General features: G+C 41.2%; 6 protein-coding genes and 1 pseudogene across 6 annotated transcripts in view; 2 read left to right on the forward strand and 5 right to left on the reverse strand.

Moving 5' to 3' along the window:
- Window positions 1-12,142: 12,142 nt before the first annotated feature.
- glis3 (GLIS family zinc finger 3) lies at window positions 12,143-26,120 on the forward strand. The gene is made up of 9 exons (XM_071522364.1): window positions 12,143-12,333; window positions 12,424-13,588; window positions 19,615-19,776; window positions 19,951-20,061; window positions 22,860-23,001; window positions 23,164-23,236; window positions 24,857-25,026; window positions 25,642-25,815; window positions 25,999-26,120. The coding sequence occupies exons 1-9, from the start codon at window positions 12,158-12,160 to the stop codon at window positions 26,118-26,120; spliced, it is 2,295 nt and encodes a 764-aa protein (XP_071378465.1). The 5' UTR covers window positions 12,143-12,157.
- Window positions 26,121-35,232: 9,112 nt separating this feature from the next.
- rfx3 (regulatory factor X, 3 (influences HLA class II expression)) lies at window positions 35,233-51,242 on the forward strand. The gene is made up of 17 exons (XM_071522359.1): window positions 35,233-35,349; window positions 35,573-35,661; window positions 37,642-37,650; window positions 38,013-38,265; window positions 41,184-41,258; window positions 41,554-41,735; window positions 43,084-43,203; window positions 43,290-43,414; window positions 46,366-46,481; window positions 46,840-46,955; window positions 47,140-47,294; window positions 47,408-47,505; window positions 47,699-47,848; window positions 48,053-48,261; window positions 48,364-48,517; window positions 49,009-49,051; window positions 50,962-51,242. Exons 1-17 carry the CDS (start codon window positions 35,233-35,235, stop codon window positions 51,240-51,242), a joined length of 2,292 nt encoding a protein of 763 aa, XP_071378460.1.
- Window positions 51,243-56,572: 5,330 nt separating this feature from the next.
- Window positions 56,573-65,468, reverse strand: smad4a (SMAD family member 4a). The gene is made up of 11 exons (XM_071522360.1): window positions 65,143-65,468; window positions 63,883-64,228; window positions 63,569-63,743; window positions 63,343-63,372; window positions 63,051-63,254; window positions 62,100-62,207; window positions 61,651-61,701; window positions 61,350-61,533; window positions 60,977-61,145; window positions 60,302-60,440; window positions 56,573-57,979 (listed from the first exon to the last, which is right to left on the reverse strand). The coding sequence occupies exons 2-11, from the start codon at window positions 64,120-64,122 to the stop codon at window positions 57,768-57,770; spliced, it is 1,512 nt and encodes a 503-aa protein (XP_071378461.1). The 5' UTR covers window positions 64,123-64,228; window positions 65,143-65,468; the 3' UTR covers window positions 56,573-57,767.
- Window positions 65,469-85,453: 19,985 nt separating this feature from the next.
- On the reverse strand, window positions 85,454-87,333 carry LOC139646347 (bone morphogenetic protein 10-like). Its single transcript, XM_071522361.1, has 2 exons — window positions 86,979-87,333; window positions 85,454-86,499 (listed from the first exon to the last, which is right to left on the reverse strand). Exons 1-2 carry the CDS (start codon window positions 87,331-87,333, stop codon window positions 85,454-85,456), a joined length of 1,401 nt encoding a protein of 466 aa, XP_071378462.1.
- A 7,507-nt stretch (window positions 87,334-94,840) lies between these two features.
- On the reverse strand, window positions 94,841-112,826 carry arvcfa (ARVCF delta catenin family member a). The gene is made up of 17 exons (XM_071522341.1): window positions 112,806-112,826; window positions 109,543-109,719; window positions 106,906-107,492; window positions 104,803-105,281; window positions 104,524-104,707; window positions 104,299-104,416; window positions 103,150-103,318; window positions 100,685-100,702; window positions 100,442-100,513; window positions 99,099-99,226; window positions 98,172-98,322; window positions 97,882-98,074; window positions 97,366-97,477; window positions 96,465-96,552; window positions 95,405-95,481; window positions 95,067-95,161; window positions 94,841-94,918 (listed from the first exon to the last, which is right to left on the reverse strand). Exons 1-16 carry the CDS (start codon window positions 112,824-112,826, stop codon window positions 95,069-95,071), a joined length of 2,667 nt encoding a protein of 888 aa, XP_071378442.1. The 3' UTR covers window positions 94,841-94,918; window positions 95,067-95,068.
- Window positions 112,827-131,678: 18,852 nt separating this feature from the next.
- On the reverse strand, window positions 131,679-132,726 carry LOC139646335 (E3 SUMO-protein ligase KIAA1586-like; annotated as a pseudogene).
- Window positions 132,727-134,771: 2,045 nt separating this feature from the next.
- zdhhc8a (zinc finger DHHC-type palmitoyltransferase 8a) overlaps window positions 134,772-144,179 on the reverse strand; it is an 11,647-nt gene continuing 2,239 nt past the window's right edge. Inside the window, exons 2-11 of the mRNA XM_071522353.1 lie at window positions 139,444-139,565; window positions 139,182-139,339; window positions 138,359-138,531; window positions 137,637-137,739; window positions 137,325-137,416; window positions 137,102-137,231; window positions 136,850-136,964; window positions 136,362-136,474; window positions 135,017-136,229; window positions 134,772-134,863 (exon numbers count right to left, since the gene is read on the reverse strand). Coding sequence (XP_071378454.1) covers window positions 134,772-134,863; window positions 135,017-136,229; window positions 136,362-136,474; window positions 136,850-136,964; window positions 137,102-137,231; window positions 137,325-137,416; window positions 137,637-137,739; window positions 138,359-138,531; window positions 139,182-139,339; window positions 139,444-139,565 — 2,311 coding nt within the window. The remainder of the gene's footprint in view (window positions 134,864-135,016; window positions 136,230-136,361; window positions 136,475-136,849; window positions 136,965-137,101; window positions 137,232-137,324; window positions 137,417-137,636; window positions 137,740-138,358; window positions 138,532-139,181; window positions 139,340-139,443; window positions 139,566-144,179) is intronic.

The following is a 144,179-nucleotide window of genomic DNA, read 5'->3' on the forward strand; positions in this document are numbered from 1 at the left end:
CAACGAAGTGTCAATGATTAATGATTCAAACTTGAGAATTATGCCTAAATCTTGCTTCTCCTCATTTTAGATCCTGGCAATAAAGTCCCTTCAAGTACCACCAACAGCTGGTTTACTTCAAGTATTTTTTTTCTTGAGTCATTTGCTAAAAAAGATCCTGGTGTGTATGCCTCCTTTCTTCAAGTGGATGGATTTCCTTATATTCCTTAAAGCTCTGGCATTGTTCCTGACTCATTCACCTGTCAAACCACTAAATAAGACCAATCTCAAATCTGAAATTACAGAGCAATATCCAATTTCCCATTACTCTCAAAAACACCAGAAAATGTCATAGACATTCAATGTACTCACTTTCTTAAATGATAAGCTTGGTGTTTTTTAATGCATTGCTTACCGTCAACAAATCCTATGGAAATAACAAAATCAGCAATGAATTTGTTTTGCTAACATGTCTCGTCCATTGTATTAAAAAAATATATTAAAAACACGTCAAAGAGCCATGCCGTTGCTCTGGGCAGCATATTTCATCATCGCGATGCACCGGCCGACTTTTTCCTCAAACAACTTAATAAGCCGACCTTAAACACATTTTCGATCTCAGAAAAGTAGTCCCCGGAGTAATGAAGGTTTGTTCCCATTTGAATATGATTTGGTAATAACTACAATAGCCTAACTTTTCGTGGTAACAGTTAGCGATTTAAACTTTGTGAGCTGTATTTAAAGGTTTTTAGCTTACAATTGGAGCCAGTGTCTCCCGGGTTGAAGGCTAAAAACAGGAACATGGGAAGTCGGAAAGTAATGGGAGTAGAGCAAACGCATTGTTGATTTTGTTATTTTCATAGGATTTGTTGACGATAAGAAATGTATTTAAAAACACCAGCCGTATCCTTTAATTCAAACAAAATATATATTGCATCCACTCTGGCTTCAGACTATAGCACAAAACTGAGTTCTAATCAAAGCAACAAATCCAAGACCAAGTTCGACCACTTCACTTTGCACCTCTGTGCTCTATCAAAAGTCACATCTGGGGTGCAACCACTCTGTACCACTTCTCATTCACCTTGATTTTGACTGTAGCATCTTCCTGGACCTTAGAAAATATAGTTGGCCTTCATGGCAATGCTAACTCAAACTTGACTAATAGATTCCAGTTTTCTACCTCTGGCTGTTCTAATGGCTTATTTTGGCATCCCCCAGGGTTTACTTCTAGTTACTCTATTATTGTTACTTTAAATGCTCACCCTCACTAACACAGTTAGCCAAAAATAATTTGTTACAAGTACTGGCATTATCTTTAATGCAGACCTAAGTCTCTCCTTTGACAATCACATGTCCAAAACAGCATATTTTCAACTATTTTCAGCTGACCTAGAAAAACTGGCCTATGGTTTTGCGTCTTCTCAGCGTCTTCTCAGCATATATTATTGCAATGCATTTCTTTCCAGCTGTTGCAACCACACAGTTATAAAATTCCAACTTAATCAAACCTCAATGGGCAGAATATTTATATGAACCAGAAAACATGATCACATTACTCCTCTCTTAGTCTCTTTTCATTGGCTCCCTGTAAACACACATTATAGTAACTTGCAAAGCATTAAATGGCCTTACCCCACAATATATCACTGATGTACTTTCTCCCATTAAACTCTTCAATTATAGCCTACTGATCACCAGTGGGAAGAGTATAAGGAGTCTGAAGAGGGAAAAACATCACATTTTAGACAAGTTAGCAAATAGCAAGGTAAAATACTATGTTATCAATGAATTTGGTTGTGGGACTTCCTTCATGACATGGTAGTGGGTAATATCCAGGTTCTTCATTCATTTCTAAATGCCTTGAAACAGGAATATGTTGCACAAAGCTTGTGTTTCTCATCACCTGGTTGCCAGGCCATGCTTCTCAACTTTTGATATTTAAAAGGTGAACAAAATCTACATTTTCCTTATAATTCCTCTCAGGGAATGGAGTATAGTGCAGACGTTTGGCACTGTTGCATGTACAGTTATATTTACTTACAGTATATTTTTCCTTATAGTTTAGGATTAATTTGCCTTTTCACTCTTCATAAGTATCTCACCTAGCCAGTGTTATCGCTTAATTTATTTCTCTTGCAGTGGGTAAAGTCACACACACACCCACACATTTCTATATCTGGATCTTCCTCTCCTCCTCTTCATGGAATTCAAACTTTGTATCACCAAGACAACTCCACTGCATAGTTCATGTACTCAGCAAAGTTTCTTTCACTTAGAGACTTTTACTTTTTTACTTTCAGTTTTACTGACATTCATATTTTAGGCAGAAAGGCCATGCACTATTCATGGCATGTACCCACAAGTGACTTAGATCAACCTTATCATTTCCACTCCAGCACATCTCCTAGAAAGTGGCAAATCTCATCATATTTACAAAGAGAATATCTTTGACTCACAGTGTTTTATGCCACAACATACAATATGTTTGCATCGGTGATACACGCTGTATTCTAAATAGACGAAAAATCAAGCCTTCATGCAGAGGAAAAGTAATGTCTATCAGCCCCTACATGGTAATAGAGAATTAGCATTGTGGAAGAGTTACATCGTTCTAATGGCAGAAAAACTTAATTAACTAGGTGAGCCTCAGGGGCTCTTACAAAATGCCTCCCCAAGCAACAGCAGAGAGCAAGAATGACCCCCAGCTACCACAGACCTGCTTACGGATACAGAAAATATGATTGCTTTTCATATTCCAGTGAATTTTCAACATTTCCCGTTTTACCCCAGGACACACAGTCGCCCAGAACGCATTAGAATAGGTGCATTGCAGGAAAAGGGGCAGTGCATGTGGGCGTTATTAGCTAAATGCATTTTAATAAATAACACTGAAACATAATGAAACATAAGACAATATGAAAGAAGAAATTAAATGCTTGTTGAAGTATGCAAGACAGATAATGGGATACAGTAGTGGAAACAGATGAGTTTAAAGAGGTGTGTTAATACTGCTTGTTCAATTTATATGTAAATCCAACCACCTAATGGAATGACCTCCGCCAGGTGCCAGAGGATAGGAAAACGATCCCACCCAAAAGCATTTTTGAATTTTGAAATCTCATGAGCTTTTATGGGAGCTGGGTGTCAGCTTGGTATTTCAGTAACCCATTAGAGAACAGGCTAATGAGGTGATCTATTTGTGTTTCTCTGTGTACAATCAGAGAGCACAGAGCAGCACCCAACAGTCTGTGGAACCACACACACACACACACACACACACACACACACACTACGCATTTTGTGCCTGTCTGCACAGGGTGCCCATGTGATATTACCTCCAGCAGAGAGCAAGCTGCCCTTTTCACCCATGTGTGTTTGAGTATAAGGTGGATGGATGGGTGAACAACATGCCACCACTATCTACTACTTTCCCATGTCACCTTTTTGTCCTGTCTGAGTCGGCTGCGGAGACACTATTTGTCTGTCAGACTGACTCTCCTTGTTAGAGAGACAGCAGAGGATAATCAGGAGAGAACAAATGATGTGCTGCGAGTCCCCCGGAGAACGACCTTTGACCGCGCACGTACTGTAGACACGGCAGCCTGTCTATCTGATTTCTGTGACATACAGTAACAACAGTGATTACATGTGATAACCAGATAGTGTGCATCAGAGAATCCACATTTTAACAAGATGCACAAGTTTTTTTTCTCTTTCCAGACCCCAGTATGGGGGCGTGTTCTGTAGGATGAAGGCGTCAGTCCCACCGTCAATCAGTCACTAATGGTGTGGAGCAGAGGGAGGCCAGGACACCTGCGTCTGCTGGCTGATAATGAATATGATGAAGATGGATAATACTTTCCCCTGTCTGAAACCCTGCTCTCAGCTAGGGAATGATTACTGCAGTAATTGGGATCCATGGTGGCTGCCGCTGGAGATACTGATGATGAGGCTGTCTTGGCTGAAATGTAGATAACATTGACATTACTCATCTCCCTACTGGACCCAAGAGCTAGAACTTCACAAATCACCACTGACAGCCTCATAATCAAATTTGTGACCTCCGTCTCTGGTTTACTGGAATCTTACTGTGTCTTTGTGTTGTTTAGTTATTTTTGATATCTTAACAGCAACAGTGTGTGTGAATTAGATAGCATCCTGATCTTATGAGTCCACAATGTGCATGTGACATAGAATAGACAAAGAAGTGAAAAGCTTTCAGACACTAGGTTAAGATATGGGTATATGGTTCAGTTTCACGATCCTTCACACCCAAGGGTCCTTCCCTCATGATGTGAGATCCTACCATAATCAGCACAGGGTGACCACAGTGCAACAGCAGCACCTAAGTGACTGTCAAATCCTGACTATCAACCCCAGGTAGCCCTAAAAATCTGACCATGTCCATTTATCCCTAGTCACACCTGTCTGAACAACTGTGCTATCTCAACCAATATTCCTGCGCCAGAGAGAAAGACCTACATGAAATAGAGGGAGAGGGGGAAACCACTAGGGATAGTGGAGGTGATATTAATCACATCTTGGAATCATTTGTATTGGTTGTGCCACTCTGACTATTACTAGCCACATGGAAACTGGGTCACAGTGTTTGATATCAGTCAAGTTTTGATTATTACCCTACATGGGCCATCTCCATACTTCATACCATTGTTTTGAAAGATTTTGAAAAGAGATTTATGGGGATCCCGGAGTGATCATTACCAGGTGGCCTCACATGTCGCTCTTCCTCCTCTTCAGTGAAGTGTGCTGGGACTCTGATGGGCCATTGGAGGGGCAATGGGTGTCCTCTAGGTAGTGTCCTAGTGCATAGAGGGTGCTGGGAATAGAGAGGGGGGTGCTGTCAATGACCATCTGCTCAGAGAGCAACCTTTTTAATGAAGACGGATGTTGTAAGGATCTGACCAGGAGGCTCCATGCAGGGGTCTAATGACACACCCTCCAATGTCTGGACCTCCTAGGTTGCCTCGCTGCTCTGATCACCCTTATCAGCCTCCTCCACCACACTGGCACCTATAAATTCGATAGACTCAAAGCCTGCCTGAAGCTACACCACTGCTATCAAAGCACACGCACCTACATGCATGAACCCTACCACTTAACTGTGATGACGATTATATAATTGTACAGCACATCCACCCTAAGCTTTTTAACTATGCAGGTCTAGCCAAACCCAGACCACATGCTGAGGCATGAAGCACAGTGCACTAAATGACAAATAGAATAAACTTGCTACTGCATTTTTCTCTGCTTCAAGCACAAATAACAGATGCAGTATATTTAAAACTTGAAATGCAAAATAGCTACACTATAGAAACCTAACCCCTCTAATTTCATGTATTGAGAAGATAGAGGGGGAAGTTTTGAAGCGGCCATGTGGATAGGTTTCAGGCCTTGTGCATAAAAGCTCTTCATAAACAGAAGCATTTTGTTTAGTTTTATATGGAGGGAAATAATAAAAACCTCTGCTTTGCAAGAACTATATAAAGAGGGGTCTTATAGATCCAGCAGGGTCATGACAGTTTACTAAAGCTAGGAACTGAGCAACACCTTGTGGCTGTTGAGTGATCCAGTGAGTGAATTGGATTTTAACTACTTAGATATAAATTTCTGTCTTTGTTTTTATATTTAGCGTTGGGAAGTGTGTCTGCTGATTGGCAGACGCAGAGTCAGACCTGTGACGGTGCTCCATCAGGCCTCATCATAGATGTGATTCCAGAGCTGCAGTGTTAATAATATCCAAAGAGGAGAGAGGGAGCTTACAGCACACATGCCCTTAGGCTTCACCCTGAATGTGTGCTCAAATTAAAAACAAGCCCATGGCCTAACGGCAGTTTTAAAACATAGGGGCTGTTGTGTCAGCAGTCTTTTATTAGAGTCATCCTGTTCAAAAAGACAGCAGGAGGGGGGGAAAGACGGAGCTCGGAGAAGACATGGGTGCCTCTGTTTCCTGCTGTCCTTTCATTTTCATCAGACATTACTTCTCCGCAAAGGTTATTAAAGAAATCAAATAAGATTGATGGATGGAAGTGAAAAACACTCAGAAGCCCATCTCTCTCCCACTCATCTTCATCTGGATGTTGGGACTGACATTAGAAGAGCAGAGGAATAGACGGATGGATGGATGGGTCTTTCCTCTCCACTGTACTTTGACATTCAGTCAGTGGATAGCACTGTAAAACAGAGAGCACACAGTATGTGGTCTTTTTAGTTTAAAATTCACATCACTTAGCGTTACTTCACCACCATTGACTATACTACAACATGATTGATTTCAGTGATGGTGGGAAACTTGGCAGCATCAAATGCAATCTCAGATATGGCATTGTTTTTGTCTATTAACATGCTAAGTGTGAGCATGTGTGGCGCCCAGTGGGAATAGGAGCCGTTATAATGAGGGATGATTCCAATAAATTGATACCTCCAAGTCACCACAGCCCGCTCTCTGGCTGCAGTAAAAGGATTGACTCAGCCTTCACTAACCTTGTGTTTGACTTGAACTGTCATTAGCAAATCAAAAGCAGATTAATTAATTGCAGGTCCGCAGGGGCGTGCATTACCTTAAGTGACTATTGTAATATAAGTTCGAGAGAAATTACCAATGATTTCTCATCTTGACACCAGAATGAATGCTCTGCTGCTTCCAGGAGTGCTGATGCTGTCATCAAGAATGGAAATGGATTCTTTAAGTGGTGGAGAGTCTGTTAGAGCATTAATTCTCTTTTCACAAATGGTTAGCGCTGCTGTATCATCTCTCCTTCTTCAACTCTCTCTTTCCCTTTACCCCCCTCCCTCTCTATTTTACTTTCAAATCCTTTCATCATAAAATACTACTGTGTAAAGTATACAGAGGAAGCTCTGCACAAATAAGGGGGGAAAAAAAATATCTTCAGGGGTAAAGTGACATGTTGTTTGAATTTGACCGAGAGGGTAATAAACTAAATGTTATCCAATACGAGCATAAACATGAAAGCTCTGCTCCTAGTGTCAGTGTTTGTCGTCGGGAGGAAGAGCAGCTCTGTCTGTGTTGTTGTTGTGCCTCCAGCTCAGGCGTTATTCCATCCTGTTACACTCTGACATTTGGAAACACACCGTGACTCACTTAGCCAAAGGAAGGAGAGGCCACATCACAGTGGGACCAGTGCATCACTGCTGGAAGCAAACAGACCCCGGCAAGTTTTACAGCATTTCCCATAATCATGTAAACAGCATTCAGTCTCACCTCCATAACCTTCACAAGCATCATACTTTGTCCTTCCTTAAATCTTTACCTGTTTTTTTTTCTGTATCTGAAGATTTGTAGATGCCATTAGCCAGATTGCAACCAACTCACTTGTGTACTAAGAGTAGCCCCTGCTGGCAAAAGAGGGAACTTTTCACACAAAAACATATGGGTAAAGAAAAAACCACTTCACTACATTCCTCTTTCTAAGAACACGGTAATGATGTGTATAATAATGTTTTAATAAAGGTCAATGAGGAATGTGAGATGGGAAAGTGCTATTGTGAAGAACTGAGAAATTGAAAAGAAAAATGTACTGAATGTATATAATAACTTGCTGCTGATGTATTTACTGGCCTAGTGGATCGTAACCACCATCTGTAACCACCAGAGGTCACCACTATATTCAAGACCATGATCTTTTGTATCTGAAATCTGTCTAAATGAGGCACAAGTGATGATTACAGAACAACGTAGGCCTACAACCCATTGCATTTCCTGTTCCAAAAGAACATTTTTAATTCAAAGGATAATCCAACGGGCATCTTTTACAAAGGAATGTGAAAGGAAGAATATCCTCATAGAATTCCACATTTTCCAAGTTTCAGAGTGAGAAGACAAACAACATGGGGAGCGAGCCAAAACAGAAGCTCCTGTGCCTTCCACTGCTACACTGCACCGTTTTGATCAATGCACATTCTCTCCCCAATGATTGTACCTGACTGTAGTCTGTGACCAGCCATTCATCATGCAAGACACAATATTTTGTATTGACTATTTCCACATGTATTATCATGTTGTGGTGGCTGTCAACTATAATCTCATCATTAGGCTACTATAGATCGTGGAGCAGAGCTCCTCCTCCTGCATGTTCCCAAGCACAGCTACCTTCCCTCCTCGTATAAACATGTTGGTTTCCATGCCAACCTGGAGCATGATCCACAGAGCAAACACTCCAGCAGCCAGGAGAAAAGTGCCGAACAATGCGGTCTGAACTGAGGTTGAGGGTTAGAGGAGAGGGGGGAAGACAGCAGGTAACAGATTTTAACATGCAACACAAAGTCACAAGCAGGATTCAAATTATGAATTTGTGGACGATGTCCAGTGGAATAAAGGGTGTTTGTAAATATCAGATCATTTTGTCATTTTAGGGGGTTTCCTTACAAATAATGAAAAAAAAAAAGAAATCAAAGAAACATAATTACACTAGGCTATGTCTTTCAAGCATCGTTAGTTTTGAATTAGCTTGTTATGAGTTGCATTAATTGTAGCCTATTACTTAAGTGTTTTGACAGAATTTTTTTTAATCTCCTTTTCAAAGCTGAAAAATTACATTTCTCTTGAAGATTCTTAAAATCTCAGTCTAACATGATACATTTTCTAGAATGCAGTCTATCAAGATATTAATCACAGAACAGTAAACATAATTCTCATGTTACTCTTAGCCATATGCCATTGTGAGGGTGACGCAGGTTCAGGTATTGTCTGGATCAGTACCAGAGCAGGTATTCAGACAGTGTGGATTGAGGATAGCTGAAATTCAATAATTATTATTATCACAAAGTTGCCGTCTCTAATTTTGCTATTACAGCAGATAGCCTGAAGCAGCCCTACCATCGATAGCCTTTTAAATTAATGAGTGGGTGAGAACCTTTCAGAAGTGTGTGTAATTAGGCTACTTTATCAAGTAATACATGCTTAGTTTCAGAATTATTTTTCTCCTGTAACGCTAACAACATAGAATTTTCAAGACTATTTAAAATGTATTTTATTTAAGAAAAATGTATAATTTTAACAACTGAGAAACTCGACCTACTCATATTCGCCATGTAGGTCATATCTAAAGGTAGGAGCACTAGGATAACAATTATTAAGATTAAAAAAAATCGTGCCTACAAACTTAACTACAAAAGGAAAAATGTGTCGCGCGCAACGACGCAAAAACAAACACAAACACACACAAGCATAAAAAAGGAAAATTGATAGAATGTTTGAGATTATTCACTGTTAACCTGCATGTTGCGCACATAGAGCTTATTCAAGGGCAAAAGGGTAATCGGGTGAAAGAAAAAAAAGTTCCTGGAAACGATGACCGGAGGAGTGAGGTGGGACGGCAGGGTGCAAACTGAGTGAGGATTCCTTACAGGCTTGACTTCCCTGCACAGTGCACTGCACCCATCACAAACTGAGAGAAAGACGAGAGTTACCCAGATCACATTCACAGCACGGGGAGCTGAAGGAGTCATTCATCCTGACATGTCACTTTGGGAAAAGTGCCTGCGACAAGAGCAATAGGTGAGTTAAAGCGCCATCAGCATTAGCAGGGCGCTGCGAAGACACATTTGTAGGCTACTGCTATAGCTGACCCGTTTTAAGGACAGTTTGGGTTAAAACATCCCAAGTAAAAAATACCAAGTTTTTTAAAACTAATACATATTGTCTTACATAAACAATAAGCTATAGTGAAAACCACAGTGTTTTATAAATGAATTTATTTTTATTTTATTTACAAGTAGGCTACCTATATATTTGCTCTTCTTTATGCTTTGTATGTGTATATTCTACTGAATATGGGGGTTGAAGATGCTGCAGATTTAGTAGAGCATTCCAAATAGAGAGGGCAAAGTTAATTTTACACTTGTCAGGGAGTCTACCATGGTGCCAATATGTTATTGAAATGTTTTTGTTTTGTTTTGTTTTTTGCTGTGTTTTTTGATAGTAGCCTAATCATGTTGGTCAATGTTTGAATTCTTTCAAAACTGAAATAACCTGTTTCAGGTACAATTTACACCATAAACAAAAATATGAGGGCACGATAATTTTGTTATTAGTCTCAGAGTGATTTTCTTTAAGTTTCATGAAAATAGAGTTATTGTGCAGAGTTGGTTTTATATTCATTTGTTGGGGTTTTTTTTAAGATCAAATAATTCCCAAATACTAAATCAGCCTTACCTTATTTGGGTTTTTTATATTTTGTGTTTTCATGTGTTTTATTCACTTCCTAGGTACGAGCAGTGGATTACCCGGTCCTGTGTAAAGTTAATTTTACTGACACACAATGCTGCTACAACTTGAAACTTCAAACATGGCTTTGGGGAAAATAAGCATTGCAGAGCAATGTGTTTTATCTTTATAAGCACAGTATTTCTGAGGACGCTGCTTCAGCCATGAATGGAAAGGGCTGTCAACTCCTGGTGTCTCCTTGCAGTGTGTCCCCGTCACTGAGCATGGTAACAGGGCACCAGTCTCCATCCATCAGGATACCCATGCGTACCAGTGTTTCTCCCCAACGGGCCAATATCAGTCCCTCCTCAGCTATGGACAAAGTGAAAGGAGGGGCAATCCACTCCTTAGCTTCTGGGAAACAGAGCGGGAACCCAGGTGTCCTTCCAGCCCTGTGCCTCCGCAGGCAGGTGTTGACCAATGGGAAACAGCTAAGCATGCCAAGTACCTCAACACGCCATCAAGTGCCTACTCATCATCATCTTCCACAAACCACAGTGACTGCTGCCATTCAGACAGGACTGTGCTCCTCTAACAGCAGCTTCAAAGGTAAAACATCAACCATTATAAAAAAAAATAAGGTAACAAGTGAAAGAGGATGATTCAAAATAGAGTGTGTCAGTCAAGTGCAGTTGTGGCCCTATATCTCCAGAACTGTATTTTATCACTTCAGTAATCTCTAGGGGATTCTTTAACCAGTTATTGAAACCTGTTGGATGTAATCCCCAGCTCCAAACAAACTCTCTCCACCTCTTAATGGAGACATCACAGTGTGCACACGTCCCATGATAGGCAGTCTGACAGAGTGATGTTGTGAACACAAGGCCTCCCCTCTTCACCAGAATTACGACTGATTTACATGCACATCTTCTTACTTCACTTGCTCTCAATGTGGTCTTCCCACCCCTACTGTCTTCTGTCTAGACCTCTTGTTCTCTTATTTATTGATAATTAACCAAGCATAAAGCTTGTCCCTAAATTTTCTACAGAGGAAAAGTGGGCAGAGGAGAAAAGCTCATTAGTGATTAACAGAGCAGAAAGTGTCTCTGGCCTGTTCAGGTTGGTTAGGGGAATTCCACAATCTATAGGCCTCAGCTGAACCAGACAAAATGTGTAGCATTTGAGTTTGATTTGCATTAGGGGGTGTCTTTGCCAGGTCTCTGTTGTGTAAACAAGATTATTATGTTAATATTGTGAACTGATCTCACAACAGCTAATTGCATTTGGATCCAAGTTAATCCCTGTTAGTTTTTAGAACTGTGTCAGCTTTGAAAGTGGTTGGTTATGCAGTAGTTTAGGCTCTGAAGAAAGAAGACAATTAGAGCTATCAATTAAACATGCAATGCTGTAATGCACTCAGGAAAGATTAATTTCATAATCTTTCGAATTATGAACGTGGCTTTGACAAATCTTCTATATTAATCAATTCAGATTGATTTGGCACCTGCAACCATACTCCAAATTATCAGTGTGGCTACATTTGAAAATCCTTCATGTTATATTGCTAATTTGTCATTAATCTGTACTCAGTTACAGCGCAATGTGCAGCACATTTTAATTTCCCACCAGTTTCTAACTAAGATCTAAACATATCACCAATTTCCACTCTCTCATTAAGCACACGTCAGAGTTAATTTAACTCAAAGTGTAAAATCAACACTATGCCAGTGTTTATATAAGTCCATACTCATCAGAGTTAACACTTTTAGAGCCATATCAGCTCCGTGAGTGAACAAACAAAACTCCAGTCAACACTTGTCAACTCAAAATAAGGTTCACTGAAAAATCAACACCTATTAACACTGGAAAATTTGCTGTGTATGTTACTTATACATTTTGGTTATAGTTAAAATAAGGTATTTTACAGATATTCGACAGTTTATTGACTTTAAGGCTTTGTGTCCAGCAGGTTGCTCTGTGTCTGGGCCTACTATGGAAGTATTTGGTCAGCCAGCTGGTGCCAACTTGAGGGTGACCAGCAGTCCCATGATTGTCCAGAGCCTGGGTCCAGTCGCTCTAGTGACAGGCCAAACATACACTTCAGGTCCTGCGGCACCACATCCCCCACCACATCCACAAAGCGTGCTGGTACCCTATACTGATGCCAGGTGGGTAATAGCTATGACAGTACATGATGATGAGCTCACTAAAACTTAAACGGCAGAGTTATTAAACTGGGCAACAACAATCTGTTTCAGATCCTTACTGTCCAGAGAATCCCTGGCATCTACGACCCTCAGTCTGTCTGAGACCCAGTCAATGTTGAGTGGCAGGCATGAGTGGCCCTATGGCTACCGTGTCCTTCCTCCACTGAGTCTACCTCAGTGCTCCACCCAGGCCAGTGAGGGCGGCGAGCAGCTCAGCCTTTCCCCAGGCACTGCCATGTCTGGCACCACCATATCAGGTGCCACCAGCAACTCTGCCTCCCTGCCCTCCTACCTCTTCGCGGGTGATGCCGGTAGCCCCAAGCAATCTACACGTTCTAAGAAGCGAGCTCTCTCCATGTCCCCTTTGTCAGATGTTATGGGTATTGATTTTAACTCCATCATACGCACCTCGCCTACCTCGCTGGTGGCTTATATCAATGGTTCCCGCAGCTCTCCAGCCTCCCACCCCACCCTCTCACCTGTCCAACCTGAGGTGTACGGTCACTTCCTGGGTGTGAGAGGCCGCTGTATCCCCCAGGCCAACCCCCTCAGCACACCAGGCTCTTCGCTGGCCCTGGCCCCACAGACGGAGCTCCAGGCTGGGACAGAAAGTGGCCGTATGCAGAGGCTTGAGGAGGGAGGAGCTCTGGAGAGCCAGATGGCTAACATGGTGGTGGAGCAGCAGTGCCTCCCAGAGGAAGGAGGGGCAATGGAGAAGACTTCAGATGTCAGGAATCAACCGCCCAACAACCTGCTGCCATCACGACCGTTAGAGCCAGAACTCTTGACTGTTGTCCAAGCAGCTACTCCTCCACAGGGCCCCCCACCGCCCTACCACTCCCACCAACACATCCACCTCGCCAGACCTCGTAGCCAGATGAAGGCCCCTTCTCAGGACCCTCTCTCACAGGCTCCCACTGCTCCTCCCAGGCATGGGGTCAGCTTCTTGCCCCAGGTCCCAATGCTGGAGGAAGAGGAAGGAGAGCTGGAAGACTATGGGGGCCACTGCTGTAGGTGGTTGGACTGCAGCGCTGTCTATGACCAAAAGGAGGAATTGGTAAGGCACATAGAAAAGCTACACGTGGACCAGCGCAAGGCTGAGGATTTCACATGCTACTGGGTGGGGTGTCCACGCAAGTTCAAGCCCTTCAATGCCCGATACAAGCTTCTTATCCACATGAGGGTCCATTCAGGAGAGAAACCCAACAAGTGCACGGTATACACCATTATGCCATTCCAGATCATAGTTGTGTCTCTTTTTCATGCAAGTGAAGCAGCGTAACTTCCACCCTCATAACATACTAGAAATCCCTACCTATGAAGAGTCTCTTTGTGTGACAAGGCTGAGAGATTGCCATCGAAGCAGAAACATGATGAGTGGCAGTGGTTCACTGAGTGCAATTCTCAGTGTTCTCAGTGTTCCCCTCAAAGCCATAGTGTCTTGTTGAGGGCTTTTAAGCCTCTAGCTACAGAAAAGAACAGACTTTATTAAGGTACACACTTCTGTAACTCTTAAATGCCTTCATGCGCTCTTTGTTTAAGGCCAAGGTTTAGTACAGAAATATGGCCTCTCTCTCCTCTTAACTCTAGCCATGGGGTAATTAGTGCAGCTCTGTGATAATTGACATGGGAGTTAACTCAATTATGTAGTTATTAAATCAGTACAAAGGCAGCCTAGCACTTTAGATCTGGCAGGGCACCAGTTGGTCTCCCATCTCCCTCACAGAGGGCTCTCTAGTCGCTACTGGGCCTGTCAGCAGGAGGGTGCCTGCCAGGCCATCGTCTGACAAACTTGGCCGTCATTCTGGGAAGGTGATGCCCCATCGCCTGGCTCTCCACAGGTCTGGTTCTGTGGCCAAAGAGTTGGGGGCTTCAATTAAATTCATCTAAAGCTGTTTATCCATGGGCCTGATTACTGATGGACTATTGGCTTTGTTTCTTTGGGACAGTTGATTCAGAGGTGTGTCAGTTCTCTCAGATATGCTACAATATGGTGAGGACTCTTGAATTTGGTTGTAATTTTTAAAGATAATTTGACTTTTTTTGATATGATATGACCTCATCCACAGACTGACTTGTCAGTCACATTGTAGTTAAAGGTTTGCTATTAAAATGCATTTGTGGTGTGCTCAAGTAAAAAAAAAAAAACTGAGATCACAGACTAGAATGTAGACAAATATTTGGCTAAATGGATAGTACACCGCTCTTTCCTTCTTCCTCCTCCTTCTTTTCCTCACTCCCACTGGGAAAATACTTGAGATTTAGATGAGTAATAGGCCAACCATTGGCCAACCATGTTTCATGTTGCTGCTTTCAACAAGTCAATTATTAACTGCATGCATACCTGCAGTCGACCTTTTGTACCAAAATACTTACTTATTAGTTGAAGCCAGCTCTGTTGCTATGGGGCTGCAATCGTTGGATGGGTCTGTGTACCATGTAATCAGGCAATAATAAGGAAAGTATTCAGGGTCACAACCTATTGCCAAAAACAGAATAGAAGCCAAGTTGCATTCATTTTTATAGGATTTTTGTGGTACAGACTAACTAATTCTGAGCCTGAAAGGTTCTGCCAAATTGAAAGAAATCTGCCAAGAATCACAGCCTGCTGATGAAAAACTACCTGAATCTTACAGAATAGACAGACATGCTAGCATTACTTAGATATTTAGAGAGAGCTAGCTTTGCTTAAAAGAGCCCACCTTATAAACCATATAATTGTCCAAGATGTAGGGTCCAACTTTTTGTAAGGAATGATTGGCAGGTAAGTGAACTGATGAATGGTAAATGAAGCGCGAGCCAGTAGCAGAACAATGAGGTAGCTCTTGTTACACAGCGAACACACCGGGCAGGCACAGACTTGTACCTGTCATTTCACAATCTGTTTAATGATGATCAAACAATTTCTTAACACATCCTTGACTCCTCAGTGTATTTGTGTCTGCCTTATACCTCTATGATTTAAACACATGAGGTTTGAAAAGCATCAATAGAACTAATCACCCAATCTACAGACTTATACAGTCATTTTGAGTCCACACATGACTTATGTTAGCAGTGATCTTGAACAAAAGACACATAAATGTTTTTCTGAGTTTTCCTCACTGAAGCTATTGAACATCTGAATTGTCTGAACACTCATCACATTAAGGCAGCTATTCCTGCACATATAAACATTGCTGTGTATACCTGTGTGTAACTTCTCCTGATTGTACTATTTTAGCAATTGTTTGGTTTGAGATCACAGTTATGGGGCTGAGCTATAGCATTGGTTGTCATGACAAACAAGACTGAATTTGTGTTTCTCCCTTGTTACTTGGTCCTGTAATATAAGTAAAGTAACTGTCTTGCGCAATTTCATTTCACAAGGTAATTTTTAGATTTGCTCCTCAGTTAGCCGGGAAATGGCTTATTGGCGTTGTTAGCAAGTCTATTGGAAACCAAATATTAGCAACTAAATTATGAGTTTTTCCCTTACTGCCGCCATGTGTTTTCCACTGTCAGGCCAAAACTGAAAATATCACAGTATCCCTTTAATCAGTTCAAGTTCAGCTAGGTAGATATCCAGTGAAGACACGTAGCTGGTGAGATGACTGAGGAAATTGTGTAGTGAAAATGTAACCCTAGTTCCATGCTAATCCACTTAATTTCCCTACATGACCAGCTTGAAATTCAAGCCTTGCTAATGCCACTGAATGCAGGCTTGAGATTTCAGGTTTGTCAACATTTTAAGCGCCATCCTTACAATTGTTTGGAGGGAACTAATTTGATTTTGGCACCAGAGACTGATGCTTCAGTGCTTGGAATATGTTTTCAAAACAGGACCGTTTATTATCCTGCATCAATAAACAAATTATTTGGGCCCCCATCTCTATTTTCAACTTGCAGGAAAAAAGCCAGGTTATACACACACACACACACATACACACACACACACACACACACACACACACACACACACACACACACACACACACACACACACATTAAATTATTTTTACTGATCCAGAACTCTAAACCACCTCCTTGGACTCACCAACAGTCACACTTCTTGTTTTCTGCTTTTAAAATATACTCAAATTTTAAATACAATAGGAGACAGGTTAAAAAAAAAAAGAAAATTAGTGTGTTGGTGGCTCAAAGTCATTGTCATCCTCAAATTAATCAGTCAAGGTCTTAATACCATTACTGACAGTGTGTTACAGCTATTTTTTACACGTCTCAAGCTGTATATTGTTGCTGTCATGTGAAAACCTTGTAACTCCAATCTTGATGATTTTCATCTTTTGACTTCAGTTGAAGGATTCAATGCTTGAGAAAATTCTACCACCTTCTGTCTGATAAAAAACCCTTTCAAACCCTTTCTTGGTTCCTGAAAAGTTGACATTGTGGAGATATGAGGGTTTTCACTGGACAGCGACAATATGTTTACATAATATTTTTATTATCTGTTAACATCAAAGCATATTTCCATGTGTTTTGAATCATGTTCTCATCAGCAAATCCTACCATTTAAGATGAAGTATGTTTAATGTACATGTCTACGGGGATAGGGACTTTAAAAGTAAAAAGCAGATATTAGGAAACAGGTGAAACTAAATGAGGAAAAAGAGCAAAGAGGGTAGAAATGTCACTGGTGAGACAGGGAGGAGTGGAGATGAGAGTGAATTGACCCCAGAGTAAGACTGGGCACTAGACTGACTCTGCTGGCAGAGATTGGAGCTGTCATTGTTCAAGCAGGGGATGGGCGCCTGCCAGGACCTGTCAGAAGCTGGCTGTAGCGCTGATCTACACTGAGGAGCCATGTTGCTTTCTTTTCAGCCCAAATGTCCCTCACGACAACTAAAAAGCCCTGCATGCTTTATGAGAGCTTCATGAGAGAGGGAGAGAGAGAGAAAGACAAAGAGAGAGAGCGAGAGAGAGAGAGAGCGAAACACACAGCCACCCCTGGCCACTACTGGGCTCCTGGCAGTGTGTTTTAGTCTTGCGCTGGTTCTCTCTTGTCTGTCTACTTTGGTTCTGAATGACTATTTATGCTTTCTCTGACTATCTGCGCTGTTTTTCTTGAGGTACCCAGTGTGAATGGTCTGTTGTTGATCCTTTTCTCTACGCTATGTTTAGGAGTGGTGTTGCTGGTACACCTTCCTATGAGAGTAAATAGAATGGCTGGATAGAGCGCTTGTGAAAGAATTACTCTCGGGTGTGAGGAGGGATTTTGAGAAGATAGTGCCTTTCTCACTGTATTGCTCCACTGTTTCATTCTAACTACTCTGGTCTCAAATTGTGTGCATTTTCCTTGTCAAAACCATTAAGAATTCCTTAATATTCCCAAGTTTCTGGTGAACATAGTTGATAGGTATGAATTTATAGAAATTCTGACTTTCATCCACCATCTCTGCAGCATTCAAAACATGGTTTTCATAACAGGGAACGATAATGATAGTTTGTGATGTTTGTGAGCTTTCAGAGACAGATTGGGCTTGTTAGACATTTTTTTTTAAATAGATGTTGACAGGAAATAGCACTGGCCTGATGAGAACAAACGGCAAATATTTCTCCTTGGAATGCAGAGGAATGCAGGTAGTGAAATATTAAAGGAGAAACTTCAGGTTTTGGTGTGGCTTTGCTTTGTATTGCTGGGGGAGAGGCATCAGTATGTGAGGAATCCAGTGCTGGAGGAAGAATAACAAAATGCGACATGGTCTATGTGTCTCCTCTATGAGGCTTAGTAAGGACATTCCAAACCCCCTGTGACCAGGAAGAGGGAGAGCAAAGTCCCGGTCTTGCAATGAGAAAGCACTGATGATTCACATAGTTTAGACATGAGGTCACTGTAGTGGTGTGATACTGCAAAAAGGAGACCTGTTTTGTTGACTTGGATTAGTATGATTTTTCCTAAAACCCCTGGAGTAAGGGTACTAATCATAATGGTGATATAGTGTAGTCATTTAGTCTGAGCTTTGCTGTGAATGCATTAAGAATGTATTGTAACAATAAAATTTTTGGTATTGATAGCTACCAACTGCTGTCAAGGTGATGCAAGATTTAAAAAAAAAAAAGTAATGTCTGTATAAATACTGACCCCTGCTGGTTACACTGATAACCATCAGGCACAAATGTATCAAAATGTATTACTTAAGACTTGACCGATTCTTCCAACAATTGAGCAACCAGTGATGTTATGGATGCATACAGCTAGCAAAAATTAATGGTACTATATCTGGAGAGTAGACATCTGTTTATCAGAGTGTGTTGTGCATATGAATATGCACTTGGTATACCCCGTCTCATTAATGCTGGTAATACAAACACAACCTTGATTACAGTAGCAACTTGTAACTGATTTTTTTATATTGGTCTTTGTCGATATTGTAGGGGGCAGAATGGAGATTCAGAACTGATAATCTTGTGCTGTGAGAAGATTACAGACTCATCTCATGCTCCACAGTCTAGCTGCCAACCCATTCGAGCCTTGATGAATATTTCAAACATCTTTGAGTTTTACAAATCTGGTTTGGCTCCTGCGAATCTTTCTAAAATACAAAGGCACTGTTGTCAGAATTACTTAAATACAACTTACAGTAGAATTTATTTTACATTTTCAAATTACAAATTACATAATACACAAAATAATGAAATACTACAATAAGAATGGGTGGGTGGTGAGAGCATTGTGGTTGTAAAATCATCAAAAGTGAAGACAAGAAATGTTCCCTACTGAAAAATAGCAAGGTGTTTTTATTTTAAAAAATATCAGAGAACAGAAACATTTTATGAAAGAACCAAAATGTATCTGTCTCCCTTTGGCACTTCTAAATTTCACTCCCTCTCTGGGCCAGGCAGCTGTACAGCCGCTTGTCTATCAAAACTAGCAGTTTGCAGTTGGGGCTAACTTGAGTGTCATTTCAGTCTAAAAGCATGTAATTTTAGCATTCAGGAGGTATTCCTCATTTCTTTTGCCACGGCCTCCCACACACTGAACGCAGCAGCTCTGTGTATCTGGTGAGCTCCAGCTAATCCTCATCCTGCTCCAGGTGTGTGTGTGCAGCTTCAGGTTGGAGGTGCTTGTAGTGCTGCTATATGGCACCGGATGGAGCCAACAGTCCAAAACAACAATGACCCCCAGCCCCTTATCATCTCTACTGTATTTGAAATGCATGTAGTAGAAATACTGCTCATCTGTGGCAATTGGATGACACTGGACTTAAACTACATTTACTGTGTGCTAATGTGCGGTTACAGTTTGAGGGCTGTAAGAAGGCTTTCTCTCGGCTAGAAAACCTGAAGATCCACCTGCGGAGCCATACAGGGGAGAAACCTTACCTATGTCAGCACCCTGGGTGCCACAAGGCCTTCAGCAACTCGAGTGACAGAGCTAAACACCAGCGCACACACCTGGACACAGTGAGTGGCAGGCATCTCACACACACACACACACACACACACACTCGTACACATACACACTCATGTGCATACACAAATTATATGGTACTTTAAAGCCTGTGTAAGTGTTTGTGTTTGTCCATGTGTGTGTGTGTGTGGACTGCTAAATGTTTTCATATGTCTGTGGTTGTGCAGAAGCCGTATGCATGCCAGGTCCCTGGCTGTGCAAAGCGCTACACTGATCCCAGCTCCTTGAGGAAACATGTGAAATCCCACTCTTCCAAAGAGCGACAGCTACGGAAGAAGGTAAGTATTACAGTACATGCCTTCACTCTAATCATAATTACCATATCCATTTATTACAACATTACATTATACTTATATATAATTCATGAGATGTGTATAACTATATAATGACTATAGAAATATACCTATACTATTATGATATATTGATCACTGTATGCTTGTATAAATTTTGCACTTGTTTTTGCTTGATTCATGCATGAGTCTAAAAAGCAATCTTTACACACGTTTCCCTTTGACAACATCTTTTACTTGAGAATGTTTCACTATAGTAACTCACTTTATAGTTAGCATACCACAGTGAATTTATAAACTGCCGGCTGAATTTGTTAACTCTGACATTAGCTGCCTACGGACTCTGGAATCATGACTAACGTTCTACCTCAACCAACTCTCATTAGTGATAATTGCAAATAGACAAAATCACCTCTTGAACATTACAACCACGGACAAAGAAAAAGTAATAGTAACACATTTCACATCTAGTATAGTTAGGAACCTAATTGCCTGATGTTATTGAGTTGTTTCTTGCTTTGATGTGTTCTGCATCCCACTCTGCTGAGCCCTGCGAGTCCTTAAGATGTGTAATGACGGTATGACTGTTCATGGACGTATTTGCAGGTGTGCATGCTAAAATTTGAAAATATGTGATATAAGTGACATATGAGTCAGTGGCGTACGGTAGTTACAACGGGCCCCAGTGCACACTAGTTATGAAGCACACACACACACACACCATTAGGCGTATATATATTTTACCAACAATGTGTTGGATTTTACAGTTGAATGAGTTACTTAAACCGTGCTTGACACCCGTATGACCGTACGCGCGAAAGGGTTATCTAATGCTAGGAATAGCCTACCTACTAGGCTATTAGCTAGCTTACCATAATAATTTATAGGCTGGCTATCCACCTGTTAGCAACCATAATTTGACCAACTTGTAGCCTAGTAAGCCTACCATAATGTATGTATAACTTGTCTTGAAAATTATATCTAACACAGTAGCCTAACGTTACGATTATTTAGGACTAATGTTATATCCAGCTTGTTATCCTAACGTTACCTGCTGCATGGTTGTTGACACCACTGAGGGCAGCGATGCTGATACCAGCCCAACTGCTGCTTTGCTGCTAGGAGGAGGCAGGGGGGTCGTCTGTGGGCTGGCCACTGTTTATAAAAAAGCCAAAGGAATCTAATCTCCTGTTCTTTTCTCTCTTGTCTTTTCTTACTGCCGCTTTTATGTTTGAAAGGCATGACTGCTCGCTCGGTTGCAGATGTGCTCAGCTTGTCAGTCTTGACGTTCAGATTTTGTGCCTAAACTAGCTATATCGAGACTATAATAGAGACTTGACATTGGACAACAACATACATATTACCCAGCAATCATCATTGCATATCTGTATATGACCAAAATACCAAAGAAAATAAGAAATTATTCATTTAATTGAATAGTTTTTTATACTTTATTTATAGTTTTTATAGTTTATGTAGAATAAGCATATAATTTTGTTATAGATTGCTACTGACTATTTTACCAAAAAAAAGAAAACCATGACGGAGATGGGTTTGCCTTTTCGAGGGCATATATAGCAAATGGCACCAATTTAGATTGAATGGGAGTTCTTCTTTGAACAGAGGTGTATTTCTCAGGCGGCAATCCAAATCACTTGTATGGGTCTATTCTCCCTCACTACATTGTTGGGCCCGTGGGGTAGGGGGGCCTCGCTCTCTCCATGGGCCCCAGTGCAACTGCACTGTCTATATTTACGCCACTGATATGAGTTCATACAACCACTTGCTGCCACTGACAGAGCTCAATCACACTAAAATACACACATATTGTTTATATCATAGGCTTGCACTGCTTGCACCCTCTGTATTTTCTACTTTGGGATACTATAATAGAGTTTTACATTATGGTAACACAATACTGCAGCACGGTAAAGTTCAGATTGTTGTGTGCGTGAGAACTATGGTCTTTAGCTTACTGTCTTAGTGAAGGTTATGTCACCATAGATACAGCCACAGAAGGTGGGTTGTTACTAAAAAAAAGTGACATTTTACAAAGTCTCCCACATGCACAGCTTCTTTCATTAACAAGTTAAATAACAAGTTTTCAAAGTCAGTAATCTTCCTGTGCATTTTGCTAATGCCTCTTGAGAGGGAATGCATATTATATTTGTTTCTTACAAAGATCACTGTAAAAACCTAGCTTATATACTTAACCTCCTAAACATCCTATAGCTGTTCCTACTATTCTTGTCTGCATATAGGCAGCAGCCAGGCTTTCAACTAGAACCACAAGAAGAGATCCTAAGATAATCATATAGGTCCCATTTTAGCTAACTTACATTGGCTTCCAGTTGAATTTAGAATTTATTTTATTGGTGTTATTGGTTAGTTTGAAAAACAATAAATGGCTTGGCTTCAGATAATATAAGAGACTTAATTACTCTCCATAGTCATAGATCTACTGATGAAGCTTTTTTAACCGTACAAACATCTAGATTAAAGACAAAACTACAAAGACAAAGCTAATTTGTTTTTGTGCTCATTAAACTCTAGTAATTTGTTGGTTAGGTTTAGGTGAGCTATGAGTGAATGGAGTCAGCAGTATAAGACTAAGTAGTATTATGATTAATATCACCACTAATACTACTAATACTACTACAATTAAAAGGAAAATCAGCCCAAAATCTACTTAACATATCTTTAATTATTTTGCTGTTGAATGTCTGTTTGTCTCATGCTGTTTGGCACTGATTATGATACATTTTCCATGTGTGTCATGTCTCTAGCTGAAATCCTCTGTTGATGTGACCCAGGAAGCACTGACAGACTGTTTAACCATCCACCCGCTGCAACCGAGCCTTTCTCCTCTGGCGAGGATTGACAACAGCTTGGATCCGTCCCCCAGCACCTCCCATGAGCCATACTCCGGTACATATGTTTTCACTCCGACACTTGCATTTGATATTAAAAAAAACTAGTTACACAACCAGTAACCCCCTGCAACCATGTGCACATAATATGTTTATCTGTTAGCTTTAGCCTGTGTTTTGTGCCCTGAAGTGTCGTCTGTTTATCATCCCTGCTCCTCAGCTGTTCCACAGGGGAAGGACTCCTCCAGCAGTCCTCACCTGGCTCTGCTGCGCTCCTTACAAGATAATTACAGGTACTCAGCACTTTGGCATTATTGTGTCAGGTGTGAGGTTTTCACATTTGAATTAATGAAAATTGATGAGTTATTTAATTGATAAAAAATGTATTATTCAAATGACTGTGGTATGAAAATTCCTATAAGCATCTGCCACAAAATAGATCATTCACAACTTTTCAAGCATGTGTTGCTGTTTTGCATTGGATGCTGCAGAGCCTAAATAATGTGGGGGAAAATTCTCATTGATTCTAAAAAAAATGTACACTAAAGCCTTATGTTGGGTAAATGTATATTTGAGTGCACATACCCAGTCATCAGCGGAAGAAACTCAAATCCTGTGGAATTTAAACATGTTCAGCGACACTTGTCTTCACAACAGCCAACTGTGGGAGCAGTTAGCTTTACTGGCCAAGCCAATTGGTATTTTCTTTTCATTTTGAATTCCCATTGGCACAGTGACTGCAGCCATGACTGATTTAAATGCTTCACGATCCCTTTTTCTCTCTTTTTACTGATCTGAAACAAATAACTACTTAAACATTGGTTGTCATGGCTTCATGGCTATAAGCTCATAATTAGAATAATCTGATTAAAATAAAGCACCATTTTCTCCCCCGGTGAAAGACTCTAAAGGGTTTTTTTGTGGGTGCTACACCTCCACTGTGAAGAAAGCGGCTGGGAAGAGATTTTACAGGTTGGGAATGGCCAGCAACACTGTTGCCTGGTCAGCCCACAGGAAAACATCCCTTCATCTATACACTTCAAAGCCTGTGATGAAGGATTTCTGCCGTTCTGAGCAGCCAGATGCTCATGGCTCCTCACTGGCTGTGATTGTTCCTGTAGCAGCGGTAGGCCAAAGCATTCACTGCAGGATTCTGGGTAGACAATTGGCCTGTGAAAGCAGGCCTTGCCTTGCCTCATTGGTCTCAAGGGCTAGTATTAATGGATGCTATAGCCACCAACAAGAGTGGCTAAGGAATTCAATAAGTGAATCATAAAATCTAAAAAATGCCATTTAAAGTCTGGCGGGAGATGAGAATTGCTGTAATTACTTTTCTAGATGTTAAATCGATTGTAAAATCCTTGTTGCCATTTTTTCTCTGCACCTTTATGTGATTCCTTTCTCTCCTTATTCAGTCTTTGCATATTGTCAGCAAACTTTGGCTCCTTTATCACTCACAGTATTGGCAAGCAGACATGCAAAAATGTTGGCAAACCCGTACAGCTACATAAAAGCTATATAATATCTTCTTCTCCTTTTTTGCCCTATCACATTTTTGTGCTTACTATGGCAAATACTGCATAGTGAACATCATCGTCTGCATCTTCAGCAGCCAAAATGAATGAAACATTACTTACTGAGGCATATTTTAGTATGGTTTTAGACGAATATATAATTCACCAAGGCGTATATTTCCCACACATTAAGAATTAACACCGTGCCTATTTTGCAGTCTACCTCTTTATATCGATTAAATACTGGTTCAGATTTTTGGTCAGTTCAGCTTATCCATGCTCCATAGGGTACAGATATAATCGTTTGTTGATAAATGAGGATGGTCGATACACTAATTAACTGTTTGGCTTTTCTTTATTCAACCAGCAGAGTATTTACTCCAGTCTGAAATATTTCAGGTTTGTTGATCCTTCCCCCCACCAGCTCATCCCTGGGGACCAGTGTGGGCCTCGCTCTTCCACCTACGTCCCCCAGCCTCCCTGTGGGGCATCTCTGCAGAACAACCAGGATCTGAGGCAGCCCAGTCAGCCTCCTGAACTACCAGATCATAACCCAGGTACTCAGAGGGGTTCGTTTTAACTGATGTTAAAACACAGAAATATTCACTTCATAGAGGTGAGTACAGTTACAGATACCAGCTTTGTGGCATCGTGGGGGGGGGAAGCCATGAGGTGAAAAACATAATTCCTACTGGAGGCTCCTCTGAAAGGGGTTGTAGTACAGGTTTCATATCTGACTAACCTATTAGTAAATGTGTGGGTGGTTTGACAATCTGTTTGGACAGATTTTCTCACATGCGCGTTGATCATGCAGTATATCTTTATGTTGTGTAGCAGGTGGCTAGTGTTTTTTTCTTGGTAGACAAAATCAGGCAGCTTCACTCTACGTAGCTTTAAATAGATATCACCCTTTTCCCCCCAGACTTGACAGCCGCAGTGATGTTGCCAAGGTGTTCACAAACACTCAATTCAGCTTTTACTGTTGAGATAAAGACATGGTTTGAAAGGACTCAAACACTCAATTTGTTTAATAAATTGTAGATCTTCTACATGAAAGCCTGGTATTGCAATGCACAATTCAGGGGGGGAAAAGCTATAAACCATATTTGAATTGTTCTTCACAGTGAGGAGGATAAAATAGATTTTTAAAATAGAAATTTTCTGTTTTCTCTCCTCATCTGTAGAGCTCTCGGTGCAGATGAAGATGCTATATTCTCTTCCATCATATAGTAGCGTCACAGCACAGTCCAGCTTATGTCACCTGATGCAAGTTCAAGCCTTTGGTGACAGCCTCACTCCAACAGTCAATAATTTCAATGGGATGCACTCCTCACAAAGACCTCTGTCTTGCATTACAGGTGATGAAAATATAAACAGAACTGTTTTTGGATCAGCACTTTATTGGCCTGGATTTCATACCAATCACTCTGTGTGTGTGTGTGTGTGTGTGTGTGTGTGTGTGTGTGTGTGTGTGCACGTGTGTAACTGTGTGTGTGTGTGTGTGTGTGTGTGTATGTGTGTGTGTGTGTGTGTGTGTGCAGAATTTGACGTCCACAGCCAACCACAGGATTTGGCTGCTGCTCGAGAACTGGAAGGGGAGGATTTCTTCAGTGTGGTGGACCACTGCACAAGCCACATCTCCTGCATCTATACAGAAGGGTGACATGATTCGATTGTGGAAGACCTGTGGGTCGCTTTGCCTTGCACTATTTTGTGTCCCCGATCGATTTAAGTCAAATGCTTATTAGGAGGGACACATAAATGCCTCTGCACGCAGGCTGCAGAGTGGTGCTGCGACATCAAGCTGAATATTTGATGATGAAGCAGGTTAAGATGCTCCTTCTTGTCTTAGAAATATTAGAAGAAGGCACTGACTTTCTTACATGCTTCATACAGTTTTTTTTGTTTGACTTAATCCATGTAAATGTACTATCTGACTCTACGCACTGGCTTTTCATGTCTCCATAATCAATGATATTAACCACAGAGCCTGCAGGATTTTAATGTTTACTTGGATTCTCAATTTTTTACTACAGTTGTATAGCATATAGTAGCCTACTTTATGTAGTTTCTTGTGACATTTTGCACAGTACTCTTACAATGCAATCAAAGAAAAGTACATAAAGGATCATTTATTATGCTTTTGTTAGAGCCATGTCATTGTAACTATAGTAACAAGAAAGCCTGCATGTCGCTGTAATATGCATAGAGATAACCACATTGTTACATGCATTAAATGTTGTGCTATCAGTGTTTTTGTGCCTAGGCTATGAGACAGATTTGTGTTAAGTTTTAAATATATTTGGGAGAAATCAAAACAAAGAAATAAATCTTTTGCACTCCTTTTGTCAAACCTTATTTGTTTTATTTGTAGTTTTTAGTTGAAGACATTCTGAACTCTGTCTTGTAGATCAGCTCGTGGTAGCATTTTTTACAAATATACTTCCACACATACCATATCTCTTCGTCATTTATATGGAGCAGATGCACAAAGGAAGCACAATGTGATGTGTAATGCACCTGAACACATGACACACAAGACACTCATTAACTTTCAACTTCAACTCATTTTTCTACAAACGCAACATGGCAGGTAGGAGGACAGGCAGGTTTTAAGGACAAAACAACATAACTTAGTGGAAAATATATGTGAATGCAGACTGTGGAGGAGGTGTAACGACTTGCCCAAAACCGTTGAAATTAACAGTGAAAAGATATTTGTGGCTGTTGAAAAGAGGAGTCATTTTATGAAATTGATTATTATTGTGCAGCTCATGAACCAGGCCATTGTTGGCAGAGATTCACTGATTTATTTGTGGCTCTCCAAAATAATTCAAAAAATAGTGCAAAATAGTCTCTATGTAGGGCAGTAGTTGATAAACATGTAGTCTTGTGCAGCATATCACATCTCTAATACATTTATAAGGTCTGTCTTGGTGCTAACACACATTAAACTTAAGTGATTAAGCTAGTCTCACTGAGTATTTAGGCTACCTCATAAAGCCAAAATAAGAAGAAAATTAAAAAGCACCATAGAGGGCCTACGCTGCACTAGCAATCTAAATAATTTTCAACACTGAAAATCTGAGGGAAAAATAACGTAAATGTAAATCGCAGAAGTTGTCAGCAATCACTGATGTGTAGCTGAACAGTATGAAACACTTTCTACATGTCCACCAAGTATGACTCTTCACAGTGCTAGATTTTCCTTATTTTAAACTGAAACGACAAACTGTTTTAGTTTAAAAAAAAAAATAATCTTTTAAGAAAAGAGGGTCATGCATCAGATAGGTTTTCAGTAGTTGCTTAGCAACACAACAGCTTCCCCAAAGCATCTGTTTAGCACTGCTAACCAAAAAAGTGGTGCCCAGTGGATACAGGTGGTTGGTTATGCTTTGTGTCCATTGGAAACCTCTTTACTTTTCTGGCTTTGTTTTATTATTTTCAATGAAAACGTTTGGGTTAGGCAAGTGCTATACGGTAAAATATTTCACCTTGTAAAGCCCCATGCTTTACATGGGTATTCAATCATTTCATAGTAGTAATAGTAGTAGTCATGACAGAGCTTTTCTACCTATATGCACCTCTTTGGCACTACTAAACAAAAATATAAAGGGTATAAAATACAATTTGAAAATAAATAAAGGGTATAAAATACAATTTGGTCGTATGATCATCATCTGAGATGGATCATCTGAAGTCTGTTCCAGCTTAAATCCTAAATCAGAAAGGCAGCCTAACATTGGAAACACACCTCTCTGGCAGGTCTACAGGTGCAGCTAACACGCTTGGAGGATAGAAAAGAAAGAAAACTGCTGAAGTCAACAAATAGCGACTTACTTAATCTTTTTTGACTCATCAATTTCAGTGAAATGACAAATAGTGTGCCAATAATTGAAGATTAAAAAAAATCCTAGGTAATTATTGGTCTTCCAGCAAAGCAAGGTGAGACTTAAATTAAACATTCTTGCTGAAACCGGGACTGAGACAGGTGTTAATAACACAATCAACTAACACACACCTGTAGTGTCAACATTTACATTCTTTAGGTAAAACGGCATATGCATTAGGAGGGGTTAAATAGCCAATAAGAAAGTACAAGGAAGGTGATAATCATAGTCCAAAAATACAGAGGAAGAAAAACTAAGAATGACATTCACCCCTGGCCTATCGCCAACTGGCATGGTGAATAAGACAGCCTGGGCCCTGTGCACACGCTGTATACTTTCTGACTGCAATGTGTGAGATGGTTACAAGGAGAATGATTCATGTAAACACCTAGTAACAGCTGTGATGTATAACAGGAAAGTGAAAAATGCTAATAACATTCTGTAATCAAAATATGGAAATGAGCTTTTGACAGGTGGCAATCATCCAATCAGCATGCATTTTAAGTGCTAGGTCCACGCTCACCATGCCAGCTTTGCCCCCTTTGTCTTCCAACCTTTCCATTTATTGCATCATTCAACATAATATGAACCTCCACACCAGCTCCCCTTTAAAACAGAAGGACCTTGAAAATACTGAGAATGAAAGAGAGAAAGTTAGTCAGAAAGTTAGTTAGTTAGAAAGTCTGGAGAACAGAACTGACCTTCTCTCTCAAACCTGAGAGGACAGAAATTAAATGCAATGAAATTTGTTTAGATCTTTGAAGACCAAATTACACTGAAATTCATATGATTTCTGGCTAGTGAGTGAAACCAGCTGGTCCGACCAAGAGCCAAAGCTGTTTCAGCCTGATTTTGTGAAATTCAAAAGCACCTGTGTTAAAACATCTCTCCAACAGGGAAAATGGCCATTGGTCATTAAGCTGGAGACAGAGAAAAAGAAAGGAAAACAAAAGAAAACACCCAGGAGTCATTTTGGATGGACAAAGACCAAAATGGGTTCACAAATGATACATAGAGCAAATAGAAACTGAAGTTGCCCTGTACGGCAGGCCTGTCCTGAGCCCCGCTGCAAAACTTCTGGTCTCCAAACAACAACAGACATATCTATGAACCATATCTAAACCTATCCCTCTCTCCAGCCATAAGACAAATATCTTCACAATCTTACAACAGAGTAGCATTAGGTCTACAGCAAATAATGAAATCAAATTCAAAAGAAAATGAAGCATCATCCATAACGCCAGGCTATACCAATAACTATATTGGTATAGCGCATCTTAGACAATAAATGTAAAATAAAATAAACATACACGGAGGACTTGCACTGTCTCCATTAAGGCCCTCTCAGCAGAAAGGAAACAGAACCAGAATAAACCTACAGCATCTTGAAAACAAATTGATACCTGCCCAAGTACCAAGCCTTAACACGACTGTAATGCAGACAGCTATTGTTTGTATTGCGTATGGAGGATGCGGGCGGTGTCTTTAAATCGTGAGGACCACAACTGAAACAAATCTCTGACTTTGTTGCGACATCCTGGAACATTTTATTTACGCCCGATGCGTTCAAAGTCGCCAAATAAATCAGATCGATTTTAATACATGGCTCGGATTTATTGGCCTCATGCATAACATAGAATTGAAAACAAAACATTACTGAGAACTACCTTTAGAAAGCACGCACTCAAATGTACATTTAGGTTTAATTTTATTTCCGTTACCCATCCCTAAGACTGTAATAAGGCTGCAACACTGTAAATGTGCTTTAATCTCCTCCCACCACCAGCAGCAGGCAGGTTAGGTTGCGCGCGCCCGGTGAGTTTTATAGCAACTGTTGCCCAGTGAGGCAGCGCCATAGTCACCGTAGTCCTGGCGACTGTAACCCACCAACAACAACCTCTCGTTCCATCATTACCACCTCCTCCACCATCCTCATCTTCATCAACCAGTCCTCAGCCCAGGTTTGAATAACTTCTTTATTATCAGTTAACATATTTTCAAGTCCCCGCTTGCTTTGAGGTTTTATTTCTTTATTAAGGTGATGTTAACGCGTAAGTTTTTTGTCTGCTGCTGAATCTAGGCTCGGTGAATAGCTGGTTAGTTTGCTAGCTAGGGTGTTTCTTTGTAACATGCTAGCTGGCTAGCTAACGTTGCCTAGATAACCACAGTTGTAAGAGGTCCTACACGCTAGCAATGTGTCCATTCACAACTCTTTATGGCAAAAAGTAAGCCGGAGATGGTTCGCTTGGCATAGAGAGGGTTTGCAATAGATTTGTTAAAACTTACTGATGCTGAATAGCACAGGTCTATGCTAGCCATTGATGCTAGCTGGTCAGCTGGAGAAGGAGCAGGTGTCTGTTGTTGCTAGGTTGCTAGCCAGCGTTGCCTTCTTACAATGCATGTTGGTGCCTCATTTTTAGCTAATGTTACGTTCATAATGTAAGTTTTGACTTCCAGGTGGTTCAGAACTTGTCGGTTATACGAACGTAATAACGTCGACCAGTAATAGAAAATGCTATTAGATAGCCTTCCCATACAGTAATTGCTATTGACAATAGCTAAGCCATTACTTTCCCTTTTGTCTTAGGGAGCAAGATAGCTTGCTAGCTATCCATCTACCCTCTTTGTGGCACCAGATAGCTATGATATGCTAACGTTTGCTAGCTTGCAGCTGGTCTGCATTGAAAAAACACATGCTTGGCTAAAATTAAAATGCTTATTATCCATTTTATCCTTTATTAATTCGTTATTCAATATTGTGGCGGCTATATTCTAAAACTGAGCTTGATAATGTCAGGCCATGTCCACCATAGCTGCAATACAGGTATAGGCCAGAATAAATGAATATCGTTAAATAAATTGATGTTAAATTTGTGTGTGTGTGTGTTTGTGTGTGTGCGCGTGCATGCGTGCGTGGATTTGCCAGTGTGCGCAAGACAGGGAGCGAGAGAAAGTGTGTATTCAAGCGAGCATGACACTAAGAGGGGCAACACAGACACACAAAACGTGATCTCCCGCAAATGACTTTTAATTTAAAACAAAGATCTAATTTGGCATCTGGCAGCACAGTACATTAGTAGGTTAATTGCTAAATTTTGTCCCAAAAATAATTTTAGCCTCACTTGAATTGGGGAAGGACATATACATATATACATACATTTCAGTCAAAGGTGCTGTATTCGTTTTCCTCATACTGGAATTAGGGAATTTAATCCCATCATTTCAGTACCTATGGATGGGTTGATTCTGCGCTTGTGGAGCTAAAGCTTAAAGCTTTCTTAATGTTGCATCACAATTATTCTCTGGTCCATTGGGTCTCCTGTGCAATTGCAGCCCCCGATTCCCTTTAGGGGGAGAGAACAGGTGTGTGTGTGTTGAGAGGTGGGAGGGGGGCAGGTGCACACTGAGCAGTGGTGGGACTCCTGACCAACTAGGCCTGCCTGTATGAGTCAACCAAGTACAACTATTCAACAGTAAATAAACCAAGAAGACTGACCACTGTCATTTCAGATATTTGTTTTTCTTACTAATTCCATCTCAGTTGTGAATTTTGGATCTTTAACTACTCCAATCGTAAGTCTATTGTATGAGAAAGGCTTGTCATTTTCCTGCAAGAGGAAGGCTGATAATGCTGGACATGCAGATCGTACAATTGACACATACACAGAGCCCAAAATAATATCTGAAATGTATTGTTCTATTAGCATTTTATTCAAAAATACATACCTAGTTATGTCATGCTTTTTAGTGTGCAAAAAGCATAGAAAAAGCACCCCCCCCCTTCTCCCCTCTCACACACACACACACATGCACACAAAACAGGATGTTGCTAGTTATCAGATCATGTTACCACTTACCTGTAGTCAGGTAGGGCAGAAATAGTACCATGCCACCTGCTGCCTGGATCCTGTTGCATTTCCAATCACTTAAAGAGGGGCTGATTAATTCAGTTATTCAGTCATCCATTTTCATGGCTTAGCAGAATACAACATGCTTGGTCTGTTATTTGCTTCAGCCTGCCAGCCATAATGTGTCTTGTTGATGAAACAGGAGACTTAAAGGTCCATGCTTGCTCAGTAAAGCCTTACTCCACATCTGGCTGGTTTAGGCTCAATAGGCTACATAATGGAGCTGCTGTTGTAGATCTGGTTTGTTGTGATGCTCCAGGAAACTGACACAGACCTATGTGGGCATAGGCTAACATCTAAGTAGCCTAAGTGATGGAAACTAGCTGTGCTATTCTTAATTTGTTTTATTAGCACAACTAATAGTATAGTGCTGATGTTTTGATGTAATAAGTCTTTGACATAAAACTCAACAGCAGCAGTCATATATATCAATAGTCACTCCCAATCTTTATCATAACCTGAAAACCCAGCTCTTCAAGAAATATTTCACATACCCCCCTCCTTCAAAGCCCCATCACCAGCCCTCTCTCCTATTTTCCTCCTCTACTAGCACCTGAGCATGTCTTGTGTGTGTGTGTGTGTGTGTGTGAGTGAGTGAGTGAGTGAGAGTGTGTACTTGTCAACCGTTTTCCCTGGCTGTTATTCCTTTACCTAGCACTTCATCTTCCACCTCCATCGTACATGATCATCCTAGGGACACTGAAATAATTGTTATATCTATTGTCTGGTAGTTGTGACTTTGAACCTTCTGCTCCTTACTATTTGTTGCTTGTAATGTTGGCAAGAGGGATTGAGGAGAGGAAATGCAGGGCAAAATGTTGCCCTCCTTGGTGGCTTTTGTTCCTCTGTGTCTTTGTAGGGCTTGCACTTGCTCAGTGGAGCACAGCGTTTAAGTGGGCCACAAGGGAGTGCCTGAATGGGGAGGCAGGAGGAGGTGTGTGTGTGGAGGGGGTTGGGGTGAGGCAGCAGGAGTGTGTTGTGATGCAGGGGCTCTTTTTTCACTCCTCGATTAGGTGGACTCAGTTGGGGCCATGCACTCCAGCTTTCAAACAGCACGGTGGAATAGAAGTCTCCACATTCTCCTTCTCTCCACAAGTCCTTTTTTTAACATTGGAAAATAGCAGGCTGAAGGCTACAGTTTGACACTGTATGGTACAACATTTTTATCAGTTAGGTTGCCTGCATCCCATGGCTTTTACACTTTTGTCAGGGCTATGGAATTTGCAGTGTAATGTAGTACATTGGTTTTGCATAAAAATGGTAACATAAGTCTAATTAGGCATACATTATCATCAAACTGAGTGCTCTATAAATGGTAAAAGAAACAAATCTTCATAGTGTGATACCAGCTTGCCATATTCTAGTGAAAAGATTGTCCTAATTTACTGTATCTTATGATCAAAAAAAGAAATATTTTAATTTTCTAGAAATTATTTGTCCACCATACACAGCCAGTGTGTTAGCAAAGCCTGCAGACAGTCTAGCACTGCCTGCTGACATGTCTGTCTGATACATACAGGTGTCTCTCTACTCAGGACAGTTGTGGTGGGGGCAGAACCCCTGTATGTAAAAAAATAAAAAAATAAATAAATGCAGATTTTCCTGCTGCCCTGCACTGCCTTACACTATTATATATCAGTGCACCTGGAATGATTAATACAGCTTTTTAGTCCAACTTTAAGGTTAGTTAGCCCAAGCCTGTATGAAGACAGAGCGCTTAGCCCAACAAAACACCTGTATGATATTGAAGATAAATGAGTGGGTCAGGCTGCCCCTGGAGAGATTCAGAGCTGTTAGGAGACCCAGCTTAATTAACCAAGAGAGGCTTGTTGATGGAAACTACGACAGGGAGGGGGTGGCCTTGCCTCGGCAGTAGCAAGGGTTGGCAGTAGCCATACTATCATTAGCTCACAACTTTAAGTTCACTGTTGATGTCCCCACTCATATCCTCATCTCAGTATAGCTCTGTGACCCAGGTTAGCAACTAGACACAGTCTTAAATCACTGATGCACAATTTAGCCTGACTTTGTGCCAACATATTTAACGAATAGTATGAGAAGTGAAGACACTTATAAATATGAAAACATGCCAGTTGGACTTAGTATTGATTCAGGAATGTCTATCTCAAATAATGTAAATGCTGTAAAAGTGGTGACTGGCAGAGCAAAGAGAAACGGCAGCTATTTGGGGTTTGTTAAATATTAACTTGTTTTATAGCTGTGAACATGGAGACAAGACCATGTGTCACTGATGCATGAGTCTCTCAGTACATTGAGTACCACAAAGCAGAAACAGGTGCTCGGGTAGCATTGCTCTATAGCCACTTTAGTAGCATTGATTTAGGCAAAACAGACAAGAGTCTGTGATGAAACCTCATGTCTTTTATTATGGCTAGATTAGTAGCTCATTGAGGCATATTTCCTGTCTTGGCCTAACCAAATCATGAGGCTAATTATTACATCTATTTTCCAGCATACAAAGATTTTGTCATGTAATCTAATAGATTTGTCTTTGTGGTATTGCATGTAATCTGTACTGGAAAACATGGTTAAGGAGAGGCTCACAACTTGAAAGTGTTGAGTTATTTAACATAGAGCTTAATGTCTCTGATTTTGGAATTATAGAACAGTACTTTGTCTACAGGTCATCTCTATTTGGTTGTTTACTTACTGGAAGTTATAAGCCTATCTTTATTATACTCAAAACTTTACAACTGCCAGAGAAATACAAAACCAAGTAGGCCTAGGTGAAAATGGTGTAATTAGTAAAGTGAGCTTATTAATATTTGCTGTCACTTGGGCCTTGGCTCAATGATGCATTTGCATGTTTTTGATCGAAGTGAGTTAAACATTTTTATCTCCACGAGTTGTTTAGTTGCTTTTCCTGTTAGACCAACAGGCTCACAGTTTTGTTCTTGGTGTTTATTGATTCAGGCCATCACCTAAGACTGTGTATTTTCTGTGTCATTCAGGTGCCATGCAGACCCCTGAGGCAGGCGCTGACTCCACCTCCACTGTCCCTCTCCAGACCACCGTGCCTGTCCAGCCTACTGGCTCCACCCAGCAGGTGCCTGTCCAGCAGCAGGTACCCACAGCCCCTTTGTGTGTGTGCGCATGTGCCCGCACAAGTGAGTGTGTGTGTGTGTGTGTGTGTGTGTGTGTGTGTGTGTGTGTGTGTGTGTGTGCATGTGCCCACACAAGTGTGTGTGTGTGTGCATGCACATACATGCATGTCTGTATTTTTGAGCACATTTATGTGTTTTTGCTGAATTAAGAGTGCAGTCTTTAGTTGTAACTGTTGCAATTTGTCTTACCAGGCCCAGACTGTTCAACAGGTTCAGCATGTTTACCCAGCACAGGTGCAGTATGTGGAGGAAAACAGTGGCGTCTACACCAATGGCAACATGTGAGTCAGTCTGTTCACCCAGCTCTACTCTCACACCACTCCACAAATGTTAGCGCTACATCTTTGCAGCCTGTCTTTTTTCTCTAAAGTCACTTCACACCGCTATTCATGTCACAAGCACATGATGTGGTGGGGTGGGTTGGGGAGTTTTTTTTTGGGGGGGGGGCTTAAATTTGTGTGTTTGATTGTGCTCAGTCACCTGAAGATGACCAGAAGTATCTGTTAAGTGCTGAAGCTGCGCCAGGCTCCCCTGGGCCTGAGGAATGGGATTACGTACACACTCCACTAACAAGCCCAAGCTGTGTTTGTCCTACTGTGATACACACACACACACACACACACACACTTTATGTGACCTCAGCTGCTGGTGGAGAGACTCATGGAGGGGTATTGCCAGACTTAATGCTTAGAGATGCACACAAATACAAAGACACACATACATCAAGCAGCTGAATACATGAGCTGAGAACCAGAGAGTCAAATAATAGTAATTTTTGTTAAAAACTACCTGCTTGGAATACCAGACGGGTAGGGTTTGCCACATGGAACAATACAATGAGAGAACCAAAGTTTATATAGTCACTAACTGAATGTCAGTTTAGTAGGACACACATTTGTGTGATTGACAAACAACCTGACACCATCTGAATTTTCCTGAAGTGGTCGCCCCACCCATCTTGTACCTTAAGCAGGCAATGCTACTTTACCCAGGTCTCCTGAGCACATACTGAATTTATTTGCTGTTTCTAATATTCAAGTAAAAGATGGAAATAATATAATGTATCAGTATATGCTGATTCTTCAGATAATTAACTGAAGTAGGCCCATTATAGAAGCGTTCTAAATACCACAGCAGCCGTGCCAGACGCCCTGCTGGAAGACCACTGACAAATTAGTGGAAGACCAGCACCTTGTTGTTAAAGAGGCCCACTGGAGAACTTACATGAACACATGAAAAACTGTTTACACTCTTTAAAATAAAGTATTATCTGATCAGTATTAAGGAAACAAAGCTTAGGGAAGTAATTTTTGCATTACTAAGCAATGAAAGCAGGAGATGGTGTTGTGCATGCTACATTTCTTTCTCTAAAGCTGAGTAAGATTTCTTGTTGACTCTTAAACCTACCATACACTAGAAGACTTTGAAAAGACTTTGAAAAGACTTTTAAAAGACTAAAGTCTGACACCTTCTCACATCCAGCTCACATCTAAAGACAATGTGTCATAAGTCACAGTTTTCAGTCACAGACTATAAGATTTTGCAAAGACTGCCTACCATACACTAGAAGACTTTGAAAAAGGCTACCCCTACTATTCAGAGTTTTCCAATAGATTGTAAACATGGACTGACTTGTTAACCTCTACAAAATAAATCCCCCTCCTACATACACATGCACACGTGCACACACACACACACACACACACACGTGTATGTATGAGAGAAAGGGAGAGAGGGAGCACTGCAGCCAGATTTATATGATTGAAGCTAGCAATCTTCAGCTGAAACGTACGGTTAGCTCGTAGGCTAATAGCAAACATTACAGTAGCTAATGTTAGCTTGCAAGTAGCCCATTTGGGACAGTGGTTAGCTAGCTAGCTATAGCATATAGCATACTCACCGGGGATTTCGAGGGCTACAGCAATTTCTGTCCAATTTTTTTCCTTCAGAGAGAGCGCAATTATTGGTTGTTGACAATGTTGACGTCATGGAACTTCACTATTTGCATGAGCCAAGACTAAAGACTTCCAATAATATTAAACATGTTTGATTTTATCGGAACGTCAAGACGAGAAAAAGACTGACATAAGACAGCTCGGACTGAGTTTTCTGACCACCTTACACCAAACGATTGAGATGACAGGAGCGCGCCACAACTCTAGCAAAACTCTCATGATTTTATCCCGACATTGGAAATTTGTCTGCGACAGTGAAATTGCTTGAAAAGTCGTTTTGGTGTAAGGTCACCATTGCTTGGATAGCAGGACACGGTAACATTACAGGGCTAATGTTAGCTGAGAGGACTAACGCCTAAATCTAATCTGCTGTAAAACAATTATTAGATAAACACAACTCGATCATGTCTTATGCAAACCCATTTCTATTTTTCTATTAATCTATGCTACAGTTATTCATTCCAAGACGACAGACAGAGGCACTTAGTGGGGTCTGTGTATTAACTGGACAGATAACCCATTCGCTTATCATCATTGAGTGCAAAGTAGCACAGCCAATTCACACAAAGTAGTAATCAAAGTATCATTTAAAGTAAAAATGCCTTGAAGTCAGGAGATTTTTTTGCCCGTTGTTTTGGCCACCTAGCCTAACTGCTCACCTCTCCTCTGAGCAGAAGGACCTACTCGTACTCAGAGCCTCAGCTGTACAGCCAGAACAGTGGAGGGAGCTACTTCGACACGCAGGGCTCACCACAAGTGTCCACTGTGGTGACATCTCATGGCATGACCAACAACGGAGGAGGGGGCAACGGAGGGATGAGCATGGGCCTGACGGAGGGGCAGGTAATCAGCAGCAGCTCTGGGGCCTACCTCATGGACAGCGCTGGCCCCCACCCTGCCACCCAGACCGCGCGAGCCTCCCCAGCCACTGTGAGTGTATGGATCCCTCTATTTTCTTCCTTAGCTGCCTTAGCCTGCCTGTTTGTGTGTTTTTTGACAGTACGATTAGAACGGAGCCTGCCAGGTGACATCTGAAAAATTACTTTTGTAATGTGTGGGCCACGACTCAGTAAAGCGGTGTGCGTGAGTTACTAAAGTGTGGGAACAGTTTGGGTAAAGCGTGGGCGTGGATTAAAAAAAGAAACTGTTTTGTGAGTAATATTACTATCGTTTTCTGATGGTAGAGATGGAGATTGAGAGATTACAATTAATTCATTTTTATTTTTACCTTGGACTCAAGGCCATAGCCACACATGTGGACACCAAGGTCCAGACACAGTTTTTCCCCATAAAATTGAAATTTTTCACAATCGCAAGCATAGACTTGTAATAGGGGTGTGGGGGGTGGCTGTTCCCACTATCCGCAGCCTGCCCTTTATTGCCTCTGGTCTCCTGGTTTACTTCATATACATGCACATTTACACACAGTTGACTCCATTTTACGTGCCACATTCACAAGGGAGATGAATTCCTTTTACAACACTTTGTGTGTAGGCTGTGTACGGTTAGAAACATTTCTTAATATTGGATATTGACTTATTAATTTCATAGACCCATGAAACCTGGTCTGACTGTGAAAGCGAGGAAGATGAGACGTCTCCCACACGGTAACAGTAGCCTTAAGTGTCTGAACAGAAAAAAGAGGCAATGCCAGTGAAACTGCCTTTGATAATGAGCTTTACATCAGCAAAAAAAAAACAAATCATAAATGTTCAACAAATAATCATCCAAAACTTGTTGTCCACATGTTTTCGTGCATATTTTAATAATCCGAACATTCAGTCTCCAGGATATTCCTGGTGTTAAGGCAAAGTTTTGCTGAAAAAATTGGGAAATGGTTAGGATATGTGACTTTAAAAGTGTCACCTGGCGGGCTCAGTAGATTAGTGGATAATGACTTTATATTAACTTTTCTTTCTTGTTTAGTTCCACACAGTGCTTAGTCTGCCTAATCTCTTCCTTTCAGTGTGGATGCTGTATGTGTCTGTCATATTTTCTTGCTCTATATATTAGTTTGACCCAAATCTACCTCAGTCTCTTTACTAGAGATGGATCATTTCTCAAAGGACAAAGTTAAAAAATCTCAGTGTTGGGGTCACATTTGCAGTACCATGCAGAAAATAATTGGGTGCCTGCTAGCTGCGTTGATACTTGAGAAAATTATCATTTTCATTCATTCATTTTCATTTGACAAACAAAATAATTCTCATGAATGAATAACTCCAAGTGAAGAATGTTTTAATGTGTGATCCTCCATCTGTGCCACATCCTTTAGTGTGCGCACCACTACGCTAGCAAGACAAGAAACTACTGGAAAGAGGGTAATTTATTGTGAGTGGTACAGAGATCTCAGGTGTTTAACATTTATGTAGAAGCGTCCCTGCTGGGAATCGAACTCGGGTCTCCCCATTGAGATTCTGCAGTCTGACTCCCTGTGACACACTTTCACCCACATGACCATAAAGTCGCGAACAGAGCGACCGACCGAACAACTGACAATGCGATCCATAGAGCCTCTGCTGTCCCGAGGCTAAAAAACTAAATTCTTTCCTTCTCCATTCTGATGAGATGAAAACCCATGTCATGTTATCGTGCGCATATCACTAGCCTTTCTTATTTACCTGTAGCCCACATGAATGGAAGTTTGCAAACGTTAGCTGCTCATTAGTCACCTGTTGCAGACACAGCACAGCATAGCCATCTTTAGTTATTAATACAAGAAATCTTTTGGCATAACTTCTTGTTTAAGTGCTTATTCATCTTTTACATCTATTCAAAGATATTTCTCAGAAATTGAGGTTGGCATTTGTGTATTAGCAAACTAGCGAAGGAGGCTCACATACTTCTTGTCAGCGTTGCTACTAGCTGCTTCCAAGCTGGCTCAGCTTGATTCCACCCATCCTGGCCAAATAATCTATGTTTAGAAGATAAACCAGTCTATAGTAAAAAAATTGGCCTACCTTCCAGTCTGCAACAGTGGGTGTTAACCCTCGGGCATACGCTCTCATCCTGTTTTGCCTCACAGAGAACATAGCTATGCAGAACGCCGTTGCCATAGCAACTGACCTGGTACAGACCTGAAACAAAGTTACCAATACTTTCGGCTTGGGTATGATTTGGTCCAAATAAACCACAGATGTTTTTAATGAAAGATATCTGCAACTGAAGGCTGTGTCACACACCGTTTTCATTAATCTCAATTAAGTGGGAGGAATTTTATTTAACGCCACACTTAGCGATGACGTTGTTGTCACCCTACATTATGGACGAAGTGGAAGCTTTCAACACTGAAAATAATTTTCTGTGGTGTATGGCAGTAAAATCAAATGGTCTCAAACAAAAACCAGGGGACAAAAAGGGGCCTATAAAAGGAATTGGGAAGAGGGTAGATGGATTTTCAATTGACAGGATTGCAAAAACATACTGTTAGCCTATGCTAAGTTTTCTGTGTACGTTAAACTGTTTGTAGCAAAAATGCCAAACACCAATGTGATTTTTACCCATGAAGCATGAACCATCTTTTTAGGCATATCTTCCTCCAAGTGTTGCCAAATCACCTTGATAGGCTGACCCGTTTGTGTTTTTTTTTTTCTGCCTTGTATCAGCTATTGAATTATTGAAGTGTTCCTGTTTCTCCACTTGGTGAAAATTTGTGATTTGGATAAATGAAAGACAATTCCGCCATGCTTGGGTTTAGTGGTGCTTGCTTTGGGATCTTTTCTAGATTTTCCTTATTTTTGCTAGTTGTCAGTAATGTGTCATTCTACAGCAACTGCTTATTTTTTTCTTCCTTTTGTTTTTATTTCCCCCTCTTACATTTTGTTGTCCTGTGCTCCTTGGTTTATCAGATTGAAATGGCGATTGAGACGTTCCAAAAATCTGAGGGTTTATCCAGTCAGAGAAGCTCGCTGCTCAACAGCCATGTAAGTCGCCATTTTGAATGCTTGACCTTGCCTTACCTTAACTTTTGTTAAGCTCACTGTCTCCTGCTTTCTCTGCCTCCCACAACTCTCTGTCCTTCTCGGTGTGGTGCTATTTTTTGCTTGTTTTAATTACAATCATTATTGCTTTAAATCTATGGCTGCTTTAGAAGTGCTTCTGCAGTGCTGCAATGGGATGGAAATGTGATTACTGACTGTTGGATTGAGATGTTACCAGAGAGCTAGAATGGACCAGTGTGTGAATCTCTTGATTAAAAAGTCATATCTTCTCTTACAGCTGCAGTGGCTGCTGGACAATTATGAGACAGCAGAGGGCGTGAGTCTACCACGATCCACACTCTACAATCACTACCTGCGCCACTGCCAGGAGCAGAAACTGGACCCTGTCAATGCAGCCTCCTTTGGCAAACTCATCCGCTCCATCTTCATGGGACTCCGTACAAGGCGCCTTGGCACGAGGTGAGCTAGGAGGATATTGCAGTTGTGTGGAAAATGTTCTAACGCCAATGATGGTGATTTTAATTTTTTCAATTGAAGGATTACATGGTCCTCTACGGGTTGAGAAAATTCTCCGACAGCTTAGGCATATGAAACCCTTTCAAAACCCATTGGATAACATAAAAAAATTGTTGTTATCAGGATAATAGGGCTGTCAACGAATATTCTAAATTTGATTATATAATTCGAATTGTAAAAAAAAACAGACATTCGACTGTGAAAATTTGATTGTGAAAAAAAAAGCAGCGCTACCGCGGCTCTCTGCCTCGCGAGTTCTCACATGGGCCTGGGCCGCTGCACTGAATGCACTGCATGACAGACAGGAGTCACACAACGTCACTTTCATTGATTGAAAATGAAATGTAGGTCAAGCTGAAACGAGCAAATAATTCAACAACAACCGTGTGGTAATGATGGCAGAGAGTTCACAACCCAACTCGGCCGCAGAGAGAGTGATTTGCACTCCGAGCAATCTAAAAAGCCCCGTTTGGAAATACTTCGGATTTTGGTCAGTAGACGGCAAAATTATGGAACCTCGAGATAAAGTTGTATGCAAGCTATGCAAGCTACAGTTAGCTTACCATTCCAACACTCAAATTGTTTATTTAAACCAGTATGAATATTACCTAACCTGTATAAAAATTAGGCTATCGAATAACATATCAATTACGAATCATTCATTTGATTTCGCTCTGAGAGACAACGCTTTCTCAGTTCTCACTCTAGCACCAACCACGGCAGAGAGAGGGAGAGAGATCTACGGTCTTTAAATTAAGTTTTAGGTAGATATGTAGATCTTTTAAAAGACATGTTTATGTTGAAATAAATATACCTATACAAGTAGTTATGTCTCTCGTTGTATTGGTTTGCCCTCTTATGGACATAATGCGCAAAAACAGATATTCAAATGGTTTGAACCTATGTGTTTTTTTTAGAAGGAATAATCGAACATCATTTTTGGCCAATTTTGACAGACCTACAGGATAATAACGTGGCTCTTTTTCTTAAATACTGAAAAGTTGTCATTTTGGAGATGCAAGGTTTTTGCCTGAGAGCAATATACTTGTCTCCTCTCTTCTTACTTCTATCATCCACTTATAACCTGATCTGCTAAAAGCTGTTGCCTTCCTCTGTTCTCCTCTTGTATCCTGCTCCTATTCACACAGTTTTTCTAGCCCTGTGCCCATTTGTTTTCCACACCTCACCTTATAATGTACCATGGCCATTCTGAGTTGTTGTGAAATATAGTGTAATATTTTAATGAAAGACTCTTCTCCTCTGTGTGTCCATTTTTGGCTTTGTCTTGCAGAGGGAACTCCAAATACCATTACTATGGTATCCGGGTCAAACCAGATTCCCCCCTCAATAGACTACAGGAGGATATGCAGTACATGGCCCTCAGACAGCAACCTGTTCCGCAGAAACAGAGGTATAACACAGGCACGCAATCACACACACACACACACATGTAACTCACACTTTTTATAGATACTGAGGTGAGCCATGTGATTTCAGGTTCAAGCCAGTGCAGAAGGTTGATGGTGGCTCTGGGGAGAACTACTCAGGTGGAGGGCAGCACCCTTCCAGTGCAGCAGAGCAGACGGTCATTGCACAGAGCCAGCAACACCAGCAGTTCCTAGGTCAGCCGCTTTTCTCTTTACCTTTATCTGTATGCCTGATTCTCATTATTGTGCTTGTGTCTGTTACAGTCTTTCTGTTCTCTGAATCTTTATTTGGATATAGACATATACAGTGAAAAGAGTGTTTGATATTCGCTTTCAGTACGGTTGTTTTCATTTTCAATTCAGTTGTTTATTTCAGTTGGGACTGTAAATGTATTCAAATGCGATAGTAGGTCACAGTTAGGGATGCACCGATCTGACTTTTTCAGTTCCGATACCGATAACGATACCTGGGCTTTGGGTATCGGCCGATACCGAGTACCTATCCGATACCAGTGTTTAATTAATAAACTGTATGCCTCACTGTGTGGAAGAGCCTGGGATCATTCTTTTATAATCAACATTAGGCTTGACTTAAACATTGCTTTCCTAACTTTGTAAAACAAAATGTAACAAATAAATACATAGATATAAATTTACTGAATTGTTATTTATTATTAAAATAATAAATAATCGTGCACCAGCAACTTGAACAAAACATTCAAAATAAATAGGAATCAAAATTCTTTGTAAACGTTTAGTGCAAATAGGAATTTAAATTCCAATATAAAATAATATAGCAGCTGAAACTGAGAAATAAGTTCAATCACAATTCACAATAAACAAGTAACTTGGAACCTATTCTGTTATTTTTGTCGCTTTCACACTATCACTTGGAAGTTTCTCACGTCTTTGCAATGCATCCGACAAAGTTAACTGCTTCTTCGAATCGTCCCCTTTTTTTGTTTGGTTTAACTCGTTGAACTCGGCGTGTTCTTTGGCATGATGCTTCTGGAGGTGCTTGATTAAGTTGGTTGTGTTATATTTTGCAGTGCTACCGCCACCCCTCGAAACATTGGCTTTGCAGATATTGCAAGTAGCCGTAGAACTTGTTGGCGTAGCAAGCGTGAAATACCTCCAAACAGCTGACCCTTTAGCTCGCTCCATGCTATGTCAGTTCCATGTGTTAGCTGTCCTTCGAGCAAAATCTACCGGCACGCTACTGACGCATGATGTAGTACAAGTCGCGCACGTAGACGTAAACATAGAAACATAGAATTTAATTGAATAGATCGGCCCCATAGATCGGCCCCATTGTCACCGATACCCGATCTAGCTATTTGAGTCAATATCAGGCCGATATCCGATATCAATATCGAATCGGTGCATCCCTAGTCACAGTACTAGAAGGCAATTCCTTCTGTTGTGAGTATTTACATTCATGATCAGAATGGTTCAATATATATGTATATAATTTTTCTCTGTCTTGTAGGCACCTTGAACAACAACAGTAATGATAATAACTGATATAGTATTAGTAACTTATACAGCACTTTTAGAAACTGTTACAACGTTCTTTACAAACAAAAGAGATAAAAGCCAATAGGACATGAGACAATATGAGTGCCAGACATGAATTAAAAACAGGATTACAGAAAAATAAAGAAGGCAAATAAGTCAAGAATTTATTGAGTAAAAGCAAGTTAAAGCCGAGGGGTCTAGACAGCAAGTTGGCAAAGGTCTTTTGCTTAGACTTTTCTATGGCCAGGAGGGCCCTGACTGTGGATCTCAGACTGTTTCACATCTTATATGGATTGGAAAGATCTTATATGTAGGTATGAGTCAGAAACAGCCCAGCCTTACAAGTAATCAGGAAAACCTTAAAATAAATTCTAAAACTAAAAGGCAACAAGTGCACAGAGTCTAAAATAGGCATAATCTGATTGTGTGATATGCGTGAGACTTCAGAATTCTGCTGCAAGGTTATTGACTACTTGTAGCCACGTCATGCTGGTTGATTGAGACACGTAAATAGGACATTACACAAAAGGCAAGACGACAAAGTGTGCACAAGTCTTGCAGCATTGTTAAAAGACAAAGTCAATTCAGACTTCACAAACTTTTACCAAATGAGGTTGGTAATAACATGTATCAACCCGTTTATTAGTATGTTGTTCAGTGTGTAAGCATATAGGAAAAAGGACTCCTAAATTCTAAGATACAGAGTTTCTCTGTAGCTGTGTTCAAGGCCAGTAACATTCCTTTTGTTTGCTTGGTTTTCATCATCTATATGTATTGATCCCAAACTCACAGTGATATGAGTGATGGCTTGTTGGACTCTGGAGTGAGTTTCCTATCGATTGGTTATGTTATTTAAGCCCCTCCCCCTTTATCGATTGACTGTATTAAACCTGAAGACGCACTGTTGATCCCAAAATTGCATTTCTATGAGTGCCAGGTCGTCGGACTCAGGAGAGCAATGTCGAAGCCGCATTGAGATGTGTGATGCTTGGCAGACTTGAGTGTCCTATTGATTGGTGGTGTAATTTAAGCCCCTCCCCCTTTCATCATTGGCTGTTTTGTTTTTTTTTTCTGTCTTGTCCTCTATGGGTTGAGAAAATTCTCTGATCTCCTGGGCTTATGAAAACTTTTCAAAATCCATTGGATAATGTCAAAACTGCATTGTCATCAAGCTAAAATAAGGCTGTTTTTCTTGAAAAGATCACATTTTGGAGATACAGGAGTTTGTCTTTAACAGGGAACTTTTCGAATGTTGTCCAAGCTCATTCTTTCTTAACATGATTCTCTGATGTCATCAGTATAATTAAATGATTCATCAAGTGTTCTTACCAAAAAAAAAACACAGTGAAAAGAAATCATAAGAAACATAGCACAATTTCACAATATTATAATAATAATATGATAGAATTTCACAATCGGGTGTGGTACTGGGTGTAGATACTCTCTGAGAAAGTCCATGATAGAGTTCATGCACGGAATGAGTTTTCTGTTTGTTGCTCATGGAGCATTAAACTGGATTGCACTGGAATATACTGAATCCTCCAATATTCCCATATGTTGTGCTCTTCTGATTTTTTCATAGCTGCAAATTAAATGTAGTTGTTCTCTCCCCCCACACCCCCCAACAGATGCATCGCGAGCGCTGCCTGACTTTGTGGAGCTGGATCTGGGAGAGAGCAATGTAGACAACATCAGCCCAGAGGAAGTAAAAGCTCTCCAGTCCCTTTACAGAGAGCACTGTGAGGTTAGATCTTTCATCTTTCACTTCGGTGCATTCTCCAATCATATTCAGTCTCAAGTTTGTCAGCACTACATCACACTATGGCAGCTGCATATTATTCAGTATAAACATGGCACCATCAATGTTAATCTGTCCTTGCATGGGGCATCCTGGTGCCTCAGTTGGCTAAGGCGCATAGCCTGTAAGTGTTTCGTCCTGGGTAAGACTCCAGCCTGGGACCTTTGTCATATGTCATCGCTCTCTCTCTCTCCCTCACTCTTTCCTGTATAACTCTGCTGTTGACTATCCAATAAAGGCAAAAATGCCTAAAAATAATCTTTAAAAAACTGTCATTGCATGAGATTCGTTGGTTTTGTTTCAGGCCATCCTGGATGTGGTTGTCAACCTCCAGTTCAGTCTAATCGAGAAGCTGTGGCAGACCTTCTGGCGTTATTCTCCCTCTGACTCTGTAGAGGGTGCTACCATAACAGAAAATAGGTGAGGTCAAGCTGATGAATTCTCTTGTCCCTTGTTGAATTCAGTCAATTTTTCACCAAAGAGAAATATTGGTTATCTAAATGTATTTAAACAGACAAAGTACAGACTTCAGCTTCATTTTATAATAATTTGATAGATGAAATGCAGAGGCCCATGTGTTAAGGATGGTCTGTTAATTCCACAGCAGTGTAAGTGAGATTGAAGCGCGGCTGCCCCGTTCACAGCTACTGGTGCTGTGCAGAAACGAGGCTGTACTCAAATGGATGAGCACCTGTGACCATCTGATGTACCAGGCCCTTGTGGAGATCCTCATCCCTGATGTCCTGAGACCCATTCCCAGTGAGACACACACACACTTAACCAGTCCTCGTGTTTGCATGTTTGTGGTGTGATAAACATTAACACATTGTTTTTGTTTGGGGTTTTTTTTTTTGCTTTTTTTTTTTTTTTAGGTGCCTTGACTCAAGCCATCCGCAACTTTGCCAAAAGCCTGGAAGGCTGGCTCAACAATGCCATGAATGCCATTCCACAGAGAATGATCCAGACCAAGGTACAGTTGCTGCATACAACCTGATTCTGTACTGCGTAGAAAAGTCACTTCTATTTCTAAAAGCTTCACTTAATATTTAGACTATTTCTCATTTATTTAATTAATACATTAGAGTAGTATGTATCTTCTATCAGTTTTAAAAGGCATGTATAACTAAGTAACAGCTGGGTTTCTATGTGCATTCTTTGCATAGGTTGCCGCTGTTAGTGCCTTTGCGCAGACACTGCGCAGATACACATCTCTGAACCACCTGGCTCAGGCGGCACGTGCTGTGTTACAGAACACCTCGCAGATCAACCAGATGCTCAGTGATCTCAACCGTGTTGACTTTGCCAACGTACAGGTCTGAACTGCTGTCTGTGTTTTGATATTGAGTGGTGGTGATTTTGTTGTACTGTGATATTCCTGTGTGTCTCCAACACCTATCTGTTATCCAAAATCATTTCTCATATCTTTTTTACTTTCTCCCAGTAAGCCTCAGCCCTACACTTTGTGTATGTCAGACAGCCGTGTTCTAAGTATTTTCTCTCTCCATGTTGCTCTATAGGAGCAGGCATCATGGGTGTGCCAGTGTGAGGAGGGTGTGGTTCAACACTTGGAGCAGGACTTCAAGGCCACGCTGCAGCAGCAAAGCTCTCTGGAGCAGTGGGCTGCCTGGCTGGACAATGTGGTGACTCAGGTGCTCAAGCCCTATGAGCACCGGCCAAGCTTCCCCCGGGCCGCCCGGCAGTTCCTGCTCAAGTGGTCCTTCTATAGGTCTGCAACAAATCAACCATACTGAGACACCTGTATCAGAGAATGTTAGTTTTTCAGAGACCAAACAAAATTGCTGATGGTGTTTTGCTGTGTTTCTGCCAGCTCTATGGTGATCAGAGACCTGACCCTGCGCAGTGCTGCCAGCTTTGGCTCATTCCACCTGATCCGCCTGCTGTATGACGAGTATATGTTCTACCTGGTGGAGCACCGTGTGGCCCAGGCTACTGGAGAGACACCCATTGGTGTCATGGGGGAGGTACAACTGTGGCATCTATGTTTTTTTTTGTCTCTTGATACAGGGCTAGCTTTGCTTTCCTCACTTTCGTAGTAGTCTATTTTTAGTTAAGTAAATTAACAAATTGCCACCGTGAAATATAACTGCCTGGGGTGTCCTGGTGGCTCAGTGGTCTAAGGCGCATGCCATGTAACTGCAACATCCTGGCCGGTCCGGCTGTGACCATTGTCACAGGCCGGATTATTATCTGGTAAAAATTATCTTAAAAATAAATACGTATGCAGTTATAACTGGCTGTATGTCAGACTTATTTAGAAATGTTTGGCCATCTCATATTTGTTATCATACAGGAGGAAATCACCCCAGAGGAGGACAGTTTTTACAATGTTACAATATTATACTTCATTTTCCATGGTTAAATTCCTGCCCTGTTGTGAAATTTGAAATAATTTTACAAAAAAAGTGGCATGTCTAATGGCCCCTCTAATTATGATGTTTCTCTCTATTTTCAGTTCGACAGCCTCAACACCCTGTCTCTCAGTAACATTGACAAAGGTATGTGACAAAATATAATTTCCCTCTCATGTTATTAGCAAATGTATTGTCATGTCAGTTGAGAGTACCTATGGCTTAGCCTCCTTTTGTTGCATCAAAAGGAGGCTAAGCCATAGGTACTCTCCAAAGTACAGTAGCCCAACTTCTCAGTCTGTATGCTGGAAAAGAGAAACAGTTACTATTGTGTAACACTACTGTGACTATTGTACATTCATTAAGTTTTGTAGATATTTTAATTCCAAAGACTTCATATCTGCAGTTACTATCAGTTGGTCATATTGCTAAGTCAATAACCGCTGCAGAATGTGCTGAGAGACAGATTTGACTTTGAATGGAAAGCAAAAGTTTTGCTGATTTTTAAATTACTTTGGTTTTTGGTGATTTAAAATGCAGTCTACTGCAAGACACTCGAATGGGGAAAAATACGAAGACAAAGATTCTGCTCAACTTTTTAAAATTAAAATTTTAAATTGATTTGGAACCAACACAGAAGGTAGGCTAAATACAGCAGACATTGTGCAGAGCCCTCTTCAGGATGTGCTGGTGTTGTCACTGTGTCTGCTTCCCCTTTTGAGTGTTGTGTTACTGCTGATTAGGAATGCACCACAACCTGATACTTCATCATTTTTGTCTTGAATGCAAGGGCTCATGTTATAATTTAAAATGTAAAAATGCTCCCCCTTCGCACATTTAAAAGCCACGTTTCAATTCAAGTCATCATGCATCAGCCTGTCTTTCTGCAATTTCTACAGTGTAGAACTACCCAGACTCTTCTTAGAGCTGATGATCCAACCAAACTTAGCAACCGGGCAAGAAGGACCTTGGTCAGGAAAGTGACTGAGAAGCCAACGACCACTGTGGCAAAACTACAGAGCTTCTTGGCTGTAATGGGAGATCTTGTCAGCAGGACAGCAGTCAGTATAGCACTTCATAATTCAGAGTAGCCAGAAGGAAGCTTCTCATCGAAAAAGGCACATGACGGTATGCCTTGAGCTTGCAAAAAGGCACATAAAATACTCTGACAGCATGATGTTAAAGAGGATGTGGTCTGATGAAATGAAAGTTGAACTCTTCAGCCATAATGCAAAGCTCTATGTCTGGTGGAAGCCGGCTACAGCTCATGACCCATCTAACACCATCCTGACTGTGAAGCATGGTGGTAGCAGGCAGCATGATGCTGTGTTGGATTTTCAGTAGCAGGGACTGAAACACTTGTAAGGACAGAGGGATCAATGAATAGAACCAAATACAGAAAAATACTTAAGAAAAGCCTGCTTCAGAGTGCCAAAGATGACTAGGATGACGATGTGTGTTTGACCCTAAGCATAGAGCCAAATTAACACTGTTATGGCTTCAGAACAAGAATGTGAAAGCACTTGAGTGGTGAAGCCAAAGCCCAGACGTGAATCCCATTGAAAATCCATCGAATGACTTTAAGATAGCTGTTCACATACGCTCCTCATCCAACTTGACTGAGCTTGCGCAAATCTGCATGTTAGAATGGGAGAAAATCCCCAAATCCAGATGTGTCAAAAAGATTCAAAGTTGCAATTGCAACCAAAGCTCCTTCTACAAAGTATTGAGGCAGGGGGTTAAATACTTATTCAAATAATTTATAATAATAATAATTAATCAATAATTTGGCAAAAAAAGAAATATTCAAAAACATATGTTAACTTTGTCTTTATGGGGTATTATTTGTTGATTGTTGACAAAAAACATTCAGAAAACGTCAGGGGGATTGAAAACTTTCTGAAGGCACTTTATAATCCAGAGAAACAATACTCACATCTGTAATATTATCAATAGAAACTTTTTGCAGCTGCTCAAGCTGTGTGAATTTTCCTTCTACTAAGTCAACTCTGAAGTCTGTACCCGTATTTATAACTGCGCTGTTTTCTCCTATCTAGATGAAGTGAGTGAGATGGATAGCGACTTGGAGGAGGACACGGAGGAGTCCGGGGAGCCTCTTGCCAAGCGGGAGAAGTCAGAGCACGAGGTGATCCAGGTGATCCAGGTCGGGGCTCTGGAGGACGGATCCCACCCTGTGGTGGGGGTGGTCCAGCCAGGTGTCCTCCACTCGCTGCCCCAGCCCCCGCAGGACCACGCTGAGCACATCCTAACCCCCTCTGCTGGTACTCCCACCATCCGCCACTGCAGCGCCACGGGCAACACCTACGCCTCCGTCTGAGGGTCTGAGGGCACAGCCAACCTCGGCTGGCCTATTTTTGCTCTCTCACTCTCCACATATCTTTCTCTCTGTATGTCTAGATATTTCCCTCTTACTCATGCGTTGTGTCAGTCTGCACTTGTGTGAACACATTCTCCTCTCCCTATCCAGCCTGGTCAGCGGAGGAGTGTTGAAATGATGATACTTTGGGCAAGATGCGCTGTCAGTATCTGACTGCTTAAATTCTGGATGTGCTGCCATCCCATGAGTCTGTGCCCCATTAGAACACAGCAGCTGGAGGAGGGGACCTGAGGGAAAAGGATTAATTTGACCCATTAGATGTTGCCTGATTAGGCATATGTTGCTGGCTTTGTCTGTGTATACAGACGGGTTCTATCTTAAAGGGAAATTAAACTTATTTAATCTACTGATGTCTCAAAGCTCAAATCCATGTCACTAGTCCCAGTGGAGCAGTCATTGATTGACTCAAGACCTAAGACAGTAGTCTTGCCTAGTGTACATAGTTTTGCTGTAGTTTCAGTTCATATTATCCAAAACTCATGGTGCTATCATCTTTTTTTGGCATTTCCAATTATCCCTCCCAATTTTGGTATGATTTATATCAACGTGCATTCCAGTTGTTGACAAAATTATGTCTGAAGAAAAATACTTTGAATATTGTTTTGCATTTGTATGTAGCTAACAAACAAAGGGATGACATTTTATGTATGTATGACATTTGAAATAGGATCATGGGGCAGTTTTGTCTCTTCTGTCTGATCATTGTATGGTAGCCATCCACTGATAACCACTGATGGCTTATAGCCACACAGAGAAAGAAACCCCTAAAGAAATATCTGTGCTGCTACTCGTGTATATAGAAATGAGGTTGAGAAGACAGGCTGTACAAAACCACTTCCTCAATGCTAGCTTTTCTCTGCACTCAGTGCATAAAGGACTGCTCTTAACGCCTTTGTTCATTTTAGAAGCTCTGTAGTGTGGTAAATGTGACGAGCTATAATCTTGAAATCTACTTACTGGGCATGTTTCCCCTGTGTTTTTGCAGTTTCTATCTTATTGAAATTTCTTTAGTTCATGAAGGACCAAAAACAAACCAACAAGAGGAAGCTGAGAGAGTGAGCCATTTTGGCCACCCAAGAGCTGTTTCCTGTCCCACAGTGCCATGTTGCAGAGCAGAAGGAATGTCAGGGATTTTATGTACCTCGGCTTTATCATAGTGCCTTATCCTTAAATGCAGCTGTCCTTGTAGTCCTGACTGTGTGGTCTAGAGAGCCCACAGCCCCTCTGCATTGCCCCAGCCACAGTTTTGGCTTTCTGGTGACTTGTGGCTGGATTTGGGCTGGCTCATCAGTGTTGAGGCCAGAGGATGCAGGCTCAGAGACACCTGTTGATTTCTCTGGATCAGTTCTACTAAGCTTATGTTAGTTTCCTGAATCATGGTCTTTAGCCTTGCTCCTGCTCTCACTCTGTCCACTTGAGGCCTATTTATGCATTGGCCTCTGTTATTGGGTGAAGTGTGTTTGTGCACGTGGGTGCATGGTTCTGCACTTGTGTTTTCATGTGTGTGTGTGTGTGTGTGTGTGTGTGAGAGAGAGAGAGAGAGAGAGAGAGAGAGAGTGTGTGCAAGTGTATATGCACGTGCGTCTGTGTGTGTCAGTGTGCACGCGTGTGAGTATGTATGTTGGAACACATCCATCAGTCACCCTACCTCAAACCAGTGGTGCCAGCCCTTTGACTCGTGCAGCACAGTCACCAAACCTTATTGCACACACCACTGTACTGCACAAATCTCAACACCACACACACACTATACAGAAAATATACATTGCTTTTCTCACCTCTGATACACATTTTCATTTCTGTTTTTGTAGTCCACAACTGCTTCATCCTTTGTTCCCTGTTAAAAGATCATCCTTGTACAGTGGACCAAAAGTAGATATTTTCTGATATTCAAAGATATAGTATATATATGATGATGATACACTACATCTGTTTGTTTCTTTTCATGTGGTTGATCTGATTGTTTGTATGTGATTGTTTCTTTTGGTAGCTCCTCTGTAATTGGTTCATAGACTGTGAAATGGGAAGGGCATGGGGACTAACTTCTGATTTCATTAGAGACTAAATCCGTACTTGAACTGTTATAGATAGCCTTTTATGTTGTGGAGACTTTCAAAGATTAATCCTCTAAATGGGAACATTTTGTTACTATTAAAATATTGTTTTTGTTCATTTTGTTTTTCACTCTTGTGGAGATCTGTCTACGCCATTTCTCTGCACAAACCTTTATTTATTGATATTTATTGTGCATTTATTTTGCTATTATAGATGCTTTTTTATGCACCTGTATCTTGAAATTTTGAAATGGTTAATGAATCATACCACTGCGAAGAACAGACTTGCTGTACAGAAGGACTGAACGGTTTTCAGAAGATTGAGGATTTTTCGTTTGAATTAAAAAAAGAGATATTTTTCATGCGGTAGGTCATATGTAGTCGATTAATGTAAAGGGTTGTCACCATATTTGCTGTAATCACAGTCCTATAGGTCCGATCACTAGTCAAAACTAGAAAGGCACTCGGAGAGAGCAGACCTCCGCCAAGGTTCGTGCTATTATTGCTTGTTCGTGAGTCGGATCTGGATCCGCTCCAAAATTTAATGGGTTCTTCCTTGGCCCATGCTACACCCTTCCACGAAGTTTCATGAAAATCGGGCTGGTAGTTTTTCCGTAATCCTGCTAACAGACAAACAAACAGACAAACAAACAAACGGCACCGAAAACATAACCTCCTTGGCGGAGGTAAAAAATCCTTCAGATATTACCAATACACAGGCTCTTATACAATTTTTCAGTGTGTTATTAGACTAGGGTGAGTGGTTATTGCTGTCAATCACAGATGTTTTGTTGAATCAGAGCCAAGACACCTTAAGGAGGAGTAAATTCTGGTGTCCCAAACCCGCCCCCTTTATGCCCACGTTACACACCGATCAGACCTACTACTACACATCACCTAGACTTAGCCTGATACGGCTGGCTCACCAGTTCCGAAACTGAACACACACACAAATTGGGTTTTCTCATAATATTGCTAAAGGACATTTTGACAAGGGATCCTATAAACTGTGCAAGAAAAGGTCAAGGAACTAATAGTAGCTGGTAGTTGGAGGCCTAAGGTATTTTGTTTACATCAGTCTGTGACCACACTGAACTTACAAGAGATTGCTCCCTGACTCCTGGCATAAAACTGCCAAATGCAAGTTTGGAGACAAAGTTCTCTTCCCTTGCTCTATAGCCCCTCTGCCCCTCCAAGCGGTCTCACATAAAACTGTGTAGATGCACGATAAAGAGAAAAAGGGGCCGCCCCCCGTCCCTGAGAGCTTGTGTGATTGGCTGTTGAGACTCAGAATTTTTGATGCAGTTGTAAAAAGTGATGCGGTTCTCCCTGTCACTGAAAACCTCATATGTAGTAAATTGCTGGGTAGGTCATACCCGTTATGAATGATAGTTTTGCAGAATTTCAGATAAATGCTCTTGTCAATGGCAGCTGTACCTGTCAACCTCTGAGTGATTTTTAAATACAAATCTCAACTCCCTTGTCATATTAATAAAATACTGTAGATGTTAACTTGTGTTATTTTGTGCCTGAAGTGAAAATGGCTTAAAATCTTTTCTTTTAATCTTATGTGCTTTAGGATCATAAGTGCTTTTTGGTCTTGCACGCCTACTATGTGCTGCTAGAATCCGTTATTGTCAATTCCGTTTTTGTTTTTTTTTTGTTTTTTTTCCCATTTTATTTTTTACTTAGAACATGTGCCAGACAGTGATTCAGTTTTCTGCAACTCCAAGCCTGCCTGGTTAACACTGGACTGAAGCTAATGCTGCCAACTCAATTGTACTTTATTCCTCATAATGTCTTTAAAATTGAGAAATAAGGTCGTTTTGTAACAACTGTTTGCAAGTGAGCCCGTTTCCGACCAGAAAACTTAAAAAAACAAACAAAAAAAAAACATAAACTATTCCTTAACAACTTCTTATAGGAGCGAAAGCTACGACATGCCTCTCCAGCTGGAGAACACGGCAGCTTCACTGACCCATAGCAGACTCCAGTGCCTTTGATTTCACCCGAGCCACAGCAGACAGCCTGGGTGACTATCGGTCTCTGGCAGGCTACAGACAGAGGCTGTGCAGAGCAGACATTTCACTGCAGAGGTGCTGCTCCTGAGACGATCCCAGGGCTGAGGGAGCGCAAAGATCTCTCCTCAGACTGGACTATTTCAACATTCTCTGATCAATGTGACCACACACACACACACACACACACACACACTAGTTTACACATGGTGGATTACCTGCAGATGGTTTGAGCATTTTATTGTATAAAATATACTATCACTCGACGAACACTGGGGGTTGAGTTGAATGCTCTCTTGAACTAGATTAATTTTATCATGATCGTGATTTCTTTTGTCAGATGATATTTTCTGAATGCTGTGTTCAGTTTGAGATTTGTATTTGGATGTTTCAAGTGCCATTTGACAGTCTAGTGAGTTGTGGCCATCTGTAGCACGCTCTAATGCAAGCACAAGCATTTGGCAGTGGCATTTGGGGAAGGTTTTTATTTTGATTCACCCTAGACAAAAAAACGTTGTATATATCAGAAATGAAAAAGTATATATATTTATTTGTGTCTTAATTATTTGGTTTGTTCTTTTAGTGAACTTTTTATCAGATATGTTGGCAAAAGTGCTTTTGTGATTTCTTTTTCTCTTTTTGGATAATGTATAGTATCTAATATATATATATATATATATATAAACATACATATATATATATACACAAATTTCATGTGACTTTCTTTTTGTGTGCCGTTTAAAGTTCTTTCTTAGTATACTGTATCTTCTCAAATTGGCAAGAGCAAACCAATGCGTGTAGGGTGATTTGTATTGTGTATTTTACATAAAAAATGAGGACAACTGGGGGACTTTTATATTTATAAAGACATTATCATTTAGTGTGTCGTATTGATGAATATAGAAACTATTAAAGACACATGTAGTTTGGTTTTCTGAATATTTCAGATCTCAGCTCAGGCTAGCTTATTAGTGTTGTTTTCTTAAAATTTGTGGCTTGTCTTTCCAGTAATAAACTTTTTCTTGTTCAAAGTCAGTGTCCTTTCTCATAATTGTGACCCCACACACACACACACACACACGTCAAATCCTGAATTTAAAAGGGAGAAAACAACTATTCAACAATGAGTCCCAAACAGCAGTGTTAGCCCATTAGCTTTATTCAACCATATTCATACATATAAACACCAACATCATTCAAATTTAGTATGTATTCAGAATGTAGAATATACATTGTAGAATAAAGACGATTAGGATAAAGGACAAGCACTTGCTTTTCCTGAAAATTGTACAGCATTTTTTTTTTCAGCATTTTCAATTATGACCAGAGGTGTTCATCACTGTAAAGGTAGCAAAACGAGTATAAACAGACATTGGAGACCCAAATATCAAAATATTGTTTCATCACTAGTGCTGAGCACAAACTGAAATTATTCAGTTGATAATTCAAAAGTTTTTACAGGTGACATAACACTGACATGGCTGCAGTCTGATGACTTGTTCTCACTTTCCATAGGGTACATTTGGCATCAATATGGCTTACACTTCCTCTCACAGTTTGTTATCTTTACTCGACTATTGTCTAGAATGTCACAAGCATCATCCAAATAATACTCAAATCAAAATGGACAGTGAGGCATCTTAAGCCACATCTTCCTAGGATCTCACCAAGGTCGCTAGCAAAACTTTTCATCTAGGAGATAACATGGATAACAATAGGTAACCGCACATAAGACTATGACACGAGACAAAATACTGAAGAGGTTTAGCAAATTAATAAATTGCTAATGGACACTATATGGGCATCTATTCAGGACAATGACTAATACAAATTATACCAATATTCAGCAGATATGTGATTGCCTTTTCATTTGAAAACCTTTCATAATGTGAATACACCTGAAGTTCAGGTTTTGGAAAACATCACATCATAACGTCACAACAGCCTTGACTAGTGATAGAGCAACAGAACGGTCTCCTGGTGAGGTCAGACGAGGGGGGGTCAGGTAAAACGGGCTTTTCAAATACTCATCAATTCATTAAAAACTTGTGGAACTACTAACAGGAAATACAAAAAAAATACAAAAAATAAAACGTCAAACAAGGACTCTCAGCCTTGACAAATTACTTAAGATTACATCTTACAAGAACAGGAATAATGAATAACATGATTTTACATAAACGTCCTGATCTGAGCGAAAAAAAAAAAAACGCTCATGAAGCTGTATTAGCACCAGAGAGCCAATAAAGGAGGATTAATGTCCGTGTTTCTACTCCTACATCCAACTCAACTAAGCAGCCCATGGTTGCAGTGCTCCTTGGGCACTCCAGCCTGTCGGTGGAGTGGTCAGTTCAAAGTACAGAGTCTGATTTCTACGGTTCATGCCTTTTAACTCAGTCAAGAGGCTGAGGGTCAGCAATGGGCATGGTGTGCAGAACTTCATCCAGCAGCTGCAGCGCTCGGTGTAAATGGATCTCTATCCAGCATGGTGTTTCTTTGATGCTTTGCCGTGGGTAGTCAGGCCCCCAGCCCTTCACAAAGCTCATCCGTAAGATGCACAGCCTGCGCAGGTCGTCAACCCCAATGCCGGCAGCAGCAGACAGACCTGGTGGGGAAATACAGACAGTAACTTTTTAGATCAATGTAGCACTATAGGTCAAACCTTACAGTGACACAGCAGCTCCTTAAGTTCTTGTTGCAGCAGAAGTTGAAATAGGATGGAGGATGGAGGCACAGCCAAGTAGGAAAAAACATACTATAGCCACACACACACACACACACACACATCTCCCACTCAGATTCACATCAGGTCACACATTACAATTGAGCTAAATCTCTCCAACATCTAGACTACATAATTGTTAACTAACATCAGCTGGGAAATTACTTACAAGACAAGTGTCATGCAATGAAGGAATATCACTACGGCTGAATATCCCAGAAGACACCTTGAAAATCTAAACACCAAACTTGTTACATCATAGAAGTGGATGACAACTAACTCTACTCCCCCCCGCAACACAAGACAAAAATTATATTATCTTCTACAATTTACCACATCATTACTAAGCATGTCAGTGCTGTGTTTGTTTGTTCATGCGCAACGCTTTCAGAAATGTGCCCTGCTTAGAGGAATTATGGTATGCACTGGTACAGGCATACACCAGGCAGTACAGTAGAAGTCAAACCAGCAACTCAAGGCTGGTGCGCTGTACATCCATCATTATAAAACCTTTCTAACAGTAACTTTGTTAAAAAACAAAGGGAATGAGCAGAGGAGGGTTAAAAACATGTCATGGTGACCTCATGCTGCACTAGTATGCGTAAATATAAAATTATAATTTATAATTTATAATAAGCCTTGGACACATTTTTTCTGCCGAAACATTATATTCCATTCCATATTCCATCCCGCCCCAACAACTGTTTCAAAGGGAAATGCATCAAATCAAGGAAGTAAAGATGCCATTTCATGGGGTCTTTAATAAAACACCTCCAAGTTGTTGTTTTGAGACATCAAGTCGCTCCAACAAATATTCCCACATAACGTGAACGCAGCATAACAGAGGAGTGGGGATGTCATAAGAGTGGGACACAGAGGGAGAAAGAAAAGAGGCAGAAGAAATAAATATCAGGAGAAACTTCCAATATATTTGGACTGTCCACTAACAACAGCCCCTGCTTTCACCTGGTCCCTGTTTGAATCAGTGCAATCTTTCCAGTCTCTCTCTCTGCAATGAGCTGAATTTTTTTTATGTCTATGCAGTGTCAAAACTGCAAGCACCTATTGGGTCACAAAATCTGTGTGGAATAAGAATAATAAGTCTGAGCGATGTCTGCTTGCCTTCATCAAGAACACTAATTACCAGGTGCAGTCACAGGTGTGCGTTTATCTGATATCTTAGAACAGCTTTGAACATGACATGGCCAATTAGAACTGAAGTATCTGTTTCATAAAACTTAATAATGATCACACACGCTTTTAGGGAGATAGCACCAAATTATTTTAGATGAAAAGAGCATGATGAAAATACTTGAAAAGAGAGCAGAAGTCATGTCTTTGGGAGGATTTTTTAGTGAGCGAGTGTGAGATACTTTGCCATTATTCAAAAAATTCTGAATATTTTCCCCTACCAAAAGTAGTTAATATCTTAACAGAATTTAGTTTAGCATTCTTGATAAAAAGCCTGCAATTTTGACTAATGTTATATTTAGCAATTATGCATAGATTGGACCTTATTAGTGGACTTACTCCCTGCATTGTTTGGAGCCAGAAACATGTGAGCCCAGTTATACTCTTGTGGCTCCAAACAATAACCACATTTTTCAGTTAGGTCAACAAGTTTGGGAGTTTTAATCAAAATTATTCTAGATTTCATTTTTTCTATCATTTAATACATCTGTTAAAGAGCTTTTGTTTTATATTTATATAGACCTCATTTTCACCCAAAATGCCACCTCTGCCCCTCTGGCTCCAAGCCCTCAATATTTGGCTGACTCCTCTGTCAAGACAAATGTCAAATGGCAAGAAATTATAACTTTCTGCTGCTAACAGCCACAAAAACTGGCAGCAACACTACAGTTAGCCATGTCCTGCAGTCATCTGTATCCTGGGTCATGTAGCTAAAGTGCATGCCAAGACTCAAAACATTAACAATCAGGACTCACCAGGCAACAATAGCTTCACGCAATACAAGCAGAGCAGACTTATACATGACAGCAGCAAATTCTATCATAATTTCTAAAATCATGTAGACGGTAAAAGTTTCCGTCAGTGTACAGTTCTTTGAATTTCTAATAGCACATCTCCAATATTAGTTTATAATGAGAGGGATTACAAGTGGAGGACGATGATGAGAAGCAATCACATCAGAATATACTCGCAGAGGAATAAGAGCAGCGATAAGTAGCACTAAGGGACACTCACTGATGGCCGGGGCGATGCCTCCCACTGAGCCCGGCCCCGGAATATTCCCCGCCACCGCCGCCGCCTGCGCTGCAGCTGCTGCCTGCGCTGTCGCCGCCTGCTGCTGCATCTGCCTGTGGCACTGCCGCAGGTCAAACACCTAGCAGGGCACAAGACAGAGGCGAAAATTAGACGGCAACAGAAGATATAGAAGGAACACTAAGAATTCAGCTGTCTAGCACTAGGATAAGGTTTGGTGTTAACTTAATTCTCACAATGCTGACCCTAAAACAGCTTCTAGGGAATTTTTGTGTGGGGCTCTTGAAAATCCCAAAATGTGGAGAGGAAACTCTGCTGTAGAGTTCAGGGAATAAAAATATGAGTGTTTTATCAATCAACAGTACACCATTTCAGCTCTGGGTTTAACAAGGCAGAAATTAATATTACAGTTAGTTTCTGTGTTTGTTTACTTGAAACCTGCCTATGTGCTTGCCTCATTGGGCTATTCATTGAATGCTTAACTGGCTCCACAAGGATTTTGTAATAGACATGCAGTCCTATGTTGGAACCTGCTATTATATATCATCATGTATGCAACTCATCATCTACAAAAACATCATGAACCTGCACATTTCTGACAATATCTACTTGGAGTGCTTTTGTCTGAATGAGAGGAGGATGGTATTGCAGTCTCACCTTGATGTAGGCGCTGGGGTAGATCTTGTGAACTGCATCTCCAGGGGCGCGTCCAGCCTCTCGATCCAGGTAATAGCTCTGCACAAACACTGCATGATCACTCAAACAGCGCACCCAGACGTCTCCCTCGCCTTTGCACTCCAGTTGCACACCCTTGCCAATGTGGAGCCTGGGGACAGAAAGGTGGCAGGGAAGGGTGGTAAACAAACACAGACAGCAGAGATGAATACTGCTGTTGATATGTAGAGACGTGAGAAGCAACAGACATTATTGTTCCACCAATCACACCTAGAGACCTACATTAAATATGTAAATTGGATGTACTATATTTGGATATGGTGATATATCCATCCAGCAGTATGTGGCTGAGTACCTGGCTCTCTCGATGTTCTCTGTCCTGTGGACATTGCTCAGCTGACCCAAGCAGAAGCGATCCCCTCCTGAGGGGTCCACATAGCCGTCCACCGTCACTATGGGGCAGGTGGAGGGCACCTTGAATGTCTCTCCGACCTGGACATCCATCTCAAAGTAGGCAATGGAGCACCAGTATTCGGGGGCTAGAACAAAACAACAAGCAACCTCAGATCAAATGGGTTCCACTAATCATGTCCCAGTTGTGTGGTTTATTAAGAGTAAATATGTGGATTGTCTACCATCTAGAGCTCGATACTCACCTGGGTGATTGGATATGGGAGGTTGGAACGCAATCTCGTTGGCAACAGGCCCTGCAAAGAGCATCTCATCATTAATTAAAAACAAACAATTCTGTAAAATCACAGTTACTTAAGATGTGATTTGCTATTAAGAAATGAGCACTGACTATACATGAAATGAAAATTGCAGTAACAGCACTGTTAATGAACACATTCCACTAAGTGTCGGCAGGAGGGGGGAATTCATTTCTTGCCTTACTAATGAGTGTGTTGCTCTATAATATCAGTTTACCGGGCTCATTATTTTAAAAAATACAAAGACTTTGTCTCACATTATCTAAACCAGATTAAAAGAGCAAAATTGCTGCTGAATTAAACCATGTCCACATTCTCTAAAGTTGATTCAGGATATTATAGGCTTAATGTGTGAGTTCTGTTGAACTTGTTATCCAGGCTATCCATCCACTCACAGTAATGCCCTGTATGAGGCATGGGTGGATGATGCTGTAGATGCCCATTCTGGTGTTGAGGCACAGTGGGGGTGAAGCTGCTGTTTCTGCTCCAGTTGGGTGCAGGATCTGTAAATATAAATTTAAGAAGATTTGTTGCCAAACTCCTGTCAGCTTGAAGATCAATCTGTGTACAAAAGCAAAGGATTAAATGCTAGGACTCTGTCGACAACTCAAGAGTGAGCTCTTTAAGTATTGGAACAGTAATACATGTAGATTGTCAGGTTTAATTTGACAGGATTTTAAGCCAAAATTAAATTTTAACAATTTAAGAATTACAGATTCTTTTGTTCATAGTCGCCCATTTCAGAACGCCAAAAGTTTTTGGACAGATTAATATTGTTTTAAATATAAATAAATATTAAAGTAGTAGTAATATTTTCAATATATTAAAAAATAAATAAATCTAATATTCTCTCTGGCAAAAAACTATTTGATGGCTGAAACCCATAAACATTGCCAGGCTCTTAATATTTTACTTTCAGGTTATTTTTTCAGCTCTTATTGCATTCAATGTATCTCCATGATAATGAATCTGTGACGCAGCTTGTCTCTAAACTACTCAGAGGCAGTATGAAGTATGAGGTTAAGGTAACTGAGAACAAGAATCTAATCAGTTCAACTTTCACACCATACTCTTTGACAGATCTTCAAAACTGTGATGTACAATTATTTACTACTAATATTCATCCACTAATTCCCCCAGAGAATTTAACAGAAAAAAACAGTAAGGAGAAAAATCAGCTACAGTTGTACATCCAAATCTTGAAGCTGAATACTGAGAATATGCATTTGTCAGTTTTTCTAACCTTCAAACTATTTCAGTTGAGCAGAGCTGGATAATAGCTTTTAGGAAATAACTCTTCATTTGCAACCTGTATATAAATATCTAGTCATGGTGTTGAGTCTCACTTGAGGGTCCAGCAGTGATGCTAGAGAAAGCAGAGGTGGAGGAAGAACTGCCTCCTTCCGACGGGGGAAGCAGAGCTGGGGAGCTGAAGCTCTCCTGTGGACCTGGTCTCAACGGGGGGTGCTGGATAGTCTGAAGGTGGCTCTCAGAGCTGGGGTGAGACTGCTGGTTATCAAAGTCATACTCGTCCTTAACCAATAGCGGGCCTAGAAGAACAACACAGACACTGTTAAGACTGACGGACATTCCACAAAACCAACAAAAGCAAAAAGAGAAATTGTGGTACTTCCTTACCTGAACTTGAAAGGGTCAGCCCTGATAGATCTGTGGGAATACAAGCAAGGAGAGATCAGGTCACTTAACCATTAACAGGAAGTTAACATTCAGAGGGAAAATGAGAACATGAGTTGTAGGATTTTCAAGTGAAACATCTAAGCCCTTTATTGTCACCCCTCTAATCATCAAGAGTCTAAAACAAAGCGCTGTAGTCAAATCTAACAAAACTGTGATGCCTACTCACCAATGCCTGGGGAAACAACCCTCTCGTAGTGGTATGGGTTGACACATACATTGTCACATTTCAGGTCAAAGGCGTACTGGCAGTATTTCACATGCTTTAATTCATTCTTGTGTAGATCAGGCCACCGCCACAGTCGGGCATAGACTACATGGGGAAAGCCTTTGCGCCCTGCAACCTACACAGAGAGTACAGAGAGGGAGTGAAAGAAAAGTGAAAGAGATATTAGTGCATTTGTGGCATCTCTGTGATGACATTTTCTCTTGGAATTACCAGGACTGTAACACTAAACATGTTTTGTATATTAACAACTATACCTGCAGGCGTCCATCCAAAGTGCGCTGTATGGTCACACACTTGCTAGGGTGAGCTCCATTTGTGGTGATGGCTGTGATGAGAGAATCCAACTCATCTTTCTTCTCCTTCAGCTTCTTGACAAGACTCTCGATAGCTCGCTTGGCAAAGCTTTCGCTCTCTCCTCCTTGTCTGTGGCACATCAGGCTATGCACAATGCTGAGGCAGGCATCATTACTTGTGGGAGTGTTCGTGATTGACATCCTGCTCCTTAAGTTTCAGTCTCAGGGAGGATTTCCAGTTGTATCCTTTACCAGAGGAAATGTCACGATGAAACTGCTTAGAATGATGTGGCCCAGGCTTAACAACCTGAAACAAGAAAGAACAGTGGCAGATGACTGTGAGTTCTGTGGAATCTGCAAACACGATTTCACATTGCATAATGTAATGTCGCACTTAATTAACAATCTGTGTGCCACAGTGAAGTGAGCTCAGGTTGGGAATTTGCTTAAACAAATCTCAAACAAAAACAAACATTGACATCACTGAATTCTAATTACATCCGCTGCTGACCATACTCTACATCAATCTGTTGTACCCTTAAAACCCCCAGCAGGTCTTGAAGAGGTCAGGAAAACAAAACTCTTATCCAACTGCTGATGAATTTGCAGGTTTACCAGCAATTTTCACAATTTCATCAGATAAATGTGTTTACCTTGTCTTTGTATTTGCCATCTCCTGTCATGTGATCATACCTGGCTTTATGTGACATCTTGCAGCAAATTAGATGTGCAGTGGAAAATAGATGTGCATGGGAATTTTGTATCTTGCTTTAGTGTGCATTAAAGACTTTTGCATTTAAGCTTGATCACATTCATGCATGCAGATACTCTTAATGATCATCTGTAAATCTGGACATTGTACCTCGTCCAAAACGCAGCACATTATGCATCCAAAAACATAATCTAGCATGTTTTCTTATGTTTGTGGGTTGACTGGCTAGGAGTAAAGATATAAACAGTAACGCAAAGGCGTGGGTTTGACGAACCGTTAGTTTACTAAAAGGTAGGTTTACTGTAGCCTTAATTGATGATGCCTTAGCTACCATTATGCAGTGCACCCTGACCTAAACTATATAACGTTATCCCATTTGCCACACTGGGACTGAATGGCTAACTATCAGTTAGCTGTATTTGGGCTTAATGTATATAATGTTAGCTGGTTAGCTTTCGTCACCTAAGCTGAAACAAACATATAGCCAAAAACTGAAGTTAGAGACTTACAGTGACTTGTCCACACAGTAACGTTAGAGGCAGTGGCAGATTGTAATTTAGCGGCGTCAGTTAGATTTAACTACGCTTACTAGCTAACGTTAACGTTATTTTAGCTGGTTAGCAATAAGCTAAAAAGAACACATCCACTAACTTAACGCTAGCTCGCTAGTTAGTCTTCTTCTCTGATTAAATACACTCTTGATGGCCAACATTAACTAGCTCAACAAATGGTGCAATTGCATATTAGCTTACGGCGCACATTTCATTATCTGTCCATCATATTGCACTTGACGAAAATTGGTTGTTTTGCAAACACTGTAACAACGCAGCTACTGGTTAGCTAGCTGGCCAAGAAAATAAACAAAAAATTCCTCTCCACCCACCACGCTAAAATCCAACTGCGCACGCGCGCGTGAAAATCCTGCCAGGCGTGGCGTTGCTGTTGCTTTCTTTGTTAATTCAAACACCTAGCGTTTGGAAGTAAATTCCAGTATATTACACGATATTACACACTAAAATATCCTTTTCAGAGCGAGTGACACCAACTGTTTTACTGCGCCAATTCTTCTGTAAATTAGAAGGGCAGGCAAGTATACCAGGGGAAAATTCATTTTTGTGCCGTTTTGTTTAACAGTCACTGTGTTCTGTTATGACAAGAAAGTGTGCTAATTTGAGGGTGCAATGCCCCAGCTGTCTTAAAATGGTGCTCCATCTGTCCAACAAGTAAAAAAAAAACCCAAAAATAATAATGAAAAAAAAATCATTAAATGATCCATCAATTAAAGACCTAAATGACAAACCAGTCAACTAATCAAAAATATGCATTCCATTGTCCAAATTACCAAAACATAATGACAACTAGTTAGCTTAGCTTTTAAATGTGTGCCATTAGCTTGCTTCTGCACCTATGACTTTAACGGGGGAAGACAGTGAGGCCAGTCAAACATAATTACCTCAAGGAGAATAAAACAAGTTTTTGTGTGAAAGTTTAAGAAGTGGCCCAATTCCTCCATCCTCTAAATCAAATCTACATGTTTTGCTTTAGCAAATATCTTACAATAGTCCCATTCAGTGGTATAGTTTGTAGTGCATAGTATGTCTTTTTCCAACCTGAACACATGCTTGTTCATAGATGTTCCTCCGAGACTTGCTGGTGTTTATATTGGAAATCTGAAGTTGTTCATATGGTGTTCATTCAGTTGGACATGAGTTGTAAAACACTTCTTCAGAGGATGAACAGGCTGATGTTTTTTGGGCTGTGACATTTCCTAGAACTCACAGTAAACAGACAGATTTTGGCCTGGATCTCTTTAGATGGGTGCAAATTATTCCCAAGCACAGAAAAAAGAAGTAAGCCAGTTTTACATTGCAGTATGGTGTGCTAAGAAATCATATAGCCTTGCTTTCTTTCAAATTCATTACAGACTGCTTCTGAGTTTTTAATGACAGTGAGGAAGAGCTGTCGGATAGTCTTGATGACCAAGAAATTCCTGGGGAGGTTGCAGCATCTAAACCAGAAGCTGTATTTACTTTCATACTGTTGTAACGGTTAAATGGAAGACAATGTTAAGAGTCTTCCTCAGTCTTCCTCCAAGAACTAAGCATTGTATTTTGTGAAACTCCAACGAAAAACATTGATAAGCAGTTCCCCTGCACTCGTTTCGAAAGACAATCTCTCTAAATAAGGACAATTTTACGAATGTGTGGTTTGCCCAAAGTACCATTGTGTTTATAGCTTTGAAGAAGCAGTAACAGTAATTTGGGATGGCAATGGGAAGATTGTCAGAAAAAGTCCAACAAATGTAATTTTGTAGCATGTCCAAGACCCTGAGAGAAGATTCTGCAAGAAACGTGACACAGTTCTAATGAGGTCTGTCATTGGGAAAGATGGATAAGAATTGCTCTACCCCCCAAAAATGTTTTGTTACCGGAGTTTGATCAAATCATTTGACAACATGTTCAGGAGGCATGGTTTCAGAGGATCTTGTGAAAAGTGTCGATGTATTCGATGAAGGAATGTGGAAGTTTGTGGTGTTTGATGGAAAACACTTTTTACATGAGATTGTAAATCTGGGTCTTAAGCTTAATGTTGATTGGTTCCAGCCTTACAAAGGGTACTTACTGTCGGGGTTGTGTACATTGTTGCCATGAATCTTCCAAGGGAGGAAAGGCATAAGGAAGAGAATATAATAATGACATAAATTATACCAGGTCCCAATGAGCCAAAAGGACACACATGTTTTTTTGGAACCCTTGGTTAATGACTTAAAACAATTGTGGGCTGGGGTGTATGTTAATGATCATACTGCGATGGAGCAATTTTTCCATGCTGCCCTTTTGTTTTTTAGCATATGACATCCCTGCTGCAAGGAAGACGGTGTATTCTTGGCCATATGGCTATGTGATGCAGCAAGTGCCTCAAAAATGTTTATGCACGAAGGACAATAAAGTAGGATTATTCAGGGTTTGATGAAGCTTGGCCCCTTAGAAGTAGCAGGGATCACTGCAGATACACTGCAGCAAAGAGGGCAGTAAACAAGACCCAGGAAGCTGAAATTGAAAGTAAATATGGAGCCAGGAACAGGTACAGCTGCCTGCATGATTTGCCATATTGTGATGCTATGCGGATGTATGTGATTGATCCTATGCATAACTATGCATAGCTTGGCTGTACAGCCAAACTAGTCATGCAAGTTTGGAAAGAAGAAGGTGTTATTTCTAAGGAGGGTTTTTTGACTACTCCAGAAAGGGTAAACTCTGTGAAACTGCCACCTAACAGAGACTCTGGGATACCTTCAAAAATAAAAGCAGCTTTAGAAGAATTCACTGCTGCCCAATGGAAACTCAGGGTCAGTTTTTTCAACTTTTGCCCTCCAAGGCGAATACCTGAGGAGGAGTTATTAATGATGCAGAACCTGAGGATGCTCATAGGCGTCTGGAAAGCCTCTGCACATCTTTTGAAAAGAGATACAGTAAAAAGTGGTGCACTATGAATATGCTTTTGTACTTACGTTTGAAGTTATGTGTTAAGGATTATGGACCTGTTCATGGGTGCTAGGTGAATATCATTCCAATAACCGTGACAGAATTAAACATGATGAGAAAATGGCTTACAGAATAGCAAGTTGCTAGCAAACAGTTGCCCTTATCTGTAGGACTGTTTTGATACAAACATACTGTTTCTGCAGTGTTTCATAAACCTGCAATCACAACCATATTTCTCAAAGCTCTCACTCATGAACCTATCACTGTTAGTCATTTTGAGTTTGAGTAATAGCCAAGAAAAGTTTGCTTCCCCTAATTAAGCAAAGCCAATGTCAATTTCAGAGAACTCGGCTGTTATTTCAGTGTTCACGTGTACTCTATCAAAATGGGAGCATTCACAGTGTGCCAAGCACCTACAAATATGGCAACATATACAGTTTAGCAGGTGATATATTTTCATCATCGAACTACAGGACAGGGTCGTCATCCTTTGAGAGTGCAAAGTGTTTGGGTCTCTGTGGAGCAGGGGAATTTGGTAAACATTGAACACAGTTGCACAGGTGAATTGGTTTAAAGAGCATGGTGACAAGTGGGATTATGGAAACAATAGCACTTACACAGTGTGGGAAAACTGGGATAAAGTCAAAAGATTAAAGTATGTTCTTCAGTTATGACAAGAGATTAACCGGGATGTGCTTTAACTTTAAAGTTGGGTAATGCATGAGATATATTTACAGATATTTATTTTTTTATCTCCAGTTCAAAAGACAAAAAGGCTACAATACTGACATGCAGAATAACAATGATTTGTGTAATTTCTCACCATCACATTCTATCTTGATCTGCTTCTGTTTACCAGTAGTTTGGATAGACTTGGTCTATCAGTGATGATGATTATCTAGAAAAACTTCACTCTTCGCAACACTTTTGTTTTTGCTCCCATTTTTCATGAGTTGAAATAAAAGATCTAAGACTTTTTCTATGCACACAAAAGGCTTATTTCTCTCAAATTTTGTTAATTCCTGCAGTCAAAACTTGCGACATCTGTGGCATTGTGTTGTGATAAAACTGCACATTTTAAAGTCGCCTTTTATTGTGATCAGCCCAAGGCACACCTGTGCAATAATCATGCTGTTTAATCAGCATCTTGATATGCCACACCTGTCAGGTGGATGGATTATCTTGGCAAAGGAGAAGTGCTCACTAACACGGATTTAAACAAATTTGTGAACAAAATTTTAGAGAAATAAGCCTTTTGTATGAATAGAAACAGTCTTAGATCTTTTATTTCAACTCATGAAAAATGGGAGCAAAAACAAAAGTGTTGCGTTTATATTTTTGTTCAGTATAGGTAATATAGTAATATGTTTCAGCAGGGAAAAGGACATAGAACATAAGCGCAAAACTATAAAAATAAGTAATAGCCTAATAGGCGAAAATAATAAAATAGGCTAATCAAACAATAAAAGCCATAGACAATAGACCTAATTATAGGATGATATAAGCCCTAATATTTCCTGCTGACATTTTCAACACATGGGTATCGGAGAGAAATGGAAAGCTACTAACATTGGATTCTTCTCTCAAGAACAAATTCTTATAATGAATAACTGTCAGTATTACAAAACATAACCGTGAAAAGTAAAAGTTGTTTCTGCTTCCAAGGGTAGAGAGGATTACTGGAGGAACTGCCCCGTCATTAGGACACAGTGGGCATATTTTTCATTGATAAAATAGTTTGTGGACACAGGCTGTAAAAAGATTTTCTATTCATAAAGTCGGCCTCATGTTCTTTGGGGCTGCGGTAATGGAATATGAAATAGCCTACATTGAACCAAACACTGTCGGGAATCCAATTAAATAAAGTCAGCGCAATTCATATGCAACAGTAACTTTAATCCATTAATAATATGGTCAATTAAGTAGCCTACCTGCTATATCGCCGATATAATAAGTTATCATGGAAAACAACGTGATTCTACTGGTCTGTAAACACGTCGCCCTGCGAACAGCACTTCTTACTGTCTGTTAATTCAATAGTAGCCTAACAGTTTTCATTTTTTTATTGTGATTTTCATTTGTATATTTGTCCATATCGGGATTTTGTAGGAATGGTGACTCCCTGTTTCCAGAGAGCTGAATGGTCAGGAAGCGGGCCTTTCATACGTTTTGATCCGATAGCCTGAACTTAACCTGCTCTGGAGCAGGTTAGCCGTGCAGCATAAGTTACCATGGTGATCTACCCCGGTTAAAAGTGAACCACCTTCGTGAGACTGAAAAGCCAGGGTTAAACCCAAAGTTAGCTCACTAACCCACTAATCTCGCTTCGTGAGATGGGCCTCTGGTTTTGACTGACATGAGGGTGAGTACAAACGTGATGCGTACAGATTGTCTCCTCCACTAGTAAGGTTGGTTGCAGTTAGCCTGCTACTTCGCCACCACACTTGAAAAATTGTGCTTGTCACTTTGATTTAATGAGTCTGGGTTAATATAACCAGGGAAGAGATTGTTGTGTTTGGCAAACGTTCACAAACAAAAGTGAATTGGAACGGGCTGCCACATGTGCCTCTCAGGCCTCTGCCCACATCAATCACTGCCTTTTTGAACCTCTTGACAAGGCAGATGCTCTCCCTCCCGTTTGCCATGGTACAAATTTCCTGAGGTACAGCTTGCATCCCAGCTGCTTTTAGACTCTTCCCACACTGTGTTCTAGGAGTGCTAAGTCAAGCTGAGGTGGTGAACTTACCAACGGGGGTCACAGTGGTCAGAGAGTCAACCGATCCTTGTGCTGTGGCTACGGTTAACTCCCAGCAGGCGCAGGTAGGGAGGGTGCAAAGTCTTATTCAATCCACTGACTCTAATTTGAACTTGATCAGGGTAAGGCAAGGTCTTTGTTGCAAAAACACGAGTCAGTGTTTGCAGCCCATGAAGGAGATTTGGGTTGTACCAACCTGCTCTCTCATAGCGATTGTAGCCACGTTTAGCTGGTGACTTCTCCTGAATGGTCGACATGTTGATCGTCATTTTGGAGGCATCCAGGCAGGCCTTCTCCGGCTCAGGAAGCTTGTCCAGCTGCCTGCGAGTGCTCACGACCCGTTCTTGGTTCTCCTTCTGCAACTGAGTCCTCCTACGGGACATGTTTGCCCTCAGCATCAACACACTGCTGCCCCGCTGGCACAGGTGAATAAAGTGAGACTCCATGGTGATCTGATACCAGGTCTGGCAATGGAACAACAGCGTGCCTGGCTGTTGAGTTCACATTATTTTCAGTGTGATGTTGATGTCTCCCCTCTCGTCTAGAGCCTCTCAGTCTCTTACGGATATTCCTCAGTCTTTCTTCGATGTATCCAGTTGCAGGATGACGACACCTGCCAGGAGTGTATGGAGAGCCATTTCATTCAAAACCCCACCCAAACTGCATACCACCTATCCAGTTACCAGACACCCACCACCCAAACTGCACACCACCTATCAAGTTATCCAGTCATCCTGCGCTGCCACCCAATGGACATTGTGCGTGACCCAGTCAACAGCACAGAGCAACCCAATTGGACATTGCGCTGGGTGGCGCGCGTGGTGTGCAGTTTGGGAGTGTACCATGCCTCATATCCACTTCCCTCACCGTTTGTTTCTACCAGTGCCTTTTTTGATGTCAGATGTCTTGTTACAAACCTACGGAGCCCCTCTGGGGTCATATGGTAGAAAAAAAAACTTGATGTGTAAATCCGTGCGGACGGATTTGTAAACTGTGTGAACGGATTTGTAAACTGTGCGTATAGGCAAAACAAAATCAGCAATGATTTTGTTTTGCCAGCAAATCTCGTCCATGTAGCCGGTGCCCAATGAAGCCATGTCCCAGCAGCCGTAGAACTCCATTGTATTAAAAAAACGATTAAAAACACGTCAAAGAGCCATGCCGTTGCTCTGGGCAGCATATTTCATCATCGCGATGCACCGGGCCAGCCGACTTTTTCCTCAAACAACTTAATAAGCCGGCTGTAAACACTTTGCCATCTCAGGAAAGTAGTTCCGTAGCACCGAAAATAGTCCCCAGCGTAAAGAAGAATTTGTACCCATTTGAATTTGATTTGGTAATAACTACAACAGTCTGACTTTTCGTGGTAACAGTTAGCAATTTGTAAAATTGAAACTATCTCTTTGTGAGCTGTATTTCAAGGTTTTTAGCTTACAATTGGAGCCAATGACTTCCGATTTGAAGGCAAAAAACGGTACGTGGGAAGTCAGAAAGTAACAGGAGTACAACAAATGCATTGTTGATTTTGTTATTTTCATAGGATTAGTTGACGGTAAGCAATGCATCAAAAAACACCGGCCTTATCCTTTAAATCACTGAAATAGCTAAAGTAAAAGAAAAGGATCAAGTTTATCTCACTCTGTGGTTCCAAACCTTCCCTTCCCTCCAGTTTAGTTAAATATTCAATAACTATAGTGTTGATATAACTTGAGCATGAAACAATGTAAAATGTGACAAATACTTATAGTGTGCTAACCCTTCATTTTGTGTATGGCATACATTTTCATCCACAAAATGCTTGCTACATGTTTAACTAAATGGATCTTGTACCATGAAATAAACTTGGTAATGTTAATACAAATGAATAAATCTACATAAATATATAATTGAATTTAAACATATGCTTATTACCTTAATGAAATGAAAATAGCGTGTTCATTTTTTTTCAACTAAACTTTGTACAAATGAAGTGTTGTTTCTGCGTTTTGTGGACAAAATCAAACAAGGTGTTTTTAGCCCTGCAACAACAGGGGCTCTATGGATCACATTGACAGTCGGTCAGTAGCTCTGTTCACCATTTGGTCATGCTGGTGAAAGTGTGGTACAGGGAGTTAGTTGGAGACCAGAGTTCGCTTCCACACAACTCTGCAGGGCTGTTAGACTCTTAGTCTTGTTAGAATTAGATTTAGGGTTACAAAAATGCACTTTGTGCTACAAAATCAATTTTGTGCATGGAATTGACAGGGTAAGAGTTGTAATACCTGGTACATCTTTTGTAGGCATACAAACTAAAAACAAGTCAAACAGCACTAAAAACAAATCAACTTTTAAGAGTACTGTAGCACACTTTTCATTCATGTCTGCCTACTACACAAAACGAAACATTTTGAGGGGCACTGCGTGACGCCATTTGGCTCACCTGGGGCACGTTAAAAGCGGAGCAAACATATCGTTCTGGTTGAACGATATGTTTGCTCATAAAACCTCATTGCATTCAATGCACCGTTTCCTTCTGTTATTTCCTGTTTGCTACGTTTTGGGACAATTTAACATGCCCCTGTTCCCACTCTCACCTGCCTGCTTCACCTGTCGGGAAAGGATGAAAAATGCAAAGCCCCTCACCATTCAAGCACAGCTGACCCCAAGACCTGCTGGAGCCTTTTTTTTTAAGAAGGTTAACATGTTATTTCTGATGGATATCATCACTATTGTCTTATAATATTTAGTGCATGCAGAATATTTTTTTTCTGAGTAAGAATTAATATTTCTGTTTAGGCTACTTCTGTCTTTGGCAATGAGTATTTGGTCAACCTTGCTGATGTGTTTCATTATTCTAAAGTACAATAGGTGACAAGCTGAATTAATTTACCATTTAATGTGATATCCTCACTGAATTCATCGCCACATCTCTGCCTCTATCTCTCTGTGTCTCTTTCAGCCTCTGCCTGCCAAAGGAAAGGAGAGATTCTGATGAAACAGCAGTCGAAGAACCTGACAATTCAGTTCCATTTCTGTAAGTACAATTTACAATTTACAATTTCACATTTGGCAGACGCTTTTATCCAAAGCGACTTACACATGAGATTTGCATACAACACAAGCAAGTTTCTAGATAGGAGAGAACAACGAGAGTAAGTGCTATAGAGCTAAGTTCTGGTCCAACAGGACAAAGGTGCTACGAGACAGTGCAACAAGCTAAGTTCTGGTCCAACAGGACATAGGTGCTACGAGGGAGTGCTACAAGGTAAGTATGTGAACATCTTATTTATTATGAATAACAGTGTTTGTCCTCCCAAAAATATCTAGTGCTTGCTGAATGTATGCTACCATCAAATAGTCAATCAGATAATATAACCTGTCTACTGATTCTTTAGAATAGCCTATTTGGTTAATCTAACACAGCAGTATATCTCTTGACTGAATTCATTGCCACCTGCATAGCTAATTACTCTCATTGTTCTGTCTAACTCCCTTTTCTAGCTATGTCTGTGTCGGATGTGTGAGTCCACAGGAAACATGGAGTGCCAGTTTAATAGCAAGAGGCCGGCACGTCTCCTCTGATAGATACATGTGGAGTTGCCTTGTCTTCATCGCCCCCCAGCTACTTAGAGTTCTCCATCGCAGGCCTGATGACTTCATTGCACCACACACCAAAGCTAGTATAGTCAATTATTTTTGCCTCTAATAATTTAAATGGTAAATCCCCCTGATGAATTAAATACATGTTTACATAAATACATGTTTTGCACATCAGCAATATCTTGTAGTATCTTTAAACGCACAGTATGTAATTTCTGCCGCTAGGGGTCTCTCAATCAAAACAATAACAAAAGACGTAGTTTGATGACGTTGTGAAGTAGTGTGGGATCATGGGAGTTTTTTTTACGGGGACAACTTCGGTGACAGAACGCGCAGCAAACGGGAATGAATAATCGTGATCCATCAAGAGTGAGCAATAAAAACAATAGAATGAAAAAAACAACAGAGTGGCTGGCTAGCTAGCTAGTTCGCCGACTTCCTTCCTCACTCTCTGACGTATCATCTGGTGTTTCCCGTGTTTCCCCGGAAGTTAGGGGGTAAAGGGGACACCATTGACAGGCGACCAAATGAAATGCACCGTTACCTTGAATAAAACGGATTACGGATTTCTCTGGGTTTGAACATTGTTGGAAACATTTGGGATAATGTAAGTACACAGCTCAAAAAAATATATAACATAGGTCTAGTCGTTTTTAGATATTTTAATGCGGAAATGTTACATATTATACCTTTAATTCACTGCAGAAGTACCAGCACTTATTTTTTTCCACTTCAAGCACTGATGAGCACAATGCACCTGGAAAGTTGCCGAAGAGGAAGAAACGAGCTGTAATTTGATGAGTGATGAGTGTAATTTGACCAACAGCAGGAGTGTGTGCTCAAACGTCACTCTGCTATTTCGTGGCTGTGTTAGAACAGGTGAGTCATGTTTTCCTTTGCACCTTTATTTATTTTGCAAGTACGTCCAATATTTTAAAAACGTTTCCTAAATTACATCCTATGTTTTCAACTTTGCAGATATGGCTCGTAGAATCAGTGATTACTTTCAAGAGAGAGTTTGTGAGGAGGAGAATCAGGAAGAGGGCGGGTGAAAGTGGCGGCATCATCTGATCGTTACTGGCCGTTACAAACTATAACTCCGATTGCAAACGGCATGTGGTAAATTTGTCAGGTCTGAAGTTCCACTTCATCGGTCACTTCCACTTCCTGCGGTGAAGTGGAAGGGACCGATGATGGAGAGGATCAGAGAGCAGGATGAGGAGTCAAGGTGAGGGTGTCATTATGGCTCAGTTGCTGAGTCTTAACACAAAGCTGACTTTTAAGTTTCATGAGTGATTTTATAAGTGTTATAGTATAAGAGTGATTTTAACGTCACTTTTTATTCACATCTCTTCCCAGATCTTCTAATAAACACAGAGCCAGTGGTTTTGACCATCAATGGCAAAACACATTTGCCTAGCTCAGACATAATGAGGACATGTTACCTATGCCGAAAGCATTGTGGCCACATGAAACAGCCAAGCACAAACTACAGGCTGGATAACATAAACGTCATGAAGTGACATCAAGCCACAAACAGACGGAAGAAAAAGAGAAAAGCATTAGAGAAGGTAGCACTTTAAAGCTTACTGTATACAAAAAACTTTTACTAATGTAGAACTTGTTCTCAGTTGTTTTCATAAATTACTTTGTTGTGTCTTTGGGAGAATATGGCAGCATGCGTTAGCTGCACAAGTGGACATGGACCACATGGCTCCTAAAGGCTGCTTCAAAATAATATATAAATGCCTCAAGCAAAACTAGCCCCAGCACACCAGCTATGAACCCATTATTTGCTTATGTAACTAATTGGGCTGTGTTGATTTTGATGGTTTGAATGTAAATTTGCAGCCATTTAATTACATGATTGTGAATTGAATATTTTCACATAATTACTGTCTAGTACCTAGTTACTTTTCTGCCCCTAGGTCAGTGCCAACACCGAATTATTTTATTTTTTGTTTCCTTCAAAGATAGAAGTTTCAAATTTATGTCAGAGCCAATAGAGTAAACTTACTCATTTTAGTCTATGGTTATCTAAAGTGAGGTCCATGATATTGCTAGTCCATTAGTGGTTTAGCTGCAGATATTTTAACTGGCAAATTTGTTTCACTGATGAAATGGAATGGCAATTGATTTGGTTAATGTAAGTATCTACCAATGCTAAGTCTCCACATAATGTAAAGTCCTTTTATGATCTTAACTGCATAGTGTCCTACAGATTATAAGGTAAATGGAATAAAATGGTATTTTGATATCCATTTGCATGGAATAATAATTTTATATAAACATTTGGGATATTGTGTATATTTACAAAGACGTCCAAAGAGGTTGGAACAGCTTATTCAAAAAATACTGCACACATAACACAACATGTCCATTATTGAGTGCATAGTGTTGTTAACAAGATATCAAATAACATACTGTTAGTTAAAAAATAATCCACTTCAAACTATGAATGTTATGCTGGACCTCAAGAACCACATGTTCATTGATACTTTCTACTCCTACCAGGGCAGTGGCTATATTCCTTATTGGAAATGACAACAGATGGAATAATTAAAGTGTTATTTTCTATTCCATTATATGCGTATGCTCTACTGTTCTCCAGCTGCCTCCTGCCCCCATAACTCCTTCTGTTGTCTGCACAGGAGTGTGAAACTGTCTCAGAGCCACCAGGTGATAAAACCTAATAAAAGCCTATTGCAGAGCAGAGAGGACCATCCTGCAAGCAGACAGGAATATCACAATCCATGAGTGTATGAGTCAGTACAATACTGCCATGCGTGAGTGCCATGCACTAATCTCCTTCTGATAAACATGCAATGACTTGTTGATATATTAACACTTGAGACATTGGAATGATTTCACCATGGGTTATTTTCTACATCTCCCAGCAGGTCAATACACTTCTCACCAGAGAGGAGTCTGACCTACCAGGATTTCCTCGCCTTGCAGTGAAAGTAAAGATCCAGAGCAACACTGTGCTTGTGCTACTGTGTAAGAAGCTGCTGGGTAAATGCAAAGTGTCCTGTCTATCTCCAAGGAGTGCCAAGGCCAACCTCAACTTCCTCAAGAAATTAAACTCCCTAAGACTTCCACTGACCATATCATACATATTAACAGCTCCGGAGCAGTCCTTCACATCCTGCTCAAGGCAACCAGTCAGAGAGAAACTTGTGTACAGACAGCATCCTTCAATCTCAAGTGCAGCCCAATTGCTGCTCAAAACAGAAGTTCAAAAATACTGAACTGCTACTGTGACACAACTGCCTCCCCAGAAAGAGTATTGCTGAGGAAACAAATTTTACAGTACCATGAAAACATCCAACAGTCTATCATGAAGCATCAAAATCAGATGACTTCTATAAGAGAAAGAAGAGGGGGAAAGGGGTGTCCAGGAGGAGGTACAGTAGGGCGAGGGCTGATGAAGTATTGTGGTCACTGTCAAGTCATTTGTCTGGTGGGTCTGTCGCTGAAGAGAACAGTAGTAGGGCATGAAGGAAGAGAAGCAGTGAGGTGAGACAACACAAACAGAGAGAACTTTAATATTACCAGAGATTGAGAAATTATTGTTTGTGTGTGAGTGTGGGTGCATGTCTAACCTATGCACCCATGTGCTATAGACAGGCAACTTGGGTGGTGGTGGGGGGCACAAAATGTAGAACTGATTATCAGGGGACCGGAAGGTGCGCGTACACACACACACACACACACACACACACCTGTAGTCAAGCCATTTTTGAACATTATAATAATCTCACAATAAGGATTGTTTTAAGAAAGTGCAATTTTATTTGTCTTTGTTTTCAGAAAAGGTTATTATTACTCAGATGTCAGCAAATACATTTAGGACAGAGTAAAGACAATATTCAATAAAACAACATTTTCCCATTTCAAGTGCTACATTTATTAATATTCATACATTCAGAAGGCACAAACGTGTCTTCCTTTCCTTTCCATGTATTCCATATTACTTCATATCAAAGATGAGGATAAACAGAATAAAGACAATATTAACACAAAACTGGGTTGAAAGATTTGAAATGTGATTTAAAAAATATTTCAAATCTTTCATCACCGACACGGTCTGTAAGCACACCAAACATTGCAATTTGCCCTGAAACTCAGAAAACATGTCATCTAATTCCCATTTAGGGTTAAAAACGTGGTTTTCTTGTGCAACGTTTCTTTTGGCCCTCAGCTGGACGACGTTCTGTGAGGCTTAAGTGGGGGTATGGAGTAGGTCCGGCGTCACCCGCAGAGGGACCCGCCGTGGCTTACGTGCACCTCTTCAAAAATGTAACGATGAACGATGATTGGCCCGCTTCGTATTTGCTCCCATCTGTATCCGGTTGCTGTCCGCCAATAGTGAAAACAATGAAGCAGATAGAAGAGAGACGAGCTGTGGATGGCTGCAAATATATTGATTTGTAGGACATTTCATCCCTAAATTATATAGACTACCAGATCCACTGAATTCATGGTGAGAAATGTCCCAGAACACGAGCTTCAGAGAATGTAAACACTACTACTACTGGTATTACGTCCGTGTTAATGGAGCACGCTACTGGCGTGTTTCAGTGGTGTACTGCACAATCACCAACACCATCGACGGGGGGACGCGTCCTCCCCCAATGTTCAAAGTAGGTGATATTAATAGTTTGTCACTTAGCATTTTCCTTTTTTGGTGAAGGTGATTTAGTGTATCTTTTACTGTATTCAAGAAAGCTCAACAGTGATGCCAAAGACTGTAGAATTGCAGGAAATGCATTTAAAATTAGTAAAATTTTCTGGGGGAGGGCCCCCACTCCCCTGGAGCTTCAGTTGGTCCTCCCAATGTTTTAGACACAATTACACCACTGACCAACACAGAACCATAAATGCTTGGACCGCTGGAGGCAGCTATGCCGTTGATATGGCGGCAGTTCAACGGAGAAGTTTAATTTAGCCTTCATGCTGTCTGGTCAATGAGAAACCTGCGAGGCACGTTCCTTTTCGATAGAGCGCCCCAGTAGGTGGGGCTCTCTAGTAGTCAAACAGAGTATTACAGCCAAAAGAAAAGGTCTCAGTGAAATCAATACTTTATAATAATAAAAACTAGAAATAACCGCTTCGCGGTTGTATGCCTCCGCCAATAAACTTTGTTTTATCATTGCAAGGACAGTCTTTATTTATTGAACATATATAATTAATGTGATAATTACGTCAACTTCAAGGATTTTGGTGTCTGCAAAAGTAAGTGACAGCACTTCCACCGTTTTTGTGGAATGACCCAAGATCGTTTTCTCAGCTACAGTGGTAAGCAAAACATTATGATGTCACAGTGAATTTGACCTTTGAACTTATGGATATAAAATGTCATCACTTCATCATTTTATCCTGTTAGACATTTGTGTGAAATTTTTTCATAAGCGTATGAATTCTTGAGTTGTGCCCAAAAACGTCTTTTGTGAGGTCACAGTGACCTTGACCTTTGACCACCAAATTCTTATCAGTTCATCCTTGAGTCCAAGTGGACGTTTGTGCCAAATTTGAAGAAATTCCCTCAAGGCATTCCTGAGATATCGCGTTCACGAGAATGGGACGGACGGACAACCCGGGCCACAAAATGGGGGGGTGGAACCGCATGCAACCCAGGGGCCATGAGTTGCCGATCTAGACCTTTTTCACAAAAATCTGTTGCCTCTGACTCTGTGATCACTTACTTTGTGTGTCAACATATATAACACAATACAGGTGTTGTCATACACATATCTTCCTGTGTCTGTTGTCAGGCGACTTTGATCGAGGGTCACAAAATCCTGACTAACCAAGTCTAACGGTAATTTCTGTGCTGTTAGCATTTTGTGACTCAATCAAATCGCTTTTCTATGGTCCTGCAGTCATCTGAAAACAGAAGCAGAAAGATATGTCAATGACAACATCACTATTGTGATATACGCAATGTTGAAACACAATACAAGTGATCACAGAGTCGGAGGCGACAGAAAGTTGGCTTCTTACAGTAACATTGCTGGCAATGGTGCCCAAAGCACATTGGGAAATGTGCCATAAACAGCACACGTCAGAGGACGTTCTTTGACTTCATATCTTTCCATGTTCTTCTGAAGGCCACCATGTACAGAAAAATAAAAACATTGGCCTGTTATTTTTGAAAAGGATATGAACTTCTCTGGATATACACTCACCGAGCACTTTATTAGGAACACCTGTACACCTGCTTATTCATGCAATTATCCATTCAGTCAATCATGTGGCAGCAGTGCAATGCATAAGATCATGCAGATACAGGTCAGCAGCTTCAGGTAATGTTCACATCAAACATCAGAATGGGGAAAAAATTTGATCTCAGTGACTTTGACCGTGGCATGGTTGTTGGTGCCAAGCGGGCTGGTTTGAGTATTTCTGAAACTGCTGATCTCCTGGGATTTTCAAGCACAACAGTCTCTAGAGTTTACACAGAATGGTGCGAAAAACAAAAAACATCCAGTGAGCGGCAGTTCTGCGGACGGAAAGACCTTGTTGATGAGAGAGGTCAGAGGAGAATGGCCAGACTGGTTGGAGCTGACAGAAAGGCAACAGTAACTCAGATAACCTCTTTACAACTGTGGTGAGCAGAAAAGCATCTCAGAATGCAACACGTCCAACCTGGAAGTGGTTGTCACTTTGGTAGCCGGTTGACACTGAGCTGAAAGCTGATACCTACCCCAGTATTAGTATGGTGTTCCTAATAAAGTGCTTGGGGAGTGTATCTGCCCAAGTACAAACTTCAAGAGGAAGCAGCAGGTCTGTTATCTTCTTGACAACATGTTCAGCAGCTTGCCAGTGCAGCGTGAAAACTCCCAAATCTCTATTTCTCTCTGTCCCTGAATCCTGAATCTTTTCATTACTGTCTTGTCCTGTATTCAACTCAGTCTTTTCCTTCAAATCGTGATGTGGCGTGTTGATGTGAAAAAGATTATTTATGAAAAGTCTCCCCCTTGTGGTCATAATATAATGTGACATGAATGCCAACATTCCCCTATCTATTACTGTATAACTCTCTCCACCATATCTCCAAATGAGAAGAGCCATGTGTTTATGATTTCAGACTCCTGGATCGACAAAAAAGCTGTCAATAGGTGAGCATGTTCAAAATGATATTGATATTGAAAAGGTTTTGGAAATACCATGTATATTAATAACAACAAGAAGAAGAACTTTATTTATGTAGCACTTTTCTAAAAACAAGTGTTTTACAGACCAGCATAAAAACAAACAAGACAGTACAGTGGTAATAAAAGGACAGTAAATAAAGGCAGAATCTTTGTTTCAAAGATTTTGGTAAAATGTTTAATGTCATAATGTCAAGCTTGGCTTCCCAGAGTTTTTGTTGCCTTTGAAGGAACACTAATCCAATACATTTCTTGAGCACATACAGTGTTCCTACCCGTCTTTGCTTATCAAATATCACAACTTTTTTCATGACTTTTCCAAGAAATTTAGCACAATTTCAATGGAAAATATTTAGGTGTAAAATGGCTTTGGGGTCATGGATCAGTATATTTTCAATAGGTCAGGGAAAAAGGCAATTTCCAATGGAAATTTGTATTTTGTATTTCGTAAAAGAAACATGTTAACTGTTCAGTTAAGCATTGTCACTGTCATCTTTCAGATTTTGGAGGAGTGATGTCAAATTTTGGTTTTAAGTTAATTAGGACAATGTTCCCTCCTCTCTCTTGCTGCATAGCTCCCCACCAAGTCTGCCAATGAAATTAACCATGTCTTTATGCTTTCAGACCAGGAAGCCTGACCCACTGGATCAACAGGATTTCTAAAGTGAGGACCCATCAGTATTTCCAGATCATTCCTAGCATGATGGGTGAACAAAGCTGGTCATTTCTCTCTCAGCAAGCTCTGATAAAAAGCAATTGTGGAAGAACAATAGTGTGCTCGCCTACAGAAATAAGTACAAGTGGTAGACAAGCTTATAAACCTTTTACATATTTTATCTGACAAGAGACACTAACTTAATCTAAATTTGTTTTCTGTATCATCGTTTACATACTGTTCCTGCAGCTAAAACATGAACAGCCCAAGTGACCTTGTCCTCTCAAGTGTGGCATAATTTTCAGCCCAAATAAGAGTTTGTTGTTAGGGACACTAACATTGACTATTTTTGCTTATGAGTGTTCCTCTGTCATGGATTTCTTTATTTGTTTAGGTGGATTCTGATGGGTTTTGAAGATGCAATGAAAAACAATAAAAAATCACTAGCCATACTAATCTATAGTAATTTATGTTAAGTTCAAATGGGATGGCAAATGGGATCCAAAAAACCTACTCATTTTCACCATAGGTGAAAAAAAAAAAGATCTGGATAGAATCCAAAAGCACACTTGAGAGGACAGTTCAAAGCCAGGCTTTTAAAAGGAATATCACTCACAATGTATATATTGGTGTATCTGGACCTCTACACAACTATTCAATAAAACATAATATTAAGTTGAATTTCCTTGTCACTGAATATTGAGGTTTTTAATGTGTGCCACATTAAAAAATCAACGTGTTCACTAGCAGCTGATAGCTTTGATATGCACACTTAACCTTTACAAATCTGGGTAGAGTGAAGTATTTATTAAAGGGTGATGGTACCCCCAGTTTCAGTCCCTCTCCACCTACCTCACTAATTTGAAAAATGCAATGAAACAGGCGTGGAGAGCAGCAGTGGAGGGGGTGGGCTCTGATTACGAGTCAAACTAAAGTAAGACACTGCAAAACATCCAATGACAATGGTCAATTTAGCGCCTAAAACATTGGCAGTGTGGAGGTTATGCCTAGTTTTGTCTTCTATCTCAAACAACACCTACATATCAGTTAACATGTCAAAAAACATGTTTTAGTGTTTCGACCCCTTTAACTTAGAAGGTTCCACAATGTTATTCCATCGTTGTTATCTGCTTCCGACTGTTAACAGCAGAAGCTAGGTGATGATGTGACATGATTTTTTTTTTCCATTTGTTCTGTTGCCATGGCCTTGATAAGGGCGTCAGCATGCCCATGTCAGAAAAAGGAAGTGGGAGGGGTCAGAGGGCGCCAAGCAACCTGTTGGCTGGATTGTCAATAGAGCATGTTGGTGTTGGAGACCAGGAATCTGACACCACCCTCTCCCAAATGCTGCCCACTTGGAGTGGCGTCTCATCCTGAGTGACGGTCTACAAGACTCCAGGCTCTGACACCTCGTTATCACTATGGCATGGCAGGGGGCAGAGCGAGGCTCGCCAGGCATGTGACGCGAGAGGGATGAGGAGCGAGCGGTGGGGTTGTGAGAGGGGGCATGATGTGGTGGGAAGCACTGCAATTACCTTATAATGAGTTCAGTGTGGAGAACTGCTCAGAAATGTCTCGTTTTAGGAAACATCCCACTTGAATTTTCACCTTGTATATTACAGGTATAATAAATATAATTAATGTCAGTGTCAGAATCACAAGTCGGAGATGAGGCTGTTGTATATCAAAGAAAAGATCTTTACTGCAGTTGACTGCATTTTTCGGTATCATAGGTGACAATGGCTGTAGATGGTAAAAATTTCAGACAAGAAGCCCTCAGCAGCTCCAAGATACCATGAAAATCTTTTCCTAGTCAAAAGCTGTATAGATATATATATATATATATATGTATATGCAAATAATGAGAAAAATGTCAAAATCTTTAAATATCTCCATGGCTTCAAGGTACCAAGATGCCATGAGGTTACATGAACAAATGATACCACTCACAAATCTTTAAGATGCACTCTATATTTCCTATGTGACAACCAATTTGGCACAATTTAAACTGCATTCAAGACAGAATTTTTACATTCAAGAAACTGAATTGATGAGAAATCCCCTTTACTCAGACAATGTAGACAATGCTCCACAGCAAGTTCTTGCAAAAAAATGTTAGTCAGGTAGGTATGCAATATATAATCCCCAAACTCCCCATTAAGGAATCCTTAATGCAGATATTTTCACAGAACCATTCAAAATCATCCAGAAACTTGCAGGCCATTTTGGTTGAATAAGCTGAAGCCAACTTTTGCATTCAGGATATGTGCTAAAAAAAAAAAAAAAAAAAAAAGCTATTTCTGCCTGAACAAAAAGTAGACAGAAAACCTGCTTTCCATATTCTGTTCCTTGAAAGATCATCTTATCCTACTTTTACTTGCACAGAGCCCATATAAATGTTTCCAAATTATTAAAAACAGTAGGTTGTCATTGTAACTGATGTCAAATCTGCAGTATTGGACACTTTACTGGTCCCAAAGCTATTATAATAACATGGACCTCACTCAAATATCAGCTCAAACAGATTGCACAGCACATTGTGCCAGGATGCAATGTCTCATTTGTACAAACATTTGGTATCAAAACTTATTTTCTTTTCATTTTGTCCTTTGCTCTGTACAAGAGGATCGGATTAAGGCCATTCTCTTGCAAACACTAGGAGCTATTAGTAACATTTTTTTCTTTAATTTACATTAAATTAGTTAACGCATCCAAAAACACTAAAAAAAACTTAATTGGATAAATAAAACAAAATAAAACAACACATTTTGTTCATTAAGTTTCACAGAATTACTTGTTTAGCTTTATAAAGCTTTATATTCTACACTAATAGCATCTTAATGCAGCCTCGTAATTGAAGATATACTTCTATACAATTGCAAATTTACATCACATTGCACAGATTCATGTCCATCTCATTGCCTGCTGCACAACAAAATCCAGATCTCTTGATACTTTAGCTAGACGGATGGGCAGACAGACGGACATATGGTCAGACAGGCAGACAGACAGACAGATAGATAGATAGATAGGTGATTGTTTATTGGTTGTATATTATGTTTATGTCGGTATCAGATAAGCAGTAGTAGAGTTGTCTTCTCAGATGCCGTTGGTTGAAATACCAGATTGACTTCTCAGGGTCCATCAGTCCACAGTCTCTAGCTCTGTCTAATAGCATCAGTTTCAGGACTATCTACAGCCACACTCTGCCACCACCATCCCCTCGTATTTGTGGTTGAAAGTGATCACCCCGTTATCATAGTAAAGGAGTGAGATCGGCTCCAACTTTGTAGGTACACAGCAGGCGCGCGATGCTCTATGCGGACGCTTAACGCTCAGCAGACTCTGGACTATGGCGTGTTTGGTAGGCGAGACCTCAGAGGTCATAGGTGGGTTGCACACACCGTTGCACTCGTACGCTTCGTAGGCCAGTGGCTGGATGATCCATGTATCCCAGCCAATGTCTTTAAAATCCACAGAGAGCGGGGTCCTCTTGCATGGCTCACTCTTAACATTGCGACGGATTCGGGGAGGCGTGTCATAGATAAGGTTGGACTGCAGCTGCAGGAGAGACTGTTTGTCCGACTCTTTCTGGTCAGCGTGGCCGCTGTTCTGAGTAACGTGCCCCCAGAAAGCCTGCTGGCTCTGCTCTAGATTTTCAGGAGGGTCATTCTCATGTTCAATCATCTGGTTGAGTTCTTGCTTATCCTGTTTGTGGTCTCTGCTCTGATCATCCGAGAATACAATCATCACCGCATTGTGTTTCCCCTCCAGGCTTCTGTCAATATCGACATCAACCAACTTTTCACCCTCTCCTGTGACCCCTAGTCTGGCCCTTTCCTCTTCGGACTCCAGAGTTGCAACATGAACCTCCAGCCTGTGTGTTGCACACCCCGACTTCCGCCAGAGCATAATCACATGAGTCAGGTCAAATGACATCCAGCTGTTATCTTTGGCATGGATATGCTTTGTCACCAGTTCCTCCAAGTCCTTCATCTCCACCACCTCCTCCTTATCCCTCCTCCTCCCCTCTGTCCCCACCTCTTTTGTCCAAAGAACGTCCTCATGTATTTTGTAGATGGTCACCTTGCGGTCAAGGCCAGCATGGGCCCTCTGGACCATGGTGTAAAGGCGGAGCTCGGCTATTGTTATGTGTTCATGGTGGGGGATGGAGATGTTGAACAGCAAGGGGTGTATCCTCACACCCCTGGCCGTCACACTGTAGGGGGAGGAATCTGAAATTAAAATATCAATATGGGTGTCTCAATTGTGTTTTGCATGATTTATTTGTTTATTTTTTTGTCAAAAGATAAGTTGATCTATATCTTCAACGCTATAACGCCCCTTGCATTATTATAAGAAGGCATATAATTGTTTTGTTTGAACTATAGTAGCAATACATTTTCAAAACTTAGCTCAAGCGTAGCATTGTTATTTCAAACATAACAGTACAAACGCTTTTATGCTTCTGGTTCTGTAGTTGCACTGAAATATCATTGTGACTTTCATGAACACAAATTACCCAAATTTTGTTGACATGATTAAATTATTTCCTTAATATTCCTGAATATCAAACATCATCCCAGTTATTTCACTGCTTCCGCTTGTTTGTTACACATCATTTTGATAAATTTGCACGAAATTTTTAATTTTGTTTACAAAATCTATAATATTTGCAGGATTTTGGTAGCTTTAGACAAAAAGAAGTTTGTACCTTCATTCTTGAAACTGCGCACAATGTTGGCTGAGGGCACAGCAGTGCGGTCAGTGGCAAATCGGTTATACAGCTCCAGCATGTACTCTGGTGGCTCCTTACGGGCAGCGAGGGGCCCGGGCTGGGGCCCCTGCTCCGTGAGGTTTAGTGTGGACAGAAACTGGCTGAGGAGGTCCTGTGCATCCAAGTCAGTCTGCTCAAGTAGCGGATTATCAAGAACATCCCTACCGACTGATGCCCTGTGATGGTTCTCAGGAGACGTGATGGGACTGCTCAGGCTCAGACCAGCCGACAGCAGAAGCAGGACACTCAGAGAGCAGATACACCCAAGTCTGGAGAAAACTGAAACAGTCATGGTGGACTCAAGGGATTAGATCCAAGATTGAGTGTCAGATAAGGAGATATGATTGGATCCTCAGGAGAGGACACCTGCGAACAGTTCAACCTTTCCGGGGTAGGTTCTCTCCTTAAAGGACAACAGGTTGGCGTTGGGGGCTGAGAGAAAACAGCTTTGCCCTTGTTGATCTTGTGATTTGGTTCTGAGGGCAGGGCCGTGTTGTCCAATGTGCTGTGCTGACATGTTTGGAGATGTCACCAAGGCCCTGCTCGGCCCTCCTCTCTCTCTCTCCGCCAGGGACTTATGACTATCCACAAATTCCACTCATCTTCTTTTTCCTGTGCGCCTTTTTCTGGATTTTCACTTCTAAATTTGCCTTTTTTCCCCACAATGACTTACAATTTCCATGCGCGACATCTCACCAATTTCTATATACCACACTGAAATCAGCCGTGATAACTGCTATTTTTAAAGAATAGTGATAAATTTGGAGATGAGGGAATACAATTATACAATTACACAAAATGTGTGGGAAAATGTTGTTTGTACTTTTTTCCTGTTAAACATAGTAAATCAATTAGTAATCAACAATGTTATTCACTCATGCTATGCAGCCTCCACAAGATGTCAGTGTAATCCCAGTATCTATAGTTCTGCATTCTCATCTTGGATTGGACAAAACATTTTATTAGGCAGTGAAGAGGCTGCCTGAGGAAGAGGAAGCCATGATGGTATGCGCATTTGTATGAGAGGACAAATTTACAATTACAAATTAATTTACACAGAGCTTTGGGGTCCTTGGGGCATCAGTCCTGTGTGCTGGTTGGTAATCCAGGCATGGCCACCAGACAAATTGGACCAGGTTTGCCATAGAACCCTATAGATCCTTATGATCTATCCTTATCCTTACATGAGCAGGTTACTTAACATGCGAAAATGACTGCCCAGTTGTGTACATTATATTGTGTGGGTTTCCTGTGTTTGTCTCAGATTGCTCTCATGTTGTTCATGGTGCTTTCCTGGCAACTTCCCTTTATGTGACCTTTTTAAGCCTTTGTGGGTGTTTTGTTGTATTAGACCTGGATGTAATTTATGTCAATTCTATGTGCAATTCAGCATGGATGCTACCATGTGCATAATGATTTTAACTACTTATGAGTAAATGAAGCATTCTCTCTCTTCTCTCTCTGTTGTTTGCATAATATGATTATTCTCTCCTTCTTATAGTCTTGCATGAGCCATAAGTAAGACACAAGCCATAAGGTACAAGTCTCAAGCAAATTAATATCAAAACGCTCAAGTCAGGTCACAAGTCCCGGACCAAGTCATACCAAATTCTGAGGTCTCTGGATGTCATTTCAATATCAGTGGACAAATGAATAATAATCAGCTCTTTGAATAATTTATTTTTCTCACAGCAATGTACTGCAGAATTATGAAAACTGCACCTAGCAAGCTTGCAGCTATTCATATAACTACTAGGCCTACCTGCTCAAGCTTTAATTTTTCAGTGAAAGAATCTGAATCTGATGTTATTGTTCTGTTCTGTATTATGTACATTGGTGGAAAGTCTCCAACTATGAATTGATGAGCAGTAAATGAGTGTATATATCTCCTTGTCATCAGGTTGGATGTGGAGGTTTCACTCTCACTGGTCAGGCACATAGCATACACTTTGTCTTTCAAATTAGAGTAGAGAATTACATTTTCCTCCCCACTGTAACTATATTCAGGGGAGCATAATTGAGGTCAGAAAAAAGTTAGTGCAATGAAAATCACTTGTAGAAATTAGATATGATCAACATGCTGTTATCCTAATATATTGTCTCATCATCAGCACAAGTTAAAATCAAGCCTCAAATGAGAAGTAATGAAAAGTAATCAGTTCTATTCTATTTTAGAGAATATGAAAGACGTCAGAGGGGGCACATTAGCCCCTTAACCCTTTAACGCTTAGATACAAAGATGGATATGTATGAACTGAACTGAAACGGAAACATGCATTAAAATTTAAGCTGATTGTCTTTACTTTAACATGAGGTCCTGTGAAGCTCGATGGGTAAAGCACTAACAATGTCAACTTTTCCTTACACTATTTGTCTGGTTAAAGAAAGATTATCACAAAATGAACGAATTAATAAACAAACGAATGAAAGTGGGAACAAAACCAGCATTCATTCATGAACTAATATTCACAATTTATCTGGGCAGTATGTCAACTGACGCTTTTTTATATGCTTCATCAGCGTATATAACATACAAATCATATGGGTTCATATACAGGTGACAGGCAGTCATGTGACTGATCATATAGCAATGTCTGTGCATTTCCCTACATAGAATATAACAATGACATTTCAACAACAACAAAATAGTAGAACATTTTAAAGATACTGTAAAAAATACAGTATATTCTAATATAAGACAATATAAGACAGGGTGTTTAATGATAGAGGCTACAGAAAATTGTAAGGCTCAATCAAAAAAAATACAGGCACCACTAGATGCTTCATACATACAGTGTCTCGACTGCTGCCAGTTCCAGTTCAAGCGCCTGATCCAGTCCTGATTCCCTGCTCTTTGCCCACTCTAGTCATCATCCAGTCAAGTTATCCTCATTCTCTCTCTCCCTTTCTCTCTCTCTCTCCCTGTTTCCCGCCAGTCACCAGGTGCAATCAATTTCCTAATCAGCCATTCCCTATTTAAGACTGTTTGTTTCACTCTATCTTTGCCAGATTGTCTTGTGAGTTTTCAAAGTTCTTTCAAGCTTGGTTTTCTGTACTACCTGCGTCCTGATTACCTGAATTGTAACTGGACTTGTGCTCTCTGCCTGTCGGACCTATTGTTTCAAGTGGCCAAAACCACAGGTGAATTTTAAAGCCAATACAGAAGTGGTGGCAGGCAGCAATTCCTCTAAAGTCCACCAGGGGCTGGCTCCAACGAGACTCCAAACCCAGCCCAACCCTAATGCAAGTCAATGGCACCACAACCCAACTTTTTGCTCAAACTATAACGTCAATACATTTTTTCAAGAAGAGTTTATGGTCTCAGTAGCTAATTTCACTTTTTCTAATGGAAGTCCTTATGGCAATTTTCAAAATAATTGCCATTAACGGGATATAATGGTTATAAAATGGGGTGTTTTCCTATTGACAGGACACCAATTATGGGCCAATAGTAGGCCACAATGCAGCACTGCGGCTCTGCGGCAGACCTTAGATCAGGCCCAAAAAACAAGCCCGACCCTACCCGAGCCTGTGCACGTTCTGTCTGAGCCTGGCATGGGCCCGTCCCATTGGCTGCATTTATGGGCCCGAGCCCGGTTTAAACCAAAATTTTCTTAGTAAATTGGCTGTTTATAAGTAAACTAATTTCGAGTGGTTTGAATGACAAAAATCTGTTCAGAATTACGTGCGGGATCTTACTGAATAGCCTACTTCCTCTCGCAAAGGACTCGCAAAGCAAGTGGTGCCGTAGGCAGCGAAAACCCAACACATTTCAAATCGTAACCTTTGATGGACTAGTGATAAAAACATAATTGACACAAGGAATTAACAATCAGACTTTGCGGATTACAGAGAAATTTGAATGACTGAAATCTGTTCAGAATTACGCACGGGATCTTAATGAATAGTGCAACACAGAAGCAAAACTTGTTTCAGTTGGTTCAACAAACCCGAGCAGCCTTTGCGCATGCCTATCTATATATATATATATATATATACGTATATATATATATACGTATATATCTATATGTATAGATATGGCCTACATATAACATTCTGATTATCACACCAAATAGCTTACTCCCCACCCCAATTATTAAAAAAATAAAAAAGACATTATATCTGACCACGAGACCGGGGCCGGGCCGGTCTCGGGTTCGGGCAGAGAATCAAACCTCTGCTCTGCGGACAACCCTCAGCATCACTTTTGCTGCCTTAAGGTCTTTATGCCATTCACCCCTCAACAGACTCCCATTTAATTTTATTTGGCAATGTGTAACATACAATAATTTCACTTCTTTCATCATCCCTCATGGCTGCTATGAATATTAGGTTAAGTGATTATCTATTCAGTTAACAACTTGTATGAGCGTACATCTTTAGATTGTCTCATTAAAGGAAACATCCCAACTGAAGTTCCTTATTAAGACCCCTAGGGCTCTCTGTCTGTAATTCATGTATCCAAAATGCTTCCCTCTGTAACAACACCTTCTCCATATCCATCCCCTCTTCGGTGGCTGCACCCACTCAGTGCCTTGGAACCCTATTTGGCATCATGACCCATTGCGTTAAAGTGTCTAGCTATAGGTGACCTTTCACCTTGTTTCTGGATATTACTCTTGTTTTCTGTAAATAAAACTATCAATTCTCTTTATGGCTTTCCAATATAATAGAACCCACATGGACAGTTTATTAAATACACAATGAATTTTGTTTTACAGGTTATGCAGTCTCTGACCCTTATTCATTCCCTGTAATGGGGATGTACAAAGGAGTCCCCTTTAATCACTGCAGTTCATACAGCCTTGGCAAGGGAAGTTACCTGAGGGAAGAGAAGACAAGACATTTTGAGGAGGCACACACTTATCTCCTCTTACTAGCTTATCCCATATCCTTCTGGCATGTTTGTAGACAAGAAAAAAACAGGCTCAGGCCTTCATTGCATCCAAAAGAAAATCACTTTAATTGAAGTAATTGTGTCCACATATCAAAAATGAACAGAGGTGTCACATTTTACAAAGTCAAGAACAAAATTCCACAAATCATTCAGGTACCAACTTACAATGTGTTGCAACCTTAACAGGTCTTCTTCAGGCAGTTTGTAGGCAAACCTGGGTGTGCTTTGAAAAGATAGATCTGATAGAATATGCCAGTGTCTCTCGATATAGGCTTTAAGAGCTTGAGGAGAGTAAGTGGTCTTAGGAAGCCTAGAGGCTGTTTGGTGGCTCTCTACAGGCTTTGTCAACACTTTGATCACACAGAGCTATAGCTTCCTTTTCAAAATCATTATTAGTACTACAGTGCAGTAGTGCATCTAGCAAAGTAATTGTTACAATCTGTTTCTTTCAGAAAACTGAGGCTTTCAAGCCATCATTTTTTGCTGATTAAAGCTGAGGTAGGTACGGGAGAGTATTCGGGAGCAACAGGGTTGACAGCAAAAGTTTGTGTTTCAGTGGGTCTCCCTCCAGGACACAGACGGTAGGTGACATGTTACTCTAACCTTTAACTTGGTGACATTTGAGAACTTCCTTTCATGAACAAACCCATTCAAGTCCTGCCACAGCATTTGAATGAGGATTAGTCCTTGAGTGTACAAAATATTGGGGATAATTTCTTTCATATAAATAATAATAATAATAATAATATTATTAATAATATGGATTAACGAACATGTTTAATACTCCACAGTTTTATTCACAGTGTGGTACGGTAATTTACATTGACGCACAGCCTTCAACACAAACTCTTTACATGATCAGCCAGATATAATTTTTCTTCATACTGGACTATTCCTAGCAAACACAAAAAATGAAAACAATCAGCTGGGCCCCACCCCCGGCCTCTGCATGGTGTTCTGAGGCAGACTCTTACTGCCTTGTGGATAGATATTGTAAAACAAACAAGTAATGCTCAATTCCATGGTTCCCGTCATCTTAAAGAGGGTCGAGCCGAGGCGAGTTTGAAAGTAGGTCAGACTTGCCTGCAGTACGCTCACAGTGTTCTCTGGTACAACGATCGCTTGACCCTCTCATTTTCTTCAGAGACATTTCTTCTTTCATAGTTCTCTTGCATCAAGGTGAGCGTTTCTCCATATACTGAAATAACTGTTGGTGAAAGTCAGACAACTCTATTGACATCCCCTGCTCAGTCCGTTGATTGTGTATACTTCTTCCAGCTATAAAACTCCCCTGATCCACACCCACTATCAATCATGAATCTTCTTGCTACATTCATATTTTCTCCCCCTTTTCCCCTCTGACTCCGAGGGGCAAACCGACCTGAGAAACCCCATCGTGAAAAACAGACAGAGGGGAAGTTGAGGCACGACTGATAAACAACAGTCTGACTGTAATCATCGATACATCCGTGAAAAACAAATCTCCAGGCAATCAATTTATGACGGCTTGTAATGAAAATGGTAAACAAGGTTAGAGTGACGACAGAACACATACAGTATCTGTCATACATGCACTTGGTCTGTCTCTAGACCAATGAGTTGTTTGTAACCCAACCTGTAACCCTTCGATTACACAAGTTGTTGTTGAGTGCATTGCTCTTTGATGGAAGTTCCAGTGAGATAATCCATTACTGCTGAATTGTTCTACTGCAGATGCATTGTGTTACAATGAAAGTGTCTGTGTTGCGTTGTAAACCAAAGCATGTATTGTTTTACCCCTTTTTTGCTGTCTGTAATGTATCTGTTATGAAACATTCAATCAGTGGCAATGAAAATGTATGTTGTAATAATATAATCAATAATCGCACTCAGTTTCATGTCAATACATTTGAACAATGGGATCCTTGCATAGAACTGTGCACATGCTTTGCAGCAACATAAATGTGTTCTGGATTCAGTCTGAATAGGCGTAGAGGCATTCGAAAGAGGAATGTGCATAACTTCTTCAGGCTGAACAAGTAAATGCCTGTAAAGGCTACTCAATTGAACTCTTTATGCGTATTTCTTTGTGTATTTCTTTCTTTATGTGTACGTCTTTCTTCGTGTATTAATAAAAGCATTCTTCTCCAATACACTACAGAATTCTTGCCGTTGGAGTGTTGGTCAACTCGACAGTGAAATTTAATGTAACGATGTAATGATGAAGCGTAAAAAAAAGAGTAAACAAGCGAAAATGAGAAATTATGGGCATAATTTATTTCCATTTTCCACTCAACATCGCAATGCAAAAAGGACCACTGCAAAGCTAAGTTGGATTGAATGTAGGATCTATTGGTGTTAGCTAATACACTGCTGTCTTGTTTACAGGATAACAACATCTACAACTGTTAATAAATAACATGAGTATTACAATAAATATTACAATATAAATACCTTCATTTAGAATATTAACAATCTTTTATTACACATTTACAATCTCATTTTGCCTATCATGAAACAAAAGGAATATGCACAATTTGCTGTCAAGAAGAATAATGTGAATTTCAAATAGTGTGGATGTGTTTGATGACTAGGCCCACCACAACCCTAATCCTAATTATCTCAAACAGTGACCAAAACCATTTCTTGCATTATATTATATCAGAGGTTCACAAACTTCTTCAGCCCAGGAACCATGGGGACTCACCACAAACAGACCCACGGCCCGATTTAGGCCCTAATCCACAGTTTAAGAAACTAGATATTATATAAATCCACTCACCCTTGTGTAGGAGTAAAATTGTACATAGAATATATTCTTTTCAGTCAAGATTCACTACAATTTCCATAATTAGGGTATTTCAGATGTAAATATAGATCCCAATATGTGATCCATTATGATTTTCAGAAGCATATCGTCATAATTGTCAATATCCATCCAAACCAACTCCCAAATAATCTCTGTAAATAAATAAATGTCCATGTTTGACGTCATTACTTCCTGCGAACAAAAGAAAATTATTTAAGATAAGGAGACTGAATATTTTTCTCCATCTGTACAAGAATGATCCAGTGGCACAAATCCACATGCCACCAGAGGAAAGTGTCTGTACAGGATTCAGCCGGGCTTGGCCTGGCCCTGTTGTCACCTTCAGACCCAGGAGTCCAGCGGTGGAGGTTTGCTGTCCACCAGGCCCACCGCAGGCCTTCCAGCTCTGATGAAGTGTTTTCTTTCAGTAAAAGCCTGGGTCAAAAAATATGCAAACAGCTGGTGTTAGAAAATTTGCAAAAACCCCGACAGCTGTGAACACGAATCACTTCATGAGCAAGCAATCTTGTAGCAAAACTTGTCAGCAGCCTCAGTTAAGTATACTGGACTGTATTCACAGGGAAAAGTTACTGTCATGAAGCTTGTTTTTTAGATCAAGTACAACCAAGATTTCACAGTGATCAAGAGTGTATTCAGTGCATCCAATTAAAAGATTACCTGGAGAGTCTCTCTCTCCATCATGGGCCCTTTTCCATCCCCTACTCTATCACTCTGCTCTAAGGTGGAGTACACATCTGTGAGGGAAAATGATAATAAAAATATTAGTAACAGACAATATGGCAAAGGTGTAGCAAAGAATGTTAGAAATACAGAGAGAGAAAGAACAAAAAGAAAATGCTGAAAAGTAAATACTGCAACAAATTATCCCCAGAATGCCCTGGAAATGTCTATCAATTTGTTCTGAGCCAAGCACTTGACACGATAACTAGTATCCTCTGAAAAGCATCATAATTTGTTTTAATTTTGTACTAGCAGTCTTTTTGCCAGAGTAGCTGTTTCTGCAAATAGCGGATCTTTCATTTTACAATGAAACTCTTCATATAGACCTAACCAGCTGCCAGAGGGAGCACCCCACCATTTTTTCGGGTTTTTTTTTTAGCACTTAATGCCCCTTTCAGGCAAAACAAATTTTCCAAAAGAACACCCAATTCATTTGGATTGAAATCCATGAGAGGCAAGTAGGCAAGTGAAATCAAACAACCGATTGAAAGTCTACATTTATACTACACTTATTTTTGTCCTCAAATTCATACTTCAAAAGGAATTATATTTGTTAAAGATTAGGGGTGCCCCAAAGGAACATTTCACCATTTATAAGGCGGCCTAGAGAGAAACCCTGTCTTAGTGGCTCACTTGGGGTATCACAGTGTGGGATGCTGGAGGTTGCTCTTAATGCTGGAAGTGGATGCCCTTTTAAAATAATGTTCAAATGAAATGTGACTGGTGATGCGTGAGTCGGTCGTGCCCCTGGCAGAGTCTATTCAGGCTAATAGCTGAGTCTGTGCACTGATAACCTTGGCAGCACATCACTGGTTTAGGGCTATGTTTCACAGGAATATGAGTTGGGACTCAAAATGCCCATTTCTTTGTCCCCACATGACAAAAAATCAGAATATGTTTTAATGGGCTTGTTCCCTGTGCTAGAGGATACGTTTCTCATTTGGGTGATGGGTTTAATAACCTCTTGCTTAGGGAATGCACGCAATGATTTGCTGACCTTGGTTTTTCTCCATGAGAGGCAATGTGATGTCATCATTGCCTTGCTTCCCACTCTTGGATTTTTTAGTAGTTCCTGTAGTTGTTGGCTTTGAGGGGGAAAAGGGAATACATGACTGTATGACAACCAGAATACAACGTGTTGGCTTCATATTCTTTATTTTGGATGTGACATGAGATAATGACTATATGAGCTTAGAGTCACTGGTCCCTTTCACACCTGGCGTTGACGTGCGTCTCGTATCCATGTATGTGTGTAGGTATGATTTGGCTGCATCAGATTACACACCTGACATTGAAATCTCTGGTATACACACTGAAAGAAATATCTCCTTTTTCCTCGCAAAACACAGATTTCACAGATTCCCTTCTATTGCTTTTTCCACATCCTGACAAATTACATTTCCATCTGAGTCCTAAAATCCAATTTTTTTTAAAAACAAGTGAAAAAATCTGCCAATGGGGTTAGATCATTTCTCTTGTTTCCAATGCAAATCAACTTGTTTCAAGAATTTTGTCGAATCATGTTTAATTTTCTTGATAGTAGTGCAGTGATCTGCCTTTTTCTGACTCGTTTCAAGATACTGACGCTCATTTCTAGAAAATTCCTGAAACAAGTGAAACTGCATTGGACACAAGTAGAGGTATCTTACCTCATTGGCAGAATTTTTCTCTTGTTTTAAGAAAAATAAGATTTGAAGCTTGATTATAAGACTAAATGACTCGTTAAGATGGACATTTTTTGCAGTGAAAGAGGGTCGTAGAGTCATGTGACATCCCAATGAACACGATTATGAAGCCAAAACAAACAATGTGTTGCAGAGCTCACTATGTATGCTGATATGTAAATGTGTATGTTGCTGTGTGTGTGTTAAATGGTCAGGAAATACTGTGAGAAAAACCTTGAAGTGGCTCTTGTTCCAGCCTGCCTTGTATAGATGGTTTCTCAGGTCCTTGTAGCCCCACACTGTCTGAAGCACATGGGCAGCAGCCTTGGTCTCACGTGCAGATTGGCTGGCAAGACATACATTAGACATTGCTGTAAATAATAGAGCACAGCCTTGAGAGCAATTCTCTCCTGTTGAATAAAATAGAATAATTCTGTGATTGCCCTGAGATTGACAGAAGTATGCACAGTGATATGTTAGTAATATTGTGAGCAATTGCTTCAAGGCGATGTGTTAAAAATAAAGATGATAAGCAGTCATACAATATTATGTGTTCATTCATATTTTGGAAAAAATTATATAATCTCTGAGACTTTAACTACATTTGTTTTGGCTTTCAAATTATAATTTAATCAATCTGTACACATATATTCGCTCCAATTTTGCTTTGTGCATTCAGTTCGAAATAGATTCCATTAATTTTGTGTGGAAGGGTAAGGGTTATATTTAAGTTGGAAGACATAACTGTACCTTGTCTTGTTGATGGCTACCAGTTTCTGAATGGCGTGACCCAGTATGAGAGCGCGGGCATTCTCTGGGCTGTCTGTGATGATCTCATGGATCGTATTCAAGATGGACACCACCGTGTCGCCCTCCAGGTTCTTGGCTGGCCGCTGCTGCCCACACGGCAGATTACTGACTAGGTCCCTCATAGCATAGCTCCCTGTAATGAGAGGAAGACACCATCGCAAATTCAATGTGTGTGTGTGTGTGTGTGTGTGTTCCCCATATGTATGTGGAAGAGAGTTACAAGCCCATACCTATCAAGTCTTTATTCCGTCGGTCTATGGCCAGGTTACGGAGAGCGATAGCCACGGCTCGCACCACTTTGTCCGCATCTGAACGCAGCAGCTCCACCAGAATAGGAAGCCCTTTCTCCTTTCTAACTGTGGCCCGGATGTAGCTGGACCACTAGGAGCACAAACACAAAACACAACAGCTGACTGATGTTTAACTTAAGAACACAAAGCTGCACTGCAGACTGATGTTTCACTGAAGGGACACAACCACGTTGTGTGTATAAACATGTGTGTGACAAATAAACGGAACCCATTCCCTCTGTATCAGTCTCAGAGAAAATGAAATCAAAGTTCACACACACACACACACACACACACACACACACACACACATCCTTATACTTCTGTCCTCATGAGGACCATCCATTGACTACATTCATTCCCTATCCCCAACTCTAACCTCAACCCTCACCACTGCATGCCTAACCTTAACCCTAAATGCTGACCTTAAAACAATGGTTTTCAACATGGGGTCCGGGGACCACCAATGGGTCCTTGAGGAGGTGCCACTTTCACTGTTATCTCTCTACCTATAATATAGATAGTCTTTGGGATTTTGGACAAAATCATATCTAACAATAAAAATATTCTCTGATTTGGGTCCGAGAGACAAAATCTCATCAAATGGGGGGTCCGTGGCCCTAATCTGGACTAAATTAGGGGTCCTTGATATGAAAAAGGTTGAGAGTCACTGCCCTAAAACAGCCCCTTGAAAAAGTGAGGACTTCACTTCGCAAAAATGTCACTCTGAAGGTTTAAAACTCAAATTGGTTCTCACAAAGATAGAAGTACAGGAACACACACTCACACACACTCTCATACACACACACACACACACACACACACACACACAGCTGTTGGACTGCACCCTCACTGGCCTGCACTCACAGCCCAGTGTCCTGCAGCGAGGTTCTGCAGCGCTCCTGCAGCCGCCTCCAGGGTGTTGTGGTTCTGAGTGCGAGTGAGGAGAGACAGGTAGAGCCGCACCACCTCGGGCTGGTACAGCAGCTCCAGCCCTTCAAACAGAGAGGCAGAGAAAGTCAGGGGCGTTGTTTCATTAAACCTTAAGCTGTGGCAAAGTCCCTGCATCACCATCAATAACTGATGACTGACAATATATTGTTATTTGATTAGTGTGACGAATCATTAGATGTAGGTCACCAAACCATCTTGCACAGACGCATACAGCTTAGCATTAACACTGGACCTGAATCCTTTTCAGGTCCAGTGAAAATCCTACTATTCACACTATGGCACATTATCAATGGTAATTTTTAAGTAATATAAACTCGCACATGTGGTGCACATTGAACAAAAATGTGTTGCCAATTTGACAGCTCAGACAACACACATCTTTTGAATAATTTCACAGTGTGTATACAGTGTGCTGCTCAGTGTGTCAGTGGATACCTCCTGCAGTTTTCTGTACTCAGCCAGCGGAGGCTGCTGGACCGCTCACAAGCAATATAATCCTGACCTGGGACTGTAACATGCTTGTCATTCTGATTTACATTCTGTGAAGCGTGGGAGGCACGGCTCAGCTCTGATCTCTGTTCCGACAGCAGCCTGATTCACATACACAGTGCAGAGTCCTACGGTGCCTTTGTGACATTTTCTGTCACATTTCTCACACACTGTACATATGTTTTAATTGCTTATGACAGTCATTAAGCTCCATTTTTCATCTTAATAATATAAACAATATTTAAAGATAGGTAGGCCTTTCTGTATCTCATATATACAGTATATATATATCAATGTACATGGGTCATATCTTGTGCAAATCACAGAGCCAGTTCATATTATCAGAGGCAATATTGCTGCTGTCGATGTTGCCAGATAAAAATGTTATCAGTCTTTCACTTGGTGGGTCATTCTCTTTCAGTATTGCAACTGTCCTCAAGAGGTGCAGGCACTGATCCGCTGCTTTGCATTTAAATGGCTTCTCTTTCAGCCCTTGCCAGCATCATGCATACAAAGCAAAATAACATCACAGATAACAGGTATTGATGCCTGATTGTAGTAAGATGATAATATATAATTTAACCATTTTAGAAGTCCTCCATAATCTGTCTACTTTATATCTATTAGTCACAACAGACGACCCTTTCTCAAATGTTAAGTAGAACTAAATAGGCCCTTTGCAACGCTAAATACAGGCATAGTGCATAGTGAAGGCATAGTGCAGTGTTTTATGTGAAATCATCACAAAAATTACAAATATTATATACCTTTCATTGGTTCTGTACGTTTTGGTAAATCCAATGTACCGTATTTTCTGTCCAAAAATCCATTTTTCCAACCTGTACATCGAAATTATAAGCAGAAGCATGAGCACAGATTGACACACACATACACACACACACATTGACACACAACACACACACACATACAAACACTAGTTTTTATGATAATAATATACAACAAAGGCACAATATTGTCAATTGATGCTATAGAGTAATAGGCGGACTGACCTTGACTGAACCACTCCTCTGACGAATAGGGTTGAAAGGGAAAAAGAAAGAAAGAAAGAAAGAAAGAAAGAAAGAACAGTATGTCACAGATTACATTGTGCTGCAGTAGAAACTCAGAGCTCCTCCATCTGGTCAAACAGCACTAGAGTGGATGTCTGTTGTGTAACCATGTGCTCTTGCTTGTTTAGGGTTAGGCTTAGGCTCGGAGCGACATTCTTCTATTTTGTATAATTAGGTGAAACATTAACATTGATCAAAAGCCACAAAAGATACAAAAAAAAAAATCAACTGATCGCCTCTAACTCTAACTTCATTAATTTCCCTATTAAATTGTTCCTTCCAGCACAAAGCTTTGACAACTGCTGCAGCCTTGTAATTATGTTTGCTGTAACTCAAACAGTATATAGGTTACTCATCACTGGCAGGATTCTTCGGTACTTTTACACCAGATAACTGATGTAACTTAATGTACGAGGCAGCTTGCCAATTTTTGAATCTGACACCCCAGATGAAAGTTGTCTCCTGCAGAGCAAAATCTAACATCAGCTCCTACATGTTGAGGTTTTTGAAATATACAGGTGTTCACAGGCGAGACACACAAAAAAGGGACGAGAAATGTGAGATCCAGTGCTTAATTTGTGCCGGATCTCGCGGTTTTGGACTACCTGCATTCCGGTAGGCTACTTATTTGCATGGACCCGGCACCTCTGGTGGCATGAAAGTTGTTTTTGTTTTTTTGGGGGTTTTTTGTCTGCCATGTAATAATCCCAGTAATTGACTCTTCCTTTCCCCTCCATTGCAAAAACCGAATTGGCTCATTTCCATATAAAGACAGGTGATTACTCTATTAGAAAGTAGCAACAAGCGCATAGTAATCACGTCACATGAGTGAGCTGCTCTGCAGAGTGTGTTATGGTAAACTTCAGACATCGTCATGGCTAAAAGACAGTTGAATTTGCTGTCCATATGTCCGCTGTGTGGACTATTTTTGGAAAATTAGACAAGGTAAGCATGTTTTGGTTTTTTTGTAAACGTGTTACAGTTCTCTGCTGGGACAATAACGTCTAAATTCATATTTGCATAGATGAAAACAGAAATTATTTGGAGTGCGGACCTGTAAGTCCCACAGTTAAATATGTGGGACATTGCGCATGTTATGTTGAGTGTCCAGAAATAATTGGTAATATAATTGGTTGAGTGAAGGGCTTTCAAACCCAGCCAGGTCCAGCTGAGTGTCGCATTTAGGCCGACTTCTAGCTGCATGGCACGACCATGATACGTTTTATTTCTGTCATTTCATTATTCGCTGACATTGTTTCCTACGTTCAAAGTAGATATCCTATGAAAGTATTTGTGTTGAATATTGATGCGTAACTACTCGAGCCAGAATGTGTCTCGTTGAAATTAAATGGTTGAAGCCATTGCAGTTTCCTTGATTTGTTTATGTATGATTAGGATATCTCACAGCCAAGTGTGAGGGCATTTTATGTTGTGTACAGTTCAGTTATATCTTTAGTCCACTAATTGAAGGGCAAGTTTGTAAAAACCCATTGTTTTGGACAAAATGAGCATTATGTAGCCTATGCAATAATCAAATATTGTTATAGGTCAGCAGTAGTCGGAGCTCTAAGGTCATATAATCATTTAGTAATGTTTAGGCTGTTAGGTCTACAGTAAGCTATATGGCTGCACTGAGCACCACCGTGCCTCCAATGCGCTTGTTGTCTTGATATGTTCTGGAACCTTTTCCCTCCAGACCGACTCACGGGAACACCGACCCCTTGGTGTACCTCATCATTTACAAATTAAGCACTGGTGAGATCTATGCCAGAGACCAAGACAAGACAAGCCCAAAACAAATCAGGCAAAGCATATTTGCAAAAAGAGAATGTGTTTGCTTGTGTGCAGTGTGACAGGACTTTTATATGTAGTGCTGTCAAGTTTAGAGACGTTGGAGTATACAATTATTTAATATATGATATAAGAAATAAAAATCCCATTGAAACTGAAAACAAGCAGATAATTGCCAGAGGAAGGAAGGAAGAAACAAATGGAGCTTTAAATAGAATAGGATTGCATTCAAAAACTATAAAAGCTGCAGAAAATTACCCCTGAAGGCACTGTGCTTGTGAAGGCCAACATATCAGCGCATCTGTCTTAGTGATCTGAGCTGGAGGAGTTGTACTATTATAGAGCACTTAAAAAGTCTTAATTTTGGATGCTAATTATTACAGCGGTTGATAAAATCTGAACGGCTCAAGATAGATGCCCCCAAATTGGGTTTTGATTAGCCGGGGGGCAAATGAATCCACCTGTGAAATGGGATGATAGTTGCTTCACAAACGGCAGAGATAATGAAAATCTGAAAGCTCTGAAAGCCATTGTGATAACACCGAACTATCACGCTGGAATAATACAACAACTAATGCTTATTCTGGTGTTATCACATATCATGGCCTACCAACCTTTGGCTCTTTTCCCTCCAAAACATTCAGCCTCATTCTTCTTCTTCTGGTGCCCTCCTGGCCTCGGCAAGTGATTGGCATGTGGCTCCTGAAATCGCTCTGCCCCTGGCACTTCTTTGTGAACGTGATAGGACAGGTTTCGCAGGATGCAGACACAGTTTTCTACTGACTAAACGGAGGACAACAAGATGAGATTTCAATCAAAGATACTACACAGAAGATTATACAGCAACACAATACAGACGTCTACACTGTGGCTAATTCCCTAATTCCCTTTCCTGCAATCTCTTCAGATGAAACTTTAATGATGCCCTTGAGAAAATTGGGGATCCTGGGGAAATCCCAGAGAGTTTTGAGAATCTTACTCCATCTATGCTTTGGCAATGATCTAATTAATGTTAAACGTATCAATCAGACAAAATTGAGTTTTACAGGCTATTAACTCCAATATGATGTAAAGTCAGTGAAGCTTGAGAAACAAGTGTCAATATCAGTGGATTTATAGCAATTAGAAAAGGAGAAATTATTATTGACTATTTCAGCATAAGCAATGATATTACTTGACAGTACCTTAAAAGAAAAAATCAACCCAAATAGCAGATAGACTTTAAGTGTTACAACATAGTATTTTGCACTCGCAAAACGACTAACAACCTCAATTAAACTGCACGAATGTAATTATTTTTTATTTTACTGAACAGGCAAGATGTCTAAAGCATGTATGGTGTCCTGGAAGTCCTGAATCTGTAATAATCACAATGCTGAGTCTGTAGCAAACCCAGTCTCTAAATCTCTCTTCATTTGTGGCATGTGATCCCTATGGTGTAAGAGCAGCTAGTATTTTTTACTGCAGGTTCGTAAAGTTGGAGTGTTCCTTAAAAAGGGTCTGATTACTTTATTGTGTTTTCGTGCACCAAGTTGGATGGCATCTCAATCTCACTGATACCTTCACTTCCCAATATTTACTTTACCCCCTCACTTCTGAATCAATGTAAAGTACATGTAATGCTCTGTGAGAACTCAAAGAGGGCTCAAAGTGCAAAGTAACTAACATGCGAAGACCTCAAAATGGCCGAAACAATATTCTTAAATTGATCGTGGGTTGATTTTTTCTTTAGTTCATCTTCTCAGTGTGATGGCTTCAGTGACCTTATTGTTAGTCTCCTTGTTGACAACAGCTGACTGAAGGGCATGAAGGAGTGCGTCCACCAGCCCCTCACACTCCCTCAGCCTCTGTCGAGCCTCTGCCCCGTCTGAGCTGACATTCCTGCAAAAACAGCTCCGTTAGCAAGCTGGGAGAACTACATGTATTACATCCTGTGAACAAGTCAGGTTTTAGCATTTGTCCCTTGACAGTGCGGGAGTCACAGGTACCTCAGACACCCAGAGGTGTTCTTGAAGACCGTGGTCCATTCAGCGGTCTGCAGCCTGGAGAGCTCAGTGGTTTCTCTCCTCCAGCCTGAGTGTGGAATGATGACTTCATCAGTCAGGGTCTGAAGCCCGTGGTTGATGACCGTCATCTTCAGTGGCTCATGTGAAGAGAGGTTCCATAGAGTCCCTGCATGGAAAAGAACATGAAAATGGTAGACGTTACTTCATGTCTTATGTGACAGGTTGTGTTTCTAGGAAGACTAAGAAGAAATGTATCTGTACCTGTGACTAACTCTCTGACCTCCATGCTGCTGGACTTCCTCAGCAGTCTGACTAACGCCGGGATGCCATCACAGGTCTTGATGGCCACTTTGTTATTATGATCTTTTCCATAGGATATGTTGCGCAAGGCGCCGCAGGCCTTGCGATGGACCTCAGCTTTAGGATGGTCCAGCAGCTCTACCAGTATCGGCACCCCCTTCAGCTGCCTGACCTCCTGCTTGATGCGATCGTTCTCGTAACACAGGTGCTGTAAATAGGCGGCGGCGTTGGACTTGACCGGGTCCATCGGGTGGCTGAGCATGGAGATCACCTCATGCAGGTTGGGGTCTCTCCAGCGTGGGTCTCTGCGGATGCTGTCCAGGCTGACCATGCTGCTACGTTTGTGGGGGAACTGTAGGGTCTGGGCTCGGCACATGGCCTGGAAGAAAGGGTTCAGGTTCCCCTCCAGCTGGGACATAATGGCCTCATCATAGCCACCTCTGAAGAGACAGAGAAAGGAGTGTGTGTGTGTGTGTATGTGTGTGTGTGTGTGTAGGGATCAGGACAAGGAGTACAACGGTATTGCCATGAAAATGTACATAACTATCAATCTTCTGTTTCGGCATCTGTATCATTTTACTCTTGTAAACATTCAACAGGTTAAGCGAAACAGGTTGAATGAAATTTCTGAATCTAACAGACTGCGCTTCAGAGAGTTTAACAGCATAAGAGAGTGGCTTGTACCTTTGTGAACAGCTCTGTCACTTTATATGGGCCAAGGAAAAAGCTTCTGGCAGGCAGTAACAGGTGAAACCTCCTTATTTATCGACTTTGCGGCAGGCTGCCATCCCTGATTGATACCACCTGCTACTAAACTGCTGTCCATCTGTCTTTCCTGTTCTCCAGGCTGAACTGGATAGAGGCGTCTGCTGGGCGTCTATGCAGCTATCTAACATGAACAGTCATCACTGTAGGTCCTGTGTGCTAAAATGAGGTGGAGGGTTGACTTGTATGTTATTTGATGTGTTCACTACTGTAGCAACACTTTGCATCACAACAAGACACCATTTATTTTATTGAATTATTTTTTTGTGATGCTTTTCATAGATGATTTATCTTTGCATTCAGAACTTTGAAACTGTATATCATTAGATAGGGGTCAATAAATTAAATAAAAAAATGCATTTTGATCAAACTTTGTGATGTAAATTTGGTTTACTGTAAAGTTAAATAAGTCTGCATTCAACATTTGGCCACATTTACATTTGTTGTTGTTTTCCTGTAATATCATTATGTTTTGTTTATTCCTGTTATCAATTTCAGTTGTGTCTCTGTCATTGTGATACGTCTGTTTGTTTTGAAATGAGATATTTTTCTAAGCCCACTGTTTTTTTTTATCTTGCACAAATTTGCACTCTTTCTCTTCTTTCTGTTTTTATTACTGTGTTTTATCGTTGTTTTATTACCTCAGTTTTCACTGTCCAAATGAACTAAGTAAACAAATTAATCTGCACTACATCACAGTCTTCCAGTCTCACTAAAAAGTGTGTTTCTGTGGTAAATGAGGACCGCGACTGTGAGCGCCGAACTTCTCCGTACAGAATGAACAACCAACAAATGTCAAAAATCAATGGTCTGTCTAGTGGAAAGCAGAGCATTAGCCTTTGTTAAAGGTAAACTCATTATCAGAGAATCTATTGATATTCCACTGACACAAATTAAATGTCCTTTACCTTCACTGCATATTCTCCAAGCGAAAGAACTACTTAAATGGGAGTCAAAGATTGCCCTTAAATCAATAGGGTCCCTCCCAAACCTGCCGCAGAGAACAAGGTTAGCGCAATAATCATATAATTTCCTCAAAGAGATAAGTCATTATCTACTGTAAACTATAATTGCATTGAATGAGTAAACATTCAGAGTAACAGACTGATTTACTGGTTGATGTTCTCTTGGCTCTTTTATTGTGTCCAGATGCAGGTAGAGACCGATCTGAATGTGCCTCTTGATGATCCTGGCACCATGGCAACCACACCGCAGTAAAAACAAGAGGCTTATAAAAAACATTTGCCCAGTTTCCCCTGGGGGATCATTAAAGTTTAATCTAACCCGCAGCACTGTTACCTGGTTCTCGACGGCTCCCTGAGGAGCTCCATGGTGGTGATTGGCCTGAACTGGTGGATGCCCCCCAGTGTTGGGTAGCTGGCAGCCGGGTGGTCGGTCTTCACGTCCGCGGCGTCTTCTCCCTGTTCGCCCAGGCCTTCGTCCTCAGGCTGGGTGCTGAGGCCCGAGGGAGCGTAGCTGTCCCTGGGGAAGGGCAGGGTGTAGTGCGCCCCGGGCTGGAGGGTTTTGGAGGGCCAGTAGCTGTGAAGTGCAACGCGAGAAAGGCTCCCATACCCCGCACACAGGTCGCCTCCGAGGCCTCTAAAGCTGTCAGGCAGGGTGTAGACGCTGCTCTGTGCGTCTGCGTTCGCCGGCTGGGGCTCCCCGGGCCAAGGCAGTGCGGTGCTGCCGCTGCTGGTAGCTGTGGTCGGTGTGAGGGACTCGGAGAGCTGGCTGTTTGCTGCAGGAGCGGGCGGCTCAGGAGGGTCATCTTCAACCGCCGGAGCTGGTGTGGGATCAGGTGCGTCAGACGTCTCCAGGTTAAGCTGCGTCTCTAAGGATTCTGGGGTCTCAGCCTGTTCGCCCTCCTGTTCCACAGCCTTGGAGTCCTACAATGATTAATGCACCGCAAATATAATCTCTGCAAAAGCTTAATCAGAATCTCTGTCGCTCTTTAAAATCCCATCTTGCAGAAAGCTCTCAGGGGTCACAGACTCTTCTCTCCCATTATATTGCATGCCACCAAAGAGCTGCGTTATGAGTCAGAGGAGGAACTATTTGGTCTCATTTTAGCTGAGGGATGATCAAACATATCTCTGTTAGCTATATGTTTATCCCCCCATTAAATCTGTACAGCCCACCCCAGCTCTTGTCTCCAAGGAATGATCCATCATCTTCATTCCAGCACATTCCTGGCTTTGTGCGCCACCAGTAAATAATGAATTCTTCTTGCCTGCCAATGAATAATGAGTTCCCCCTGTTGAAAATGAGTTTAGATTGGACTCTGATGAAACAAGTTGAGGTCCAGCCACTGTTGAGAAGTAGAGTAAATTGCAGGAAATTTAATTGTTTGGTTGTTTAAATTGTTTTGATTTTAACTCTTTCATTGCAGGGTGTGACCAAGACTGACTTATTGTTATTCTTAAAGCACACAAATTTGTGAAATGATCTCAGTCTGAAATACAATATCTATATTTCATTAAAATCCATGGTATCATTGCCCCAAATGACTATTTGACTTCCCAGATATATTCTAATAGCCAAACAGTTTAACTGAAAGTCATTTTTGTAGCCCACAGGACTTCTGTTGAAGAGCATTTTACAATATATTTAATGGATGTTTCATATTAAAAACACATAATGGCTCAGTCTTGGCAAGATCGGCGCAGTCCTAAGAGAAATATTACTGTTATCCTTTTCTACTACAAGAACAACACATTCTCATAAATTCTGTGATATGAGCATGAACTCTGAAACACAGATTGTGTTGCGGAGATGATTTATGTGAAGATTATGTTCCTCCACCACAAAAGGATTATATGACAATAGCACGAATTGGATATTCCATTTTCACGTGTTCGTCACATGACAAGGTTAGCTAATGGTTACGTTTAGGCAACAAAAACAACTTTGGTTAAGGTTTGGGTTAAAGGAGGGGTATCATTTGCTTTTTCAGCAATTTTATATAATTACCTGGTGTCTATAAAATACATCTGTTGATTTTTTTTTCAGTAAAATCGTATAGTTATAGCTTTAGCTATTCACTTCCCAGTGTTTGTTTCTCACCTACAAGAAAATAGGTGTTTATATAAGTAGCTTCTAATGCTAATGAGCTACTGCTCTGATTGGCTGGCCATTCTGGAAGGCCGGCCCTGCTATTAGCGCTGATTGGTCGATTTCAGACAGTCCAGTGTCTTCATGAACACTGGAGCAAAATCTTGTAAACTGGCTTGTACAAAGGGGCATGTTTTTTAATTGGTGACTCTGGGGAAACGGCATAGTAACATGATTTTGTTTTTTTACTGTGATTACTTCACGCCTCCAAGAACCAAAATCACCATAAATACTAAGAATTGTCACATCCTAGGATACCCCCCCCTTTAAGGTTTTGGTCATGGATAAGAAAAACTTGGGTTAGGGTTTGGGGTTAGGGTTAGGTTTAGGTGTGGGGTTTAGGGTTAGGGTTAGGTTAACCCTAAAACTCACAAAAAAATAAAAACTTAATTCACAGTCGAAAACTTATTCGCCTTAGTTGGGAATTAAACCCGGGTAACTACTGCCTGTTTCTTGTTGCATCCTTGCATCCTTTAATCCTTTCATAGAGGGAAAACTTATTGCTCACACTTTTCGTACATTTTAAATCATCATGCTAATTTCATTTCAAATTTCAGGAGACCAGGCTCACAGGAAATATAATTTAAGGTAGAACTACATTTGTTGTTTCAATTGTAGTCAAGGACAGAGAGTTGTATGAGTTTGAGGTCCAGAGTGAAAAAAGACAAATACATAAATGTACTGGGAAGGAGAACATTTTTTTAAGAGCCTGCATTCTCTGCCAATCTATCCTAAACATTTCTACTATTTAATACAGGAGAAGAGTTTTGTACTGTACTTGGGGCTAGCTGCAGACCAAATCTGATCAAACATAAAGGCTCGAACCTCTGTGTCTGTCTGCTGCGGGGTGTCCATCTCCATGGAGCTGTCGTTGGTGGATGTCATCATAGAGGTGTTAGAGGTGGGCGTGTCCAGCTCGTCATTGCCGGACGGGTTTTCCAGACTTGGCTCTTTAGCCTCCTGGGAAAAGGGCAGCGGAGGGGGCCCCTCTGAAGTCTGCTCCTAAACCACACACACACACATACACACACAGAAATTAGTAAGAGATGAGATGCAATGTCATAGACCAGCATCCCTCCGACCCCGCTGGAGAGAAAGATGAATTGTACACAAACGAGGAAATGATTAAAGGGTAGACGGCACCGTGATAACCCACCATTAATCTCAGAGAGACATGAATATAGAGGGATGGCAGGTATTATCTAACAGTGAGAAGAGTTGGTCCTGTTTAATTAAGTGGTTGTGGGGACTAGGGGTCTCTCCTGTGATCATCATATCCCGGTGTGCTGACCCTTCGCTTCCTAACTGCTAAAACTGACTATATACAGTATATTTCATATTTTCTCCACTGGGATTTGATGTGAGCAGCCTCTGTTATTCCCAGTAATACAGGAGTTATTTGCCATTTACCAATGCCGACTCTTGAACCAACAATGCAGCCACTGTCCTGGAATATGTGGTTATTTTAGTACTTTATACACAACTATTTCAGAGAGATTAACTAAGTTGTGCTCAAAGTCGAGGTGCTGCCTATAAATATATCAGTAAAAGTAAAATATAGACTCTATTTATTGCATTAAAACTGAACTTAACTTTTCTTCATTTTCAAAGAAATGTGCTTCGTGAACTAGAGTGTATTAATTATTCAGCAACTTGGTCTGAGACAGAACTAGAAGCAGCATTTGAGTGTGAACATTATTCATCCTGATCTTTTTTTTTTTTAACCTCACATTGATTTAAATGCATTCGCAAAAACTTGCTTCACTGGACTAATGAACTCAATAGGTATTACTTTTGAAGCTGATATCTGATAAGATAAGCTTTTTTCTGTCTTGTGGGCTGTCTGATTGCAGCAGTTGCATTTCACCACAATCAAAAAAAACAAAAAAGAAAGATTCTATAATAGAGAAAGAATCAATCAATTCCACTGCATCACTCTTAATCCAGCAAATCCGTGTTCTTATGTTGTTCAGTTGTTTCCAGTGGATAACCTGGCTCAAGGGTATTTTAATTAAGTTTACCCACTCTCTAAATCAATTTCCATCTTACAAAATTGCACGTTTTACCTCACCTGGAATTAATCAGCCTATACTGAAGTCACAGTGTGCTGGAATAAGACTGTAAGATAAAAAACAAATAAGCTGCTAAATCTCCCAAACTCCCCCATTTTCTGAGGCTGCAGCATCAAACCAAATAAGTGCTGAGAAGTGCCGAGAACTCAGCTCCACTGCATTAAATCAGGCTGCAGCGAGCAGCTCACTGAATCTACACCTAGATCTAACTCATAATGGGGAGGGAGAGCTTGATTCACTCAAAACCTCCATTTTTCAAACACAACACCCAACACAAGAGTCCTCGTCTCCGTGCAAATAAATGTGTCAGAGGGGCGGGCGGATGAAAGGGTCACACAGGAGAAAATTGGCAGTGGAGATGATCCTGGCTTGAACGCCTCTGAGGGAGGGTGATTGGACATTGTTTGGCAGTGCTGAATGAATGCCGGGCAAAAGAGAGGCAGGGTACTGCTGTCCTCTATAGACAGCTTGATTAAGGAATTGGAGGACGATAATAGGCTGGATGGGGGCCGGTCTGCTGCTGGCCGGGACACTGAGAAGACCCTGCTGTCCCTGTCTGGGTCAAGCTTCAGGGAAGGCCAGGCCACAGTGAGTCAAAGCTTATTTAAATAACTCACTGCACCATCACTAACTAAGAGGGCTCATGCAGCCAAAGAGGCTTGGCTGATGCTTCTGATTCTGACTTGGCTTTACAAATGAGACACAGTGGATAGATGTTAGGTTCAGTGATGCAGAAGACAGAATGACATGATTAGCGTCTTGTTTCAGTCAACTCTCAGCATCAAGGCCAACTGCAGTGGCGTATTATTTTTGGGAGGCTCAGAGTCTGATCTTATGCTGAGTGAGTTCAGATGTGGTGACCAGCTCAAGGGCACCACAGACACAAGCCATGTTTGATACAAATTCATTACAATGGGAGGATAACACATGAAAGAAGAGGGTGATAAAAATGGGTGCTCGCTATTGCAATATTATTACAGATCTGGGGGGCAAAGTAATTTTGTAGTGATCAAAGTTGGGAATAAATTAGTATTAGCAGCCACTTTGTCTTTATCAAACCATGGGATTGAAACAGTAATGGGTCCACAAGATAATAAAACATGACGTCAAGCCACTGATGTCAGAAGGCATTAGTCACTACTCTGTCACAACTCATCCATCCCCAGTATCTGGGTGTTGAATCAGATGTGTTCACATTGGTGCCTGTCAGTTTACAGAAGTTACTGTACATTGTAAATCAAAGTGACACTGACATGAAGGATGAATTTGAAAAAGCCTTTTTTGCATATTTCAGACTTTTCAGCTGTAGCAATACCACTGTGCATTAGCCTATTATGCAATACAAATCTGTTTATTTAAATATTTTACCTTGTTTAACCTAAATACAACCAGGCTATTTAGAGCACATACTTATTTACAATGGTGGCCCAGGGGAAAAAAGCAATACATCATGTATAGGATATCCCTTCCCAAAGTTTCTATTGAGCATTTGGAGCCTTCTTTCACTCCTGGTTACATATGCTAGATGGCTCTGATCCTCAAACAGTTAAACACTGCATGGTCAGATTTAATGTCTCTCTGACACACGGTGGCTATACATTATGGTGGGCTAGAGTTAGAGTGCGTTAGAGTGTGTGCAGCATATTCCCCCAGGGAGACGTCTCACAACCTCTCCTTATCCTTATAACGCAACCAATAATTATCCTCCTTATATCCTCCATATAAGCTTGCAACATACGCACACACATACTTACACATGCACACACACACAGGCACACACACACACACACACACATACACCTGATAAAGATGTTAGCATCATGTCCCCATGCACACAAGGAGACTGCACCGAGCAGCGGTGAGAGGCGACAGGATTGCTGTCTCCTTCACCCAGCATGACAGAGGCAGAATGCAAAGCTGTGCAAGGCTACAGTTATCTGCAGGAAAAAAAAACCTGATGAGCGGAAAAAAGAGGGAGGGTACAGAGCAAATAGAGCCATTCCACAACACACTTACCTCTTTCACTTCAGCAGGCATTGCCAAATCTTTTCTGCTTCCCCACAAATGATGAACAAGAAGCGTCCCCTATGAGACAGCGTCTGTTTTTCTGCTGCTGCTGATTTTTGCCTTCACTCTCCCTTCGAGCATTGAGGCAGTTCAAACATGAGCAGCCATCCTTCCTCCCAGCTCTCACTAACACACATCCTCTCTCTCTCTCTCTCTTCTCTCTCTCTCTCTCTCTCTCTTTCTCTCTCTCTCTCTCTCTGCCCCCCCCCCCCCCCCCCCCCCCCTCTCTATTTCTCTTTCTCACACAAATACACACTACACGCAGCATACACACAGTTGCTCAGCACAGGCATTCTCTCACATACATCCACACAGTGAGCAGGAGTGAATGCAGCACTCTCCCTCATTACAGCACTCTCCCTCTGATCTGTGCCGTTACAGCAGCAGCAGTTCATGTGTGTGCCGCTGAGCAGGGAGCTGAATCAACTTATAGTCATGTTGATCCTGTGAATGGCTTAGGGTAGGTGAGTGCGGAGCCCTGCAATCCCTGTGCTCTCCCCATTTTCTGGCAGCCCTGCTCCTTGGTGCACAGGCGGAGTAACAGGCACGCACACACAGACACAGACACACACACACACGCACACACACACTGTTCCCTGTGGGTTCACAAGCAGATGCAGCTGGAGCACAGAGAAGCCCGCACTAGCTCAGTCCTGTGTCACCCATGTGCAGGACAACCAGGGAGGAGGGAATGGACGGGAAATGGAGGGATGGGAAGGTAGATAAACAGAGAGACGCTGTATGCAGCACCAGGCAGTTCAGTCTCTCGAACAGCTTTGGTTTTCAAACCGCACAAAACAAAACAAGCCCTTTTCCCCCAAGACACCCATCATTGTCTACCCACAAATCTTCTTTATACAGTGCTGTGCTCAATTTACAGCCACTCAGTAAGTATACGAATAACACTAACAAGCAAAAGGAATTAGATATAAACGAGGATTAATTCTCCTCCAAGCTGCTCATGCCACCTAAATCCTCCACCTGCCTTTTAGACCTTGTCTCCACAAAATTATTGAAATAATTACTCCTGTCCTCGGTCCATCTCTACAATCCTCTAAATAGTTCCCTGGTATTGTTCCTGACTCATTCAGTGAAGCAGTCAAATCACTATTAAAGGAGCCTAACTCCAGCTGTAACGATCTGCAAAGATTAAAGACCGATTTCCAACACTCCACTCCCCTAAAAATGTGAGACAATGATGTAGCCTCGTAGCTTACTTGCTTTTTAAATTAAAAAGAATAAGAATCTAGGCCATCTTCCAATTTGCCATCAGAGTACTAGCACTGAGACAGCAATAATCAAAGTAACAAATGACCTGCTATTTGCCACCAACCAGGCCGTTCTTATCCAGTTGTCGTTCTTATTGATTTAAGTGCAGCCCTCTATACTGTTGATCATAACATCTTCTTGGAGCATTTAGAAATCCTTGCTGGCCTCTGCAGTACTTCTCCTAACTGGGTTTGCTCAGACCTGGCTAATAAGTTACAATTTGTCATTCTTGACAGCAACACCTCTGCCTGTTGTAAGGTTTATTTTTGGTGAACTCCTGCATTCAATTCTATGCCCTCGCTTATTTTCACTTTACACCCCCCATTATATCATTCATACATGATTTCTCCCACTCTTTTGCAAATAATAGACAACCGTACATAGCAACAAAAACTGACGAAATAACAAAGAAAATAAAGAACCTAGAATCCTGCGTGTTAGACATCAGAAGATAGGAGACAAATCTCTTCTCCTTAGTGGAAAACTGAGATTCTCCTTCTAGGCCTTTCACAGCAAAGAGCTTTGAAGTCCTCTCGCTTAATTTCAAACGAATCAGTGAAAACAATCTTTGATCCAGACCGTTCCTTTGACAGTCATATCAAAGCAACATCCAAAACAGCATATTTTCACCTTAGAAATATTTCCCAACCCAGGAAAACTGATCCATGCGTTTATTTGTTCCAGAAATGCTTACTGTAATGCACTACGCTCCCACTGTTCGATCTCCACACAGAAATACAGGTTACTGCCATTGACAGAAAATACCAATATTAAGTGTCTTAATAGGGTGTTGGCCCACCGCCAGACACCAGAATAACTTCAGTGCACCTTGGGAGAAAAACTGTCTGGAGCTCTGAGGGGGGTGACACCGTTCTTCCACAAGTAAATTGCATCATTTGGTGTTTTGATGATGGTGATGTAAAATAAAAATAAGAAGCCAATGAACACACAGGAAGGCAAGACTGCAGCGTATCATGGGAAGGTCTGAGAATGTGGTTAGCCGCATCAAAGATCTGCATGACACCAGAGAAAGGAAAAGGGCAAAGAAGATTGCTGGCAATTCTGCCCATCTGCATGCCATCACCCTTATCAATGTACACACAAACACACACACACACACACACACACACCAGACTGACGGACCTCCTGAACCCTGCTATGCTGCACATGGACACAGATATAAACTATTCAGACTATCTATCCACCTAGTTGTATTTTGTACATCTGTCACTGATGCATTGTTTGCTTATGCTGTTTATTAACATAGTAGTACCTTGCACATCTGGGACAATGCCAGTGCCGCTACACTGGTACCATTCTTCAGATGTTATGCAGAACATCTAGTCTGCACTGAATGTGTGTGCTTATGTTTGGTCCTGCACTTAGTGTGTTGACCCTGCATTGTGTACATGTCTTGTAAAATGCCAGAGGCAATTTACCAGGTCAAATTCCTTGTGCGCCCGTACTTGGTGAATTAAAGCATGCTGTCCCAGACGCAACCCCACAGCCATATATGGTTCACATCATTTCCATGCTCATCAAGCCATCTAGTGACACTGGCATCAGGGGCATTGTACTCCTATCAGGATACAGATGCTTCACCATAGGATTGAAAATGATTGCTCAGTATGACTTTATATTCACTGACATGCACCTCACCCTCTAAGGGATTCAGCGGACCTAAACGGTGCCAGGAACACACATCTCACATCGTCTCATCTCACACCACCCGAGCGCCTCCAGAGCCCATCACTCGGACCTTTACACTTATTTTGGTGTGTGTGCCACCCATTCACTCCTCCACTTGTTGAGAACAGGATGAAGGATGACTCATCTGACCGTGGGACATGTTTCCACCACTCAGTAGACCGGTGCCTGTGCTCTTTGAGTTAGGTGGTCGAGATATGAGGGATAGCGTCATGTCACCTAGGTTAAACGCCCGAGGGACTCCAGTACTTTGCAATGCAAAAACACTACGTGTATTACCGAGCTGTTCCTGTGATGGAGCAGTGCTGGTGTACCCAAAAAAGTTCACTCAGTCAAAGGACGTGGCCCCCCATCGGATCAAGCGAGCGCTATCAGAGACATTAGCGGTAAGATGTTGAAAACATGTTGTTTCCCAGGCACAATGGTCAGTAACATCAATGATAAAATCCCCCAGATATTGTCTGATCATCCAAGAATAAATCAAATCATTGTTCATGCGGGGACAAATGATACTCACAGAGAGCAGTCAGAGCTGCTAAAGCAGGATTTCATGAAATTGTTTGACAGACTTGGCCAACTAAAGATTCAATCATTTATCAGTGGTCCCCTACCAATAGTGGACAGAGGAATCAATAAGTTCAGCAGACTACTAGCACTGAACTCATGGCTTTCCACATCGTGCAGTTCAAAAGGACTGAACTGTATTAATGATTTCAATCTGTTCTGGGGACACAAAAACCTTTTCAAACCTGATGGCCTACATCCAAACAGATTGGGCTTGAAACTACTAATGGAGAATCTTCACTACTCCCTTCATCTCCCATCTGCCCCCTGCCCTAATGCGCTGCAGTCCCAATATCAGCAGCCCAAGGTCAACCACACTGAGCTGCCTCCTGTCTATCCACAACAAACAGATCACTAGCACTCTCAGAGCCAGGATATTCCATGTGACCCGCTAGAGCCGTTGAACAACTGTCGGCCCCAGTTTCTCCAGTCCTCCAGATCATCCTCCCCCCTTTCCCCCTGCTTTTTCCCTCTCCTTTCTCCCACCGGCGACCCATTGCCCACTCCTTCCTATGTAGCAGCCTTGCACACTCAAAGCTGTGCCCCCCAGCTCCATCTCTCCCCCCGGTCAAGACACCACCACAACAGCATCCCCCGCTACTTCCTCTTCCCCGGCAGTCATCCTCACCGGCTGCATCAAGTACTGTGTCAGGCCAACAGTGCTGATATCACTCCCGGAAAACATAACAACTGATATGTTCAGGGTCCCTGCTGCTGTAGAGATGGCACCCGTGACTGCTCCCATATCATGCCGGGACCCAGTGTTCTTGCTGGCCCCATTCCTGTTTTGACTAGGAACAGGCTAAATAAGATGTACTCAACTCACTCTGCAAACCTATCGAATTTGATATGTGTCCCTCATCACTCAAAATCGGGTTCAGGCCCTGTCAAAACTTCAAAATTAGCTTTACTAAATGTTAGCTCACTAACAAACAAATCATTTTTAATTAATGATCTTATTGTTAATTTTAAACTTGATTTCATGTTTTTAATGCAAACTTGGTTAGATGAAAAAAAGCAATGCTACATTTATTGAAGCATGTCCTCCAAATTACAACTTCTATCAGTCAGGCAGACGAGGGGGTGGAATAGCCACAATCTACTCAGATCAGTTTAACTGTACAAAGGTTGACCTAGGAGAGTTTTCGTCTTTTGAATATCTGGCTTTTGTCCTCAAGGCTAAAGCTCCAGTACTTATTTTAACACAGAAACAGCTTTCACCAAAATAGTCAGTGATTTGAGAATTAGCACTAATGCCAACAGGGTCTCAGTTCTGGTTCTTTTGGATTTGAGTGCAGCATTTGACACCATCGACCACAATATTCTCATAGATCGTCTGGAGAACTGGGTTGGTCTCTCTGAATGTGTCCTAAACTGGTTCAGAACTTACATTACAGGGAGGACATTTTTCATCTGTCTTGGAGATCATGTATCAGAGAAACATGATCTAACTTCTGGTGTTGCACAAGGAAGCTGTCTTGGTCCCCTGCTTTTCTCACTATACATGCTTCCATTAGGTGATATTATCAGAGAAAATAATGTCAATTTCCATAGCTATGCTGATGATACACAACTATACATTTCTGTAGAACGGAATCATGCAGATGCCTTACGCTCCCTCACTACTTGTCTATTGGCTATCAATGATGATACAATGATGATGGATGAACACAAATTTCTTAAAACTGAATAAAGATAGAATGGAGAAGACAGAAATACTTTTGGTCGGCCCCAAAGCCATAAGAGAAGAACTCTCCACAAGACTTTGGAACCTGAATCCCTCGATCAAATCAGAAGTAATAAGCCTGGGTGTTATCTTATCTTCTGATCTAAGTTTTAATTCCCATATAAACAAGGTGACCAGAACAGCATTCTTTCATCTTAGAAATATTGCCAAGGTGCGGCCCTTCCTAACCCAGAAAGATGCTGAAAAGCTAACTCACGCGTTTGTTACAAGTAGACTGGACTACTGCAACTCCCTTTTTACTGGCCTCCCTAAAATGTCTGTTGAGAGGCTTCAGCTTATCCAAAACTCTGCAGCTAGACTTTTAACAAAAACACGGAAGCGAGAGCATATCACTCTGGTTTTAGCTACATTGCACTGGCTCCCAGTGTCCTTTAGAATTGATTTTAAAGTTCTGTTACTTGTATACAAAGCTCTTAATGGCTTAGGACCAGCCTACATTACAGAATCCCGGCTGTTCTATATTCCGTCAAGAGCCCTCAGGTCTTCTACTGCTGGTTTGTTAGAAGTACAAAACCCCACTCAAAAGAAGATTGGGGGATGCAGCCTTTTTTAACTATGCTCCTAAACTGTGGAACACCCTGCCAAAGACTATTAGAGAGGCGGGCTCTGTAAGCATTTTCAAACGACTGCTAAAAACATATCTTTTCAGCTTAGCTTTTAAATAGCCTTCATTTTAACTGTTCCTGTTCAGGATCACAACAGAGCTGACGGGCAAGTACGAATTTTCATTGGTCTTGTCCGGGTAATGCTTACTTGCACAGGAGTGAACACTATATGTGGGGGGGACAGAGCTTTACCCTGTATGATTCTCATCCATCTGTGGATGGTGAGGTTTTTGACCAAGAGGAGAATCTATGATTCTCGTCTGCCTTAGGCAGTGAGATCTGACGTAAATATCAGATCAAGAGTAGAATCAGGAAGGACAGGGGAAAAGAAAAATAAAGAAAAACATATGGGTTCACTCACAATGTGCATCTAAAAGTGGGAGTATTTGTTGTGTTCTTTTATCTTTCTATTTTACTTGATTTGATTCTTTTAATGCAATGCATTTTGCTTATTCTTTTATATGAATTTTATCTTTTTATCTGTTTTTTATCTGCCTTCTATTGATGTAAAGCACTTTGAGCTGCATGTTGCGTATGAAAGGTGCTAAACAAATAAAGGTTATCATTATTATTATTATTATTATTATTACTACCCACAATGGACAGAAGCTGGATTAGCTATTATATAATGTTTATTGTAAAGCCAAGGCCTAAAAACAAAACAACCAATGAGGTCCCTTTGCAGTAAGGAGTAAAAGGCTGCTAATGTTTCATCCCTTCAAAGGATTCATAGTGAGTGTGTGGTTGTAGGGCGGACAGCCGAATGGCAGCAGCGTCGGGGTTGTAGACCACTCGCAGCTTACATTAGTCACTGCCAATAACAGTCAACCCAGCTCGTGGGGCTTATCTAATATAATTCTGCACACATGGATAAATTGTAAGATTTGCCTGTGCAAAATCAGCAAGTAGCAGGCCCATTGCTTGTGTAGATTGGCCATATGCAACTTTCATGTGCCTCCACTGACGCCCACAAGCATATCGTCGCTGTCGGGTGAAAACCTCGTAACTCCAATTATTTTTGATTTTCATGTTTTAACTTCAATTGAGGGATTCCATGCTCCTCTATGGGTTGAGAAAATTATACAACCCCTGGGTTCATGAAACCTTTTCAAAACCCACCGAATAAACTGAAAAATGCATGGCCGTAAAGCCGAAAACAAGGCTCCTTTTCTTAGTTTTTGGAAAGTTGACATTTTGGAGATTCAAGGTTTTCATCCGACAACGGTGAATGCAGTAACTACCAGGACCCCCGGCCGGCACCGCCCAGGGCGCGCCCACCAGCACCGTCCCCAGCAGCAAACCTCAGTCATGCAGGGCCGCTCACAATCCTTGGATAGTGGATAGCAGGTGCCGCGGCGCTTCTGGCTGTTCACTCCATCATCCGCCACAGCACACAGAATATCAATACACAAGATGAATCACAAGATACTAGCATGCAATTTAAACACCATAAAAAAGTGGAAAATGCAGTCATGTGACATTTGGACCATTTCACCCGCAAAAGTGTATTTATGTCAAATAAATATACACTAATATACAAATAAGGGGCTTAAGCACTGCAGCCCGACCATAATACCCCTCTCTGTGAAGTTTTCCATGGGCTGCTCTTGATGAGCCTGCCTACTAACACTTTAGATCCCAATTTGCAGCCAGAGTAATAGAAGTGATTCTGAATTGCTGGTCAGTTTTTCCTTGCGTCTCAAACCAACACACAGATGTCACGGTTGAGGAGTGTGCTTCCATTAATGGGTGCCATCTTCCCTTCAGACTTCCATGCCAGCATCACCTTAGCCAGTGTTCCTTGTGAAACATCAGCAAGTTGAGCAGTTTTCATCACTGAAGTTCCTCAGCTGGAGTGCTTATGCTAGTCCACACCCATCAGAGTTAATTTAATACTTTTATATTGTTTTGAACCCCCGCCCCAGAGCCATATCAGCTCTATGAGTGAGCAAACACTGGCTTACTGTTGATTTTACACTCTCAGAGTTAAATGGCTTCTTCTGCAGAGCCTCTTCCCTTTAGTGCAAGCTTACTGTCAGTGTCAGGAAGTCGGACATTGTCTCAGTAGTTAAGTGCAGACTCAAGGCCCATTTATTTAATGCATCCTACAATCTTCCTTAACTCCCGCCATATCAGCCATTTTCTTGTTTTGTTTACTTCACTGCTGTCTGTTTTACACACACACAAACGCACACACACAAACTCTAGCCTCATGTTGTAAAACTTGTGATGCATTTGTTCTCACTTATTAATTTGTATTTTTATGCTTTGTTACCCTGTAAAGCCCTGTGTGACAAAGCTGTTAGTAAAGTGCCTTATGAATAAATTGGGCTAACTTCACTTGATATGTAATTGGAGTAACACAGCCACAAGGTAAGTGATGGATTTCCACTATATAATTGATTTGTTTGGAGTTAATATTAATATTTGGAGTTAATATGTTTTCTCGTGTCCTGTTGCAACTGTCTCACACCATCATAACCCAAAATCACATTGATTTTCTACAGTGTTTGTAAACAGTACGAATGAATAACCGCTTTAATTTCTGGTCTGTACAGCATTCAGTGTATTGATGAGTTTGAAAGTGCAGAACAGACTGACATTTCCCCAACCACATGCCTCAGCTTTATGTGGCAATAATGCTGTTTTGTTGCTGTACACATTACAAATGGTGGAGCATTTTATCATAGCCACAGTAACTGGGTGGTAAACTGCCTCTACCATGGCTGGCCTGAATATAATTAGTGGAGCCCATTATCTATACACACAGGGAAGAACAGAGAATGTACAGTACAATGCAATACATTGGATCTGGGGAAACACATAACACAACATGCCACCCCCGCACAGAAATATCCATATTACATTACAGTGTGTAGGGTGCTGTAATAATTGCGATGAAATACCTACACAGTCTTTCATACTCAGCAGGGCATTTCACATCCATTCCCGTAGACTCTCTCACACACAGGCTCAGTCAATGCAAGATTTTCATCCTCATTAAACCCCCACACTGCCCACCTCTGCTCTGTCAGGCTGGCATGTGAAGCTGAGGCTAATTCGTGACCAGATTTTAACACAGAGGCATAACATCATCGTGAAGAGTTTGCAAAAAAAAAATAAAAAAAAAATGCTGGTTTTTCAGATGTTGCTCTCACACAGACTGCATGACAGCACACTGGAAATACCACAAAAGGTCACCATTCAGCTTCAAAACAGAAAGGGGCCTCTTTCATTTTCATATCAATTTATTCAATGATGATCTAAACATGAATTAAGTACAGACAAACTGTTGTATTTCCAGAAAGCGAACGAAAGTGAACCTGAAGTCTATAAATTCTGCTGCCTCTGGAAAGGAGCCAGTCAGCTTGAGAGTCCGTCCTCAGACTGCTAATGACAAAGCAACACCTGACGTCCTGACTTTGAGACCGACTTACTACCGCACCCGGTTGGCCAGCTTGAGGAACAGCAGTAGCTGCCAATCAGGATCACCCACATAAAAAAACAACTCCTCCTGAAGCAGCACTACTTTGGGTAAGTGCAAGTTCTACAATGGATAATACATGACACACAACTCTCCCAGAATTTTGATAAATAATGTAAATAATGTAAAATATGCCCCCCTCTGAGGGAGCAACAAGCCAGGGTACTATTTATCCAGCTCCTCCTTGTCAAGTGTCACTGCAGCAAGTGCTTAATCATACATGCAGAGCCCAGAGAGGAAATGAAATGCATCAGTGGCACTGCAGCTGAAAATGACAATCAGCCAGTTCAGTGATGCCCCTGATGATCAGGCATATCAATGAGCTGTGTGTGTGTGAGAGAGAGAGAGAGAGAGAGAGAGAGAGAGAGAGGAAGAGAAAGAGAGAGAGAGAATCCACTGCACAAATTTAGGTCAGTCTCCAACATCTGTAGAGGTTTAATAAAATATTGCGCGAGTTACAGATTGATTATATTGGTGTAATGAAATCAGCTCATGTCAAGAGGTTATCAGGAGTCCATACAGCTCAGCTGAAGCCTCGGAATTAGTCTTATTATTTTTGTTATTGTTATTGTTATTACTCATTTGGCAGCCCAGGGGTGAGAGAGGAGGGGTTCGCAATAAAATAGGAGTCAGACAAGCCACGTTGCAATATAACCTCCTGTAATAACTCGTATAGGGAAAAGGGGGGAAGGGGCAAAACAGTAACTGAGGTTCTTCCTGGATCTGAGGTTCTTACATTCGTCTGCAGAGCTTTCAGGGTCGGGCAGCTCCTCCTCCTCCTACCACCTGCAGGGACAAAAAAAGAGGAGACGAGAGCGGTGAGCCCAAGGCTGACTCCCTCTAGGTTTGGTTGTTTCCCCCTTAGTGCTGACAGCCAAAAGAGAGAGAGGGGGAGAGAACATGTATTAGACGATGTACAGCCCCAGTCCTGCAAGATTCCTCGAACCATACAGTGTCCAGGACTCACTGTGGGCTCCAAGGTCCTTACCCACCGCCAAGGAGACAGCGGTGAGGGCTTGTCTAGTTGCCGCTTGTTTCAGCGCAAAGACGGTGGCACTGTCAGTAGCTAGATAATTGTGTCCATGTCCGTGATCCAGAGGGCTGCAGGGCCTGAATTGTAAAGTAGATTGCCTGGAGCTTCCTGGGGAGCTGTCTGCGGCGCTGATCAGTCAGGCCTCTCTGGCCTGGAGGAGCTCACCTTGGTCCTGAGGGTGTCGCCTCCAGGTCTCTGCTCTCTCCTCCCAGGAGACGCCACACTCTGTTCACCACATGTATTTCAATGCAACAAGAACCAGCTACATGGCATAGTCTGTGATCCCCAGGCAGAAACTAGGGAACTAATAGTAATCATTGGTTGAAAGATCAAGACCCTTTTGTCCATCTCAAAGTCTAGACTGAAGACTAAAGATGATCAGGACTTTGCCATCAGGGTCCATAATGCTTTTGATCCGTATATATCACTTATTAAAGGACGCATACAAATTTGCTTTCATGTAATGTGGTGATTGGTGAGTTTTGATGAGGTTCTTGCCTTTACTTCTTTTATGGTGCTTTTATGGTGATTGTTTTAATGAATGTTTTATGTTTACAATGCATACTCAATACATGGTTAGTCATATCATAGGTATTGTAGTTGTATTGTTATTGTTAATAATATTGTTATTATTAGTTAGTATCAGTAGTACCACTTGCAGTTCAATGAATAGGTTGCAACATAGTTGAGACTATTGTAGACTTTAAGGACACCAACCTCCATTTAGAAATATTTGTTATGAAGACACAGTGTAAAAATAGTATGGTGTAAGATGGAGGGCTGCTCAGACACCACCATCGGCATATCATAATTTTGCCTCACACCTCTAGCTCAACGACCTGCAATCCCTCTCTACACAGCAGCCTTTATCATTACCATTTTACCCCAGGCTAGAGAGAGTGAGCGAAAGGGGAAAAGAAATACAGTGAGACAGACAGAGAGTGAGACAAGTGTGAGAAAGAACCAACATCAGAGCATCAAAAGTAATAAAAAGCCTTTAACTGGGCCATAGATTAACATATGTGTTGCAAGCCAGAGATGAATATTTGATCAATGCCCTTTAAAGTAGTTACCTCTCTAAATTTCAGTCAGCTAACATGTAGTAATTTGTATAATATCAGCTTGCCTAAGATCAAAAGAGCCAATTCTGGGGGGTTTTCTCAGTCCCATAAAATAAGGCATCAAACTGAGGTTAAAGGGATGAATGGGGACACTGAAATAGTTAGGCTCCAAGTCAAAAGGAGTGTTTGCTTTCCATTCAAAAACATACATCAGAAAAAATGTGGACAAATATATTAGACATGTGACTGCATACAAACGCTCTTATGCAGGTTTTAGGTGGGAACAACAATAGAGGACTCTGCTTAGATAAAAGAGAACAAACTGTCACTTGGAAAGTAACAGTCGGAGGATAGCCAAGGCTACTCTTTTCATTTCCTGTGCATTGTACAGATCAGAGCCCTGTGCAGCTTGCAACTGATGTTTTCAAGCCAAACCGCAGCACTCCCTCAGTATTGTCAAACTCTGTGGCTATGGCAACAATCGCTGGCAGAACAGCTCAACACTACTACTCTATTAGTGCTGCTGCCTGCAGACTACAGTGATACCCTGTGCAGCTTAGAAAATAAACTGTTTATTAGCCACCTTGGTTAGAACGGACACGCTCTGCCATTTCTGGCGCTGAAAGCGTTTATACGAGTTTTACGAGCACAGTTCTGCTACTCGTAGCAATGTTGAGCTGCACCTTTCTCAATCTCCATTTGTGCTTCACCTCACTGATCAGCCCTGAGTTCACCAAGACAGCACTGAAGATCACATAACTGTAGTGACCCTGCTGTTTTGCATACGTGCATGTCTATTGTTTCAGCTATCTGTATCTTTTCCACCCCAGGACACACCTCAAACTACAGACGTCCTAAACCTACTTCTAACCATTTGAAGTTGACAGCAGTATCTCAGTCTGGTAATACAAGGCTGGCTGCAAGTCTGCTCAATGTCCATTCCTGTGGACCCTGATGCATGAGCCTGAATAAACTTGGATGTCAATCCGCTGCCCGTCTACTGAGAGATTATTGACTCTGGTCCCATTGATGCTCTACGGACTGTTAAGCTATTGAGCCTGTTATCAAACTGCAGCTCCATATCTTCAACACAACAACTATGTGAGGACAAAGAAGTATTTTTGACATTTCAAGGTACTACCGGCTCTATTTGTCATTAGGCAGTAGTATAGACAATAAATAAATCCAGTCATTATCAAGTTTATAATGCCACTCGCATTAATGCGACAGGCTGTTTGAATGCCTTACCAGAATGCCTTTATCATAAGTGTAGAAACAAATAATTGTGATTGATTACAGTCATTAACTAGATCGATCAAGTCACCTATAAAAACTTGGATTGCATGATACCTCCCTGTGTTTGGGCACACATCACACATCTATAATATCTGCTGTGCATTTCTTTTTACGGTGAATTTTGTTTTTCTCTTCTGAAGGTTATATGGTATGGGGTTGTTTGAGTTTACCCTTTAGCCCTAAATAAACTAAAGATCATGAAAACGTTTCTCGTATGACTTCTTTATTTAAGTTGCTGTTAAGTCAGTTGATAAACATGACTTGTGAAGACGCTGAAAGATAAATTGCTAGGGTCCCTGTATAGATGAGGAATTGAAGGTATAGCTCAAAGATATCAAGCAAAAGAGATAGCAAACAACCAACTACATTTCTGATAGGCAAATGTACTGTAAATTAAGAAATTATATGGTGCTATGAAACTATGGTAAAGTATGATAGTTAAAACTGTCAAGCACTTTGAATGATATTATGGGCAAACATTGCAAATCAACTCCATCTTTCCCGGAACCTGGAAGGATAATTCATCACTGAACCTTATGATATTTACAATCACCTTAACAGCTGCTTCCCCTGTAAAGTAAAGCATTCACAAACAGTTTCTGGAGACTCAGGCATGTGCTCAGTCTGCTCGGTCGTCTGATGTAAGAGCCCATCTTAGGATCTGGGAGGATATTTGAAATATGGGGTGGGGGGTCATGTGATCTTAGGGGAACTAACCCAGCGAAGCATGGGAGGAGTTTCCTGGTGTCCAGCCGCCATGAATCACAGTCTTTAGCACTTTTTGAATTTGCATGGCAATGCATAGGGGTCTGGACGCAAGCCTATCCACGACTGATTCACTGATGTAATTTCTCGCCCCAAACGATTGGTTGGTGTTAGTTGTCAGTAATCAAAATCTTTGACCAATCACAGTAGCAAAGCAGACTGACATAATCTGGAATCATGGATCATGGTGGCGTTCACTTCCGCGCTTTTACACATGCTGATTGTTCCTGTTTTAATTAATCGATGCAATAAAAAAGGACTGACAAAATCGTAAAATCTAGCTTGCTATCATCCAATTCCTTTGGCGCTACCATTTTGGTAGTAGTTGTCGCGTTCTGTAACACTCGTCATAAGTAAGTTTGTCCCGCCTACATCAACCATCCAATCAGGTATGTTTGACAGTATGCGTCCAGACCCCTATGAATCGTCATTCAAATTGAAAAAGTTCTAAGGACTCATGCGATTCATGGGGGCTGGACACCAGGCTAAGGGATGAGTACGATAGGGAAGTTACTGTGCTTTTGCACAGGGATTTGACACCAGAGCAGCTGTGTGCTCTCACAGCGGTTAAGAAGTGTTGCATCCATGCCAAGGCAGCTAACACAGTCCCGGCTCTAGCCTTTTTAGGACCCAAGCGTAAATGTCTCAGGGGGCCCCTTGGGGAGGGTCAGCGCAGCAGCGTGGAACATTTCTTGTATTTACAGGTCAAAGAAGAGCTATTTGCTGTAAGTGCTGTATTTATTATCTAGTAATACAATAAATGACTATTCCTCTGCTCTCCTGAAAAGTGAGAGAAGGTAAAAATGACATTAGTACTCAGACGTTTTATGTATGGTCCAATAGAGCCTTCAAAACCTTTGTCTCCTGCTTTTTGTTGCAAACTCATCAATGATGCCATCATAGCACAGCTGTTGACCTGAGGTAGGTTTTGATGAGCTTTAACTTTGAAAAGCTTCTTTCTGCTGTGGCTACACTGTTTTTTAGCTGCTTATTCTCATGAACCTTTGTCAACAATTCCAGCGCAGTCATCATCTGTGATGGAAGATCGGATGGCAATGGATATTATGGCAACTGTCTGCAACTGTGTTAAAAAAAAAAAAATTCCAAGTTCTTAAGTGCATCACTTACTGGCTCATCAGCTGCTTCTTAAGAAAAATGTTTCTTTGTGTTTCTGAGCATTTTCTGCTCTGTTCATCTCCTGACACATGTCCTTGGCAGCTGAGAGGGCAACAAACCCTGAACCTCTGTACTCTCTGAGGGATCCTTTGGCCTCCAGGTGCATTGAGGAGGATTGCAGGGGTTTGTTGACCTGATTGATGATGGTAAGGATGACACACCAGACCACAGCGCTGATGTGAAAGTCTAAAACCTTAACCAGAGACAGGGAGACAGTTTTGAATGAGAAAATCCGTAACACTAAAGATGGCGGCACTGACGATGCAAGACATGCCATCAGCAAAACAGGCGCATATTGACGCACCTTTGTGTGCATATCATAAAGAAAATCCACCACTCATACTTTCAGGTTTACGTAGCTGCAGAACTTTGTTATTTACGACAACTGATGCAAGTGGGGGGCAACAGCACTGAGACAACTTTGACAATAATGTGAAATAACATTTTAATAACATGATATTCCCAGATGTTACCGTCAGCTTCCTACTGTGGACTGCATGCATGACATGCATGCAAGACAAGTCCGTAAACTGGACGTCGTAGTGCGTCGTAGTCTTTCCGTTTCGTTGAGCAGTGGATGGCACTGTGTACAAGCATCATCAGTAAGTGGAAAGAAGACGTTTTTCTGTGACAACAGTGTCCTTCGGAGCAAATTTTAACACTCCATGTTATATACAATTCATCAGTGTTCCTAAATATGAAATGTTGATGATAATGATAATATGCATGTCAGAACGTTAGATACAGATGACTCCCCATTCAAAGAGATAGGAGTCTTGTCTTATTAGTCACAAATTTAATGGAGTTACCAAGATGGCGCCCGAGTGAACAGATTCTCTCAAAGGGTCTTTGACTTTAACGTTTGCTAGCTATGTGGCAACAGTAACACTTTGCTGCATGTGCAGAATTACTCTGTATTAACTTCTGAATTAATGCATTGTGCTAGTTGAAAAGGTTCAAAATGGATTTCAAAGTAATGTTGTTCATTAGCTATCAACAGCTAACGTTGAACACAACAACAAATCAATAGGCTACATATTATCCAACATCCCACCTCTCCTGAAAGTTCTGGGACTCTCCTGTAAATGACCATTAGCTCCCTGAATTTTTAATCCTCTTCTTTCTCCCTGTGTCTTTCTCCCTCCCAGTGTGCTTAACGCTCCCTGGTTGGTTCCTATTTTGTCAGTCTTGTTAGCTGACCTGTCATTTACATGTGGGTGGCTTAACAAACCGTGAAATGTACTCGACTTCCTCTGTCTGTCAAACTGCTGCCGCTATCCAAAATATCAACATGGCCGAAAAAGAAAAATAATAAAATCCACTTCTCATCTGACTACATAAAGGTGTACCTCTGCCTGAAGCCCGTCAAAACAAAGCAAGTTTTGCCGGCTGCTGTGTCTGCAACAATGATTTTTCTGTCGCCCGCGGTGGTTTGAATGATTGTAAACACATTGAGGTGAGTTTAGAGTAACCTTAAGAATCAGGTCGGGTCTCATGCGCAGGAAAACCTGAGCTGTGTTGTGTGCATGATGGTGTAGGCTAGTAAAACTTGCTAGATTACATGCAAGCCTGGAGCGGTGAACTGAAAACTGTTTTCTCTCATTTCTCTATGAACCACATTTTCATATTTATTATTATTTCACCCCTTAATTTATGCAAAATCCCCATAAAATTAAGGGAGTTATTAATGGGGGAGATCCCATCGAAACCTCCTTAAACACTCCCTTAATCTTGACTCCTTACTTTCTAATTAAATGAAAAATTCAAGGTGACAGGAACTTTAATTATTATCTAATAACTCATTAATAACCCTGTAAACCATACACGAAAGGCATGAAAAATCTCTTAATTATTAGTGTTTCTGTGAATCAACCCATGAATAAATCCCTTGTAAACCCATGATACTAACCTTACTTTACTTACTTACATACTTTCATGTTTAATTCATGTTTATGTACTGAAGAAATTAAGGACATTTCAGGGATAAAATTAAGGGGTTTGGTTTCGTAGTGTTTGATAGGGAACAGGAAACCAAGTTAGATGAAATTGCTTTAACATGAACGAAGGCCTAACAGACCTGAAGAGATAATGAATTATGAAAATAATGAATTATTTTATGCTATCTTATCTACCTGTGCTGCCTATCAATTTTAAGTGGTGTGTTATTAAGATGGAGTACAATCCTGTACCATTTACAGAGAGGAAGAGAAGGTCAAACTTTATGAGATGAGCAGCAGGAAATGAAAAAATTATTATGGATTGCAATGAAAAAACAATTAACAAGTACCTGAAGCATTTATCAGAGGTGACAAGAGCAGCAGACTGTACAGATAAGAGCAAGAATGACACAGACTGGAGAAAAAATCCTCCGACAACTAACCCTGCACTCGCCGCATATTGTCAGGTCAGTCACTCTCCTGCCTGAAATCATTTTTTTTACGGTGGGATATCTGTAACCGACGTTAGCGAACACTGGGGTTAGCTAACGAGCTAATGAGCTAGCTAGCAGCAAGCTAGCCATCAACAGTTATGTTCACTTTTATTCAATAAAAATGTTGTTATAATCACAGCAGAAAAACAGCACTTCTCAAGGAAGTTAGATACCTCAGAGTTAATACTGATGCATATGGGGGCATCCTGACTCAGGATACCTGTCATACACCAGGTGAACCCCAATTGCGACATCCTGGGGTCGAATGATCTGGCCCAGGACCTTCTCTCTCCTGGCCCTTATTGTCTCTCTTCACTATTAGCTATCCAATTAAGGAAAAATGCCCAAACATATAATCTTTAAAAAAAAAAAAAAAAAACAGTACTTGTACTTGAGTATGGCATGTAACACAGGTGATCACAATATTTTAATCCACAGATTAAAACACTGGGTTGGTCTGTCTAGCTCAGTTTTATAATGGATTGGAATATACGTGAAATGCAATCTGTACATGCTTCCGCTCTAATAATTATGGTTCACAACTTTATGGGTCATTACCCCTGGGGATTTTAGTCCTGCTAAATCAGTGATTGACTACATGGTATAAACCTGTGGATGTCCCAAAACTTTCTTAACAAAGATAAGATAAGTCTGAGGTTCTTGTTTTGGGCACAAGGGCACAGAGAAAGTGAATCTCTGCTTACTTAGATTCCCTGTCTTTGAAGTGCAGAAACCATGGTGTGATTATAGATGTTGCGCTGAACATCCATGGTCATATTAACAGCATCCCTAGAACAGCTTTCTATCACTCAAAATGTTTTCCAAAGTCAGACGTTTTCTGTGATAGACTCTGAAAGACTCTAAAAAACGTGTGCATGCCTTTACTTCAAGGAGCCTACAATAAACAATTGTGGCACCCTATTTTCTGGTCTTCCAAAAGAAAAAGAAAATGCTGAATGCTGCAGCAAGTGTCTGAACGAGGAAAAGAAAAACTGAACACATTACACCTGTAGTTAGATTGCTGCACTTGCATCCAGTAAGCATAAGGGTTGACTTTGGCTTTCTGCTGCTTGTCTACAAAGCTCTAAATGGCCTGGCAGCACAATACATTTCAGACTTGGTTAGCAGGTACGAGCCAAGTCGATCCCTCCGGTCTTGTGGCACTGGAACGTGGTTTGAAGGATGAAATCAGAAGCTGGCAAACCTGCTCTCCAGCCAGCCAGAGGACCTGAGGTGCCCCAACACTAACCTCTCTCAAAACCAGGTCTAAACAGCCTAAGATTAGATTTGATCTGTGTGTGAGTGGTGTGTGTGTGTGTGTGTGTGTGTGTGTGTGTGTGTGTGTGTGTCTACTCGCGCATGTGCCCTTGATCAGATTTTTTAGGGGCATTTTGGTCCTTTTTAGGTGCAATAATTCTATTGAACTATGAAATAATACATCTGAATTGCATATTTGCACATAAACACCTCAATTTGTGCCACTATGGTTTGTTTTTATTTTAAATCATAACAAACCACACATCCCACACTTCTTTCCCACTGCTGGAAACTTGTGACGGGTCTTACAGAAGAGGATGACGCCGTTTTCCCCACTCTCTGTACCCCACCAGTCCATCTTACATAAAAATATGAATGTGCTTTTCGAAAAATGCCCAAAATGATATATGCCGTTTTGTTCCAGGTGTTAAAATACATAACGGCATAACTGCAGCTTGTTCACATTTTCCCTGCTGGGATCCAGTGCGATGCCTTTGAAGGTTCCTGTCCTAAAGCGGTCTTTGGCATCACTGACTCTCCTGGTGTCGTCTTCATGGCCTCCAACACCTCCATTGATCTCCTGAGTGGCATCCATCAGGGACGTGCTCCTGCTCTCAAAAGTAAGTGAAAAGACTGTTATTAGCCTTAATTATGTTGTTTACATTTCACGTAACTTATTTTACATTAAAAGCAAAGCCTGGTTTCTCACCTGCAGTTTAAGCGAGAGGCTCACGCAGCACACATCTCGTTGTTGCTATGTCTTTAACGAAGCCAGTGCAGGCGAGACGTTTTATCATCCCACTGAATTTCTTGCGCTCCACATCAGAGCGCGTACGGTCTTCAGAGGCCTTCCTCATCTGCTCTGCCAAGGCTGGGAAATCTTTCCAGACGGCTTTCACACTGCTGAAGCTCCTAGCAGCCCAGCAGATGGTAAATATTTGTCAGATTTTCAGCAGGCTGATGTTGGTTTGGGTGGCAGCGTCAGCGAGCAGCCAGGCATTTTTGGGAGGCTGGTGGTAAAATGTGCTGTATACAACTTTGATATGAGTATTTCAAAGGGGTTTCAGCCTGTAGCCGGGTTCAGTGCATCATGCGCTGCCAACTCCAGTCTGTGAGCAAGGCATTGCACACTCAGAGGGGAAGGGAAATCTCTTCAGCCTTGTGATCAGGCCGCTCTCTCTCTCTCCCTGTCGTCACCGAGGTTCCATCTGTAGCGATGCTGATCAGGTGGGACAAATACTCAATGTCAAAGTCTGCCTCCAAAAGCTTGATATACAAACTCCTGTTGTTCCCATATTCAGCTCAAGAAATATGTTCTCCACCTCACCATCACATAACACCATCATGTAAGCTTTTGTCCACAGTAAGACTGATCCACAATCAAAAAAAAGATTTTTATGTAAAGCACATTGACAAAAATGTGCTATACCATTACAGTTTTACTTGACATGACTCACTAAGGCCAGTATGTCCATGTATACAATATGCATCTGAACTTTAAATAAGAAGTTGCTATCATGTTGTAATGTTTAAGAAGACAATGAATTGTATTTGGCACAATTCTCTAAGCAGCGATCCTCAGTTAAATGTATTCATAAATGCTGTGAATAAATGCAGCACATGTTTAAGTTAGACTGTAATTTGTCATGACCTAAACATATTGATGAAATCATGGTAAAGTTTGCTGTCACCAAATTCAATCAGACAGGTGTTTCGGGTTGTTTTAGGCTGTCACATTTGTCTCATAATTAGCTACAATTTGCACAAAAGTGGAATGTCTTGTCATTCATTGCTTACACATAAAAGATGTAAACTCTATGCATGATTGTCTCTCCGGCCTCAAGAAAATAAAAGTTTGTTACTACAAATATTTCTGTCACAAAGACTCCAAATGACTAATGAGCCTATTCTACAGTTGAAGGCCAGCCAGAGGAGCAGACGTTTGTTGCTGTCTGTAACAGCAGAATGCCAAGCCTGTCATGTGATTCGTCATCTGACCCTAACCTTTTGATGCATGAAGAATACCAAATGATCACCCCAAACAGGTGCTTTTCTGTCCTGCAGGTTAATCTCTGGGGGCAGAAAAACTTCATACTTTGTTTTTCTTTAAGATTATTTTTGTTGCCATTTGCCTTTATTAGATAGTTGAAAGGGGAGAGAGACGGAAGATTCTCAGTAATAATAATAATAGCAGTAATAATTATAAGAAGAAGAAGAAACATGAATGATGGATTCCTGTAGGATGTTGAAGTGGAATGGACACAGGACACATTTTCCCACCTCCTCTTTGGTCTTTAGCACTCCTTATACCACCTGTCATCCCCTAGATGTTGCTTTTGGGCATTTTACACACAATAGCAGCATCTGCTGGATCTCGGTGGCTGCCCAATTTATATGATGCACACAGCACTACCACCTCCTGAAACCGTTCGCTAGAGGGTGCCATGTGCAAATACATTGCAGAAAAGGGCATTGCAGAGGCAAATTAAACCTCTCCACCACACTACTGTATTTCCCCACACCACATAAATACCTTCTGTTCTGGCTTGCTTCATTCTTACCTTATTTATTAGTGACCCCCAAATCTGCTTAGACTTGTTTGTTTTTGTTTGTTCTGTAATACAATAGTATCACCACTATATAAATACATGTATATATAATTTCCCCCCGGGGACAATAAACTAACTAACTATATGCATTGTAGCAGTTTAAAATGGGACTGGGTTTTAGGTTAAAGAATTGCTGTGATGTCTTCGCACTTTGACCCTGCCCACTATTTTTGTAAAGCATGACATCTATTGTACACTGAGCTAAAATAATGGGATTATTAAGGGATTATGCAAGTATGAGATATGATGTTGTCGTAATGCAACTGAAATGAAATCTGAATGTTCTTTGAAGCAAGATTGATGACCAAAACTAAAATACAACTTTGCTTCTGCTGCTAGAGCTCTAGGTGCTTTTGACATCTATGTTTCAGTTTATTTTTCATTTTTCCTTTAACTGTCTGAGTTATCTGTTATGGTCCTGTGCAGGTGGCAATAAAACTATTCCAGAGTGAATACCATTCACACTCAAGACAAACCAGCAGAAAAGGGAATGATAAAAAAAAATTAACAAATCAATTTTATTCATACAAACAACTACAAAATATTACTAAATAGGGATTTTTCATCAGGAGACAAATGAAGTAGATAATGTGGTATTACATTGTTTCACAAAAGCAATATCAAAACACATAGAAACAAACAATAAGGTCATCTATAATATATAATATAAGAGGAGGCACGGCTATCCTGAGAATCACCTTTTTGGATTAACAAGAGTCAAGAGAAACTGACATGTGTAAGAATATTCTAAAAAAGTTTACCCTTCACTGCACATTTATGTTCCTCACACACCCTCCCACACAGGAACGTCCCAAACAGCCTCTTATTTACAAAGTATTTGGGAACTGTGAAGACTGCGACTAACACTGCATAGAGGTGTCTTTCACACCATTGGAAACAAGGAGTATATCTTACTTCAGGACCCCCAGGGTGACTGAGTCCGTCCCCTCGGAGGAGTAGGACAGTGAGGATCGTTTTGTGGTGCCGTAGGAGGCGTAGGGGGAGGCGGAGGAGGAGGGCATACGGGGCAGGGTGGACGTTGAGGAGGGGAGGGGTTGAGTCTGTCTGTCTGGAGGACAGTAGGAGGAGGTGGAGGAGGAGGGTATACGGGGCAGGGTGGATGTTGAGGAGGGGAGGGGTTGAGTCTGTCTGTCTGGAGGACAGTAGGAGGAGGTGGAGGAGGAGGGCATACGGGGCAGAGTGGATGTTGAGGAGGGGAGGGGTTGAGTCTGTCTGTCTGGAGGACAGTAAGCTGGAGAGGAAGACCTGCCCTTGCTGTGCAGGCTGCTGCTGCTGCTGCTCTGCAGCGGGGAGCTAGATGTTTTTGGGCCTCGGGTAAGAGAAGACGTAGAGGAGCTGGAGAGGGGTGAACTCCTTATCCCATAACCGAGTATACCAGTACTCATCAAAAATTCCCGGGAGCCGTAGGCCGGAGGGGTCGGTCCCCGGGAGCCTGGGGGTCGGATGCTGTCTGGAGGGAGGCTCCGCCTGCTGGGGATGTCATAGACACCCACGTCTGGGCCGTACAGGGCCTGGGATCTGGCTTGCAGACGCAGCATCCTCTCCCTCTCTTCCAGCTCCCTTCGCTCCTGGATAGATGCCATGATGGTTTTTGACAGGTTGTCATAGCGCGCAGCAGCAGACTTCTGAGGAGTCAAACCCTGCGGGCCGAGATCCCGGGCCGTCAGACCCTGCGAAGTGATATCTCGCAAGGTCAGACCAGGAGGGGTGAGGTCTCGCGATGTTATGCCTTGGGGTGCGAGGTCCCGCGGCATCAGCCCTTGGAAAGCGGGAGAAGGGTCTCTTTGAATGAAACCCTGTAAGGAGGGTGAGGGGTCCCGCGAGGTGAGACCCTGCAGAGAAGGAGATGGGTCTCTGGGCTGGGGAGACTGTCTGGTGACGCCCATAAACACCGGACTGTAGGCATGAGGAGGAGGCCGCTGCACCACAGACCCGTCTGCGCCCAGGGTCATGAAGTGGGGGTGGTAGCCCATTGGAGGACCCCCTCTCTGTGCCAGGAGCTGAGGGTCTCCAGGGTTCATGAGGTTATCATAGGAAAGACTGCTGCTGCGGCTGGCCAGCACGCTGGAAGGGGAGAAGAGGCCTGGCGGGGGATTGGACACCAGACCCTCAGAGTGCATAACAGGCAGCTGGGACTTGCTGCCGTGGCGATAGCTGTGTTTGAGGGTGAGGGAGCGCGAGTTGAGCGTCAGCGAGTTCAGCAGCAGTGGGCTGGACATAGGGTTGATCTGGAAAGGGGGCTGGACAGACAAGCTGTCCGGCTGGCTGCCTCTCCCGGGGCTGTGTTTAGACTCGCTGTGGAGGTCTGGACTTTTCTTATTCCCTTGCTGCTCTGATGTCTTCAACAGCTAAACAACAACACAAAAACCACACAGCAACGTGTGTCAGAGACTAGTCAAAACACTGAACCAGACAACCGTTTCAGATAATGAGGATCACATTCCTACAGTATAACAAGTGAATATCAGACTGAAAAACACCTGCTCCGGAGGAATGGGTGATGACCCTCTGGATATCGCCTCTAGGACCGGTCGTAGCTGTGGCACAGTTGGAATGGATGCAGGAACGATGGTTTTGGTGTGGTGTCCCATCTCTGAAAAAGTGGTTAGATTGTGACTATTTATTGAAAATGTCTCAAAACATATAGTGGCAACTTGTGAACGTAATATCTAGGCAGATATAGCAATCCTATAAACAAATCCACAAATACAGGTCAGCAATGAAACCACTGCTTACAGAATAGATCCTCAAATCTTTGTCTCTATATAAGCGTGTATATACAGTATATATACACGCTTATATATATATACGCTTATATATGTATATATATATATATATATATACACACACTTATATATATACTTATGTGTATATATATATATATAGATATATATATATATATACTTTCTATAGAAATATGGATTGATCAGTGCCGTGTCTGGTTATCAGACTATATGTGAGATCCTACCATCCAGGGCAGCTAGCTGGCTCTTCAGCAGACCGTGGTCGGGTTTGGGCGGCAGCGGTGGTGGAGTGTTCAGCCGCTTGACGTCCGACAACTCAAGAGTGCCAGCTGAGGAACGCTGGCAGAAGAAAACAACAGGAGGACATGAGAGATCTAATTATATTCCTTAATAGCTGAGGTCATGATCCTCAGGTGAAGATATGTGAGGAAATATTTCCTGTGACCGGAACATTCTCGTAATCTGTGCATGTATACTTTATTTTGGAGATTGTGACTCTGTATCCCGTTGTCCCTGACTTTCACTGGTATCTGCCTGTCGATCTCTGGTCTCAGGAACGGAGGCTGAACACGGACCGCTGTTTTCTTACAGGGCCTCGCTGTGTACCTGGGGCGACGGGACAGAGAGAGAGCAAAGTGACAGTCAGTGAGTTACAAGTTAATTGTAAATGCTGCAGAGAAAGTAGAGAATGTCTCTTACTTTGGAGAGATGGGACTGCAAATCAGATATTCCAGGTTGTTACAACAACCTCGCGTAAAAGGATTTACTCCTCCTTGAAACTTCCCAGTTACCTGCGGGAGCATAAGTAAACATAAGTACACAAATTGTATTGTTATATACTTGTAAACACATTATGCATTAGGTATACTTTCCATATTTCCATAGGATGATACATTGGAATAATGCCATTGGAAAGTGTTATCAATCTGTCTAAAAGCTCACTAATTCACTAATTTTAATAAATACATGCCACTGCACTTAGTAGTTTTACATCAGGTAAATCAGACTGACCTGTTCATTGGTGGTGCGTCCTCTGGACACCAGGTACAGATGGAACCCAGTCAGGCCGAGCACCGGGATGAGAAACAGCCCTGATATACTTATCACAACCAAACTAGACATGCTGTCAAGGAAAACTGTCTTGCATTAGTCTTGAATTGTCCACATTTACACACAGAAATACACACATCATATACACACTGCCCGTCAAAAGTTTGGGGACACTTACTATTTGATTTTGTTCAATGAAGACGTAAGGAAAAAAATGCCAGCAATGTTTTTGTTAACATAAAATAGCTATTTACTAATACTGTGAATATATTTATTAAACATTCATCCCTTCTTTGGTATGAAGAGAAGGTTTTGCCTCTGGGACGTCCTGCAAGAGGAACGCCTTTAAAAACTGACTGTTCGCAGTGTGCAGCAGTTACAGCTGCTAAGGGAGGTTTTTTTTTTTTTTGATGAACACATCATTTAATTGTTTTAGTGTTATCATCACAAATATTAGTATGTTTTTCTCAAACTAAACCTAGTTAGTCTTTAATGGGGTTAGGTTATTGCAAACCGTCAAAGCCAACATGCTTATTTATTAAACATTTTCAAAAGCTAGGGTGTCCCCAAACTTTGGATGGGCAGAGTATAGAAACACACACCACACACACACACCACACACACACACACACACACACACACACACACATACACACACATACAGTGAGTGTGTGTAAGGATACGTGACAGTGCAGTGCAGCTTCCATAAGTCTTCCATGTGGTTTAGGACATAGAGGAGGCCAAAGGTGAACACACCCACCATATGCACGGTCAGTGACAGCAGAAATAGAAAGAAGTAGCGGTAGTTTCGCCTCCCAATGCAGTTGTTCACCCAGGGACAGTGATGATCAAAGTCCTACAAGCAGTTTATGAAAAAGACAAATGAACAAGGAATGAGTTCCCTCAAAGGAGGAAAACAGAACATAATAGCACTGGGTCTAAATCAAATATTTTGCAGCAGTATTGCAAAGCAGACTGAAGTGTTGATGGTCATGAATGATGCATATGCGTCTAATGATGCAACCAAAAAGCAAGCATTAACTAGAGGATCAGTTACTTTGGGAATATTCACTGTGCTGTCTAAACACACTTTGTTTAACACAGGCTGTCTGAAACCTTTTCAGATTTCATTTCTGCAGAGACCACAAAGGATCTGAGAAAAGGATTAACCTGATTAATGGGATCTCTCTCCCTCCCTCCATCACCCTCTGTCCATCATTCACTCTCCACCCTGCAGAAATCCCCCTCTTTATTTACTCCTCCCCACACACTGCTACTCTCTCTTCCCCACTCATAAGCCCTGCTCGCTTTACTCTTTCCCTCTGTTCAACCATGTGCTTTATTTTCTTACCCCTGCCACTCATTTCCCCCATTTAAATCCCCGACCCAATGTTTTTTCTACACCCTCCCTGGTATCTAGTTTTTCTTACCGTCACTGCCACTATTGATTTTGCCCGTCCTTTCCTCCTCCCTTCCCTAAATCTATCCATCCTTCCCTCCACTAACCTCCACACAGTGATCACAGACGCTGCAGTGGGAGCAGCGTGGCGGTCTGTAGAAATGACACGAAGCGCACCACTTCATCCGGACCTGGACCCCCTTCACTTCCACATTCTTATACAGCGGAGCACGGAAGTCGTCGTCCTTGTCCTCATCCTCGTTAGCTGGAACCGACATATATATATGAAATTGTGAATAATAATAACAAACACTTTTAGAAAAAAAAACGTGATCTTCCCTAAAAGTAACGTAACTTGTGACTACTAACCCATTGGGAGTACACCTGCATCCATAAAGGTTGCCATGGTGAAGTTGGCCAGCACAAAGAGGAAGAGGGTGGCACAGCATGGCGGCACAGCGGGGGAGATGGTCACTGCCAGCCACGGGCACCTGAACACACACAGGAGGAACTTTTTACCGTACTTTCCGTTTAGTGTGATACAAGTTAATTCGAAGGACAGTTCATGGTACAAATACAGGGCATGAGAGATTTTTGATCTTGCATTTTATGGTATCCATCGATTAGAGGTTGAAGTTAAAACTAATCACTGCTAAAACAAAAATTCTTAGGGATAAACATCATCCCGTAAAGCGTTTATTCTGATGGGAGCGGTGACTGACAAACGGGAAACGCTCTCATGTTTGAAATGTAAGATAATGGTGTTTGTGTAGCATTTACTGGTCTGTTTACCACTGCCAGCAACAAAGGATTAAGTGACTGATTAAATGATGATCTCTTAGCAGAGTGTTGATGCACTCTGCAGTATAGACACTCTATGCTACACAATGAGGCCAGTCTGGACACTTGTAATGGCTTATTGGATGTGGAAGCCATAATAGCAAATATCATTTCAGAAGTCTAGAGTGTCTACTGAAGCCCTGCAGTTTAGGATATCAGGTTGTTACATTACTGTTGTGTTGTGAAAACCAGAAATGCCCTCGGAAGACTGCTTGTGTTGTCGCAGGATGGTCTGGTTTATGTAAAAAGACATGCAATGCAATGCAAATAATGTGCTTTTTGTCTTTAATGAAGTAGCCTTTGCATGTTATTGTTGTAATAGCAGTGACCATAATAAGCAGTCAAATGGCTGTAATAAAGCCGTCCAGCTAGAGCAATACTGTAATGACTGAATATGCAATAATTTACTGAGTGTGCCTTTGAAAGAAGAAAAACCAATTATAATGAAAACTGATGTTTAACTTTTAATTTTTTAATCATACGATTTCACCAAAGGACAATTGTCTCAGTCTGTGAATTGTGCACATAGTAACATAAGAACCATAATTGCCTCTAAACCTCTTTAACCTATAGAAAAGCTTTTTGTGTATATATGACCTCAAATCTTAGAGAGCCATTATATCTTTTCCCCCCAACTCAATCGCTGTGCGTGGCTAGAAGTGCTGAATTAAACTGAATGGGAGTATGATTATATCTGTACAGTGTGAGATTAGAGGGTGGGGTAGTGTAATCAGGTTATAGTGGTAGACAGACAGGGGAAGGTTCACTGGATTATATTAACAGTGTTTGATTGAATGCCACGTTTTTAACCTATATACTGTATGGGAATTTTCTATTTGAATACTTAAAAGTTACATACAATGTCTTGGCATGGTAATTGAGTATCTCTATCAGTAGTGATACATAGTAAAATATTATGCAGCATCTTCTGTGAAGTCTCTCATGTATAATGAGTTACAGGACTGCTGCATGCAAACAGTGTAACTCGTGTGTAAAACATGTGTAAAACTGATTTACTTCACATGACATCCGCCATACAAATTTATTCAGCTGTAACTTCAAAGGCATCAACACCTGTGAGTGATAAATACAATGGAATACACTCCATCTCAAGTGAAAACACTAACAGAATAAAGAGTTTTGCACCTCAGTCACAGGCCTCATCCCAGTCCAGCTCCAATTCCCAAACCCCCTGGTCGGTTTTAGGCTGTGGGGGAGGGGCACCCCCGCCCCCCTAGAGGAATGCCTGGTGATGCCATGCCAGCTGCAAACCCAGTAATCCCTGGATTATGAACTCTGGATTACAGACCATTCTGCCAGTCCAGTGCATTGTGGAATCCTCACATTAGACACTGGACACACCGAGCATGCAGTCAAGACTCACCATGCGTCACACAACACGCTACACTACTATGGGATAAGCCCAATAGAGTCAATACTGGTCGTCTGTAACTGCAAAAGACCCTCTGCCACAATAAGACACTGCTACAACATTCATAACCTTAGTCTGGGGATTCAATTCATGAAGAAACATTGGACATACACCAGATTTTCTTCATTGATGTGAGCAAATTTAACATAATCAAATTATGAAAACCTTAAGAACCAGTGAATTGTGCTACAAAAAGATTAAGGAGCATAATATGATCCCCCCTAAAGCTGCTATGTAGGATTTGTATCCAAGTCCTTTTCACTAAATATGGTCATGTTTGACATGTGCTTAAACTGTCATAGCTGATCAGTTACATTAAGCTGTGTAACACACGCTGCGTAGTTAACTCTGGGCAACAGCACCCCTCTCATCAAACTATAAAAGATCTTTAAAAGCTTAGGTGAGCCCAACTAAAAAGGTTAATTCAGAGGACTGAGCTGAATAAGCCAGACCTCCTTTACAGTGAGATCTATCAAAGAGGGATTTGATCTGTCATTTCAGCCAATCATATTTCATGCTGAAGCAGCATGACTAATTTGTTGGAATAACTTGAAGTCAAACTGTGGCAGTTGATTCCCACTTTACTCAGCCTTTAAAGTCCTCTAGCCTTTAGCTTCAAATGTTACGTTAAGTTTTATCTATTTCACTAGATTCACAAAAACAAATGAGCTCAATATGGTGAGATTACAATTACAAAATACAATGCCGAATAAGCCCAGTCCCAGAGTGTGGATGAAACAGAGAAGGTGAGCAGGGAGCCTGTAAGAGGTCATCCCACTGATTTCTTGTGGAAGGGATTACAGTGCGGATGCCTGTGCATGGGCGGCCCGCCTCCATCGTTGGTTTGAGACCATCTGGACTGCGGGGAAGGACAGTTCATTACACTGCAGTGTGGCAAGACAAGCCCCACCTAATGAAACGGCGCAGGCAGAGCTGTATTAAATCACACAGAACGGTAAGCTGCTCTGCAATCTGCACACTGGCTGTCCTCGTCCCAGCAGTGGGTCAGTGGCACAGGCAGCACACGGGCGGTCAGACAGCGAGCTCAGCACTGCTGGCAGCCAAGGCTCCTTCGCTGTGGAGAGATTTGTTGCTATTACTGCTGAGAGATTTGTGAAATATGGTAAAAGACTGATAACTGTCATCACCGCTATGTCTATCAAAGATTTCTATACGTAACATCAGTGCACAACATCGCCAGTAAACAAATCCACTCACAACATCTCTAGAAATACAACTCAATCTGACAAACTGTACAGACATCAATTAGGTACAACAGAACTCATATTTCTCTGAATCTCAGACTTCTGAAGTGCCAGTTTACTGAGCAGGTATAATGGACAAAACATGTGGCAACGCATAGCTCAGCGGCCCAGGACCCAAACTATGTGCTCACAATGTCGTGGGTTCAAGTCTGGCTCATGATCTGTGTCTCATGTCATCCACCCTCTCCTCCACCAGTCCTATCTTCACTGCACACTATCCAATAAACTCCTTAAAGCATGTGGCAGTGCAAAAAATATAAATTCTATCATTTTAATGGTTGAGCTTTTTCTGGTAACGCAAAACCATTTAAGCTGCAAATTAGACAGTACAACATAATTCAGAATGATCATGAATCTATGTTTTATATTTTGAATAAGCTTTTGGCATATTATTGCAATACATTTGAGTATTCTGAACACACAGTTCTGTAACTGGATAAACAAGGTCCTGTACCTGTAAAGATCATAGTAATAAGTGGCATTTCTCCAGAGGCCTTTGGTCTTTGCTGGGCGGAGGTGGCCTGCCTCAGTTAACAATGCAAAACAGTAAGCGCTAACATAGACAACATTTCAAGGCCTGAAGAACAAAAGCAGGAAGCAGAAGCTGATGAATCTTATCAGGCAAAAGGAAGACTGAAAGCCTCTAGTTTTAAAGGTCCTTTTCAAACTCAATCAAAGTTGCGATGGAAATACAAATAGAAGCGTGCACTTATGCAAACACACACAGAACACCAGATGCACAGACGATGATCTTTGCAAAAAGTAGTGCCAGCTGTACTTGACTATTACTTGATAAATAAAACGATAGCCAGTGCATACTCTCTCTGCTTTACCACTTCTCTTCCCCCCTTGTTTAAATAAATTGTTTAAGTGTTTATGGCTATCAAAACTGACACACCAAAGTGAAGAGGTAAACTTAGGGAACATGAATATTGACATGAGGACACAGGGCTTGACTGGCACTCACTTATGATACTGTGATTCACAATATCCAGGGTAAAGGCAAGGTTGACATTATCACGGATGACAAGCAATGTCCCTTTCACTCAGCGTTACCAAGGTGGGGTCGGACGGAGCGTGGCACCTGTCCATCTCTGCTGCTGGAGGAAGGGAGGCGCTGCAGCTGCTGACTTGGCAGATAAACAGGATATAAACTAGCTTTTGCTGGCAGTTGACAAAGTACTGACTTGCTGCCGATTTTCTCCTGAAAGACAATTATTCTAACCTTGTGTTTTATGCTGATAAGAATGGCCTTAAGTCTCCATACTCCATACCAAACAAACAGCCAAACTAAACTACAGACATTATGGCAGAATGTCACACTGTCGACCAGTTAGTGGGTGAGGCTTTGGACTATTTTCTCTCATGGCGGATGGATATTTTCAGAGAGCACAGAGACAAATACTGTGGGGTTGTTTTGAGCCGAGGAACTTGGAGACATTTTAGGATTTCTTCTACTGGGCTGAGTTAATTAAAAAAATGCTTTATATCATATAAAGTCCTGATCATTTCAGCTCAAACGCAGCCCAAGTCTCATCCCAAACAGATCACACATTCATACTACTATC

Source organism: Centroberyx affinis, unplaced genomic scaffold (genome assembly GCF_046629955.1).
Source record: "Centroberyx affinis isolate AG114_WGS23_722 - 3 ecotype Tasmania unplaced genomic scaffold, CSIRO-AGI_Caff_v1 ptg000977l_1, whole genome shotgun sequence".
Taxonomy (NCBI): Eukaryota; Metazoa; Chordata; class Actinopteri; order Beryciformes; family Berycidae; genus Centroberyx; species Centroberyx affinis.

Coding starts and splice junctions, on each gene's coding strand:
- glis3 (XM_071522364.1), top strand. CDS start 12,158: ATGGAAGTATTTGGTCAGCCAGCTGGTGCCAACTTGAGGGTGACCAGC. Junction 19,777..19,950: donor AGCGCACACACCTGGACACA/GTGAGTGGCAGG, acceptor GTGGTTGTGCAG/AAGCCGTATGCATGCCAGGT. Junction 25,816..25,998: donor ACCTCTGTCTTGCATTACAG/GTGATGAAAATA, acceptor GTGTGTGTGCAG/AATTTGACGTCCACAGCCAA.
- rfx3 (XM_071522359.1), top strand. CDS start 35,233: ATGCAGACCCCTGAGGCAGGCGCTGACTCCACCTCCACTGTCCCTCTC. Junction 47,506..47,698: donor AGAGAATGATCCAGACCAAG/GTACAGTTGCTG, acceptor TTCTTTGCATAG/GTTGCCGCTGTTAGTGCCTT. Junction 48,518..49,008: donor CCATTGGTGTCATGGGGGAG/GTACAACTGTGG, acceptor CTCTATTTTCAG/TTCGACAGCCTCAACACCCT.
- smad4a (XM_071522360.1), bottom strand. CDS start 64,122: ATGTCAATCACGAACACTCCCACAAGTAATGATGCCTGCCTCAGCATT. Junction 62,208..63,050: donor CATCACTGCTGGACCCTCAA/GTGAGACTCAAC, acceptor TTATATTTACAG/ATCCTGCACCCAACTGGAGC. Junction 60,441..60,976: donor ACCCCAGCGCCTACATCAAG/GTGAGACTGCAA, acceptor GTGCCCTGCTAG/GTGTTTGACCTGCGGCAGTG.
- LOC139646347 (XM_071522361.1), bottom strand. CDS start 87,333: ATGACTGTTTCAGTTTTCTCCAGACTTGGGTGTATCTGCTCTCTGAGT. Junction 86,500..86,978: donor GCGCAGTTTCAAGAATGAAG/GTACAAACTTCT, acceptor TTTTAATTTCAG/ATTCCTCCCCCTACAGTGTG.
- arvcfa (XM_071522341.1), bottom strand. CDS start 112,826: ATGCCTGCTGAAGTGAAAGAG. Junction 103,319..104,298: donor ACAAGGAGACTAACAATAAG/GTCACTGAAGCC, acceptor TCCTCCGTTTAG/TCAGTAGAAAACTGTGTCTG. Junction 96,553..97,365: donor GGAACAAGAGCCACTTCAAG/GTTTTTCTCACA, acceptor TCCCCCTCAAAG/CCAACAACTACAGGAACTAC.